General features: G+C 34.7%; 1 protein-coding gene across 1 annotated transcript; it reads right to left on the bottom strand.

Moving 5' to 3' along the window:
- Nucleotides 1–30161: 30161 nt before the first annotated feature.
- Nucleotides 30162–123128, bottom strand: LOC111055888. Its single transcript, XM_022343199.2, has 3 exons — nt 122902–123128; nt 35993–36103; nt 30162–33780 (listed from the first exon to the last, which is right to left on the bottom strand). The coding sequence occupies exons 2-3, from the start codon at nt 36048–36050 to the stop codon at nt 33632–33634; spliced, it is 207 nt and encodes a 68-aa protein (XP_022198891.1). The 5' UTR covers nt 36051–36103; nt 122902–123128; the 3' UTR covers nt 30162–33631.
- Between the last annotated feature and the right edge of the window lie 21051 nt (nt 123129–144179).

Below are 144179 nucleotides of genomic sequence, written 5' to 3'. Positions count from 1 at the left end.
ATAAAATTTACTTTATTGTTTGATACCTCGAAATTGCTATTGTATTATAATTAAGTTGACTCAACTAGAGAGCGAGACATCCCTCAACACAGGTTTAGCCTAAAGAGGGATGCACTGTGGTTTTTTCTGTTACATGCTTTTTTCAACCCAACATTTTTCAATTCAAATAATTAGTAGAATTCATTGCTTGTTGGAGTATGGTAAATCTCATTTCCACTTCAATAAAATAGAGTTACTATGAACGAAATGAGAACTGTAATACCTAATCTAATAACCCTTCAACATAAAGAAAGTCATAAAGTTCAAGAGTTAGTGTCTCAACTCGGTTTCCTCACGTGTAAGTTTTATTAAAGTTGTGACCCCGTATATTTGTTATAAAGCCCTTTAGTCATGATATAACACAAAGCCATAATACTATAATGCATAAGGATGGATGATATTGTACTGTACTACAAAAGAACCGAGAATACATTCCATGATTAATGATGTACTATACGGGATATAAAGCGGGTGATATAGATATAAGAGAAACGAATTTCTATTCAGAGTTTGGATCTCCGCTTCCTTTGTTAAGCTTTTCTTGGAGCTTGGAGAAAAATGAAAAAATAAGTCATTATAATTGGGACAAACGACTGTGAGCCTTGTAAATGTGAACGGTTTCCTCTTGGAAGAATATTTCTTACGCATGAAGAAGGAAATATCATCCCTAATTAATTATTAGCAAATATGAAAAAACCTTGAGTGGGTGGATAAAGAGAGGTAGTGGGTCAGTGAGTGTAGGAGAGATAAGGAGAGAAATATAAGGTTCAGAAAGAGAGAGATTGAATATGAGAAGATATAGTCTTTGGACAGAAAATAATAATGTTAAATTGAGAGTAAAAGGGAAAAGAAAGATGATTGAGAGAAAAAAGAGAAAGAAAAAGAGTTTAGTCGGAAGGAACGTAATGGTAGAAGGAAGAGTGAAGGAAAAAATAGGAAAAAAGATTGAATATAGTATGAGAAGAGAGTTTTGATGGGAAGGAAAGAAATTTGAAAGGAATAGACAAGAGAAAGATTTGGATAAAAGAGAGAGAGAGTGTCGTTGAGAGAAAGTCTGTTGAAGAGGAGAGATATTATTATTTGTCGGAAGGAGAATAATGATATGATCTAGATGATAAGGATCATTGGATAAGATGAGGAAAAGAGTGTTTGGCAAGAGCAGAAATAGAGGGAAAGGTGAGAGAAGTTGATGGTCTGGGGAAGAAAGGGGAATTATTATTATTCTACAAAAAAACATGAACGAGGAGGTATAGATTATGATGAAAAGATTGGTGAGAACGGAAATACTAATTAGAGGAAACGAGAAGAAATTATGAGTTCGTTTGAAAAATAATTGTTTACTGTATTGGAAAGATGAAAAGAAGGGAGATGTATTAATATAGAAGCGAATATGGAGCAAGCATTTTCAAAGATAGGGAGTAACTGTAGGATAAATTTGAGCAAGCATTTTCAAAGAGAGGAAAAAACCGGAAGAAAATGAACAAAATATGAAGGGGATACAGACAATTAATGGTGTAATAGGATAGCGAGAAGAATTTCTTTGAGCTCAAAAAAGTTCATTCTCAGCATAATAGAAGTACTATAAATTTCCAGGAAAGCTGTGGTCATGCATAGTATGAATTTCCGAAAAATATCCACATTAATTAATTAGGAGTCTCTTGTCATTGAAGCTTAAATAAAGGTAACCATGGTTACTGTTCTAGTTCCATGAATCGAGGTGATGGAATCTTCATTGAACTTCAATAATTGGGTCTGGTCAGGACCTCCTAGATACTATTTAGGAGATCCTGGTCTGGTTCATAAACAAGTATATTATGAAGGAAGAATGAGTCAATACTAATTTAATTGAAAAATCGGTAAGAGAATAAAAAAAACGGTGAGTTGAGAAAAACTCGTTTACCTTTTCCCAATGTGTTTTCAATATCAGAACACTGAATTATTTTTATTAGAATCCCATCTCAAGTCAACTGAAAAATAGAATCATTCCAAGTTATATGAGAAATTAAGCTAATATTGATTATATCATGTGAATATCGGGGATGAAAGTGATTGATTGCAATCTATTCAACGTTTCTTCAAACAGGGTATCAACGCCTGTTATGGCTTGGGAAATGAAATTTAGAAAAAATTTGTTTTCGATTATAATTTTATTGCCATCCTCTCCAACCCAGAGGTTGGTAATTTTATTGCCATCCAACTTGACTCCAGAGGGTACTAAGAAAATCATTATCTCTATTCTTACTAATAATTACATCTCTTACCAAAAGTATTTCCATAATTAATAATTATTTTCGAAATGCTAAATTACAAATAAAATGGATGATTAACATACGTTATAGATATAGATGTAATCTATAGGTATAGATAGTAATCTCTTCTATATTAGGTATACATAATGATATCTTCTACTATTGCCACAGCTCGAACAATAAAAGCTAATGTGTGGAGAGTTATTGATGGAGCAGAGAGGTGGGTAGTCTGTTCATATGCTTATAAAGGGGCTGTGTTTCATTTAACGTTATCTTAGACATTCATCACTAAAATATTACAGTACTCAATTTACTACTTTTATCGTTATTGAAACTCCCAATTAATAGTTAATTAATAGTTAATTATACTTCTAATACTATATAATATTTTTTAAACTTCACCGTTCAATCCTATTTAAAACTTATCTAAAATAATCTAGCTCTTTCTCAAGCGTCTCCTCTACTTCTTATTTTTCTTTCTCATTACTTGATTTTTGCAATGATGATTATTATTCTTTTCTATTCTTCTTCGTCTTCTTCTTCTCCTTCTCTTTCTTTTTCTTTTCTTCTTCTTCTTTCCTTGATCAATTCAAGATCACAATACGATATTCTATTTCTTATTCTATAGTTCAGTTTCATAATTTCTTCTCAATTGTGCACATTCCTTCTTTCTCTTCTCTTCTTCCCCATTATTATCATTATTTTCCGTGTGATTTTTTCACTAGCTATCCAGCATGTTCAAATGTTTATTTCTCTTTCTATCTCTATTATTTCTCTTTCTATCCGATTACTTTCCACTAATATCCATATTTGATATTCGGTTCTTTCTCACTTTAAATCATACTATTCCTTTTCCCATTTATTCAAATATTATTCATTATCAGTTGTATTATGTATCTTTTCTCAATTGATAACTTTCTTCAAAGATCTTTCGTTTTTCTGCTGGCTTTTTCTTCTCTTTTGCAGTTTTTAATGGACCCCTTTTCGCTCTATTTCCACCTTGAACACGATCTTCCACTACTGGATTCCATCTCTCTCTATCTAAAATTGGACTCGATTTTCCACCACTGGATTTCATCTCTCTCTGTCACCACTTGGACTCGATCTTCCCACTACTGGATTCCTACTCGCACAATCTTCACTTCGACTCGATCTTCCACTACTGGATACCTTCTCGCTCTACCTCCACACGGACTCGATTCTTCCACTACTGGATACCTACTCGCTCTATCTCAACTTGGACTAGATCTCCCACTACCAGCTCTTCCTCAATTTTCATCGTATTCACCATTAGGTGAATTATTCATCACCGTAACTCCACAGATCACAACATCTACATCTTATTGATGTGTTTAGTGAATTTTTTGAACTAGTGTTTTTAAATAGTGAAGGGAGCCGAACTGTCAAGGCATACAGGATGCACTCGAATCAAGAGAATTTAATTATTATTCACATTAATAAACATAGAGAACTTTTCAACCTCCGTATATCGCCTTACAATCTCCGTCCCTCAACAGAACCACACAATGCGGTTCTATCCATTTGTAGAAGACAGTTTGATTATATTGTTCATAAGCTTATAAATGTGATACCTGCTCTTTTTATAACAGATAATTTGAATGGAAGACTTCTGAGAGAGATAGATTTATGGATTGCTTCTCCACATCCTAGGATAAGTGATTTCTTGTAGTATTGTAACTTGGATAAGTTACATTCAAGAATTTCTGCTTTTTATTTTATGTTATTATCTCATATTTTCTTACTTTTTTCTACTTTCCTTCTTTGTATTTTTTCAAATTTAGATGTTAATAGGAACCCACCAATTTTATTTATCTTAGAAATAATTTTATTTTAGTAACACTCGGCTCCTGCGCTCAGGTTTTTAACCTTTTCAGGGACTTTCCGTATTTAATAATAAATACTATTCTACTTTTAACTTATTTTGTTAATTGTCAATTGTATTTATGTAACTATAGACATTCATGTATGCATTGTATGAAGGAAAATGAACTATTGATTGATTTTCAAGGGTAACGTTATTAGGAATAGTTGATACTTGAGAGATCTACTGCACCTTATCCCTCAATATTCACTCAAGAAAATATTCTAGATGGCAGTCTCGATTCGCTCGCCTTGTAATCTATGGACACCGTGCAAAATCAGCTGCGAATGAGACTATAGGTAGCTTGCTATGAGACTAGCAAGGTAGCTTCTTTGCTGCTATACTCGTCAATGAGGACTTTATGCTCGATGCAATCATCTGGTTATTGAAATTTTAAACTTTGTTTCCTCCTAAAACTGTTAATATATTAAAATTGAATCAAAGGAATTCTGAACGAGTGTAGTAAGTTCTTACTGATGACTAGAGCCTCAAGTCGTCCGTTTGTGAGTTTCTTCCAAGTCAGCAATCTCTGCATATGCTGTATGATAATCAGATAGTAATCACTTATCGAATTAGGTTCTTTTACGACTAGATCAACAGAAACTTTGACTTGGAATTTATTCAAATTCGTCCGCAATGGTAATATTACAGCAATAGTGGTTATGATTCTCATGCTGATGACAATAAAGCTCTCTCGAATACAAAAATAAACGTCATTATTCGGAAATAAAATGGAATTCATAGCTATCGTTTTTAGATTTCTAAATAATCGGTTGGCTCGAAGAACAATGTATGGTAATTAGTGTCCTGCAATTGGGAAAACAAAATAATATACTTCAATAAGCCTTTAAGAGAAGATTCAATTGAAAATTTGATAGGGATTGAGATATCCAAAATATTTTACGATAATTATTGGTAGCTGATTAGTTTTATGGAGGGAAGTAGCTAAATAGAGCTTATTATATTAATTCATATCTTGAAACAATAGATATATCAGAGACCGCTTGCTTGGGGGAAGCTTATTGTTGGAGCATAAACTATAATTATACTGTATAGTGGATATATAATGTTACAGTATGTAGGTATACTGTATTTCTAGGAGCAGTGTATACTTTAATAATATAGTATGGTAAGTCTAACTTCGAGCGATTCTAACTCCTGGAACTCTCAAGATAATGAATTTTGAATTGTTTCTGATGCGATTCACATTTGGAAGCTAATAGTGTAGCTTCAAGATAATCCCGTTGTTGGCTCTGATGCTCTGTGGTCATAAACTTTGCTGCATTATTGCCGATAGAGGTCTTGAGAGCTGGAAACTGTTTTCAGTAGAATCAATATTGAACTAACACAAAGACCAAGACGGAACATAGGGAAACCTATGTATTAAACCTTTGTATTAGTCTAGGGTAACCTTTGTATTAACCTAGGGAATCCTTTGTATTAGTCTCAGAGGATATCTCTTGATACCGTATAAATAATAAAAAGTTCTGTCTTGTCTTGAGTCACCATCTTTGTTGGTGCAATTGGCCGCAACATAAATTCTGAGAAATGTGGATATTTTACGAGTATTCGATAAATTCGGTTGAATTGAGTGATAACAGTGGTATTATGATAATTATGTTGAATACCGTAGGTAATTGTATTGTAGAGAGTAAATATTTTTGGATATGTAATATGATAAAAAATGGGAATTTCTATCTTCATTACAAACTACGATGGTAATAGCGTGTTTTTTCAAGATGAGAGGCATACACTGCATTTAGTGTACCAAGTGGAATGAATAGTTTGTACTTTTATTCAAGCAAGGTGGGACCTTCCCGCGAGGGACTCCCCACCAACAAAAGCCATACGAATTTATAGGTCCAACTGAGAATCCCAAGAATGTAATATAGCATCAACTATGGTCAATCGTGAATTTGATCGATAAATTGAATTTTAGTGAATATTATGGTCAATTATTTTAAATTGTCAATTTGAGCTCTTTATTAATAAATAGAATTTTTTGACACAATTATTTGATTTTCTAGGAAAGCAGATAACAAACCCTCATTTTTTGTCTTAATGCAACTGAAGTTGAACAATATTTTGATGATATTCAACTACTTATACTACTTTACTATTTTTCCATACACTCCAGATTCAATAGAATTCCTCTCATACAGATTTTTCGGGAAGTACTTTCATTTACCGATAAAATCAAGCCAACCTTACAATATCCTCCACAGAAACTCTTGGATCGATGAAACTTCAATCAAAACATTAATCACAGAAACGACATGAGCTGCTTGCTTTCTGATAGGTCCACCTACACATCCCCTCCTGGAACCGGCATTTTGTTTACTGAAACGTGTTTTGATAGCGGTGGCACGAGTTTGATGAGTTGGAAACTAACTAACAAACTAACTCCCAATTTCCCAATCTCTAACTGCAACTGCTCAATAAAGCAACTCACCTATGAACGGCTCGAACAAGTTTCCAGTCTAGACTTCGAGTTAGTCTTAGTCTAGACTCTAGTCTTGAAACAACTCTAGACCGGAGTGACCTGCTCTCAACAATCAGTAAATTGATGCTATTTCCCAATTCCAATCGCCTCTACTTGACAGATTTGTTTGTTTCAAGAGCAGATTTTCGATTAATTGTTCAAGGAGAGTTGAAAGTTGAAGGAATTGGTGATAGGGTCATTTCGAAAGCTTTTTGAAGTTTTCTACAACTGTAATCTCTATGAGTTTGAATATAATCAAAGACAAGGACATTATCACATCATATCATATTATTGTATTTCTCATCTATTATCATATATAACTATTGTCTTTGATCAAATATTCGTTATTGAACTCCTCTGAGGAATTTGTATTATTTTACTTTCACTCTCTTATTATTGGACAGAAATTTATCACCTTCATTGATGAACTCATCATTTGAATAAAACATTTGATCATTCCAATGTATTATTGATTATTCATGTATTACAGGGATCCGAGCTGCCAAATGAAGATTTGCAGATCACCTTTCGAGGAGATGAGCTGAACTGGAAAATAATTCCTCAGAACTGTTACATCTTCCTGTAGGGTCTTTTCAAGTGGTTGGTCTTCAATATATTATTCCCCAAGACCCTCAATGAGTTAAATTTGCAACACACTGTTGCTAAAATATCCATCAATGGATAAATAAGAAAAATCAGAATGTTTCAAATAGCAGAGAATTCAAAATTAATTGTAAAATCGACTGAAAAAGTGAATTGAGAATAATGAACGCTATTTGCATGATACACTTGAAATCTGTGTAAAAAGAAATGAACATTGTATTATTGATGTTGTAACAAGAATATTGAGTAACAACTTATTGAATAACAAAGTGTAATGCCACTCTGCGTGTAGAAAGGACTAGGTTATTTCCTATAACCTTGTCCATGCACTGATGAGTGTTGGATGTGAATGTTGTTTGCACTTGGGAACATGAGAATCGATAGCATTGCCGTATATGTGTGAAGTTGAGAGTGGCACTGCTGAAATCAGTTCGGTGATGCATTTGTTCGCAATACGGGCGAAGCACCCTGATACAAAAGCTGATTAATGACAACCTCTACACACTCAATGGATCGGTCTCAAAGGAGCTGAGAGAGATGGATTGATTGAGATACAGTGAATAGTGTGAAAGTGAGAGAGAGAAAGAGAGTGATAGAGTGTGTTTGTGAGAGAGATGTTATGGGTGTCAGAGAGTATGTTACATTCATTCTGTGCCGTGCTATGGACTCTTAAGGGCTCTAATTTCAGAAAGAAGAATTGAACGTTATCATAGATATTGCTCAGAAGTTAATCACAAATAACAATAGATATTTTAAGAAAAGATCCACATAAAATTCAGAAAATCCTTAGCACATTTTCGAACACACTTGGAAACTTTTAAAACACTATCAAAATACTATCAAATGTTAATAATATCCATTCTGTATATTTATGATTATTATTAAAGCAACAAAGACAAAATATTCCTAAAAAAATCATATCACGGAATTCTACCTATGAAGCTTAAAGGACTCTAATTTCAGAAAGAAGAATTGAACGTTATCATAGATATTGCTCAGAAGTTAATCACAAAAATAACAATAGATATTTTAAGAAAAGATCCACATAAAATTCAGAAAACCCTTAGCACATTTTCGAACACACTTGGAAACTTTTAAAACACTATCAAAACACTATCACATGTTAATAATATCCATTCTGTATCTTTATGATTATTATTAAAGCAACAAAGACAAAATATTCCTAAAAAAATCACATCACGGAATTCTACCTTGGAAAACTATTCGAAAAATGTGTGATTTCAAAACAAATTGAGAAAAGGTTAAGGGTCCTTGAAACTTCATTTGATCCTTTACAACTTTAAGATGAAAATTATTCTAAAACATTAATTTATCAATCCCCAATAATATCTCAAAGTTACGATTTTAACAAAAAGTCTAATTCCGCACGTTTTAATTGATGGTTAGCATATTTTACACCACTCCCTTTTTGAAAGTCTATAGTTACTAAAACCCATTCTGTCACATCCGGAGTTCCTGGGACGTTCGTTTAATTTTGGAAAAAAGTTGTTACCTCAAAGCTGTTTCTTCAATTTGAGTCTAGGCTCGGTGATCGAGCTCTACACGTCCAGATGGACAGGAGACAGCATACCCCAAGCTTCTAGGACTGCCATCTATTCAGAGACGTCTCAGCGGCTTAGAGACACACGTTCATGAACCCGTAAATTGATGGACTCGTACATTGTTGGACCCATATTTTGATGGACCCGTACTTTGACCGCTTTAGTAGCGGTTATAGGAGGAAAATCTCCATTGTGAGGTGACAATTTTTGATATTCTCTCTCTTCTTTACTTTGAAAAAAAAACTTCTAAAACGCAAGCAAACTAAACATGCTACTACAACAGAAGGTTGCAGAGCCAATAAAAGGAAAGACTAAAGCCGGCCGAAAGCCATAATAAATAAATCACTACATAAGTTCAAGCATAGTCTATTGAAAGACTACATCTTCAGTTCTGTTAGCAGCAATGGACAGATGCTGAATGAATGCACTACGCTTCTGTCGTCTTGCCGTGGACAGCTGTAAACAGCCTCACTAGATGGGAACCTAACCAACGTTAACTGTGATTGGCAGTAACTATTTTCTAGAAAAATTTCCGCCAATAGAAATGAACGATACAACAATAACTTAAGATACATTCTCCCACCAAGTGACAGCTATTTTCCAAATTCCTAACCAAATAAGGCATGATTGATAATCAATCAGACACAAATTCCTTACCTTATAAGGTCATGAACCAGCACTGATGCTCCAAGAAAATCGTTGATTTTCTTAGTACTATAACTTCTACGCACACACTAACAAAGTCGACACAACACAACGCAGAAAAGCAAGGCAGCGAAATGAAATGTTATACAGGACTGAATTCTCATGATAATTCGCATAGTCCTCATCATTCACAATTGGAACAATGAACATTGTTACAATTCATTCATAAGGATTACAATATATGATGGCTAGAGAATTTATGTAATATACCGTACCGTGGCTCATATGTACCGTACAGTAGCTTACCATGCAACAAATTTCTCAATGAATTTGTGAAGTATGAACCGAAGAACTATATTTTATTGAATGCATGAATGCAATTTCAAATCACTACAACCTTCTTGTATCGACATTTCAGCACATAACTCCATACTAAGTGGAAACTTAACAGGAGAGGGAAGAATGGTAGAAAAAAGGGAGATTATATTAGATACACCATGTGAATTAAAATCTTAGTTATTGATTATTTTTAAAGATTAGCCAGCTATTCAACAATATGGAGATAATATGTAATCAGGCGCAATTAATTTTTGTATCTTCTTCTCTAAGTACTGTCTCCATTGGGAATCGATCCATTGCAATCATCAAGGAAAATTCTTACCTTTTTGTATAATTTTTATCATAGTAATTTTTGTGTAATTTGTGTGCAATTAGGATAGAAATATAGGAGAAAAGAAAGAGTACATGGAGTATGAGAAGATGCAGGGAATGAGCAATAGTTGAAGAATATTTATTTATTCGTGGATACAGTCACAAATCATATGAATATGATTGATAAGGAAAAACAGGCTTGGCCCAAAACGATTCCATTCCCAAATTTTGATAAAGATTATCATGTCCAAAAATATGAGAGGGTGTGAGGAGAATAGATAAGAGCTGAGCAAGATAGATGAATCGGGGATGAGAGAGTGTTCGTGTGAGAGAAAGATTATGTGGATAATTGAGAGGGGAAATGACATGGGAGAAGGATTGAGTAAAAGAGAGATGTCAGAAGGTGAGAACAGAGAGGGTGGGAAGAGAGAGAGAGTGTATGCAGAGGAGTGAGTGAGAAGACGGTAAGAAGTGTATAGTGAGAACAGAGAGAATCAGTTAACAGTTGGCCAAATCAAATCAAGAGAATGGATACTCAGTTGACAGCTCAAATAGACTCCAAGTCATTATCAGAAACAGTAGTTGGCTCCGTCTGCATTGAATTGTGTGAGAGCTGAATTTGAATCACTGAAATGCGCCTGCAAATATACTATTGATGAATCAATTATTTGAACTTGATTCTTGATTGAACCAGAATAACTACTTTCCGTGTTTGTGGTAGATTGAATCAATTATTTGAACTTGATTCTTGATTGAACGAGAATAACTACTTTCCGTGTTTGTGGTAGATTAAATGCAAATGATTGATATATTCAGTATCAATATAATATAAATTTAACACTTTTTCAAAAGTGAAGGAGTGACTTCAATTGAACGAGTAAAAACGACCAGGCTATTTGCTAACAATTGGTTTGATCGATTCATGTTTATCATTAAGTTATAATAGTAATCAGGGATAATATGTACTTGCGTCTATAAATTGACGTAGTTTGAAGTTGTGTTCTTATGTCTAAGACTCTTTGTTTGTTTATTTATTCGCTGTTCTATTCGAGATTAACTCATTTTTGATAATTTGCATTGTTCCAGTGGTTTAGTTGCTGTTAGTGCTGGTTAAGTTTTCTGTTTGTAATCTTTTGTTACGACATTGAAGCGTTTGTGTGCTCTTTCAGGTCAGAGGTGTACTTGAAGACTGTCTGACCGTTGTTGTGTAGTAAATGTGTTGTAAAAAGCTACCTTAGTGACCAGTCAAAGATAGTGACAAATAAAAGAGAGAGAGAGTGTGTGAGAGAGATATTTGATATTTATTTAATACAATTTACATTGCTAGGTCTGACAAAACCTATGGCAAACACTGGTAATAATAAACAAAATAATAACACTTCAATATAGAAGGTTGTAATGTCAGGTTAGGTAGCTCAGATCTATCAGATCATAACTATCAAATTTTAGATGTTAAGTTGCAGGGCCAGAATCCAAGCAGAAAAAAAACTTTTGTGAAAGAAATTCAGCAATATGAGCTAGGAAATATAAATTGTTTGAAGCAGAAACTGCTTCAAGAAAATTGGAGTAGTGTTTATAACAGTTGTAACCTAAATTACAAATATAAGCAATTCATTGATACTCTAAGATTTCACATTAGTGTATGCTGTCCGATAAAAAAAGTCAAAGTAAAAAGTAAATTAAACAAAGTAGATGAATGGATAACTGAAGATATCCTTACTCAAAGAAATATTGTTAGGGAAGCTTATGAGGAATTTAAATTAGTGAGGGATGTTCCGAGTGAGGTCAAATACAAATGTCTAAAGAAAAACTATGCAAAAGAAGTGAGGAAAGCTAAGTGTAAGAAAACAGCTGAAATATTAACAACTAGTACCAATTTTAACTCTGCTGTTTGGGAGGTAATTAATAGAAATAGGAGAGCAGCTCAAAAGGATACAGTTACTAATGTCCCTAGGATAATCGATGAACATGGAAATTATATGGATGATAGTATAGACATTTGTAACTTTTTCAATAAATATTATCAACAGGTTGCATATAATCTCCAAAAGTCACTGAACACTAATACTTATAATACAACTACATTAAATGCTGAGCCAATTGAAAAGGTATTTCAATTTCATCCATTATCAAGAGATGAGTTGTCAAGAATAATAAAAAATTTGAATAACAGTAGGTTTGGATGGGGTCTCAAGCAAAATTTTAAAAGAATGTGAAAATGAATTACTGGACCCTTTATTGCATCTCCTTAATACTTCACTAGAGCAGGGTATTTTCCCTGATGATCTGAAACAAGGAAAAATTTTGCCAATTTTCAAGAGCGGTGATTCTGAAAGAGTTGAAAATTATAGACCCATTAGTATTCTAAATGTAATAAGTAAAATTTTTGAAAGAGTAGTTTTAAATAGGTTATTGATGCACCTGGAAGAAATTAATTTCATATGTGATGAACAGCATGGGTTCCAGAAAGGGAAATCTACTAAGACTGCAATAGTATCCCTTGTTGAAAGACTAATAGATATAATAGATTCAGGTGAGAAGGCAGCCGCAATATTCCTTGATTTATCCAAAGCTTTTGATTGTGTGAACCATAGAATATTATTGGAAATACTAAAAACTGTAGGTGTGAATGGTATAGAACTAAAATGGTTTGAATCATATCTCATAGGTAGAAACCAGTGTGTTGAGCTTACCAAGGTGGATGGGAATGAAATAGTAAAAATTAAATCTCAAAAACTGGAGGTCCAGGCTGGAGTACCTCAAGGCTCAATTCTGGGTCCCTTACTGTTTCTGTTGTATGTGAACCAATTACCAAAAGAGTTAAAAGATCACAGAGCTCTGTTGTTTGCTGATGACACATCGCTTATCTTTAACAATTATTTATTAGATAGTCTAGAAATAAATGCTTTTACTGGAGTACAGTCAATTGTCCAATTCTTAAAGCAAAGGCAATAAACAATAAATAGTAAGAAATGTCAATTCCTACAATTCAAAAGTAAATATAATTCAGTAGAGGATAGAGAAATAAATGTGTTTGTAGATGAAAATGAATTGGACCAAGAAGAGAAAGTAGCATTCTTGGGAATTTTATTGGACAGGAAATTAACATGGCATCCTTACATTGAGAGGATATGTAATAAGATATCATCTGGGGTATTTGTCCTGCGGCAGCTTGCTAGGCTGAATGATAAAAAACTACTGTTAACTGCTTACCATGGACTTATACTATCTCATATTAGGTATGCTATTTTAGTATGTGGTAATTCATCTCAACAAAATATGGACAGAGTGTTTAAGATTCAAAAGAAGGCACTCAGATGTATAGAGAAAGTGAATAGGCTAGACTCTTGTAGGCCTTTATTTAAAAAGCTTGGTCTATTAACTGTGCCATCTTTGTATGTATATGAAGTTGTAATGCATGTGAAAAAGAGTGGTGTGATCCAGAATTCAGATGTTCATGAGTATAATACGCGAAACAGAGCAGATTATCATATAATGGGTCACAATAGTAGGTTATTTGAACAAAAACCAGATTATATTGGTAGGAAATTTTATAACAAGCTACCTCATATCTTGAAAAGTAATGATGATTTGAAGATTTTCAAAAAACAAATGAAAAAATATTTAGTTGATAAAGCTTTTTATAGTGTACAAGAATTCCTTTCAAACCTAAACTAGGTTGAACTACTTAGTGTTAGAATTATTATGTAATAACATGACTTGTCTTATACTCCATGACTGGAGTCTTTAGGACGTAATCTTAAAAAAAAAAAAAAAAAAAAAAAATAGTACATAATAACATATTTGTGAAAATGCTTGCTGAAGATGAAAATGATGGGTGATATGAATGAATTTAATCTGCAGAATCTACAGGAAAATATGAAAGGTACAAGTGGGAGGATATTAAGGCTAGATGAGGGGTAAGGATGTAGAATATAGAAGATTATGGATATAAAGGAACCCGGATTTTCGGTGGGGTTCTACCACTCTAGCACCTTGGGTTGTTGGGGCCCAAGAGAGAGAGAGAGAGAGAGAGAGAGAGAGAGAGTGAGAGAGAGAGAGAGAGATAGAGAGAGAGAGAGAGAGAGAGAGAGAGAGAGAGAGAGTGAGAGGGTGAAAGAGAGAGAGAGAGAGAAAGAGCACGATAGAGTGATAGAGCGAACGGCAAAATAAATCGATAAAGAATGTAATTAAGTTGCACCCTCTCACTCCCTCCTTTCCAACTCTGGTACCAATATAATCATGAATAACTTCATCGCTTACAGACCGAACAGAAAGCTGGCAACATCAATACAATAGAGGTAATATTTTGCTAATCTGATAATAAAGAAAATAACATTTTCTAGTGATCAAAATCAAGAGTGGATTTGATGATATTGCATTGATTGGATAATTCCAGCATTCCAATGAGCGTAGGTGATCAGCATCAATTGCTAATTTGCAATTTCATGTGAACATAATTGCTATTAATGAGGAATTGAAGTGAATTCTGTGATGAATAATTATTGGATATTGCACTCTTGCACGTATCATCAGCTAATCTGATAGCTGATTTTCGTTCAAAATCTATATAAATAAAAATCGAGCCTCAAATTTTGACGTTCAATAACTTTTTTATAATATGTGCACCGAATTCGATGATTTTTTTCTAGTTGTGTTCGTTATGTTCAGGACCAGGTTTATGGCCTATCAAATTTTTAATCCGACTTCAGGACTCTTTCCTACGGTCCTTTTAAGTTTACATGTAATCCTTATGGGAGAAGATTTGTGAGCTGGCCACAAACAGAAATAAAAATCAGCTGTTATAATCATTGCGTCATCCAACAGCCGTCGATAGATAGTAGACAATACAGTAATAACTATATCACCCACAGCCACGCATTTGATTTGCTAGCTCGATCACGTGGTACAAATCCGCCTTAAGATTCCAAACAAACTTTATAGTCCTATCGTATTGCATTGGAAATTTGGAACTTATCACATCTTTTACCTATTGGAAACATATCTTGAACTTCCGATGAGTTTGGTATAACATATTCAAAGAGAAATTGATTTTACTCCAATATAGACCAATAAAGTTCATTCAAATAACATTAATAACTCTCAAAACATAAATTTTTCTTCACTCGGGCTCCTCGCTGATCACTTCCAGAGCTTTCGCGGACCACTTTTTGGGAACCACTGATCTAGATAAATATGCAGAAAGATAGATTTCATTTTTATTGTATTCCATCGTCCAATTTATTGGTTTGACCTTCTAATAATATAATTTTAAAATATGTTTGGCTCAATTGGATATAACATTTTATGAAATTAATATATGAATCACAGTTAAATATTTTTTTAGTTTTTTTCCCGCTGCCGCCATGAAGATTCCAAATATTTGTATTTTATAATGCAGCTTATAGTGGAATATAAGTGAAATCGTTCGCCTTTACTTATCAAAGAATATTTCCGTGATTACTCCGATATAATCTCTTTCAAGTTTTTTAAAATATATATTCGCAATATAGTTTTAGAACTTGAATTGGAAATGGTAGATAATAGGGAGTGAAAATGAAAGGTACCTAGGTATCGTAGGTAACCTGAAAGCTGAATCTCCCCGAAAAAATCTAATAAACTTTTGAAATATGTCGTGATATTGTAATAAATCGAAACTCATAATCAACAGCTATTGAAGATTGAACATGTTATGGGTAGGCTTCTCATGACTGAAGAGAATCAATAATGGAAGTAGAGACGTCTTTAATCAGCACTTAATCACGGTTGAATATTTCATAAAATTTTTATCCAATCGACCCCCAAAAATATTTTTAAATTGTATTATTGGAAGGTCAAACCAATAAATTGGATAAGGACATACAAGAAAATTGAAATCAATCTTTCTGCATACTTATCTAGATCAGTGGTTTCCAAAAAGTGGTCCGCGAGGAGTCCGAGGGAAGAAAGATAGATGTTTTAAGAGTTATTAGTGTTATTTGAATAATCTATATTGGTGTATATTGGAGTATAATCAATTTACCTTCGAAAATGTTATACCAAACTCATCGGAAGTTTAAAATATGTTTCCAATCGGTAAATGGAATGATAGGACTGAAAGTTTGTTTGGAATCTTAATAGCGGATTTGTACCACATGACAGTAAATGGCCATACTGTTGGTAATGTTAGTTACTGTAGTAGACAAGAGCGTGTGCTGCTCCAGAACCACCCATGTATTTTATTCTATAAGCCCCGACTAAAAACAAAATGAAGTGTTGATCTTATGGAGATTGCCTCATCACATCGTTCCACGCCATGCCCGATTCAGTGAGTGTGAGTGCTTCCATTCAAACCAGTAAGCAAGAAGCACCTGCCGCATCGCGCCTCCTCAGGTGAAGTTGCATCCAGTTGAAGTTTGTCTTGAGATGCATTAACTATTTGACGGTACGAAGTTCGCCGGGCCAGCTAGTGATAATTATAATTTACATCTATATGATTTCGATTCAGTTTGAAGTGACTGTGATAACTGATTTTAAAAGATGGTTTGAAAATTCTCCCTCTTTTCAATATGGTGAATCTGTGATTCATGTTTAACTGTATAAAAAAAGAGAATAGTACTGATATTCTCTCCAATGTAATATTGAATAAAAACTATTTCTATTATACCTGTAATATCATTACATACTGAAACGATATCATGTATGATATAATGCAGGAAATTAACAAAGTATATAATTTATTATACTAACACTAGCCGTCAGGCTCGCTTCGCTCGCCATATCCGTCTAGCCAGGGAGCTCCGCCCCCTGGACTCCCGACTTGATGGTCCAAGTTGAGATTAGCAGGCTCACTTCGCTCGCCTGCATTTTTCATTTGAGCATTTTTATCATATGTTAGGACGATCCAGTCGAACGTCTGGCTAAATGGATATGGCGAGCGATGCGATCCTGACGGCTAGTAATTTAATATTCCCAGGAATAGCTCTGATTAAAGTAGCAGTGCCCAATCAATTTGTCCGCGATAAATGCATTTCAATCTTCAACTTGGTGCCAACCTAACAAAGTTAACTCAACTTAATGCCAGCCTGACAAAATTATTAATTTAGTTTGCTGACGACACTGTTGCTATTTTCTGTGCATCAAAATGGGAAGATGTTTTTTGTAGAGATAATGAGGGTTTGAAAGTTATAAAAAACTTTTTAGACTTCAACTTAGTTTAAATATAGCAAAAACTACTGCAGTGTCATTTTCTTTGACCTCAGCAGGTCAGCCAGATAACCAGGGGAGTTTGGCTTTTCATGAAACTGGATGCGATGATAATAGTTGTCTATGTCCTATAATAATATTTAAGAACAGCACCAAATACTTGGGAATAATCATTGATAAGCATTTGAAATGGAGAGACCATATTTCATATTTATGTTCTAGGTTGAGGAAGACGCTGTATAAGTTTGTTCAACTGAGAAATATTTTTACAGTTGAGCAAATTAAAATGGTTTTCTTTGCGCTTGTGCAGTCAGTTGTGCGATATGGTATAATTGGCTGGGGTGGTTGTGGTGTTACCGTTCTTAAGCCTCTTATAGTATTGTATAAGAAAATTATTAAAATATGCTTGAAAAAACCGGTTAGATATCCAACAAATTGCTCTATAAAGAATTTAATGTTCTCAGTATTGAGAACTTGTATGATCTTGACCTAGCTAGTTTTGTCTATTCGTGGCCCAATAGATTCCCTATAGCCCCTCATGGCGGCTATGTTACTCGTAGACAATCTGAGAGATTTTTGCTAGAACCACCTTGTAGAACAGCGGCTGCCAGTGCTCATGCAGCGTATTATGGTCCTAGACTTTTAAACCGTCTGTTGCTTGAAGTTTCTGGAGCATCCCAATGTATACCAATTTGTTATTATTCTTTCACTTTCAAAACTTTTAGACAGTATCTTCGACACTACTTATTAGGGAGACAAAATGAAGACTAATTTTGATTTATTTATCAAATCTGTTTGTAAATCTCAATTCTATTCTTGAAATACATATCTTACTTAGTATAACAGAGTATAAGAGAATTTGTTGTTTTATTTTTAAATATTGGTGGTCTTTATCTTTGATGTAGAACATATAGTTGAATCTCAATTAGGCCTATACTGAATACAAGAGCAACATTTGTATGAAAATAGCATAGGAGAATGGAATTTTCTTTTTTTCTTTTTTTTCTTGATATTGTAATGTAAAATTATAAAATCTAATTATGTAATTAATATTACGATGTATATTAGTATCTTATGCTATCCAACATTCTAGAGATACACCATCCCTCATCACAAGCTTTGCTTAAAGAGGGATGCAACAATATTATTTAGAATATGATATTTTATGTAAATATTCATTATTTTATAAAGAATTTGTATTTTATGTTTGTAAGTATGAATTGTATATTAATTTTTTGTTGACATTAATAAATTGAATTGAAATTGAATTGAATTGAGTTACCAGTCAACAACTGTTTCGAAGAGGTACTCTCTCTAGATTATAGTTCTATATTAGCATATGGTATGGCCTTTTTTCAATTATAATTAAGAGAATAAGAAGAATATACATGCTGAAAGACGAACTTTAAACCCTTGAAAACCACCCTTAGAGTTTAAATATTGCCAAAAGATTTCTTAGTGCGCCTCTAAAGGGCCAACTGAACATACCTATAAAATTTGAACGTTTTTGGTCCGGTAGATTTTTAGTTCTGCGAGTGAGTGATCAGTCAGTCAGTCAGTGAGTGAGTGCCATTTTGCTTTTATATATATATAGAAGATAATATATTTCACTATGTATTCCATATTATAATGTTGTATATATTTACTCTGATTTCAATGGCCAGCCAACTTTGATGGTTAGGAGACTTGTGGGATACTGATGAAGATTATAACATGAGCATGGGCTGGAATTATGGGTATGAGCATGAGTTTATTATCATAATGATAATAAAGGATGAATATACCCATAGTTTATGGGGGATCCAAGCCTCGAAAAAGTTGTTTGGGAGCCTATAATAGTTCATTAGTTGATGGAGCTAGTACTTGTTGGTATTAATCTACACCTATTACGTATTACGTATATCTACGAGGGTCCGTATCATGAGAACTGCGTGAACTACAATAATTCATTAATTAACAATAATTCAACAATTAATTGAACAATAATTCATTTTCTTGAACATTTTCTTCATTTCCATTAATTGAACAATAATTCATTTTTTTGTTATTCACACATTATTCACACAGCTTCTTCATCATTACGTTTAAAAACTCACTTGCAATAATTACTCTGATTAGTTCACTTTTGAATATGTAGTTTGTATAACACAAATACAATACTTTTAAACATTGATAAGTCGAAAGAGTTATGCGTATTCTTGCCATCAGTTATTAACTATTTACTATTTAACAAAAAAGAAAACTTATGAATCATGATATAATGAGAAATAAAATACGTAGATTGTTGATCATCATGGTATCAACAACTGTATATTCATTGACAATGGATGATTTGATTATTCTGAAGGTTTCATCTTATCTTGTGAGTCGCTAATATCTGACTTTCGATGGGGTATTCACATGTAAGTTCTCTACATTCTAGAAACTTGAATTGAATTCTCATTAGAACGATAGATGAGTATAATCCTACTCAGTTTAAAATTATTATTCAAAATAAATCTTTCTGGCAAGTGTGAATACCTAAAATATTATTTAAATATTTCTAATATGGGGTTCAGAGTTCAGTTACTGAGATCTTGCAGTATGCTCATAACTAATTGAATCTTTCTCCATGCCTCGAACTCGTGATCAATCAACCAACATACATTGAACTAGTTGACTGCGGCAATATTTACAAAACAGTACTGAAGTGGAAAAAGTGAGAGGAAGAGAGAGCACATTATAATTGGAAGGAAGAGTGATTCATCAAAGTTAAAACTTTGCAATTTGCATGATCGTAATTGGGCCCTAATTACTTTCAACCTACGCTCGATTAGAGCTCTCTCCAAAAACATGTAATTCGATAAAGTTGCGACTCGTTACTGATGTTTGAAAAGCGATACACGATCGTCGAGCTCTATCAGTTTCAAAGCCACTTTCCAAATTGATTGCAAATTGCTTTTTTAACTGCATGAAGGTAAACTTCATGGGAAACTTTTGAGTTTCTCGTTTACGATCACTTTTTCCCTAAAATACGGTATCCTGTTGCTCGTTCATGATTGATTTTCCCCAAGTACGGTATCATATGTCATGTCAATATTAGTAGATTTAGAGAAAAATGAATTTTATTTTCTATACATTGTTTTTGCTGGAATTTGTTGGCAGCTTTGAAAAACTCTCACTGGCTCGTCAATAATTCCAATCATTCATCATTCTGCCCTGTTAGGCTATCATTCCACACCATTTTACTAAACGACAAGTTAATAATATAAAATTTGTGAATATTTTAGAGAATAATACACAAAAACTAGCTCAAAACTGTAATACAGTACGGGTACCTAAGTGTTAATAGATCATGTTATTCAAGATTATTGAAAATATTCTCTGTTATCAATTACACAATCAGATCATTATCAATTCTAGTAGTTATACAGGTTGTCAATCACACATTATTCAAATTGTCAGTTATAGATTGTGACTTACTTAATTTATCAATATCATGAACAATATTCTAGTGGTCATTCAAGTTTGTCCAAGCACCAAACATAGATGTAATCTATCACTAGAACTAATTTGAAAATTGAAGAAGTAGGTTAAAATCACGGATGGTTGCATGATTTCAACCAAACAAGTACTTACAGTCAGATTCCCTTTACACAGCTGCGATTCAAGTTATCCTGTTTTTTATAATCTAATGGTAATATTGGTTATTCTTGTTAATAATGATGAATTATTCTATTCCAAATATATTTCACTCATCGATAAAGGTGATCTCTTAATTATTTTTCAATAAAATTGAGATCAACTGTTTTGCTGGTTCATTACATAGAGTCTGTATATCATAATACATGCGTACAAACGATTTGGCAATTGTGGGAGCTAAAAGAGGATGAAGCACTATGCTTTGTCTAATGACAGAGAGGGATAGAAAACCAATGTTAAGAATGTGCTTACATTATAACATGATTCTCACTTTAGCTAAGGGTGATGCTCAAAGTTCAAGCTTAATTTTTTTCATAGTTGAGAATGATATTGTATTTAATAATAATAATAATAATAAATCATTTTATTTGTACACGGTATAACCATACAAATGAGTTGAGTATAACAAATTCTATAAATAAATAAATTCAATAACAAATTCTAGCAATGACTAAATTAAACCACATGAACAAAATGTTTGGCAATAGATCAAACTAATAACAAGATCCAATTATAAATTTGCATTCAACCGCGAACAATGAAAGTACACACGTTACAATCAATAAACATTATTACTATGAATCTCTAACATTCAACAAGCTCACATTAGAAGGTACAAGGTAATTCCCAATCAATAAATCAAATAGATTCCACACATTCAAATAACTGAGTAACTTAAATACATTCAACAAGTTCAGCAAATCCAATAAGTTTTATACATTCAACAAATCCACTAAACTCAAAAAGCTTAACAATTTCAGTTAACTTAACTAATTCAATTAGTTTAAACTGTAAAAACATACGATAACATAATGACAAGAAGCAATAAATTTACATAAAAAAGGTAAGAAGTTCAAATCTATATAAGCAAGTTATCAAGCACCATTGAAAGCTCGTTTGTTCCAGAAACAGTGAATATTGACTAGAAAACTTAAACCTATCATTTACACACAATGATAATATATTTTGTAACTTTATTAATTCGACGGATTAAATTATATTAGTACAATAATAATTCGGCTATCAATGACTATCACTTCCCAAAAACAGCTCAAGCAACATAACTTAAAACAATGATATATACTTTGTCAAAAGTAATTTGATATAGGTGAACGCGGCCAGCAACCCCGGTCCGGAAACACCGAAGCATCCCTATCATACTATATATATATATATATATATATACATATATATATATATATATATATATATATATATATATATATATATATATATATATATACAGGGTGTTTCAGAAGTAGTGTCGAGAATTTTAGGGTATTGTACCTGGATACTAGGAGACTACAAATGTCATATTTGAAGTGTCCAAAACTCAGCGGTTATCCTTATAGCTGCCATTTTGTTTTTTTCACTTAAAAATTTTTATCTCAAGAACGAAATGTTGTATTGATCTGAAATTTGGCATGAATATTTATGCTATAAAGACTCAACTATAAAAAATAAAAAAAAAATTTTCAAAATGGCGGCCATTTTAAATTTTTGATGGCGAATATCTCGAAAACCGTCCATTTTACAGAAAATTTACAAGAGACAAAAAAGTTAGCAAATTTTTTCACGATTCCAATGATATCTTAATTTATTAAGATTGGTCGAAGAATAACAGAGAAATTAATTTTTTTCGTACTGCATGCATGACCACTTTTCACCATTTAAAGATCAATATTAATTTTTTAATTCCAGATGTATTTAAGATGAAGCTTTGAAACTCGGTATGGCTCCATATGGGCAAACAGATGATTTTACAATGGTTTTCAGATGATAATGTTTGTCTTGTAAAAGTATTGTTATTTCATTAAAAGTAAAGAACCAGATGTAGTGCTTCCTATTTCTTAGTCTCACGTTTCCTAGGTCTTATTTCTATCTTAAATTTCCAGTTTCAATATTTTCTTACGTTGCTTCTACACAAATATTTAATTATTGTAATGGAATTTAGTTCGCTGGAGTACACCGATAATCACTTCATGTATGGAGCAGCTCTTGGCAATGCGACCGAAGCAAGAAGAATGTATGCAGCTGCATTTCCAAACCGCCGTCTCCCTTCCGACAAGGTGTTCACAAGAACTCACAATCGGCTGAGAGAAGTTGGTTCATTTGAACGGAACAGGGTAATTGCTGGTAGGCCTCGAGCAGTTCGAAATGTTGCTTTTGAAGAGGAAGTATTGCAGAAATTCGATTTCAATCCTAGAACGAGTACGAGAGCAGTTGCAAAGCAAATCAATTCAAGTGCTTCTTCTGTGTGGCGTGTACTAAACAAGGAAAGACTTCACCCCTTCTGCTTTCAAAAAGTTCACTCATTGGTTGAACGCGACTATGAGCCAAGAGTAAACTGTGCCCGTTGGTTTCTTCAGCAAGACATTATCCAACCAAATTTTCTAGAAAATGTGTTATTTACCGATGAGTCCAGCTTTACAAGAGAAGGAATCTTCAACTCTCGCAACAGTCACGTCTGGGCCTTAGACAATCCTCATGAGGTCAAAGTGCGTGGTTATCAGCATAGATTTTCGCTGAATGTTTGGACGGGTATCTTAGGTAATCGCGTGATTGGACCATACATTCTTCCTAATCGTCTGAATTCTCCCACGTACATTACTTTTTTAAGAGACATACTACCAGAACTTTTGGAAGATGTGCCTCTTGCAAACAGATATAATATTTGGTTTCAACATGATGGTGCCCCTGCTCATTTCGGAAATGTTGTTACGGACTTTCTGAACATGACCTATCGTCAGCGGTGGATTGGGCGGGGTGGACCAGTACCGTGGCCCGCACGTTCACCTGACCTCAACCCTTTAGATTTTTTTTTCTGGGGCCATATGAAAGACCTTGTTTACAGCACGCCAGTAGAAAACGAAGAAGACCTTGTGGCAAGAGTGGTTGCTGCAGCAGGTGCCATTCAAGATGATGAAAATGCTTTTATAGCAGTTCGACGGTCCATGATTGAAAGGTGCAGACTGTGTAATCAAGTTGAAGGACGGCATTTTGAGCAATTGCTGCATTAGTATCAGTGAACCGATTTGAGTGAAATTAATATTTTTCAATGTAAAATAAAATTTGGAGGAAAGTTATTCTTGTATATTTCTGTAATAAGAACGGTTTTCATGAAATTATAAAAAAAATTAATATTGATCTTTAAATGGTGAAAAGTGGTCATGCATGCAGTACGAAAAAAAATAATTTCTCTGTTATTCTTCAACCAATCTCAATAAATTAGGTATCATTGGAATCGTGAAAAAATTTTCTAACTTTTTTGTCTCTTGTAAATTTTCTGTAAAATGGACGGTTTTCGAGATATTCGCCATCAAAAATTTAAAATGGCCGCCATTTTCGAAAAGTTTCAACGAAAAAATTTTTTTTTATTTTTTATAGTTGAGTCTTTATAGCATAAATATTCATGCCAAATTTCAGATCAATACAACATTTCGTTCTTGAGATAAAAATTTTTAAGTGAAAAAAACAAAATGGCAGCTATAAGGATAACCGCTGAGTTTTGGACACTTCAAATATGACATTTGTAGTCTCCTAGCATCCAGGTACAATACCCTAAAATTCTCGACACTACTTCTGAAACACCCTGTATATTCAAGCAGATGATAAATTACTATCTATAGCCTTATATCTTTCTTCGATAGCCTCAATACAGAACATGTAGACGTTTTTTATTTTTTCGCTATTTAGGTTTGATAATAAAACTAACACTTGATCTGAAGGACTAACAATATTTTTTATGTGTTTCATCAGATACTTGATTCTCAAATTATGATATCTTCCACAATTAATGAAAAAATGCTCCAATGTCTCCAAGCCGGAGCCACACGCCAAGTACCCATTCTCCGGATTGAGATTAGTCTTTCTACAATTATTAAAGAACAAATGCACACCGGTTATCGTTGGTATGCGCAACTGCGTAACACATCTCACTCTATTTATTGGCATTGGGACAGTCAATTGCTCTGCTATTATGAAATTTGGATTCAGTTTTGAATATCGTTGACAAGTAAGAGAACCCAGTGCGTTCTGCCTATCCACCTCTCTCAACAGCCATGAGTATTTATTCAATATAGCAGCATAAGAGTTGCTTAAATCCACCTCATCAAACCCATCGAACTCATCTGAAAACCCTGGTCTTTCCACTCCAATATCCCTCAGCTGTCTCCTAATACAGTGCACCCAATTATCCCTCCTGTCATATTTAGATTGGCAAAGAACCCTGTAACATACATAAGGTATTCTTGATTCACTCATATTTAGAATTTTCAACAGCCAGTTCAACTGCCTCTCAAAAAGATACAGTTTCAAACTGGAGCGGTTTGTCTCTATCCTGACTGCCCACCCGGGAGCGGCGCGATTTAATAAAAGTGTACGCTTGAGAAAAAATAATTGAACACGCTCGACAGCCTCCTCTCTACCTAGGGACCAGACTTCAGCTCCATACAATGCAGATGGTAGAATTACCGAATCGAATAGTTTAATTTTTCCTAACCAATCATCCGATTTCACCTTTGCTAGAACCGCCATCATTGCACCTGTCTCAGTTTTAGCCTGATGACTGGAAAGTGACTCCTAAATAATTATATTCTTTACATATCTCTATACAATATCCATTGACAAAAAAGGGCCTAAGTGCTCTCAATCTGCCCCTGTGAAATGGTAATACTTTGGTCTTTTCCGAATTCACCCTCAAACCCAATTCCTCACTGTACTCGACTAGACATTTTAATTTATTCCGTATATCCGGTACACTATCCGCCAGGATCACCACATCATCAGCGTACTGAAGCATAATGATATCGTTATCACTGCCAATTCTAAGTCCAGAGAGCCCCTTCTTTCTGAAATAATCCTCCATGTCAGCTATGTACAGGGAAAAAAGAAGCGGACTCGCCGGGTCCCCCTGCAATACGCCCCTTGAGACCCTAACTGGCTCTGAACGGGCACCGGAACGACCTATGTCAACTGCCACCGTAGCTTTGGAATAAATGTCTTTAAGGACACAAAGAAATTTACCGCTCACCCCAAAATTACTTAATCTGGGCCACAGCTTACAATGAGGAATGGAGTCAAACGCGGCTTCATAATCTACGAAAATTCCATACATGGGTTGATGCTTCAATTCGAGATAGTAATAAATAATAGAATAAAGTGAAAAGATATTATCCATGCAACCACGACCTCTACGAAAGCCAGATTGACTCTCGCCAAGTACATGGAAATACTCTGCCCAGGTTGATAAACGCACAGTTAACAAATTTGTAAAAATTTTAAACAGACAGTTTGAAATAGCTATTGCCCTGTAATTCTTTGGGTTCAGTTTATCGCCTTTTTTAAACAATAGGAACAAAATCATCTCCGCCCAGCTTGTTGGAATTCTACCCTTATCCAGTATGCAATTAAATAATTCTACCATGTAATTTTTCCAGGAAAATGGAAGAGACTTATAGAATTCGTAAGAAAAGCCATCGATGCCAGGAGTTTTTTTGTTTTTAGTTTTTTTTAGTATGGCTTCTAATTCCTGAAAATCAACTTTCCTATCCAGAAGGGGATGACTCATGGCTGCCAGAGCTACTTCATTTCTATTTTCCATCAAATTTGATGTGAATTTATTCTTCAGAAACACTACCCAATCCTCCAAACCTATCATATTCAATTGTGTATTTTTCTTTCTAAAATAACGAACTGCACTCCAAAATTCATTACCATTTTTAATATTCCTGAATCTGATATTGTATTTATCAATGTATAAATGAATAAATAAGCTGGAATGAAAGTAAGCACAGATTTACCTCGCAGCTTCTTGTACTGGGGTTGCCTACCGATAACTCAGCAGGGACTTTGTTGATTTATGTGCGCTGTTTCATTTTTACTAATGCTTTTCTCCATAGTTGCTCCTACATTCTCTTTTTCAATGAGAAATCTTCAATTTTTTCTGAGGATGATGCCAACTACTAGATTTGTGAATAGTGACATAATTTGAAAGATTGAAGTTCATAAAACTTGATTTCATCTGAAGATTACATTCATAAGCTAATTTGCTTTCAACCGTGGTTGATATTAAGGTAGTGAATCATACTATCTATTAAACCAAACGGTGAGAATTGACCCAACTCGGTGCAATTTATAAAACGGGATTTGACTTGGTGAACTAAAGTGAAAAGTTTGTTGAAAAGTGAGTTCATTTCCAATTGATTGATTTGAAATCTGACATATAGTAATTTATTTAGACTCTTCTATTTTATCTGATGATTGATATTGAACGGATTCTTTATTAAAATCAGAAGGATATAATATTAAAGAATATTCGATAGAGTATATTATAGACAGTATTCATCTTCCCTGTATAACCAAACAAATGAGTTTAGGTACATTATCACAATCAACCTATCAAGTATATCAACTTGGTATTAAAGAGATTATGTGAATGGCACGATATATATTGGAGAATCAGGTAATTTGGATTCTCCAAGTCGAAAACAAGCTCATTCGAATCAAGTAGTTAAATATATTGAGGTAAAGTATTGAGATTCTCCAGTTTATTCAATTATTATAACTATCCATCAATGCAGCAATCGAGCTACTACAGTGAGATTCAACATTTCTACTGTGAGCACTTCAAAAGTAGATGTGAATTCTCAAGACTTGAGAATATCATTCGCCTTTCCTCTAAAATATTATTATTTGCATTATAAATGGACGAAGGAATTGTAGGAAGGTTTGCATTTCTGAAAAAGAATCCGTCTCAGTTGGTTCACATTATTCTATTTTTTAGAGCCTCTCTCGATGTATTTTGCCTCCAGCATTTTCAAGGAAGAAGCTACTCGAAAAGCAAATAAATTGCGAGTTGGATGATTTTCGTTTGAAAAAAATCCAAATTCATTCCTCCTCTCGATCAGATATTACAGAAATATCGATGGAGCTCCTGTTTACTCTTCACTCGGAATGTTCCGCGAATAATTTGAGCAATGTGAAGTGCTCTTGAAAGAAAATTGGGACTGAAATCTTTTTCACGAACTTCTTTCCAACAATTTGTATGGAGATAGCATAAGAGTTGCCATGGAGCTCAATTTGGCAAAAACGACTTCCAAAAGTAATAATTGTTAAGGTGCATACAGACTTATGCGCCACGAACACGCGTTTTTCGCTTTTCATCAGCTGATTATATTATTATCTGTATTTGTACAGAAACGGTGAGATACAGATGAAATAATCTTAGCATCAGCTGATAAAAAGTGAATTGCTTGTGTTCGTGACACTCAAGTCTGTACGCACCTTTAGATAGCAAGTTCAATTCAATTATTATATTAATTTGTTGCAGATTGATCAATCATCAACTATTTTGTATTATGGGTCTATAAATTGTATCTATTCTGTGAATATGTTATTTTGGTTGGAGATGAGATAATACCAATTACGTAAGAAGTGGTTGACCCATATTTTTGGGTAATAATAATTTTGATGGGTTATCTATTGATTGTATATTCTCAGATTTGGTGAATGAATAAGCTAGCATGATGAAATCAAAGTGAATACATGACATGGTATTCATCGATGAATGATGAATTATTCATACGAATGGTAGCTGAAATGGACCAGTCCTGTGTCATTATAATGGAGACAAATGACGGCCAACGTAATGAATCATCAACAACTGTCATCACCGATTCCAACACATTCACTGGCAACTGTCAGCATTCCCCATGAATAACATCATTGCCTCCCATTCAGCCAATGCTGACAGTTATATGTGAATCTCACCCATAGAGTAGCTGCCGGAAAACATCTAGCATTTGATATTAATGGAGCATGGACCAGTACTAATAAGCGCCATGATACAGAATGATACACTGTTCTGTATTTTGTGCAACAACAGGAAAAATAATTTTGAGAAGCGAAAACTCAAATTCAAACAACACTGGGTGAATAAGCCTGCTCTTTACAAGCATCAGCTTTATTTATCTGGATAAAATATCAGTTCTATTTATTGCGTTTTGCTGCCATAAGGTATTATGTATATATTATTATGTATTCATCTGGACTGTCTATGACATAGCTTGATGTTTTCACTGATAACATTTTTGATCCTATCATTTGGAGAGTGTAATGTCATAATAATGATTTTCTGAACTGTTTACCTGTTCCAGTGGATTTTTCGGGAAACTGCAGCACTCTTCCAAAATCACTCTACTATTACTCACTCTTATTATTATTATTATTATTATTATTATTATTATTATTATTATTATTATTATTATTATTATTATTATTATTATTATATTATTATTATTATCTTCCAGCAGTATCAATTTATTCACTCCATATCATTTGAAAATGGCATCAATGTTGAAACATGTTGTGATAAAATAATTAATAAAAAGGGTACTGAGATTTTTATTTCTATTCATATTACAAGTAGTCCTATACAGAAAAGAGATAATACTATAATAAGGTACTATATTATTATGAGTTATTCAAGAACATGAAATATGAGTTTTCCATATACGAGTAGTTTGAAGTGTTCCCGACTTGACCATGGAGAAGTCAACTCTCGTGAACAACAGTAGGTGTAGCTTTCGGTCACAGTTACTCAAAGATAGTATATATCTATATACTATTCTTGATAGTAGCTAACTAGAATTTCATCTATCATTTGACACGTATTATTTGCTAGTAAACTGCGCCAACAGTGTCAGAATTGAACCAGTTTTGGTCTGATGTGTGCAGACTGTAGACAACAGCCAACCAGCACCTGACATTGTATAAATTGAACAACTGTAACATAAAAACCAAAATTGTTAAAATTTAAGTGTACAAATTGACCAAAAAAGTCTTAACAAAATACCTAACCAATGAGATACACCATCTCTTATTCACGGGTGTTATCACTATTACTCTATGAAGGTCGTAAACTATTCAGACTGCCCTCGTATTCCTTAAAGCAAATTCAAAATAATAATTATTCGTCAGTTCTATTATCGATTGAAAAGAGAGGTAAGGGTTGTGGGATTCCTTGTGTCTGACTACAGAGGTTGTTTGAAGCTCAGTCATCCTATATAACGAAATTTTATTGAAGAGAAGTGATATCCTATAGATTTATAAATTATAGTATTATCTATATAGAAACACACTTCATGAACGACCTCTGTGTTCAGAATCCATCGAATAATACGAACACTTTGCAAACATTTATTGAAAATCACAGTCTTTCACAATCTACCTGTACAAGAAGTTGTAGAATATAATACAGAATCACAATTTTCCCTATCGGAAAAAATCAACAATATCAATAACTCATAATATTTGGCACATCAAACAAGTGCTATGTAATATGAACCACTGTAGTCTCTCAACAGATTACGAATAATTATCACAAAAATCTAATAGTAGAGTATGATAGAGGATCACAATTTTTCCTCTGTTAAAGGAAATCACACAATAAATTTAAAAGCACATGAATAAAACTGGGACAAACTACATGGACTTTGTATCAGGATTATTCAATCTTCACCAAATGGGCAAACAGTAATAGAATTTTCAATCTAAACCACTCTTATTTCAATTTTATTGGTCAGATACCTCCTTATTATAATAATTTATCAATCATTTTTCACAGTATACGATGAAGTCAGAATAGACAACGTCTACTATCCTGCTCAGGGTTATTCATAAATATATATATATAATATTTGCAGTCTCATTAGAAACTAAGCTACTGTTCTGAAATACTATTTTAGTACTAAAAGTAAATTCGTATGGCTTTTGTTAATACTGTAATGAGTGTTTTGGTGTTACAACATGAATATGACTACTGTATACATTGTTGCTAATTTCCATTAGGAGATCTAGATTTCTCAAAACATTAAGATTAGAAGAAATTTATTTACATGGAAAATATAGGAATACTGATAGATTACACTTTCACATCCTGCAACATTTTACTATCAAAAACCTATGAAAATCAACATTTGATATTTGCTGATTAGATTATTATTATCAAGAATAGAATCTATGAAATCGTTTTCACAGAATAAGAAATTCAATACAAGAAGAACTTTCTCGATAGTCGTCACTATGAGAGGATGAATTGGAGCTTGTATTCTATATTATGAGATTACGATCCTAAGTTGATCTTAATTTCTCCCAATTTAGAAGAGAGTGTACGGTATCATGTGCTCCAACACTGATAGTTCAAATGCTTTACCCATAAATGCATTGTGGTTTTCATCTATATAGCTGAAAGCACTATAAATTAAAAAAAAGTATTCCAAAACTTTACCCTATAAATTATTTCCAGCTCAATCTTCCTGCAGTGACTCATATATATTTTTCCAGCATCACTTATTCAGTTTTGAAATATGTTAGATTGTAGACAGCGATCTAGGATATATTCCATATATTCTAGATTCCTTTCTTCATATAGTTTCAGTAGTGATACATACTGTAGAGCAACAACATAAATTTTGAACATGTAGAACACTCTTAATTTGGGTTATAACTGTTATTATTGAACTATGACCTGGTATGTGCCTGTAGGCCTACATAATTGTGCTATTGTATACAATCTTACATGGAGGCCTTTTATTCACTTCATATCACTTCATCCAATATAAAATAATTCGTTCAATCATATCTTTTTGATCGAAAAACATACTGATTTATCATACTAAACTATTTCCAGCCAAGTAACCCCAATTCAATAGAAATTATCATCTCATGTCCTGGATCACCATACGAGCACTTAAAGAAAATAAATTGTCCAGTATAGTCGATTTTAATATACAGAACAGTCTATTTTCCATGAAATGAAGACATCTCTCTATTCCAAATTCCTCTCAGGAATTTCATTTTGATATTCAGTCACTGGTGACGGTGCTGCAGAGAGGAAGCCCCGGGTATAAAAGAAAGGAAGCTCTTTATTATCAGAGAGTTTTCCATTTTTAGCTCCTCACAACAAAACGCTCATCTTTTTGTGCCTTTGTCTCTAACAAAATTAATTTTCTCACTTCATTTGGTTCCACAACTCATGTTGTATTTCCAGCACGGAAACTTCAGGAAAGGTGTCAAATATCAGGAGTGTTTTGAGAAGCTGAGTTCTCGTTATTAAAACAAGCAAGCTCATCTAATTGGAAGCAGCTCTTTTATCATTTTTGCCTGATATTCGTCCCTTTTATCATTTTTGCACAATATTCATTTCGGTCATTTTATAGAATAGGGGAATATTTGTCGAGAAATATTGCTAGTCTATGTCTAGTATTTGACGTTCTTTACAAAGGAGCTCGATTGCAGTAAAACATTATTATTGCCTGTAAATTATTTACAGCGAATCACCAGGAGCTGAAGTAGGAATTCAAGGATTTCGAATTCAGGATACTACATAGCCAGTTTTGTCACAGATAAAATTGATGAGTACATTTGAAAGCAATTACTTTTTCCTAGGAAGAGGATCATTGAATCTAGTAAGACTGAGCCATGTTTGCATAACACTCAAATTGCTTGAAATTTTTGAGTGAAATATTTGCTCCATCTCCATGCTTTTTAAAATTTGAATCTGAAATGCATATTAATTATGGATGATATTATAATTATATCTTACTCTACCGAGAATAGATCGGTTACCGGTTACCGGTTATCGCTTACCATCAGTTACCCGCAGCCCTTTTAGTGTCACCAGTAACAAAATTGATTTCATTTTAGGCCTAATAAAGATAGTTCACCATAATTTATTTCTTCATTGACTGATGAATACGAACATGAGTTAAAAGTCAGAGGCTTCACATATTGAGATAATAAATTATCATCATCAGTGCTCTGTTTTATGGCAGGTCCATACATGATTCCTCCTTCCCTATTCCTCTCTGTCATGTGCAATTCTCTTCAGAATGAAGTATTTTTTCTTCATCCCTGACATCATCTACCATCTCCACTCTCCTTCGCCCCGGAGTGAGATAATACCTGAGCATGTAATGAATACTTTTCTGATTTCTGGAAACGATACACATTTGTTTTAAATGTACACAAATTATCGTAAATATATCTCCAAGCATAAATTATCAATATTTCTGATCTCAGAAAAAAGATTGCTATCAGGAAGCATTCCAGTAATCTTAGCATGGTCATAAAAAATTATATCATCATCTATCAATCACATAATACCACACCTGTAGGTCTTATCCAATAGGTCTTATATTACATATTTCACACATAACTGAATATAGAACTATTGACAAAAGTTTTTTAGTACCGTACCGTATATTATCTATTCAATGAAATCCAATAAACTACAATATCGCACTGTCCAAAAAATATAAAGTACTTCAATCAATGCATCCACGTTATATCTCAATAAATTCCAACACCTAACACCACAACCAACTAATGTTTCTACCTAGATCAATATTCTCACCTAACTCAACCTTTCTCACCTGACCGTATTCACTCAAATATGCCTAACCTGAGACGGCGGTGACAACGCGATAGGTTTCGATGACAAATCCTGACGATGATTGGATGACGATGACGATGACGATGACGATGATGACACCGACCTAGGTGATCATACAGTAATGTAGTACTCCTTTTGGGCCCTTGGCAGTGGCAGTGGCAAGGGTGGAAGTGGGTAGGGCGAGTAGCTGGCCCTTTGTCAGGCGGGCGTATACAAGGGCGAGCGTTTGCGTTTGCACTTCTCGTAGAGCAGGTAGCAGAGTGCGATCGTGATGAGGATGGCGATTGTGATACCCATGCCGATCGAGATCCAGATTATCTCTTCGTTCAGGCCCGAGAAGTTGTGACCTGCACAGCACAAGACATGAACGTCAAGAAATTAGTGATGGGAAAAGTACAAGGGTTGTAGCAGGGGTAGCAAAGTTGACTGAGATATATTGGCCCATATGAATAAAACCAGAGCAAATGCTCATGAGCAAGAGCATGGAGCATAAGGTAGAAGCAAAAGCATTTGCTCATTTTAATATGAATAAGCTTTACCTTATACTCTTATCTTATGCTCCTGAACTTTGGAGCAAATGCTCACGTATTTTAGAGATTTTTCATCAGCTGATTCGCTTTTGTAGCCGTAGTTTGTTCTTATAGCTCACGGAAGCGCTAAATATGCAAATAGGGTGCACCGCTTATGTTTGCGTCGTCTGCTCTGTTTTCTATTTATGAATAGAGTTTTAGGTTAGTTGAGTTTAGAATTTTGAAATAATAGCGTGAAAAAATGACATCTCTATAATAATCTTCAGCATATTCTTACAATAGCCTTCTTATAATCGTCCACACTCTCATCTTCTTAAATGCCTATCTCCTATTTTGTGATGACTATCTTTTGTATTTATTCTTTTGTAGGGATAATGGTGATATATATATATATATATATATATATATATATATATTGGTTGAATCCAATAAGAGTTTCATAGTTCTCAACTATTGGTTGTGATCGTATCTGGTATAGTATTCTCTTCCTCATACGGGGATTAGTTGAGCCGTTTTACTATGAGCAAAAGGTGATAAGCTGCTCTAGACTAGACTCACCTTTTTTGAAGCATTTGCTTCAAAAGTTGAGCAAATGCTCTATTTTATTCATACAATTTTAAGCAAAAGCGTTTACTTTTGAGCAAATGCTCAAAACTATTTTTCTGATGAGCATGAGCAAAAGGTTTTGCTCACGTTTATTCATAGAAAATGAAGCAAATGCTCCATATTTTAGAAGTATAAGCAAATGCTCAACTTTATTCATATGGCCCATTATGTTTGGCAAGATTGGATATGACTTCTGAGCTGACAAAATTATTGCTGATCAAGGTTCGAATTAACTGCTCATTCAGACAAGAGAAGTTGTGATCTAGACAGGACAAGACACATACGTCAACAAATTAGTGATGGAAAAGTACAATAGTTGTAGCAGTATTTGCAAAGTTGACTGAGATCTATTATGTTTGACAAGATATGACTATAGAGAAAAGATAACATAAGAGGATATCTCATGGTTTAGAGCGTTTATGTTGAAAATTCCACTATTTTCAAACCGATAGTCACAGAACTTCCTTTTCCTGAAGCTATGTGACGTTTGTAGTCTCTCATACTGTGCCGTTCTTACACTCTCACCCGGCCAACACAGTAATAATGAGTTGACAAAAAATCGGAACAAAAATGCTATCTTTTTTCTATGATATGACTAAGATTTTTGAGCTGACAAAACTATTGCTGATCAAGGTTTAAATGAACTCCTCATTCGGGCATGAGATGTTGAGATCTGGACAGGAGTAGAGAGAGAATAGATTAGAGAGTCATAATGGGAAAAATGTGTCAAATTTTAATAGTGTTTGGAAAAATTGAGTTGAATTTTTGATATTTGTTCAAAGTTTCTAATATTTATTCAGATTATCTCTTCGTTCAGGAATGAGAGTTTGAGACAAGCAGAGGATGACATTGCCGAATATTTTCACGAGAGATATTGGAAGAAGCCATCTTCTTCTTCCCAGGATTAGGCATACGCACCAGTTCCGGTTTCAAATGATATATCTACTTATCTTTCATCGTTCTTCATAATTTCTTTTTGTTTCAACTATATCCTATAAATGAAACCATTATTGGTTGAATTGAAAATAGGTCATTTAGAGCTGAAATAAATTAATGTCTGGAGTGGTAGCATGATACTGAAATCCTTTGAGATTATAACCTGTAGAGGTTAGGGAACAAAATAATATGTAATTCATTACAATTTGGGAAATTCATGAATAATTAGTAATGAGAGAATATTGTCCAAAGCTGTAACAGAGTTTGCAAAATTGATTAAAATGATAAAAAGTATTGTATCCATAAGCTAGCTCCATTCAAGTGTAACATTCTTGCTACGTGTCCTGAATTATTGATTAGGTTTCACAAAAACTGCAGTTGAACCAGCTTCAGGATCTACATCAATGTTATTCTGGAATAACTCAATATTGAACTTCATTCAAATAATAGATTATAGGATGATTATAGGTATGGATGATTTGCTTACTGTCTCTGACGTTGGAATAGATTCCAACTTTGCCTGCAACTCTTCCTCCAACAGGCATTTTGATCTACAATCTTCTACTGATGGAGTGGAAACTCTAGAGTCTGCTGGTCCCTGAAATCATACAAAAAAGAAAAGTTAGTTACAAAACACGTCAGGAGGTCACAAGGTAATAACGTGAAAGGGAAATTCCAATAGATTCATTTGAAACTTTTCCTCTAGCTTATTGTAATTGAAGTTGGAGGGTAGTGCAATGAATACATAATATATCAGTTAAGCAGTAAGTTGATTTGTTGAATGCATTTGGAATTAAAATGTTGATAATGCTTCATATTTCAAACTGTAGAGCCTACAACAACTTCACTATCAAAAACTGATGAGAACTTACTCCGAAGTGACACTTGATTACAAGCACTGTACATTGCCTAAAAGGGTACTGCCACATCGGATAACACTAAACCCATCTCAATTCTGTTGACAAACACTATTTGGGTGGAAATCCAATATAACTCAGCTTGTCACCTACTCTTAACCGCAGCCTCTAATTCCAAATCCTCCCTCATCAGATTCAGGATGCACGGCTCTCCAGCATATAACAACGGGAAAGCCTGGATTATGTACCTAAATTATCACATGTACGTAGGTAGTATTCAGTAAATACGAGTGTAACACCAGGATGAGATTGGATTTTACTTGAATGTCTACAACACATGCATAATATATATTTGTGATGATATATTGTTTCTGTGGTGTGTATAGATAGTATTATACATTACACATTGTACGTGGGAGCCTGAAATTCAGTAAGCTATTACATAATATACCTACATCCTACATCTATCCACATCTAGAATCGGGGTGATTGTGGAGGAATTTGGATCCTAAGAGGCTTTGACAGCCTCTCAACTCGAATCCTATTATCGAGATTGCATGATCCTTAATCGAATTTGTCAGTGATGGTATTGACAATGATTATCGTACGTGGAAGCACTGCTGTATTAGACACTCAGAGATTCTATTCAAGGTGAGTGGGGGATTTGAGATTTTAGGATTTCATCCAAGTTAATGATCCGGATAAAGTTCACTGTTTGGAATAGATTTTGGAAATTGTTAGCTGTAAGAAGATTTCATCTTCAACGAACGTCTCCGGATTTTTCACATCCATTTTTTCTATTAAATCAGGGTTATAAATTTTCAGGTCATGGCTGATAGGGCTCATTGTCAATACGCTCTCTTGGCTACACAGGTTGAACGTGTAGAAGGAAGGGATGAACTGCGGAATATATGTGGTCACTTTGAGAGCATGTAATCGTAAATAACGAAATATGAAAGACTAGCCGTCAGACTCGCTTCGCTCGCCATATCCGTCTAGCCAGGGGGCTCCGCCCTCTGGACCCCGTAAAAATTAAATCATCGGGCTCGCTTCGCTCGCCATATCAGGTGATATAATATTCCCAGTAATAGCTCTGATTGAAGTAGCAGTGACCAATCGATTTTTCCGCGATAAATGCATTTCAATCTTCAACTTGGTGCCAACCTAACAAAGTCAACTCAACTTAATGCCAACCTGACAAAATTATTAATTAAGTTACCAGTTAACAACTGTTTCGAAGAGGTACTCTCTCTAGATTATAGTTCTATATTAACATAATTATGGTAAGTACATTTTTCAATTATTAAGAGATTGAAATAAGAAGAATATACATGCTAAAAGACGAACTATAAACCCTTGAAAACCACCCTTAGAGTTAAAATATTGCCAAAAAATTTCTTAGTGCGCCTCTAAAGGGCCAACTGAACATACCTACCAAAATTTGAACGTATTTGGTCCGGTAGATTTTTAGTTCTGCGAGTGAGTGAGTGAGTGAGTCAGTCAGTCAGTCAGTGAGTGAGTGAGTGCCATTTCGCTTTTATATAATATAGATGGTTCAATGGATCCACCAACTACGATCAACACTTCCAATTTGAAGAACCAAATTTATATCCATCTTTTCATCTACTATTTTAGACTTAGTTGATGAAATTCTTGTAATTTCGATTTTGTTTCTATTTCATCACAACAAGGATGGATAAATTGTACATGACTATGATTTTTTTCTGAATTGATGCTAATAATTCAGTTACAGTACAAGAGAAAAGAATTCATCTTGAGTTTCTTCCCTCTGGTGATCGTTTCTATCCCAGCTCAACAAAGAATTAACGAAGCTTCTCACTGTTGAGAGAAAAAAGCTTTCTTCTCTCCCGTTTTCGTCATCCCCACCCATATCTCCAACTCCTCCTTCCTTCCCATCCCATTCCTCCATCTACTCCTCTTTTCCATCTTATCCCTTTTCATCGGAGAAGAAAATGGTGTGATTTGGGGCAAATGGACGGAAAGTTCAGAGAGGTGAGCCGCCATTAACAGGATGGCGAACTAAAAAATTCAGCAAATCCTATTTTTCTTGCGTTCTTTTATTGGAAAAAGCGAATCCCGGGAGATGAGAAACGTCTCTTCTTTATTTATCTTTGTAGTCCTTTTACGCCCTCTGCCATTTATTTTCTATTTGAACACTGCCAGCCAGTTTCTCTGCTGTGAGATGGCAAATTATGAACCAAGAAGGTAGAGAAAAGATGAGAGATAATGAGGCTAAAACGTTGGATTTTATAATATTTCTTGAAAGTTGCAGGATGAAAGTAAGCTTCGAAAATTGTAATGTTATAAATTTTCATGAGATTTTATTGACCAATTTTGAATCAACTTGCCTTGATCAAACACCGATAATGAAGAGGGTATTGTGAAGATCATCAGCATACACTATTATAACAGTAAAACAGAGTGCTTATCTGTAAGAAGTGGGAGAATAAATAATGAAGAAGAAGTAATAATGGAGACACAATACATTCAATTTACATTTTACATTATGTAAAAGTATACAAGCTGTAAGTTTGAGAAACATGTTTTGGAATCAATTCTATGACAAAAAACATCAATACTAATAGCGAGTATGAACCAATAAAGTATAGAAAAATGAATAATCTATACATTCTTTGTAAATAATTTTCTAATTCAAATTATGTTCTTAGAAGTCTTTAATTATTATTGTACTGATATCTTTATTTAAATATGGAGTTGAATGTGAAAACTTTTGAAGAGATTCCAGATTCTTGAAAATTCAAATCTAATAAATTTGTTTTGGATTGTGGGTGAATGTTGTAGTGAACTAATGAAAGTTAAAATGAAACAAGTAAAATCAAATCAGATCAGACTGAAACAGATTGTATGAAGTCTAAAGACGTGTTCTCGGTTCTATCGTTGGAATGGTGACTACTATAGAGACCAGATGCACCAACAAATAGTTATGAGCTTCAACATCACTTCCATAGATCTATTTCTTTTTAGAAAGGAGAAGTTATATGCAATCACGCTCTTGAATCACCAAATCCTATCTTCACATTGACACTTATTTTTCAACTTCAATCCGACAAAATTTCTAAATTTCCATAAGGATTCGTTCAGAAATATGGATTCAGTTCAATGTTCACACGTATGTGAAACTGTCACAATGTCCTGTTCCTGCCACATACACGGAAAAAGAGGTAGGAAAACGGCACATCCACAGAAGAGCAGATGAAATTGAATCGAGAAATTGTAACCAGGGGAGTATTCAATTTGAAACTATTGGAAAGAGGAGGTTGAGTGGAGCAGCAAAGTTCTATTCCTAACTTGAAACAGAGAATACGCTATCCACTTCAAACCGTCAGCATTCCTTATCAATATCTCCAACGCTCCCCATTCAGCTGATACTGAAAGTTTGGGGTAAATCCAACTATAACGATATTGCCAACTGGGGATGGAAGTCAATAGTCAGGCAGTCTTGATATTGGGGAATGCAACTCTTTGATTTTGTATGTTGGCTCAATATACTCAAACAACCAAGTCACAAGCAATGGTGAAGCCTATGAATAAAATATCAAATACGATTCTGCCTGGGAAATATGATCCATGAATCATATTCATGATCATATTCACATCACCCGTATATGTGACGAGTCGTTTCCATAGATAGGAAATATAAAGTGACGTTTATATAAATGGAAATAAGAATTTTTTCTTTGGGAATGAAAATGCTGCAGACAATACAGATTCAATCGTTCAGATTAGATAAGCGCCGTGCTCTCAGCTCTATCATTGAAAGAGTGACCGGAACCGACCAATAACTATTTTATTGATGAACATTACTGATATTGCAATTATTCAATACAATTATTATTACAGCATTTAATTTGGATTTTCGTTCAATAATAATAATAATTACCTATTTTATTTCTCTCATGATATTCACATACAAATTTATGAGATCAAAGAGAAATTATTGATAACACGAATATGGATTATTATAAAACTAATCAATCATTGTAATCATGGAAGAACACTTGAAAAAATTACAGGATTCTGATACTAAAAGAATCATGGTATGATGCTGTGAACGAGATGCTTCAAAGTAGACCACACCCCCTTTGGTAACACTGTGAATGAATCATTTATGAAGTAGTAGAGTAGTTTTTCTATGTATCAGTTCATGAAATTTAATTCAATAATAATAATAATTACCTATTTTATTTCTCTCATGATATTCACATACAAATTTATGAGATTAAAGAGAAATTATTGATAACACGAATATGGATTATTATAAAACTAATCAATCATTGTAATCATGGAAGAACACTTGAAAAAATTACAGGATTCTGATACTAAAAGAATCATGGTATGATGCTGTGAACGAGATGCTTCAAAGTAGACCACACCCCCTTTGGTAACACTGTGAATGAATCATTTATGAAGTAGTAGAGTAGTTTTTCTATGTATCAGTTCATGAAATTTTTTTATGATCTTGATATAGTATCTATTTATTCCATCTCACATCATACCAAGTTGTCATCCCAACAAATTGAATCAGTAAATGCATTCAGTTTCAACTAGAATGTGTATAGCAGAGCATTATATTTAAAGTATCACAAACATATTATTTACAATTTCAAATTGCTCATCAATACTTTGGACGGATGATATATCAGAAAGAGTAAAGAAGCAGGTTTTCAAAACAATTGTGATGAGCTGTGTAACTTATTGAGCGGAAGTATGGACATTAACCAAGAGACTAAAACAAAGATTATTGGCTATGGAGATGAATTACTGGAGAAGATGTTGCCAGCTGACCTTGAGAGATAGGGTGAAAAATGAGGTTATAAGGGAGAAATGAAAGTGGTGGATGAGGTGGAGGAAAAACAACTGCAGTGGTACGGACATCTCAGAAGAATGAGCCCCAGTCGCATACCAAAGATGGTATATGAGTGGATTCCGGCTGAGAGGAGAAAACGAGGACGACCGTGAACGGTTTGACAGCAAAACATAGAAGAGGCCATGAAGAGCAGGGGCATTCAACAAGTCGTATGGAGAGATAGAGGCAGATGGCGTGTTGAGTGCGGCAAACGGCCGGGAAGGCTGTAAAAACCCGCGTATAAGGTATATAAGGTAAATCCAGAAGAATCTCAATACACATCAAGAGAATCTTTAATCAACTCTGAAACAAGGATGAGTGAATAGCCTGTTTCTCTTTACTGTAGAATTATGAGGAAATATTGAACCCAACTGCCATCCACCAACAATATATTGTCTATTGTCATAGCTCTGGGCTATCTTGCCAATAATTAAGAATTCATTCATAAATGATTTTTTTTAGTACTCTCTTATGAAAATCAAATCCATTAAACTTGTATATACTCTTTGGAATTATTTTTCTTCGCTGTAATATGTTGTTGATCTACAGGTTTATTGTTGAGAATCAATCTGCATATCTGAAATAAATCTCTGAATTTTGCTAGATTTTGACGCATATTAACGTTTTCAGCACAATATGCATGTTGTTCCTTCCCTCAAGTAGAATAAAATTCTCAGTGATGAATAAATCAGTGAAATTTTAAAATTGAGTTGCAGAAAGTATTCATTATAATATATTTTGAGAATAACTCCGATGCATGAAAGTGTGTCACACATAGCAATAATATTTACTATGAGAAGAAATTATAATTATAGGACATATTAATATTATAAGACATGTCGGAACTGAATTTAACTATTGACGGTGTCAAAAATCACACAACAATTTATTGGGAAAACATCACTGACAGAAATAGAATCTTATCAATAGAAACAATTAGAAGAAGGCAACGGGTTTGTTCAGATGACTTGAGAAAAGAAAGATTTGACAGAATGTGAAGGTACTGGGAAGAAAAGAAGAGAATTGAAGCGAATAAACAAAGAAAGAGGACTAACCAGAGACTACAGTGATCCTAAGTATGTGATCATAAAATCACAAAAAAATATCAATCGTATATCATTTGGTATTTCCTTCTTCAGTGACAACGGAATATCAATACCCTTTTCAAACTAAATATACCATGAGAGTAGTGAATATAGGGAGTAATCGTTTTTTAATACCATATCCATAACTACTTTTCTATGCACACACTCACTTCACTACTTAGCAAGGCCACCCTCAAAATAATTATTAATTTTGTGATATTGGTACAATCCAAATAAGTATAATCTATCATTATGTACTCACGGAGTAATATGGATCACCAGAATACAACTTGGGCCAAAAGCTCTTAACATTTCCAACTGTGTTGTTCACACATAAGGGAATATCACATATAAGTTAGTATGTGTAGTGGCACTTCTCATATTGATCGTCCGCTAAGCCAAATTGCTTCTAGCCTTGCACATGTGCTCCAACAAATAAACATAAATTTGAACATAAACTGACGTCATTCAAACTACAAAACTTGTTCAAGTACAACGGCGTGTTAACGAATGAAATGACTAGCGCACTGGAAAAGTAATTTGGAAGCTTCTAGCAATCTACTGGAGAGTGATCATAATATACTTGAGTATACCATATACTGAACTCACATCCTATCAAACTTCAAGTCTGAAAGTTCAATATCCTATTCCGAGTTTTCCATTCCCTTCTCATGAGCGTTTGCACATGACATGAAAAATGAGAAATAAAAACTTTATCTGATCTTTATTGAGACCGTATATTATTTTGATTCACTACTACCCATCAGAAACGTAATTTAAAATCTTTTTGACCTTGAATCCATTCCTGTAAGGAATGACTTGCAGGGATAAATTCTTGATTTAATTGATAGGATTCTTCTTCAGAGTTTCTTATAAAATCAAAATCGTAATTTGAAGATCAGTTTGAAAGCAACTGCTAACTTTTCACGACCATTGAAGAATCTTCACGAAGTTCGGAAAATAATATTACACAAATACCCATTTTAAATTCTATTGGTGTATTAGAGTGAGACACAATCGGTTTATTCCTTGTTTCAAATATTTCTTCCTCCATGGTTCATGTTGAGTTCATTCATAATTCTCCCATTTCCCAATGCTGAGTACAGTTTTCTCTCCTTGAAAACTCCAAGGATATTATGAAAGAGATTATCACCAATCAAGCTCGTTTATTGTTTTCAATGTAAATTATCTCATTTTTGGTTTCAAAAAATCATTGTTGCTCTCTTCTGACCCTCAAATCCAGTAGTAAATTCCACTGGATAGTTTATCAAGAGCTGGACAGTTTAACAACTTAGAAGATTAGCCCTTAACAATTATAGCTCTTGGATTTTTGCAATCTCCCATTGAGCAATTGTTGATTAAGATAGATACGGAAAAAAGAGACAGTCCAATCCCAATCATAAGTATACTCATTGAGCTGTAAGCCTCGTTTTGAATTTGAGGTGAAATTGTATCATTCCGTGCGTTTGAATTTCTCAGGTCCTCTCCACAATAGCTTTGAAAAGTTGATATCTAGGTGAGTATGTTTTTCTTTCTCTGAGAGAATCATTTTGATTGTACGAGTACTAAACTGTTGAATGGATATTGCTTCCATTTTGCGGGTGAAGTCAGAGTGAGGAGTTAACAAGTGCAAGGTTTCATGAGTTTATGATGAAAAATGGAATTATAAATCTTCTACATGTGTGGAATTTATTCAAAAAAATTTACGTTTCTGATATTTTCACGTTTTCTGATTTTCCCTGGTCTATGTTTGGACAGATGTTTCCGTTGAACGTGAAGAGAACAGGCGGTGCCATTCGTGTCTCATATTCGGTAACTCAGAATTTTCAGTATCATACTCATTCACATTCATGTCTGAGATCAATACAACTTGTGTATTGGAGCAGATTAAGAAGGCGTTATTTCTCATGCTGGTCCAAAACACAAACTCTATTTACTCGTGTATGATAAAAATCATAATTTTAATATGAATTGAACTTGAATTACCAACTGTTTCAAATCTGTACAGAAATGGAAAGGCCTACGTAAACGTCCATCCCCCCGCAAAGAATACTGAAAAAACTTTCTACTATCTATAGGTTTTGAAAGCACACGGACACAAGAAACCTTTACATAAGAAACCTTTACCTTTTTCAGTGGGTGTGAATCTTCCCACAAGTTTTCCTACTCCCTTGATAAGGGATCATTGAATATTCAAATAGGATGATGCTCATTGAAACTTTTTTAATAATCCCTAGGAGACTTCGAAACTCATGAGCCACAATATCATGTGCATTATTCAGGAATTGCATCTCCTGTAGAAAGTACATTTTGCATTATATAACAGACAGAAGGGAAAAAGTGCATAGATGCAATCTCATCAATCTCTTCACAGAGATTTGGAGAATCTTGTTCCAAGAATATTAGGTTGACTACCACAAGTAAGCTTTTCTGTTTTCTAGAAAATTTGAAAAATAATTTAAAATACAGGGTTATTATGAATGATGGACTCATTCTCGAAACTTTGTATTTATTAAAGTAAAAATGCAAAATGGACAATCTTTGAACCAATATTGGGAGAGAAAGTTTTTTTTAATACCTTAAATGTTCAATGTGGCCAGAATGCGTATCTGGTAACTTATTATTGTGTGCACGGCAGCAGTGATACGGATCCGCAGATCGTGCAGCAGCCTTTCTTTCTTCCAGAAACTTTCTCTTTCCATTGGTATAGAGATTGTCCATTTTGCAATTTAATAAATACAGTACCAAGTTTTGGAAATGGGTCCATCATTAAAAATAACCCTTTATAATGACTTTCCTATTTTTAATGACGTGACGGAGTTCCAACAATGATTTCCACTGAATAACTAATCAACCAAGTCATCATTGACTACTTCGAGAAAATATAATGCAATTTGTTAATCAATGATTCAACCTATTTACAGCATAAAATGAGGAATACAGAATGGCTAACTTTGGCTAGTTATGGGAAACCTGAAGGAAAATCGTCATATTCTTACGAATAATTTACAAATTAATTATAAATTAAATTTTTTTAAATTATAATTTTCGAATAATTTTGTTTCAAATTGTGTTCTACGTGGTATTACAAGGTTCACTTATCTGCCTGATGCTCTCTGCGTATTAGTTTTTACTTTCTTGCCATATTACCTTGAGTACCTAAGGAAAATGTTGCTTTCCGAAAAAAAAGAAGGTACCCCAATTTCTAAATTTCTATACGTTTTAAGGTCCCCTGAGTCCAAAAAAGTGGTTTTTGGGTTTTGGTCTGTATGTATGTATGTATGTATGTGTGTGTGTGTGTGTGTTTGTGCGACTGTGTACACAATATCCCATCTCCCAATTAACGGAATGAGTTGAAATTTGGAACTTAAGGTCCTCACAATATAATGATCCGACACGAACAATTTGATGAATTGCAATTCAAGATGGCGATTAAAATGTCGAAAATGTTGACAAAAGCAGGGTATTTCGCGATTTTCTCGAAAATGGCTCCAACGATTTTGATCAAATTTATACCTAAAAAAGTCATTGATAAGCTCTATCAACTGCCACAAGTCTCATATTTGTAAAAATTCCAGGATCTCCGCTTCATCTATGCAAAGTTTGATTTCAGATTCCCAATTATTTCAGATACAATTAAAACAAAAAAAAATCGAGTGAAAAAGATTGTGCATGAAAATCTCTACAATTGATGTTCAGTAACATTTTCACCTAAAATTGAAAATATGCTCGAAATTCGAGAATATGCGATTATTCAATTGCAAACTGTTGGCAACTGTTGATTCTATTGTATCATTCACTATGAAGAGATAGCAGACCTCGTGTGTCTCCAGCGTTATTGTCCTTCACCAGCTGGCTCAGATCTTTGAATTGTAGACTTGAGATGCGCGTGACCACTAGCGTCAGGTGATCAATTTTCATAACGGCAAGGAAAGTTGTGTGAGTGTGCCACACCAGATTTTTTTTTTGAAATTGAAATTTATTCATAACCCTGACAATTTACAAACAAAAATGAATTAACTTATCAAATCAGTACAAAAATTTCGAAAAAATAACAAATATTATCTTCTTATCCTATTTATATAAATGAAAATAATTAAAAACTAACAAAAACATTATGTAACGACAGAGTTATGATTAAGATACTTCATAAGCTATTAGCTGAGTAAATTGATGTATATATTTATTATGAAATTGATTTTCGTATGTATGGATTGTGAAAATTGGTTTGTAAATTACTTTGTATTGTAGAATCGTATTGTTTCTGTGCTTTGAATTTTTTGTATAATATTATATGTATGTGTATATGTATATATGTATGTATATATCTATATAATGTATATGTGTATGTATGTATGGATATATATATATATATATTGTAAAGCATCGAATTTGGGTAGACAAAATCCCTAACCGAAATAGTAATAGGTCTGAAAATAAAGTAACTGGCTAATATCGACAAATAGATAATAACTAAGATTAGATAGCATCAGCTTGTTCTGGCTAAACGGTACAAAAAACCTAAAAAGGATTTGAAGGAATTTGTTGCTAATAAATAGATTATTATATAAAATATTTTGAAGATTGAGGTTAGGTATATGTATTCAGGGATCGGTGACCTAGAGATCGATCAAATCGAGCAACATAGAATCTGACCAAAACCCCTTGGCAGAGCTCTATTGCAATCAAACAGTATGCAATGTGAAAAAACACATGATCACGTGGCTAATTATTAGGTAGCATGAAATAAATATTAGTGTATAGAATATTAGCTAGCATGTAGAGAGAATAACCAATAAACCAAATAAAAATAATTAAGTGTATTCAGGAAATAGGAGGTACCAGGCGCATGAATACCGAATAAAATTTGCATGCACCAATAGCAAAACGGCAGTTAATAGGCGGCAACTGTAGGCCAATTCAAAAATATTTCTATATATTTATATAAATGTATTGGATTTGTGTTAACACATTGTATAGTCTATGTTATTGATATGGCTCGAAGGCAAAGAAATTATTAATCGCACAACCTAAGTAATAATTTGATATTTTTTGTACGATCTATTTGAACCTAAATGGCGGAGGACTAAGATATTCAAATTTTATGTTAATTTGAAAGTCGGAAATAAGATTTGTAAAATTGAGAAAGGAGAACCAGCACTCGCCAACCAAATGCCACCATGAGAGGACCCCAAATATTTTAGAGCGTAGTACCTTGCTAATAATTTGTAAAAGTTAAAGTTGAATCAATTATTAAATTTCTTAAAAGACTTCGTGATGCTATTGTAAAGCAGAAGTCATTTTCAATTTCAAATAAATTTATAACCCCTTGGAAGAGACGATTCCGGCTACCATATTCCAGGACCACATGGAGTTGGATCGACATCGGCGGCTTACAAGAAGATTTTCGACACGTGAGTGATAAATATTGAATTAGTGATGGGCGCCCTAGTGCTTCGAATTAATCTAATAATCAAAGCTAGCTCGTCGAAAGGGTTTTTATTATAAATTAAGAAATTAATAAGAGTAATACTTGCACAAGTAAAATTAGTATTAAAGGTATTTTATTGAAGAAAAAATATAGATCAATACATTTCAGAAAATTCCATTGGATCAAAGAAGTATAAAATCTAGGCTATTAAAATACATTAATATGCTCTTCAATTTTTGCAATATAATTTGCGATAGTTTGTCATAGCTCTAATTCACTAGATGAATGGCTCTACCTATTCCGTCAGGTGCCGAATCTTGCACCCTGAGATAAAATATATATTCGATACAAAGAAATCTACTAAGTACTAGAGATTTTAATATATATATATATATATATATATATATATATATATATATTATATATATATATATATATATATTATATATATATATATTGGATTATTAGTGGCTAATTATCAAGTTGATCTTAAAGAACATATTTTTTAATTGAATTGTCCAAGTCGACAAGTATTAGCAAGCGTATATCGCAGCTACATGCAAAAGAATGCATATGATTTTAAGATAAAGGCACATGGTAATGATTCGTGCCATAAATCTAGAATATAAAGTTTAGCCTGTGATATTTTACTGATTTCAATTATTGTTCTAGTATTATATTTTTTATCGCTCTTTATATATTTTTTGCCTCGATCTATTTTTTGCATTATTTGTTTATATATGTATGAAATGTTTATGGTGTGCAATTTATTTTTATTCCTCAACACTATAGTATAAGTATCATATTTATATATATTTATTTTTATTGAATTACAAGAGTTATAGGAGAAGCCCATACCTAGGCCTAGAAAGATTTTTATGAGACTGAATCCTATTAAAAAACCACGACCTAATTATATGATTATATCAAATATCTCATGCTTTACCGACTGATGCCAAGCAGGAGGCAAATCGTTATTTAAATATTAAGAATAACGTCACAGAAACATGGCGCCCAACGTGTGGCTGATGATGAGAGCCGAGCTCATTGAATAATTATTTGAAATTAAGTCAATAACCATATTGAAAATTATAGATAACTTATATGAGTATTGAGGAAAACTGGCGAAGTAAAATTTGTATTACTTTTTGGGGAATCAATAGCTTTAAATAAAGAGAAATTATATGTTTTAAAGAAAATTTTATATTATTAGTACTGTAAAAAATACATGTTTATAGAGAGAGATTATATTTTATAAGCCTAAACTGCTATTACTTTCTAGTCAAAAATATATTATGTGTTTAAGCCGGTTGGAAAATAAGTCACAGCCTGTAAACTAGCCAAGAAGTAAAACAAAACATTGGGGGCGCTAGAGCATTATAAAAAAAAAAAAAAACTTAAGTATAAATACCTTGTCTTTGAGTATCCAAACACTTTGCACATCACTGTTTCACTGTAAGTCCCGGTTTGTGTCTCTTTTTTAAGCATTTTCGCTTATCATTTTATCACTTTTTTAATTAGCATTTATCATATTTGACACAATGAATCACACTCCCGCAAACTCTGAAGTTTCATATATGTACGGCGGTTGCACAGATCCCACTTTGTCGACTCCAAGCACATCAAACCCCACCACGGTAGATGCCAATACGCCACGAGAAAGGGAACCAGGAAGCGTCGGGTCGATAGTCTTCGATCCACAAGGTCTGCAACCTCTATCATCCACTCGAATCGACGCCGCTGACACACCATTGAATCAACGGATAGCAGAGATCAACTTTGAAGGGGGCGAGGAGCAGCCTGCAGAACCCGCATCGCCGGAGGCCGAGTCACACCTGGGCAAACAAAGTATATTTTCAGTCACAGAGTTAGATCCGTTTCAAAAGGTAATAATGGAACAAACTAGCAGTATGTTCAATATTATGTTACAAAACACAATGGACAATATGATGCAGGAGATTAAAAAAGAGAATGCTGCAATAAAAGAGGCAATAAAGAAACAGTGGAACAGGGCATGAAAGAAACAGCAGGCGCTATAAAATCAGTAGAACGACGGTTGGATAAGATTGAGACTAAAGTAGAGAATCATAGGGAAGAACTGAAAGCAATGATAACTCTACAGAAAGAAAGTCAGGATAAAGTTACGGCAGGATTATCGGAAAGGTTGGATACGGTTACCTGTGAACTCAACGGAAGGATAGATAACCTAACCACACAAATCACTACACCCATTCAGGATATAACCAATAACATTAAGGCCGATTGCCATCAAGAAATCCACAAACAAATTACCGTTGCCAATCAAAATTTAACAACTACAGTTGACAAAAATATTAACAGTATTAAAGAAACACAAAATAAACAGATTAATATGTCCACAAAAATGAACCAACTGCAAGGTAGCATCAATCAAAATACAGAAACCTGTAAAGCTTTAAACGGAACTCTACTAATTCAAAAATCCACTCTGACTCAATTAAATCAAGAAATAAACGCTAATAAAATTACACATAATAGTCAATGGCAGATGACACAGGAAAAAATAACAGCATTAGAAAATCATATTCAACAACGACCCCAAGGGATTCAAACAGACAACCTCAACGCACATAGTATATTACAAGGACTGGGCAAATTTGATAATACTGATCGCCATTTGCAACCTCAACCATTCATTGATCAGATAAAATTAGTACAAGCTCTTGCACCTACCTCTTGGAGCATGTGGTGTCTTCGTTTGACTAGTTTATTGATTGGCGAACCCCTGATGTTCTTTCAGAGTAGAGCCCATGAATTTACATCATTGGATGAGTTTGTAGCTGTCTTCCTGGAACAGTATTGGAGCAGAAGTAAACAGTTGGACGTGCTAGCGGACATTATATCATGCGATTTCAACCCTAACTTAGACGGTGCATGTACCACTTTCGTCACTGCCCTACAGTTTAAAAATTCTCAATTGAGCGAGCCCATTAATGAATCGGCATTAGCAAGTATTATTTCAAAGAAGCTACCGTATCAAGTTAGAATGGCACTCGCCACACAACCCATTACTGATTGCAAACAGCTGATAAATCATTTATATGGCATACAGTCTGTGATGGCAATATCAAACCACCGTTCAGACCAGAGATACGCACAAAATCAACATAACTCAAAATTTAATCAGTATAACAGCCAAAATTATGAACCGGTATCATATGATCGCTACCGATCCGCCCCTCAATTTGAACGCCGCTATGAGCACAGGCAAAATGGTAACTGGAATAATGGGAAATTTCAAAATCGCACAACCAACCACTATGCCCAGCAGAGCAACCATAAGAATCACTATGATGGCCGTGATCGATTAAACTCAAATAATAATCACACTCAGAACAATTACAACAGAAATTATAAACCGCCACCTCAACAAGTAAGCACAAATTATACATTAGCACATGCAATAGGATTGAATCAACAAAAAACCCAGAACCCAGCACCCAACGACCCGCCACCAGATATACAGAAAACTACAGCTAATAAACCATGACTGTATGATACCCCCGATACAGCAAGCACAAGCTCAAATGAAACAAACCAAGAAAAGCAGGATACACGAACGCATTGACATTTTGGAACTACGAAGACCCTCCACCTACTAAAAGAAAGCTGTTATTTTAAAAGCATGCATAAAAAAGTGGCCAAAATAGTGAAAACTTGCGATATATGCCAGAAAGCCAAATACCTGCGATACCATATCAGGGGTGAAATGAATCCCATTCTCCCCAGCGCACCATGGAATTGATATCAGCGGATATATATGGTCCATTGCCCATGGCACAATACGGAAAAAATATATATTCGTGCTTACATGTGTTTTTCAAAATATACCATGCTATTTCCCATAGGTAAATTGACCGGAGAAGTTTTGGCCCGATGCATAACGGAAAGATGGACAAGTGAAGTAGGAAAGCCCAAACGAGTCCTATCCGACAACGCAACCATTTTTGTAGCAAGCAGTGGAAAGAAATACTTCACCTGGCTAATATTAAATGGTCGAGGACATCTCTTACAGCCCCAGCGCTAATCCGGTAGAGCAACGTATGGCAGAGATCTCTCGTTTTATGCGACGTACTGTAATGAAAAACACCAACAATGGGTTAGATATATACCATTTTTAGAAGAATGTTATAATAATAGCCTAAATGAAAGCACCGGTCGTACGCCTTACGAAATCATATTCGGTAAAAGGAACAATACATTTATCGAAAAATTAATTGATTTCCAAGCTCAGAAGTGAACAAATTAACAAACCCTAATATCCATCATCTAGTAAGGTTAAAGCTAGAGCAGAAGGCAAATAGCAGAAAGAGATTCCACGACCGAGCATATAAAATATTTTCATATAAAGTTGGAGATGAAGTTTTAGTAAAGAGCCACAGGTTATCAAATGCTTTGGAGAAAGTAACTCGCAAATTCTTTTTTATTTATTCAGGGCCATTCACTATAGTAGCCATATCGCAGCATAACACAGTTCAGTTACAAGAGAGTGAGAACACGCACATTGTTTGGTGGGAAAATGTAGCCAATATTAAACCATATCACAGAATTTGAAATAAATACGATAAGCAATCAAAGAAAACACCACTATCAAGCCAATTACTAACCTTTCGTAATAAATTTAATATTGGTGAGGCCACCTCGTGTCAACAAATCAGATTTTTTGTTTCCCTCCAACTATCAAAACCTGCAACAAGCAAGGGAGTAATTTTTAAATATGTAATTAAATTAGTTACATCAAATAAAAAAGGACACAAGCGGGGATAAAATATTTAAGAATTGTTAATTACCTTTAAAGAGGAAAAATGTAGAAGCTAGGTTACTTGGCAAGACTCAACAACCAGTTCTGACGTAAGCAATGTAAAACGTAGAACCAACAATCAGCTGGCCAAAGCCACCAGAATCAAATGAATGTAACGTCTGTTAAACAAATGATTATAAAAAGAAGTACTATACCCAAAAAGTTATCTATTATTGTTATTTATCATATTTATTAATGTTGGTATATTGTTTATATGTTTTATATTTATACCTTTAGTTATGCCACGTTTGTTACCTGAAAAAACCTAAAGTGAATGCAAGCTACCAAAAAACCAAGAGTCATTAGCAAAAGAAAAGTATTGTACCTGATGTATAGAAAATTATTTATATTAAGACCTAAGAAGTACTATAAGATATAAGCCCAGAAGTTTTGTAAATCGAAATTATTGTCTAAAAGGAATCAATTGTGAGAATCATGAAATGTGTGTAGTTAGGTTGGCGGCCCTGTGAGCGGCGATTTCAAAAATTACTATGTTTAAGTGTTGTCAGGAGGAGTGCGTTTAGAAGATTATATTTATGATATTTTATGTGTGTTGAGGAGGAGAATTTGTTATTGTATTTGATAGAGGTCTAAAGGAGATGCAGCAGATATGTCTGCGAACTGTGATAGAAGTCTGAGAGTATAATTTATAAATAAAGTATAGTATATATCGATGTATTGAAGGGTGGGTTTTCATTAAAAACATTGTGATTCTCAAATATTTTGAATTCAAACCCAGGGGCGCGTGTAAAGCATCGAATTTGGGTAGACAAAAATCCCTAACCGAAATAGTAATAGGTCTGAAAATAAAGTAACTGGCTAATATCGCCAAATAGATAATAACTAAGATTAGATAGCATCAGCTTGTTCTGGCTAAATGGTACAAAAACCTAAAAAGGATTTGAAGGAATTTGTTGCTAATAAATAGATTATTATATAAAATATTTTGAAGATTGAGGTTAGGTATATGTATTCAGGGATCGGTGACCTAGAGATCGATCAAATCGAGCAACATAGAATCTGACCAAAACCCCTTGGCAGAGCTCTATTGCAATCAAACAGTATGCAATGTGAAAAAACACATGATCACGTGGCTAATTATTAGGTAGCATGAAATAAATATTAGTGTATAGAATATTAGCTAGCATGTAGAGAGAATAACCAATAAACCAAATAAAAATAATTAAGTGTATTCAGGAAATAGGAGGTACCAGGCGCATGAATACCAAATAAAATTTGCATGCACCAATAGCAAAACGGCAGTTAATAGGCGGCAACTGTAGGCCAATTCAAAAATATTTCTATATATTTATATAAATGTATTGGATTTGTGTTAACACATTGTATAGTCTATGTTATCGATATGGCTCGAAGGCAAAGAAATTATTAATCGCACAACCTAAGTAATAATTTGATATTTTTTGTACGATCTATTTGAACCTAAATGGCGGAGGACTAAGATATTCAAATTTTATGTTAATTTGAAAGTCGGAAATAAGATTTGTAAAATTGAGAAAGGAGAACCAGCACTCGCCAACCAAATGCCACCATGAGAGGACCCCAAATATTTTAGAGCGTAGTACCTTGCTAATAATTTTGTAAAAGTTAAAGTTGAATCAAATTATTAAATTTCTTAAAAGACTTCGTGATGCTATTGTAAAGCAGAAGTCATTTTCAATTTCAAATAAATTTATATCCCCTTGGAAGAGACGATTCCGGCTACCATATTCCAGGACCACATGGAGTTGGATCGACATCGGCGGCTTACAAGAAGATTTTCGACACGTGAGTGATAAATATTGAATTAGTGATGGGCGCCCTAGTGCTTCGAATTAATCTAATAATCAAGCTAGCTCGTCGAAAGGGTTTTTATTATAAATTAAGAAATTAATAAGAGTAATACTTGCGCAAGTAAAATTAGTATTAAAGGTATTTTATTGAAGAAAAAATATAGATCAATACATTTCAGAAAATTCCATTGGATCAAAGAAGTATAAAATCTAGGCTATTAAAATACATTATATGCTCTTCAATTTTTGCAATATAACTTGCGATAGTTTGTCATAGCTCTAATTCACTAGATGAATGGCTCTACCTATTCCATCAGGTGCCGAATCTTGCACCCTGAGATAAAATATATATTCGATACAAAGAAATCTACTAAGTACTAGAGATTTTAATATATATATATATATTTGGATTATTAGTGGCTAATTTATCAAGTTGATCTTAAAGAACATATTTTTTAATTGAATTGTCCAAGTCGACAAGTATTAGCAAGCGTATATCGCAGCTACATGCAAAAGAATGCATATGATTTTAAGATAAAGGCACATGGTAATGATTCGTGCCATAAATCTAGAATATAAAGTTTAGCCTGTGATATTTTACTGATTTCAATTATTGTTCTAGTATTATATTTTTTATCGCTCTTTATATATTTTTTGCCTCGATCTATTTTTTGCATTATTTGTTTAATATATGTATGAAATGTTTATGGTGTGCAATTTATTTTTATTCCTCAACACTATAGTATAAGTATCATATTTATATATATTTATTTTTATTGAATTATAAGAGTTATAGGAGAAGCCCATACCTAGGCCTAGAAAGATTTTTATGAGACTGAATCCTATTAAAAAACCACGACCTAATTATATGATTATATCAAATATCTCATGCTTTACCGACTGATGCCAAGCAGGAGGCAAATCGTTATTTAAATATTAAGAATAACGTCACAATATATATATATATATATATATATATATAATATATATATATATATATATATATATATATGTGACGATTGACCATATATTTTGTTAAATGTCTTATGTCAATAAAGAAATTTCTATTTCTATTTCTATTTCTATTTCTATTTCTATTTCTATTTCTATCAATAATACAGTACGCAGAGGAAACACAACGCTATGAAGTGGGATTGACTTGCAACTGACTGACTGCTCTGGTTGAATGGGAAGCATTGATGTTATTGCTAAGGTATGCTGACAGATCAACGTGAATCTCACTCTAGGCGATTCAGCTCCAGCCGTCTGTCACAGAGTATAGACCAGAGGCGTATTTCTGATACAAGACTATCCAACAGCGAAAATGCATTAACTTGTCAACCGACTGACGTCACACAGATCCAGCGTCACAGATCCATAGTCACAGCGATGTCACCTGAACTTTGAGTTGGAGTTCCACCAAAATAGAGCTCCAACTTCATTGAAGAGACAGAATGCACCGGCCATTTGTTCAGTTAACAAGCAGTGAGACATTCTCTATATTTGCATCCCAAATTATCACACAGTTGCATATTCAGGGAATATGTCATATGGCTTATTCGGCTATACTATGACAGATTTCCTAATTGCAAATACCGTACACGTGGACTATAAATCCAGGTACCTGAATATGTGAGGTCATATGCTTGGGGAGGAAGATCCACATACTGGACTCCTTCATCGAATGCAATTCCTATATATTAATGATACTACTTGTAGATTAGCGAGTAATAAGCTGCATGATAAATGTATTATGAAGTTGGATTACATACAAGAATTCAAAAATGGATACAGAAGCCATAGGATTTTATTGTTGGTATTGTAAGTAATGGGTTTGAAGGGGGGTAGGGTATATGGTAGGAGGAGTTTTGGAGATATAAATTAGAATGATACTTTCAAGTTCGTCATTGAGTCATGATCATGACTCATTATCTCTAGATTCATGACCATATATTGTCATCACATACATGGCGATCGACTGAACGACAGGAATAATCGAATATATCAATTTCATGATCATTAATCAATTCCCAACTCTTTTCACAAATCCGTTTATACTTACTTCCATATTAATTCCATTTCATTATATAATTATGTCATGATTGAAATTTGTAATCTTTCTGTTGTTTACAGTATCTCTGAGTTTGTAAAATAATGTAACATGGCGATCAATGTATCTAGAATAGCGACTATCGGCCGCTTGCTCTATTTATTATTCCATGTGGATGTGGAATACATGCTAAGCATGAAGTTCCATGATGTGTAGATATGTATGTAGATGGCAGTGGTTATGTCACCAGCGAATACTGAATATGTCAAAGTTCAACCAAAATGGATATGCACCGGAGTTCTCATTATCCAATCAGCAATTCAATGGAATATCAGCGCAACCAACTCGAAATCACATTCGAGCAAACAGGGTGCAGAAATTACGTCATATATCATGATTGTGGTAACAATATTACTGATATAATTTGGATCTTGGTGGTCGAATTGGATGTTTGATTGACCAATCATTGCCAATTGCAAATAAGCAATCAAATGTTCAAATTCACTGTTCAACAACAATCAGGAATAATATTCCTTTGAAAATCATTATGGTAATTATGATTTCATGATGTAATTTCTCATATTATGAGATGAAATTTCACACTCTTTGACAATGGTTAATGAACAATCAATCTTTAATTCACAATTCAACAAGCAGGGAAAATTATGATTATGATCTATCCCTAATTATACTGTTGCAATTTTAACAATACATAGTCTAAATTTGTTATTGAAGTGCGAAATTCCAGTGCAAGCAAGTAAATCGCTCTCGTAACTATTTTGCCAGATAATTATCACGAACGAGCTTGGATGCATAATAATAGAGGACCGGAGATTTCGATTCACGGTCGACTAATCTCAAATTGAAAATTTAAATTATTGTGCTCTCGCATCGTTTATGGAGCGCTGTTGACTGGAATGCAAGCGATCCATATGAGCAGAATACAGCATAATACAGAATATATATGATAATACATAACAGTTTCTATGAAACGGTTAAGGGTGTAAATTTATGTGTGCTTGCGTGAATAGTATGCAATAAATGAAATGAATATTCAAGTTTCTAGAACACGTTACAAGAGAACATGCAAGTTACGTGTTTATGAGCAAAGTAGGAAAGTCGCAAATACACAGTTTAATATAGAACTCTCCTTTAGATGATGAGTCTCCATTAGAAAATCCTATTCAATTTCCAACAGAATTGAAATTTCCTTCTGAAAATTGCTCTGTTCATTCAAGCAGGTTAACGTTATTAGCATTATCATACATATTGAGAGAAGTGGATGGAATTGTACTCTGATTTTTTGAAGTTTAACAAATAATAGAAGTTCTCAACCGGATGAATGAAAGACAGGATTGAAGAGGAAAGATTCAAATAATATTCATGAGTACATTGTAATTCATGTAGCTCATGAAACTAGCAATAATATAAGAAAATCCCTCCATCATTAAAAAATTGAAGATGATTCCAATACTGAATATTCAGTTTTTAGTAGAATAGATTTTTTGTGTGATGGGACTATTGAGAGCATCTTCAATACGTTTTAAATACTCAAGTTTTCTGTTTTATTTTATTTGGATATTTTTCATGACACTTTGCAGCATATATTGTCTGGTATTTGTTCAATTTCGTCCCTATCGTATGGGAATTTGCATAGGGTTACTGAACAACAAGAGTTTTTCAGAACAATCTACAGAACTGTTTTAGCCCTTGAAGAACGAATTCAGGACGGAATCGAAAATTTGAATATTGTTTTTCGTTATTAGTTCTATACTGTTGAAAGTTGTTCAATTAAATAAATGAATAGTTCTGATTTCAATTATTGTATAAGATTCATGTCTTCCTGAAACAGAATAAGTCGTTTCAACATTCCTTTTTCAGATCCATTAATTTTGAAAGTCCAATCACTTAGTCATTATTACAGTACAATCTTCATGACCTTCAATGATACAATCTTTCTCACTGCAATATTTCAATCGGATTCAATGGCTGCGAAACTTACATAATCCACTTCCTCTTCTTCGAATTTTTCAGACAGCTTCCATGAACTTCTCTATCTCGAAGATTACTGGTGAAACAAAACGTTTGAGTGGTTTTAAATCTTCTACACCTCTCACTCTCACTCTCACTCTCACTCTCACTCCTTTAAAGCTTTTCAACGCTTCCGCACTTTCTTCTCCTGGAGATTTGTTGTCGAACAACCGGATGACTGCGTACAACCAATCAGATTACCACTAATCGCTTTCCACAGCTCAAACAATTTTCCGGCTGAATGTTTATTATTTCCACTGGATATTGCAATGCAACTCATCAAGCCGGAAAAGCTGGGAAAGCTCATCCAGATCTGCAAGAGCTAACAGCGCAAGACAGACTACAATAATGTATTCCAGTAAATTCTCGAATCGCTGACACATAGCTGAGCTGGAGAAATTCCAAAATTAATTAATGCTGAAGAGAATTATAATTGCTTGGTCAAATTGGATTGCATTGATTATTATGCAGTGAATTGCTTGAATTGTATGTGATAATTGTTTTCCAGAATAATCAAGCAGCCAAATCGGATTGTATTGACTATTATTCAGTAATCTGCTTCAATTCTACGTAATTATTGCTTCTTGACATGAAAGAGGGTTATAAAAATATTCAGTAAGCTTTGCCGTTTGTAAAAATGCCGTTTCAGATACCCCACGAGCCTCAATCTACCTGAATTGATACACTACGTAGTCTTAACCAATCAATCCATTAATTTTTATTTGAGGACCATGCTGCCCATTATTTAGAGTCTTGGAAGATTCCCTTCTTTCCGCTGCGAGAAAATAATGTACGTTTGTGCATTCTCCTTTTTTATTACAGGCAATGAATGATCAAAATAGGGTTCAATAGGAAAAGTTTGGAAGACGATATTTTCGACCTCTTAGTTCTGTTCACGGTAGTAAGGAGGTAAACATCTCAAAATTTCCCACCCCTACCACCTGTGCTAAGGTGGTGAGGGTGATTCAGAGGTACCACTTTTTGGTTTCTTGCAAAACTAGATTTCACACTGAACAATGAAGCTGTTACAACAGTCGTTGGGGAATGCGTAGAAATGTGAAATTATACATCAAATTGAAAGAGAATTCATTGCTCTATAAGCTCATAATCAGCATGATTTTTTGGAAAAGATATAAGAGCAAAAATAACAAATAATTAGAGGTAAACGTGTTTTTTTAATGTAACACCTTCGAAATTGGATATCTCGAAAACTAAAAAGGATATAGAAAATCTTGTTGAATGAATATTGTAGGATATGATAAATAAGCTTAGATTTCGTAGATTAAGCTGCCAGAAGGCGGCTTAATCCACAAAAACCCCCAAAATTTCGGACTTTTTTCAATTTTCCCATTTTATCTCGTGAACTTTGAGTTTCTCAAGAAAAATCATTCCCAAAAAATTGAAGAGAATATAATTTCCAATCAATTTAGTGGTCGCGCGGAACCTTAACATTCTCGCTTCCGGAGCTACGAGTTTTCAAAAAAGGGGTATTTTTTAAGGGGTTTTCAAAATTAGGCAAACCTCCCACTTCTACCCTATACAACTTGGATATTTTCCCAGTATAGATAAAAAACCACATATCACGTGAAAAAACAATTCATTATGAGCAGGATTCCTTAGGAATTTTCGAATTTACTAGAGGGGTGAGAGAGAATAGGCTACACCCAAAAATAGAAAATCATGTCCTACAGCCAAAATACAAATTTTTCATTATAATACCTTTTCAAGGCCTTTCTAACAAAAATAATACACATTCCAGCGCAAATAATCTCACTAGGGTTATTTTCTATGAGAATCACCCGTTAGGGTGTGTAAGGATAAGAATGACGTATAAGGATACGTCAAGAATCAAAACTTTAAACACTTATAACTTTTGACAGAGTGATCAGATCTCCTTGTACTACAGCTCATTCTTCTCAGCTCGTCAAGGCGGTTCAAATCATGTATTATAACTGAAATTTGGTGGAAAAATAGAAAATCCTCCTCTAGTGTATTTTAGCCCCTATTTAAATACACAGAAAAATGGCCAATTTCTATATTCAAAACTGTGTAGCTCGGTAACCCGGAATGATAAAAAATGGTACTTGGTCTTGATTTGAAGAACGGAATGATTTTTTACCACATTTTCTATGTGAGGTGAATGGATTTTGTGAAAATATAATCGTGAGGTAAGATACGTTTGATTCAAAAAATCAAGAAATTTGTGATATTCTCCTCATTTTTCGATAATAAACAGTTATGCAAGATGGGTTTGAGGCAACGAAGCTTATAGAGCATGTAATTCTCTTTTATTTGAGACCAATCGCAAGTTTCTATCATGTATCTTATTCGTTTTAGAGATTCATGAATAACAAAAAATCGCAGAAAAAATGAGAAAATGAAAATAATCATTTTTCAAATTGGCTGTAACTTTCGAACGGTATTGAAATCATAAAAACGATGATTTTAGCCGGAATATGTATTTTTTTGTTAGGAAGGCCCTGAAAAGGTATTATAATAAGAAATTTGTATTTTGGCTGTAGGACATGATTTTCTATTTTTGGGTGTATTCCCCCTCACCCTCTACTAAATTCGAAAATTCACAAGGAATCCTGTTCATAATGAATAATTATTGTTCTTTCACGTGATGGGTTGTTTTTCATCTATACTGGGAGAATATCCAAGTTGTATAGGGTAGAAGTGGTACGTTTGCCTAATTTTGAAAATCGCTTAAAAATACCCATTTTTTGAAAACTCGTAGCTCCGGAAGCGAGAATGTTAGAATCCTGCGCGACCACTCAATTAATCGGAGATTTTATTCTCTCTAATTTTTTTAAATGATTTTTCTTGAAAAACTCAAGGTTCACGAGATAAAATGGGAAAATTGAAAAAAGTCCGAAATCTTGGGGGTTTTTGTGGATTAAGCCGTCCTCTGGCGTGTCAGAAAATTTCAGATTCGAATTCAGCGCCCTAAAATACATATAGAACCGTCGAGTAAAATTCTTTCGGGTCTGTTTCCTGAAAGACGGCCATTTGACTGGCCTATTAGGCCTACATAGTTTTCGTGTTATATGCGAGAAACTAAAAAGTGGCACCTTTGAACCACTCCCACCCACTTAGTACAACGGATAGGGGTGAGAACTTTTGATATGTTTACCTTCTTACTACCCTGAACAGAACTGCGGGGTCAAAGATTGTCTTCCAAAATTCTCCATCTATAACTTTTCCTTGACTGGACTACGTACTATAAAATAGGAAAAAATTTGTGAGTCTCCATTTGTCGACAATTTTCAATTGAATAGTATCGATTATCCAATAATATCAAGCTTTGTTATCACAATTATTATCAACTTTTACAACTTTTATTATGACCTAGCAGGTAACCCGTGTTCCGCAAAAGTCTATTAAAAACTCAAACTGAAAACTTGAAAACTTTGAAATGGGCCGAACCATCCTTGGTAAATTGAGAATGAATATTTAAAATTGCAAGTTAATCAGTGCAGTAGTTCAGACGTTATGATAGTCTACGTCATTCCTGAATTTCCCATCCCGTACGTTTATAAGCCGATTCTTTATTTTATCATATTAATATGAGATTCGCACCAATATTTTCACACAGAAAATACAGATATGGGAACTCACACATCTGGGGATAGAAACTAGCGAGCCACTAAAAGATTAATTTTTGGAAAATTGAGATTATAATAAATTATTAGAGTTATTGCATCTCTAGCTTTTTCAGAATAAGAACATGATGACATACTGGAAATGAAAGAGAATGATTGAAGTGATCTGAACCTGATTGGAGAAGCAACCTTCCGAATAGATAGTGTACAATTAAATTGAAACTGCTATAAATCCACTACTACACACAAAGGCATTTAGTTACGAGCAGCTAATCTGTAAACGAAGAAAACAATGGAGTAGATACAGGAGATAACTGGGTAACAACAAACACGACGAAAATAGAATGGAGAAACAATTATTTGAATTGAAATTATACAAATTAATTGAAACTGTCAAGCAGCCATTATTCACATTGAAACAGTTGACGAGTTGACAAATTCTTCTCAAGTGAACAGGAAACTAGAAGAATGAGCAGACTGGAATTCAAAGAGAGAACAGAGGAAAATAGAAGAGTGAATTACAAAACAGAGAAACCTAGGCACCTAGCAAACGACAAAATTAATGAAAAGTTTGTTGAGTTAGTGAAGTTGGACTCTGAAACAATTTACTAGCGTGCTAACGATTCTCTCCGGAGCGATTTTGAATTTTAACTAATTCTTCTCGTATATTGTTATTTTGGCTAGCTTTATCATGAGCTATGCTGTAAGCTGTAAGCTGTGAACGAGACCGTTGAGACAAGTTTCAGGTCAGCTAAAGGAAGAGGAATATTGTTCTCGCATTCATTTCGATGTCATAGGAAGAAGAAGGATAAGAAGAAGTAGAGGGAAAAAGAAGATGAATAAAGAGGAGGTGGACACTTGTACTTGAAAACAGTTCCGCTGTATGTACACTAACACACACACACGCACTTACACTTATATACAAACACAGTGAGTTGGTGAAAAGCTGAAGCATTAATCAGAAGAGACATTAGTAAAGGCCCTCAACAACAAAAACTCCTGGAAAGCGACAGGGAGAGAGACGAGCGTTGAATTTGTGAGAGAGTAGGGAGGAAATCGGGAAATGAGAGGAAAGGAGAGAAATTGTACAGATAAGGAAAATTGAGAGGAAAATATAAGGATTATCAGGAGATAGATGGATAGAGAGGGATAGAAAAGAGACATGGAAGATATATATGGAGAATAAGTGAATGGAAAGATGACAAAACGAGAAATATGGAGAAGAAAGAGATGGAAAAGAGAATAAGATGAGAAAAGTTGAAAGTGATGTAATAAAGGGAGAAGAAATTGTAAGAAATAAGGAAAAACAGCCTAGGGTAGATGAGGAAAGAGACAAGAGAGAAAGTGTAAGTGAGGAATAAGATGGAACGGAGAATGGAGATGGAATGAATGAAAAATGGGGTTAAGAGAAAAATACAGAGAAATCATCGAGTTATCGAGAATAGAATAAGGAAAATTAATTATGATACAATGTGGAAAAGAGAGCAATACATTTAATGGAGAAAATAACTGAAACAGAGCGATTAGAAATTCACGAGAGAAGTAGTGGTATGAAGAGAGAGAGGAAACCCAAGAAGAAGAGTAATTTCAGGAAAGAGAGGAAATTTGAATCATTGAAGAGAGATATATGGAGGACAAATTGGGAGAGAGAATTACAATGAAGAGATGAGAGGAACATTTTCTTCAGTTAGAGAGAGATGATGATAAACAGTGAAATAGGAATAGAAGAATGAGGAAATTGATGATAATGAGAGGGAGAGACTGTTAGAAGTATGGGAATGAGTCTGAGGGAGAATGTTGAGAGGATAAATGAGAGTAGAAGAGAGATAGAAAGAGAATGTAGATGAGAGAGACTGCAAATCGTGTAAGGGATTAGTTCCACTGCGATGAACACCAATGTGAGGATGGAAATTTGTAGCGTGGCACAAAACCTACTTCTCGTTTCGCCAAATTCGGATTTTCTTTGACAAATTTCTGAGTGCTCGAAATAATTTGTGCACAAGAAGTGGGTGAAGAAAAAGTCTCACTTGAAAAGGCTGCTCTATTATGTGCCAGGGAATGTATTTCACGAGATGAATGATGACGAATAATTTTCCTTATTCTATTCTCGATAACTCGATGATTTCTCTGTATTTTTCTCTTAACCCCATTTTTCATTCATTCCATCTCCATTCTCCGTTCCATCTTATTCCTCACTTACACTTTCTCTCTTGTCTCTTTCCTCATCTACCCTAGGCTGTTTTTCCTTATTTCTTACAATTTCTTCTCCCTTTATTACATCACTTTCAACTTTTCTCATCTTATTCTCTTTTCCATCTCTTTCTTCTCCATATTTCTCGTTTTGTCATCTTTCCATTCACTTATTCTCCATATATATCTTCCATGTCTCTTTTCTATCCCTCTCTATCCATCTATCTCCTGATAATCCTTATATTTTCCTCTCAATTTTCCTTATCTGTACAATTTCTCTCCTTTCCTCTCATTTCCCGATTTCCTCCCTACTCTCTCACAAATTCAACGCTCGTCTCTCTCCCTGTCGCTTTCCAGGAGTTTTTGACGAAAAGCTCTTGAAAAGGAAATGTCTTTATTTTACGATGATACTCAAAACTCACGATATTATATTCCATATCCTTGATTGCATCATGATCATTCATCACTGTTGGTCTTGGTTAAAGTCTAGGTTAAAACTAATCCTGATTTATGGAGTTTGAATATTCAATGGCTCTGAGCTGGTTACTATTATGTCTGAGTAATCTAACTAGAAGATGATGAAATTCATTGAAAACAAGTAGAAAAGTTGAGAGAAATTATATGAAAAAGGAGATGAACAAGAAATATTGGGGAGGTTGACTTGAGATATGGTTGACAGATATTCTAACTTGTGATCATCAAAATTTTATGTGAAAACTTTTTTCCATTGAATAAACGATCAAATCATATTAGTAATTGGTTCAGAACATGGGCATCATTATCCCAAATGCGTTCGCTACTAAATCTATAAAAGCTCTTTATTTTTTCTTGTATAAATTATCACTGCAGAAGACTCAATACGATTTTACCACTGCACTAAAATTGATATTCATAATGTTCTGAATATGATTATTTCTAGTTAATTATTTAAATGCATTATCATCGTGAAAACCATGAACTACAATGTCTCAACATTGTTTTTGAGTCTCATTCAAGGGATTTAGAACTTTCTATGTAGAACTCGAACACAACAAATTTCCCGATGTAGCATTCTTAATAATTGATGTCGAGCAAATTGGACGGATAATATTAGCACAAGTTTGGCTGGTTTCAATCCCTACTGACAAGAAAATGATGCTATCACGATAGAGGAAACAAGATCTTTCATTTCCTAAGGGATGAGCGAAACTTTCAGCTCCCTTCATCTTCCTATCAATTAGCGCACGCTGATAACTTTCTAGTCAAAACTTTCGTATTCATAAGAAAATTTCAAACTTACTCCATTTCCTTATTTCAACAGGCTCTCTGTCGAGATTTTCTCTCAATGTCTTGTTCTAACTTGTAAACTTTTAAGCCGTGCGCCATCATTCAAGTTGAATAAATTGGACAGTTAATACAAAAGAGAAATCACTCACTGAGATTTATTATTCAGTGACTTTAAAAACTTCATCCACAAGAATAATCATGTATAGCTAATGCATAATTTTTACAAGTGTAATATCTGGTATTTATCTTTATACATACAATAATTTATTATGCTGATTTGTTAATGTTTTATTGATACATATCGTATTACATAGTATATTGTCATTCACAAATTTAATAATCAAATCAGACATTCACAAATACGATACCTCATTGAAAATCAAATCTAGAAGTGATTTTTCTCTGAAATTGAAAATTTGTAACTGTCAGTTGTATTGAGAATTACTCTTCACCTGTTAGGAATCTAGTAGGTCGAGTGCCTACAAATTAAATTGATAGGTTCAAATTTAAATTGATTCTTGAGATATATCGGGCATGTTCCATAGATAGAATATAATCATTCTTTCTTATACTCAATATTGTCGTATATTATCAACAATACCTTCATGGGCTAATTTTTTTTCATAAATCTCTTTGGAAACTTCACACAAACTTCGAACCTTGAAGGGGTCAACTTACTCTCCTCAGAGTACATTTTTGAAGCTAAATCAAGGATAATAATGATTGAAAGTCTGATACTTTCAGAAACAGCCTTCAAACTCTTGAATAGCTCGGACTGTAAAGGGAGGAGGTATCTATAACACTTACACTAAACCTGACATGATGGTAACGGGTGGAGGAATTAATAACACTACCCAACACCTGACACCATTGTAATAGTTTGAAGTTACCTATAACATTACCCCAAACCTGAAACCATTGTAACGCAGGTAAAGAGGGACTTTGTTAGCCCCACATTTTGTAACAAAGAAATATTATAATAATTGTTCTTAAAATCTCTACTCAACTATTAACCTGTTTAAACTATTTGAATCCACGGTTGGGAGCTTTGGATGGATTCGTTCATGCAAATGCCAAGATCTTCACTATTAACAACACCTTTTTTAGCAACTTATCACGAGCCAGGAACGTAAAAGAAAAGATTTTGTAGAAATGCTACTGACATTGATTTATTAGTTGTATTCAAACATAAAATAATCGGTCATCTTTGAAATATTCTGTTACATTCAATCATAATCTTCACTGTAACCAATCCGGTTGTTTATTCAATTACTTGATTCAATATTACAGCATTAAAAAAAATTAATTTCAAATAATATTTCTCAAACTACTACTTTATCGCAATTATTCATAATTGATATTTAGTCAAGAATTTGCTAACTCACTCTACAATAAATTTAGGGCCTCGGTCAATTTATGTGGTCAATCTATTCGAGCTTAATAAAATAATGTTGGCACTCACCATGCAATCGAAAATTTAACGAATAAATCGGCACTCACAATCACTCACGTTTACATTTTAACTACCGTACTATTCTTTAAACTACATGCTTCTAATTTATGCAAAATAAAAATAATAATATTTTCCTTCTAAATAGGCCGAAGCCTAGTTTAGAGGCCGAGACAAGTTCTATGACTACATCTTCTCGCGGTGACGACTCGATTAGAACTGCCGCTCTTCCACTCAAATTCTCCAATTTTCAAGAAAACACGTGGAGCGCCCGGCAATCGGATCTAAACTTTTAAATGGAGGATCAGGCGAGCAAACTCATCAGGCTTAGTAGCAAAAGTCGTGACACGTTTTACAAGGAAGTGGCAATCGATGGAGATTCCGGAATCATCCACCGGTCACAGGAAGTGAAGGGTGTTTGAAATTCTGTTGGGCGGGCGAAGAAAATTGCATTTATTGGAAGAGCATCTCTGGAGGAAAGAGAGAAAGGCCATTTCGTGATACCTGATAACTAGATAGGTTTAGTTGTAGTGAAAAGTATTTCGAATCCGCAATTATTCACAAGTCTTGCTGCACATGGTACTTAGTCTGTGGAATTCAATAAGTGAGATTCAACCCGTGATAATTATTTGAGAGAAATATATTCAACTCATTTTTCAATTAAAAATTTGTTTCCGATGTACTATTCGATTAGCGAAGATGCAGGGACGAGGCAAAGTTAGTAGACAAACTGTCTACTAACGTTTTGGATGAGGTGTTTAGGAAAAAATGAGTTAATACTTCTTTTTCTCCAATAGTTAATGGAGGTAAACTAAGATAGTAGATAGAGGTGGGTCTGTGACTATTATAGGAGTATATTGATTATGTTGAGAATATAGGATAAATAGAGGAAACAATGCCTTTGAAAATTTGTGATTGGGTTTTTAAAACTTCAGCTATAGACTAACTAGCGAATCTTTGTTTTAGCTGATTGGGACTTTGTCTAATAATGATTTCCATTCATTTTTCTACTCTATAACTATTGAGCAACTGTTTCAGTTTAGAATTATTGAGATTATATGATTATATCTTACAGTATATAAAATAATTTCAAGAGTTAAAACGGAATTTTATAATGAGCCAGGATTTTGCTGTCAACAAGAGTGATTATCAGATTAAATCAAAGTATTTTGTTGTTGATACACTATTCAAGATCAACCTTATATTATGACATTATATTCCGGTCATTCCAATGAAACGTGAGAAAAACATAAAAACATCTGTACAAGACTCCCTCATGGACGTTATTTTTATTCGTCTATAAGCTATTCTGAATGATGGAACTGCAAATGAGAAACTTCTCTTGAGAAAAATAAATGTTTAATGATGAGTGAAGGAATTAACATTCAAAAAACACTTAGTAAATTTCCACTCAACAATATGAGCTAACAAGACATGCTTCAGGAACATGCCATTTTCAAATTAAATCTAGATTCGGTGTGCAGATAGCAAGTTGGAAATTCACTCAGGAAGTGTAATTAATTAATTTACTTGGAGCTCAGTCAACACTCCATTTTCAACTTTCAAGTGATATTACGAAGTACGGCTTGGTTGGGAAATTTTAATCACGATGACAACTGCTTTCACACTGCATGGCGATAAAATTAGGAATGACAAATTATAAGCGTTGTATTGAGACTTTAATTTAGTAATTATATTAATTTAAGAGGTCCCACGAATGAAACAGTTTAACAGTTTGAAGTAAGCCTCTATTGCCTGATTATATATAAGGAATTACAATTTATGGAAGTTGAATTCTGTAGTATGCTTAGCCTCTAATTTAATGCTTAAGATAATCTATACTCATAACTTATGAGGGCCCATAAATTAAACAGTATTCCAGTCATAGAATTATAAAATGTGATCATAATTGTATTCATCTAATACAGCTCAGGAGACTGGTCTAAAAAGTGATTATTGTATTATAATAATTGATATAAGAAAATCCCTCCTTAAATTTAGATTACCCCTATTACATTACTCACATTACATATATCGACCTATTTACAATATTTAAATTTCCGAGTGACTGTACAGTAAGTCAGTCATTCTATCAGGGCTCGAATAATTTTGAAATTTTGATTAAATAAAAATGGAAGAATATAATTTCTTTATGTAAATAACAACTCCTTCATACAAAGACATATTAACTGCATGCGTTTTCATATTGCCGATACAGCATTGATGAAACTGTAGACGTTTATTTACCACTTAGTCTCAAAAATTGTTGAATCTAGCTGAAAAATTAATAATCCATGCCATGTGTAGGCCTAAACATTGCAAGTTTCAAAACTATGTTTTTCAGGTAGAAAGCAATATTATAGAAACAGATGTTCCTTTTCTAATTTCGACCATATGATTTGGTGATTTTTTAATGAAATCGAATGTACCATTAATGAAATTTAATCATCAATTCTGAAAAATCTAAAAGGAAAATTAAAATTTGGGCTTCCAGGTGCACGAGATTGATATTTTTAGAATCTATGTGTGAAATTTGGAGTTCTAAATCATTGCCGTTTTTCCGAAATATGCAATTCACAAGTTGACATGTTGTATGCGAACAAACGAACAAACACAACCCTACTCTCTCTTATATAGATACATTTACATTTACAACAAGTTTTAGACATTCCCCCCAAATGCATTGTTGTAACTGAACATCAATCAAATAAGTCTAAAAACAATTATTGAGATGATTTTTATATAGCCTAATATGCATTCTGAATATTCGAATTCCGAAATAAATCCACTAAGTACGAATAAATCGTTCAAATTAACAGTTCCAATTCAATAAAACACTTTAATTGCTGTCCCATGTAACAGCTATTCTGCGTATATTCCAGCTCCAAACGAGAGTATAATAAAAAGGCTTTGATAGCTTTCTATCGATTTCCGTCTCTTTTCATCCTCATTCTACCTCGTTTCATCTCACTCAGTTGAAGGTATTCAACGCAAATTCTATCTCTCTTCTTCTCATTCTACAGATAGAAACGTCACAGCCAATAAAGCCAGGCTTTAATGCTATTGCCTCAGGGGGTGAAATGAGAACTTTCTGTTCCACTCTATATCACGCTTGGGGACACATTCTATGATTATTAACTTTGCAATAATTATTACCAAACTGTATTGGAACGGTGACTAGTCAACTTGGGATCATTCCCTGTGTTCCCAACAACGCCTGATTGTAGTTCCAAAGGGATTCAGTACAAAACCATTGAAATGTTTGTACAGTTTATTATAAAATTCGAAATATGAAACGTTCTGGTAAAATGCCTGTTCATTCTCCTGACACTTTGATCATATCAAGTTATACCATTTCAAAGTTCCTCATTTTGCAAACGGAATTTGTTTGCTGAACTGATTTTATCTCTGGTAAAATGTTCAGAAATCATTCAACTTGCAATCACACCGCTTCATTCACCTGCTCTGCTGCACAATGCTTTTCAAACCTTCATTAAACTTCCACCTGAAACACTACCATTTGCTGAGACAAGACACGCCTGCAGTTTGTATGAATATTTATGAATAATTGTGTTGCAGCTTCAAGAGATAGATATGTTGGAAAAAGGTTGATTCGCCATCATTTTTTTTTTGTTCGGGCTACTCTTAATCATCAAGAGATGAAAAAAATCATCTAATTTTTTAAAATGTTCTACTCTCAACATGTTTCAACAGTAATGTCATTATCAAGTGAGTGCATTTACTTGATAATGACATTACTGTTGAAACATGTGAGTGAAAATTAAAAAAAAGGTACTCATATATTTTTGTTTTATTTCTTGATAATTGAAGAAGGGATATTTCAATCAGTTCCTATAAACATACCACATGAAATAGCTACTATAGTAAGGTCCACGTTATAATGGCAGTGGATGAAGATGGGAGAATAGCGATGCCAATTCTCTGCATTAATTAATTATATTTTGTACACTGTCAAAAACATAATTGGCATCGTTGTGGACCTAGAAAAGGATAGTACCACCGGCTTTGTCGAATGATAGAAGAGGAAAGCAAAACCAAAGTTGATCAAGTACTGTCATTATAACGATTTAGTATTGACGATAGAGAGTTGTACATTCGCAAAGTTGTGTTCAATTCAATTCAATTCAAAAAGTTATTTATTTCACAAGTCTTACAAGCAATCACAGTGGTAGCCTACATCATAAAATAATAATACACTTTACAATAAAAATAAGACAATGTTAGCACCACAGAAATGACAGCGATATACAAATATATATTAAGAAATATTTACTCTCGCAGAGGCATTACTGCCTGTGTGCGAGAATGAGTCTAAGGTAGGAATAGGCATATATAAATATTTCGCAGTACTTGCACAGATCGGTTATGCTTGTTGACATTTCAATAATAGTGACACTAAACCCCCCCCCCCTGAGAATGAAACTAAATTTCTCCCCCCTATCCCTATGCCACCCCCTAGAAACCCAGGAAACCCCTTCCCGCCCCCCATAAGTGACGTTCCCCCCCACCAAACCCAACAAACAGACGAAGAAACAGATCACCCACAAAGGCGTGAAAACGCCAACACACACACACACACACACACACACACACACACACACACACACACACACACCTCAAAAAGAGAGAATCAGTAATCAATAATGATTAAAATTTGTAATAGTGACCGGTGATAGAATGTGTAAAGACTTATGATTTTATTAGTTTTTTAGCTCATTTGAATCCAGTCCTAGAATCTAAACTCTGAAGTAATCAATCTTTCACAACTCTCGCCTCTACCGATACCCCGAATCCACCTTTTAATTGCTATTTTGAATGCAGATATTTTATAGTTAATGAAGTCTGTTACAGCTATAGGTAAGTTTTTTAACAGAACATGGGCTATGTAGTATGAATTAGTAGTGAAGATGGTTTTATTAACCCTTGGCATTTGGATATTGTTATGAATTACTCTCCTTGTTGTATAATTATGGGTGATGGTATTAAATATGTCAGAATAGTTTTTGAATATGTATGTTGCCAAAGTTCTAATGTATAATTGCCTGACTTCAAGCACCTTCATCTCCGCGAAAACCGCCTCAGTCGAGTAGTCCCAACGCCTCCCAAGTGCAGCCTTTAGAATCAGTTCTTGTGTAATGAATAGAGGATTCAAAATAGATCTGAATCCTCCTCCATAAGCTAGGAACCCTCCTTCAATAATTGATTGAACAAATGCGTAATAAATTGTTAGGATTTCGTTCTTGTTCAAATATTCTCTAAGTTTCCTAAAAACATAAATCATTTTTCTTAGTCTGCTGTTCTGATAAGCAACATGTGCAGACCAGTTGAATCTATTATCAATAATCACACCTAGATATTTATAAGAGTCTACCCTTGCAATTGACTTACAGTTACAAGAGGTATTGTTAATGTTACCACATGTATGCAGTTTGACCCCTTCAACTGAGGTGTCGCTAGCATCTCTCAGGGAGACCGGCATGAACTTTGTCTTATTGACATTGAGTGTCAATAAATTATGGTCAAACCATGTTTTTAATAACACCAAGTCTCTCTTTGCCCTATTCAGTACGGATTCCCAGTCAGGCCCCCTAATCAGAACAGCAGCGTCATCTGCAAAGAGATAGATCCTGCTATTTAAGTTCAATCTTGCAAGGTTATTTACGTAAATCAAGAATAATAATGGACCTAGGGTGCTTCCTTGAATTACCCCATATTCTACTTGTTTCAGCTGGCTATTTCCTCCATTTATAACAGTAAACTGTTTACGGTTACTGAAATATGATTTAAACCAATTAAATGAGTCTCCCTCTATCCCAATCAGTTCCATTTTCTTGAGCAACTTTTCCCTATCCACAGAATCGAATGCCTTGGCCAGATCCAAGAATATCAATGCACATTTTTCATTACTTCCCAAGGCAAAATTCACATCTCTGGTTATAGCAAAGAGGGCATCTGAAATATTTTTTGATTTTCTAAAACCATATTGAGAATTAGTTAGTAATCTATTACTTTCAAGGTATGTTGTTAATTGGTCTTTTATTACTTTTTCAAGAATTTTGGAAAATACGCTAAGTAGGCTGATTGGACGAAAGTTTGAACTCTCAGTTATGTCTCCTGATTTGAACAATGGAATCACCTTTGCAATTTTGAGGGCGTCAGGAAACTCGCCCGAAGCGATGCTCAAGTTGATGATATGCAGAAGTGGATCAGATAGGCTTTGAAAGTGGGATTTCAGGATATCAGCAGAAATACAATCATACCCAGGAGCCGAACCGCCGCGCAGGGAATTCACATAACTAAGCAACTCAGCCTTGTCGATAGTGTGGAGGATCAATCTAGAGTCTACTGCGTAATCTGAGTCATTTACTACCGGTGGGCCTATAGTGTTTATTTTATCAGCTAAGTTACTTCCCACATTGGAAAAATATTCATTGAATTCTTCAGCTACATGCATTCTTTTATCCCCCGGATATGTATTTCCTGCCGCGTACTGGTCCAGTGGAAAGGGGTCTTTGTTTTTTTCTTTTACCAGACAATTCATTCACAGTCTGCCAGAATAGTTTTGGATTATTTTTAGAATTGAAAATTTTTGTTTTGTAGTAGTGGGTCTTGGTTCTCCGTATCAATGAATTCAGTTTATTTCTGTAATTTATATAATAGTTTTTAAGTTGTTGATATAATAGTATTGCAGCGGATATCCATCATGGAGAGGTGAGATGGCCTAATGCCTAATCAAATCTATGATGAATAATACACTTTAGACAACGGAAAGAACGAACACCGACTGGAATACTTCGTTTATTTTTGTTTGCAATCTTATACAGATCTTGATCAAACTTACAATACATTTAAAAAATGAGAAAAAAATTCAACTTGATTTGTATGCAGCTAACGAATTACTATTATAACTTGCTTTCTGCTTTTTCTGTCTATTTTTAAACTATGTATGCAGCGCAGATGTCAACTTATTGAATAAAAATTAGATGTTGGCTTGATATAAGAACTGATAAATTCAAAATTAGATTTATTGATAAATTGTAGTGGGTGGAATCCCGTCAAGCTTATTATATGATTATTAGCATAGAATCATCTCTTCCAATTCCATGAGAATAAGTGAATAGTTGACAACAGCTTGCAAAAGTTGCAAAGAAAAGAGTTCATACTTGATAAGCAACAAAAGGCAAGCAGATCAAATGTGAAAGTTGCTTGAAAATGAAAACTTTGCAAGAGCTTGCTTATCTCGAAACTTGTAACAATGATTCCTCGAAGCAGACCTTATTCGTACAGGATAAAATTAACACCATAGCAATCTAGATGTGTAATTGGGGTGGCTGGCATAATAGGGCTTGGATAAGGTCCAGGCTTAGCCTACTGATGCAATTATTCTGAATCAGGAGCGAAGCTCGACATTAGCTCAAATAAAAACCTTGGCAGATACCATCGCCAAGTCAAAGCTGGAAAAGTTCCTAGTCTTCTCACGCGCTTTTTCTTCCTCTTCTTCTTTTTCTTTTTCTTCTTCTTCTCTTCTTCTTCTTCTTTTTCTTCTTCTTCTTCTTCTTCTTCTTCTTCTTCTTCTTCTTCTTCTTCTTCTTCTTCTTTTTCTTCTTCTTCTTCTTCTTCTTCTTCTTCTTCTTCTTCTTCTTCTTCTTCTTCTTCTACTACTTCTTCTCCATCTTCCTCTTCTTTTCCCCCAGCTTCTTTCACTTCTCTCTATGCTATCAAACCTCCTCTACCTTTGCATTCCATTATTTTGAATTCAATTCTACCTCTTTTTCCTTTTCTGTATCAATTTTTATTCCTGGTTCGCTTGCTGTAACGGTTCTTCTCCTATTTCTCTCCATCTTTTTCTTCATCTTCTTCTTCTTCCTTGAGATATTCTGCTCGATTTATCACTATTCCTCACTTTCCTCTTCCTTCTACTAAAGTTCTACTCTTTCATATCTAGAAAATCTTCCTCCTGATAATCTCAATTCTATTATTCTTCCTCTTGCACGTCTATCCCCTCATTTATCAGTCCTCTACCAACTCCTCTCACCACCCACCCAGTTCTTATCTTCCGTCATCTCCTTCTACCTTCTTCTACCTTTTCCGAGTTCCCACCTACTAATCACTTTATCTTATTCACCCTTCGTTATACCTTCTTCTTTCCTTAACTTACCCTACACGCCAGCATTGTGTCTCTTCCTTTGTCCCATCTTCATGCTCCATTCATACTTCTGATCCGTTTTCTACTTCTTCCTGTCACCTACTGATCCCTCTATCCTATAAATGCGTTACCATCTCTTCCTCCAACATCCTCCCAAGCTCCCAACACAACAGCAGCGTCATCTGCAAAGAGATAGATCCTGCTATTTAAGTTCAATCTTGCAAGGTTATTTACGTAAATCAAGAATAATAATGGACCTAGGGTGCTTCCTTGAATTACCCCATATTCTACTTGTTTCAGCTGGCTATTTCCTCCATTTATAACAGTAAACTGTTTACGGTTACTGAAATATGATTTAAACCAATTAAATGAGTCTCCCTCTATCCCAATCAGTTCCATTTTCTTGAGCAACTTTTCCCTATCCACAGAATCGAATGCCTTGGCCAGATCCAAGAATATTAATGCACATTTTTCATTACTTCCCAAGGCAAAATTCACATCTCTGGTTATAGCAAAGAGGGCATCTGAAATATTTTTTGATTTTCTAAAACCATATTGAGAATTAGTTAGTAATCTATTACTTTCAAGGTATGTTGTTAATTGGTCTTTTATTACTTTTTCAAGAATTTTGGAAAATACGCTAAGTAGGCTGATTGGACGAAAGTTTGAACTCTCAGTTATGTCTCCTGATTTGAACAATGGAATCACCTTTGCAATTTTGAGGGCGTCAGGAAACTCGCCCGAAGCGATGCTCAAGTTGATGATATGCAGAAGTGGATCAGATAGGCTTTGAAAGTGGGATTTCAGGATATCAGCAGAAATACAATCATACCCAGGAGCCGAACCGCCGCGCAGGGAATTCACATAACTAAGCAACTCAGCCTTGTCGATAGTGTGGAGGATCAATCTAGAGTCTACTGCGTAATCTGAGTCATTTACTACCGGTGGGCCTATAGTGTTTATTTTATCAGCTAAGTTACTTCCCACATTGGAAAAATATTCATTGAATTCTTCAGCTACATGCATTCTTTTATCCCCCGGATATGTATTTCCTGCCGCGTACTGGTCCAGTGGAAAGGGGTCTTTGTTTTTTTCTTTTACCAGACAATTCATTCACAGTCTGCCAGAATAGTTTTGGATTATTTTTAGAATTGAAAATTTTTGTTTTGTAGTAGTGGGTCTTGGTTCTCCGTATCAATGAATTCAGTTTATTTCTGTAATTTATATAATAGTTTTTAAGTTGTTGATATAATAGTATTGCAGCGGATATCCATCATGGAGAGGTGAGATGGCCTAATGCCTAATCAAATCTATGATGAATAATACACTTTAGACAACGGAAAGAACGAACACCGACTGGAATACTTCGTTTATTTTTGTTTGCAATCTTATACAGATCTTGATCAAACTTACAATACATTTCAAAAATGAGAAAAAAATTCAACTTGATTTGTATGCAGCTAACGAATTACTATTATAACTTGCTTTCAGCTTTTTCTGTCTATTTTTAAACTATGTATGCAGCGCAGATGTCAACTTATTGAATAAAAATTAGATGTTGGCTTGATATAAGAACTGATAAATTCAAAATTAGATTTATTGATAAATTGTAGTGGGTGGAATCCCGTCAAGCTTATTATATGATTATTAGCATAGAATCATCTCTTCCAATTCCATGAGAATAAGTGAATAGTTGACAACAGCTTGCAAAAGTTGCAAAGAAAAGAGTTCATACTTGATAAGCAACAAAAGGCAAGCAGATCAAATGTGAAAGTTGCTTGAAAATGAAAACTTTGCAAGAGCTTGCTTATCTCGAAACTTGTAACAATGATTCCTCGAAGCAGACCTTATTCGTACAGGATAAAATTAACACCATAGCAATCTAGATGTGTAATTGGGGTGGCTGGCATAATAGGGCTTGGATAAGGTCCAGGCTTAGCCTACTGATGCAATTATTCTGAATCAGGAGCGAAGCTCGACATTAGCTCAAATAAAAACCTTGGCAGATACCATCGCCAAGTCAAAGCTGGAAAAGTTCCTAGTCTTCTCACGCGCTTTTTCTTCCTCTTCTTCTTTTTCTTTTTCTTCTTCTTCTTCTCCTTCTTCTTCTTCTTCTTCTTCTTCTTCTTCTTCTCTTCTTCTTCTTCTTCTTCTTCTTCTTCTTTTCTTCTTCTCTTCTTCTTCTTCTTCTTCTTCTTCTTCTTCTTCTTCTCTTCTTCTTCTTCTTCTTCTTCTTCTTCTTCTACTTCTTCTCCATCTTCCTCTTCTTTTCCCCCAGCTTCTTTCACTTCTCTCTATGCTATCAAACCTCCTCTACCTTTGCATTCCATTATTTTGAATCCAATTCTACCTCTTTTTCCTTTTCTGTATCAATTTTTATTCCTGGTTCGCTTGCTGTAACGGTTCTTCTCCTATTTCTCTCCATCTTCTTTTTCTTCCTTGAGATATTCTGCTCGATTTATCACTATTCCTCACTTTCCTCTTCCTTCTACTAAAGGTTCTACTCTTTCATATCTAGAAAATCTTCCTCCTGATAATCTCAATTCTATTATTCTTCCTCTTGCACGTCTATCCCCTCATTTATCAGTCCTCTACCAACTCCTCTCACCACCCACCCAGTTCTTATCTTCCGTCATCTCCTTCTACCTTCTTCTACCTTTTCCGAGTTCCCACCTGCTAATCACTTTATCTTATTCACCCTTCGTTATACCTTCTTCTTTCCTTAACTTACCCTACGCCAGCATTGTGCCTCTTCCTTTGTCCCATCTTCATGCTCCATTCATACTTCTGATCCGTTTTCTACTTCTTCCTGTCACCTACTGATCCCTCTATCCTATAAATGCATCACCATCTCTTCCTCCAACATCCTCCCAAGCTCCCAACACAACAGACTTGATTCCCGTCCTCCAATTGCGACACCTGGTCGAAGTCTTCTTTCGCTTCCATTCCAGCTTTGCTCTTTCTTATCAGGCCGCTTCAACCTTGTTAGGTGTAATAATGGTCTTGTTAGGTTGAAAGGAAAAGCTGCGCTGACGTTTGCAACAAAAATAGAGACAAGCAGCCCGAGGAGAACATTTCAGGCAAGTTTTCTCTCCTACACAACTTCCTACCAATTGTGTAATCGTGTTAAGATTTTGTGATGAACTTTGTCGGAATTTTTTTTTCATAGAGGAAGGCGGATATTAATTGAATGATGCGATTTGTAAGATTAGATGATTACCGTACCCTGGGTTATTAACTGCTAGTGGAACTGCAGCTTGTTTCTTTTTTCATTTATCCTTTGTCTTCTTTTTCCTCTTTATCTTCACGTTCTCGATTTATATTCACTTTTACCCTGAAAGTATCAATCTACTCACCTCATAGCTTTTATATTATAGTGAACTTATTGATGAGTTGGAAAGTGTGAGAGTGGAAGATTACTTACTTCTGAGAATATTGAAAACGAACTGGATTGAATAATTACCTGGAACAGAATACAGAAAGAGATACTTTAATCATAATTTATAGGAGAACAGCATATACCGTACACACTATTGATCTATTTTATTTTTTCTCTATTGAAGACTGTCCATATCATTTTAGGACACTCAAAGAATGGAAAGGTACATGAGTATATAAAATCTACATTTCTCTTGAAATTCGAAAAATGTAGATTTCATTTCCATTTCTACATTTCAGACTACATTTTTCTCGAAATTTAGATTTCATTTACATTTCTACATTTCAGACTACATTTCTTAGCCCTCCAATTCCACTAGTTTGCCTAATTTGCAACACTAAAAAACGGTAGCCACGTGATATTTTGTTTAGATCAAGAACTCTCAGGTGCCGAGGACAAGATAGCATCAAAGTCTTAAGGAGTGGAGAAAGTAGGTATCTACTATAACTAGTTTATAAAAAGACATGGTACCAAACTTCCGTCGTAAAAGAAACTTTCTGAGAAGTGACAGCGACTCCTCCTAGTTCTGTTATGGGTAGTTCCCAAAAGAAGTTTAGCACCCCATGGCCAAAACTCTAGTACACTCTCTCCAACAATAGTGTAAAAATTTCTCTTGTGCCGGGCACTCTCTTTAATTCAGGCCTTTTCCCAAGTTATAATAGTAAATTTAATACGCAATAGACTAGAGCCATTATTGTAAGTGAGTTAGCGAAATAAATTATTTTCTCTCTCTATTATGAACGGCCATGACTTCGAGTTTCCCATGATAGATATTTAAAAATTGTGGCTCCGAGTCGTCGAGGAATGTAGATTATGGAATTATCTCTAAAACTTAGCCTTCTTGGCGCGACATAAAATGCGATAAGTTGGAAAACAGCAAGCATTGAAATTATAACAAACTACCGATTTTGCAGTTACTATTTGGTCCAAAGGCTGTAGAAGCCACGCGACGATTGGTCAAATTCATTCTCTTCGCCCAATAGGAGACCTGTTTCTAAATAGTAGTGGGGCGATTCCCCAGCCGACAGACCAGATTACGTTTCGGAGGACACTTTGCTAGGAGCACTACGAGAGTAAAGATGTAGTCATTATGTTTCGCCCTTTTTGGGCAAGTTTACAAGTTTATATCATTAGTTAGTTTTATTTTTATTAAAGTTTAAATTTCCTAGTAGTGCCATGTCCTGAAAGGTTTAATTGTGTTTCTTCTTCATGTACGAATAATTGTTTCTTCAAATAACCGCTAAGGTACGTAAACTAAGGTTAAAATATAATTTAGGGAAATTAATTAATTGAAACTTCAATCAAAAGATTTTATCAACAAAGCCTGTTATTTTTCAAGTTAATAATATTGATTGAGAATAATCCTTTTGATTTTATTAGTGATGGAAGATAATTATAAATTTTTTTTCTACAGAAGTATAGAAAGTTTTCAGTTACGTTACATTTGAGTTATTGTTTCTGGAGATATATTATCGTAGAGTATTGCTGAAAGTCAGGAAGATAGCATTTAAATTGGAATGAAACTTTTAAGAATTGTTCATATTGAGTTTATGACATTTTTTAATTTATATTTTTCAGACTGTTTTCTTATGTCATTAAGGCTTTTGAATGATTTAGTAAATTTTTTATGATAGAAATCTTAATAGATGAAGAAGAAAGTTTTTCTTCTCCAGGAAATTAATATTAATGAATGTTCAAATTTTAATATTTTTTTTCTTTTATTGTGTTATAAAGTGTCTTGTTTTATTAGGTGATAAATTCATAATTTCAGTTGATACTAGTTTTTGGACTTGTATTTGTAGGTAAATCAAATCATAAACTCTGGAATGTTCATTTTTAATTAAGGTTCTGAGCAGTTTTGGGCAAATGCCCGTTATTTACACTTGGATTGCGTCCTAAAGTTCATAAATAATAAATAAAATAAATGTTGGCTAGCACACAAGTTTCCAACAATACTAGCCGAGCTACTATATGAAAAATTGTATTTGATTTCGCAATCCAAACGAAAAATATCATATAAGTTAACATCATAATTAATGAAGTATTCATTTTCTAAACGCATTATATTAATTTATTACGGATGTTTTCATAAAGGTTACATTGTATTTCAATGACACTCTGGCAAGTAAATTTGTTTTAAATCTGTTAAATTTTGAGAATGAAATCAGAACGTCAAGATAAAATCTAAATTAAATAACAGAATAAACTCCTGTTTTAGCTTTTGATGAATTGTAGGAAGAGTTAGAAATTAATGCTGTAATACATTTATTTACAGCGGTTCATGTGTGTCCCCAAACCAACTTCTTGTACTACCACCCCTTTGGTTCCGCAACTTTATGTAAAACCGCTTCAAGACACCCGTTCAGACGACAGGTCTAGGGACGTAAGAGGACGTCGCCGTCAAGCCAAATTCAACCGGTAAAAGCTCACCGCCAAAAACAAGGTACTGTAACCCCGACGATAAAGCAACGTACAAACCAACGAAAGTGCAGTGTAGTGAAACAAAGGTTCATTCGAGAATGTCAATCAAAGTGGGGATTCAAAATTATTATGAAATGGGTTATATGGGTTACTATCGACGAAACTTGGGTTCAACGGGCTTTTCTTTCTGGAGTAATTTTATGTTGAAGTTAATTATTTGTTATTTGATGACTGATATTGTTTGGTTTTGTGACGTATTGCTATCTAAACGGGGATAGTAATGCGCCCCCGAATCAGATGAAGAATGTCAACAAAGTAACATGAAATTGTTGTTTCTGTTGTTCGATTTTAGTTGCCAATGTTTATTGGAACTGTTTGTATTTTTTGTTTAATTATTTCAAAGTGTAGTGTTATTCTATAGTATAAACCTATTAAATCAGGCATGGCAAGATTAATTGAAGTTTTCTTGACTCTAGCCCGTTCACCTGCATGAATTAGGTATAGACTCAGGTATTTTCTAGATGTGCCGGCCTATTTCTAAATTCTAAATTTTATTCAAAATTATCCTTTTTATCTTCTTAGGCAACACAACTGCGCCACTCTGCTGTCTAGAGATATTTAAATCTCTGGAATTCAAATTTTCTAAAAAATTAAATTTTTCATAACTTACTCTAATAATACTAGATCAAATTTCCTGAGTCTATACTTAATAATTCATTCTGTGAACGTGTTAACTGTCAATATTTTGGGTTTGGAGTTGAATGAATAATTTATTGTTGCTACTCCAATTTTTCTGAAGTTTAAATAATTGTAGATGAAACAGGAAAGTTATTCAGTTATGTTAAACCATTAAAATGATAATCTTTTGAAGTGCTTAAAGATAAAGTCAAGTATCATTGATGCTTAAGTTGAAAGTATTCTGAAACTTCATATTGAAATTGATCATTGATATTGAAAGGTTTAACGTTAGAATAAAAATGAGTAGAAGAAACTAGGACATGTGAGAAAAAACTGATTCTAAGTGCTGAATAAATTTTTTGTATTCTGTAATTCCGTGAATGATGATAGAAATTATTGTAATGTCAACGTACGTATTCTGGTCTCACGTCTGGTAGTTGAATATCATTATAGTAGTAGTGAAAGGGAATATTGAGATTTTAAAGGTCAACCCAAGTAAATTAGGAAAATTCGGAAATTATTATGGGAGAATGTTTGAGGAAAATAGGAAATTTTTTTTTGATAAGTTTAGGTAGATCGAAGGTAATCAGAGAATAAATAGGAAACTGTTTTATTAGTTATTGTTGATATGTAGTTTTGAAAAGTTGATGAGTAGTTTTGGCCTTGAGATGTTTAAACTAAATAATAAGATATTGTAGATTAAAGTTGAAACGATGATCAAATCCTTGGGAATTTGTATAAAAATAAGTTGATTGAGATGAGGTTGTTAAGTCTCTTTATCAGTAATGTTTATTCTCGAAAAAGTGAATCAGTTTTATTATTGGAAATATATTTTTTTTTGGTGTGATTTTTGCGGTAGGCATGCATAGTGATAGGGTAAAGATCTGTTGTGTTGGTGACGTTTCCTGTAGACTGAGGGGAATTTTTTTGTTTGTTTAGTTGAGACTCAAGATTTAGAGGAGGACAAGGGGATGTCCTGCCTGTGTGTGTTGTTGTTGAATTTAGGTAATCGGCGCGAGTGTAGGTCCGTGTCCAGAGAGAACGGAGCACTGCCCGAAAGTTGTCCATGTAACAAATCAAGGAATCTAGCTGTGACTAACCTTGCAAATTTGTACGGTGGAATTGTATAATTTTAGCGAAAGGCACCGAAGATGGTGTGAGCTGAGATTTTTTTTGTATCTAGTAAACGGTCTGGTTCATTCGAGAGTTATGGGGCTCGTCAGTAGAATAACGTAAACCGAAATCTAGAATATTTAGTGAGTCTTCGTAGTGATTGTAAGGAAAACAATCAGCGTAATGCAGTTTAGGGAAGCCCAGTCAAAAGGTTCGTTAATGTTTGGTAGGAAAGTCAGCCGCAAAAACACAAGTAATAATTAGTAAAAAAAAGAAGGTATTATTGAGTTTAAAGTTGCTTAGAAATTTGGTATGGTAACGAAAATTGAAGGTTTTAAACAATGAATATTTAAAGTGATTAGTTAAGGTATACAAATAAAATAACAGAAAAACTTTTCGAGTACCTAGGTAATGTTAAAATGGTTATCAGTGAAAGTAGAAATAAATATTGGAACAGTACTGAACGGGTTAAATCAAAATAAAATTAACAGTGAAATTCTTCTAGTTGAATTTGAAATGAAAAGGGAAAATCTCTTGAGTTAAGCATGAGTTTAAATTATTCTGTAGTTGAGAGTTGGAAGGTTGATTAAAAATGTAATTGGGGATATGAAAGTGGAAATATGTAGGAAAATTCGTGTCAAAAAGGAAATACAATTTTTGTTGGGAAAATTAAATTGAGGTAATTAACAGTAGTAGGACCCTTTAGAGATAAGTAGTCAAAAAGAATTAATAAATAAAAAAAAATAGGAACATCTTTAATGAAATGATCAATTTTTTTTAATGATGAATAGTAAAATTGCAATCAAGTTCTCCAAGTTGGGATGTTTTGAGATCTAGTAGAGTAATTGAAACTAGTTGGATATAAAGTTTATTGTTGAGAAATAATTATGTGAGGCTCCAGTAAGGTTAGAAATGTCAGTGAACTTGGGAATCAGTAATAGTGTAATAGTAGTCTATTAATGTGTTAATGTATTGGTAAATTCAATAATGTTGATAATCAGAAGTCAAGCAGTAGCAGTCCAATGCTAAGATAGTTGTTCCAGCTGAATTTTCATATTAATAAATCATGCCTTGAGAATTATTCTCCCAGTGTTTAGAGAAAATGTCACGTACTTTGAGTTTGAGAGAAATAATAACCATGATCGCTGTCGAGTCAATTTATCTAGTTGAAGTTGTAGGCAGTGAGAAAATGACAATACTCTAGTGAGAAGCGAAATACAGAATTATTATTGTAGAATAATAGCCTGGCACTCGATCATAGTTTTGTTTTGACTAGCATTCTGTCGTAAAGGTTTCCTACTGGAATATTATAATGCAAAATCACGCTTGAGTCATGTTGAAGAATATCCGAAACAGATCAGAAAAAAAAATAGGAAACAGATCAGTCTATTGAAGACAAGATTTTTTGTCGTGAGTTATAATTGGATAAGTTTTTGTGAGTATGGCGCCACTCTGTAGCCTTGTCCCTATACACTCAACGAGATGATTCCTAATGAATGAGAAGGAGAAAGGAGAAAAAGAGTTATGATAAAGATATTTACCGTATTTGTTATAAGGATTCATTACGGGTTCATGAAGGGTTTATTAGTCAAAGATTTTGTTACGTGACAATATAATGTATATAGAAGAAATTCCGGAATGTAAATAACTTGCGCAACTAGATTAGTCATTAAATTATGTTATTAACTTCGTAATATTAAATACATTTAGGTAGGTGAATTAGGTTTAATTTTATTTCATGCACGGCTGCATACTCGCGGTAAATGAAATGATTGTACAGTTTTCCCACGGTAGTAGATAATTGATTGTTTGGTAAATCGGGTGATGATCTATTTTTGAAGTCATCAACAGTCATAATACTATGTATGTAAATGATGTCTCTAATAATAATAATAATAATAAGTTATTTAGCATAAGACGATTTATCATAATATTCTATACTATACCCATTTTCAATAGCTTAATACTCATCCATTCATAGTTAAGAATTATACATTCACATAGTTAGGAGTTAGTACATATAGATAAAATATATTCCCATTCATAAAATAATAAGAATAATGTCTAAGGCCTCATATTTTATATTCTATTCGCTTTATATTTTAGTTCACTTTAATACAATTCAGTGATAGAGATTTCCTGTTGGAATACAATAATGGATAGAAATTTTCATAGCTACGGAATGTACATCAAGCGTGTGTCATTGCTCTCCGATGGCTCGCAAGCGTTGCAGTTTCAACCATTATTATCTTTGAATCGTAGTCGATGTAGAATAGTATTGCCTACTGAATTGCTTTATATTGTTAAAAATATATTGCACTCTCAACTCTATAGTAATGATAGTTAGATTTCAATACATTCAGCTGAGTGAAAAAGTTTCATCCTTTACTACTGTATTATGATCAAACGTACTTCATATTTTACAACAGCAGAGTAACATAGAACCAATTAAAACTATGATGTCTTTTAAACATTTTCCCTTGTTAGAGTTTGCCAAGAAAATAACCAGGGACTCAATAAAGTGATTGAAGTATTCAAGATTATTATACTCGGTCCGTCTTTAGTGCCTACTTAAAAGGTGGACACGCCCATATTGTTTTGTCCTGACTCTTGCCACTGTTTTAAAGACTCTTGCCCAAATCTCTATTAGTTATACATTTTGCTGAATTTCGGAATGATTAAAGAGATTTCTTTTGAAGAGGGCCCGCTTCAAATTGGATCCTACTATCAATCCAGAAATTCGACTCTCCAAATCATACAGAATGCCTCTATGGTAACATATCCTGATTAGATTTCCTTTTGCGTGTTTCACACCGGAAGGAAGGGGAGTGTGCCGGGCACTCTCTTTAATTCAGGCCTTTTCCCAAGTTATAATAGTAAATTTAATACGCAATAGACTAGAGCCATTATTGTAAGTGAGTTAGCGAAATAAATTATTTTCTCTCTCTATTATGAACGGCCATGACTTCGAGTTTCCCATGATAGATATTTAAAAATTGTGGCTCCGAGTCGTCGAGGAATGTAGATTATGGAATTATCTCTAAAACTTAGCCTTCTTGGCGCGACATAAAATGCGATAAGTTGGAAAACAGCAAGCATTGAAATTATAACAAACTACCGATTTTGCAGTTACTATTTGGTCCAAAGGCTGTAGAAGCCACGCGACGATTGGTCAAATTCATTCTCTTCGCCCAATAGGAGACCTGTTTCTAAATAGTAGTGGGGCGATTCCCCAGCCGACAGACCAGATTACGTTTTGGAGGACACTTTGCTAGGAGCACTACGAGAGTAAAGATGTAGTCATTATGTTTCGCCCTTTTTGGGCAAGTTTACAAGTTTATATCATTAGTTAGTTTTATTTTTATTAAAGTTTAAATTTCCTAGTAGTGCCATGTCCTGAAAGGTTTAATTGTGTTTCTTCTTCATGTACGAATAATTGTTTCTTCAAATAACCGCTAAGGTACGTAAACTAAGGTTAAAATATAATTTAGGGAAATTAATTAATTGAAACTTCAATCAAAAGATTTTATCAACAAAGCCTGTTATTTTTCAAGTTAATAATATTGATTGAGAATAATCCTTTTGATTTTATTAGTGATGGAAGATAATTATAAATTTTTTTTCTACAGAAGTATAGAAAGTTTTCAGTTACGTTACATTTGAGTTATTGTTTCTGGAGATATATTATCGTAGAGTATTGCTGAAAGTCAGGAAGATAGCATTTAAATTGGAATGAAACTTTTAAGAATTGTTCATATTGAGTTTATGACATTTTTTAATTTATATTTTTCAGACTGTTTTCTTATGTCATTAAGGCTTTTGAATGATTTAGTAAATTTTTTATGATAGAAATCTTAATAGATGAAGAAGAAAGTTTTTCTTCTCCAGGAAATTAATATTAATGAATGTTCAAATTTTAATATTTTTTTTCTTTTATTGTGTTATAAAGTGTCTTGTTTTATTAGGTGATAAATTCATAATTTCAGTTGATACTAGTTTTTGGACTTGTATTTGTAGGTAAATCAAATCATAAACTCTGGAATGTTCATTTTTAATTAAGGTTCTGAGCAGTTTTGGGCAAATGCCCGTTATTTACACTTGGATTGCGTCCTAAAGTTCATAAATAATAAATAAAATAAATGTTGGCTAGCGCACAAGTTTCCAACAATACTAGCCGAGCTACTATATGAAAAATTGTATTTGATTTCGCAATCCAAACGAAAAATATCATATAAGTTAACATCATAATTAATGAAGTATTCATTTTCTAAACGCATTATATTAATTTATTACGGATGTTTTCATAAAGGTTACATTGTATTTCAATGACACTCTGGCAAGTAAATTTGTTTTAAATCTGTTAAATTTTGAGAATGAAATCAGAACGTCAAGATAAAATCTAAATTAAATAACAGAATAAACTCCTGTTTTAGCTTTTGATGAATTGTAGGAAGAGTTAGAAATTAATGCTGTAATACATTTATTTACAGCGGTTCATGTGTGTCCCCAAACCAACTTCTTGTACTACCACCCCTTTGGTTCCGCAACTTTATGTAAAACCGCTTCAAGACACCCGTTCAGACGACAGGTCTAGGGACGTAAGAGGACGTCGCCGTCAAGCCAAATTCAACCGGTAAAAGCTCACCGCCAAAAACAAGGTACTGTAACCCCGACGATAAAGCAACGTACAACCAACGAAAGTGCAGTGTAGTGAAACAAAGGTTCATTCGAGAATGTCAATCAAAGTGGGGATTCAAAATTATTATGAAATGGGTTATATGGGTTACTATCGACGAAACTTGGGTTCAACGGGCTTTTCTTTCTGGAGTAATTTTATGTTGAAGTTAATTATTTGTTATTTGATGACTGATATTGTTTGGTTTTGTGACGTATTGCTATCTAAACGGGGATAGTAATGCGCCCCCGAATCAGATGAAGAATGTCAACAAAGTAACATGAAATTGTTGTTTCTGTTGTTCGATTTTAGTTGCCAATGTTTATTGAAACTGTTTGTATTTTTTGTTTAATTATTTCAAAGTGTAGTGTTATTCTATAGTATAAACCTATTAAATCAGGCATGGCAAGATTAATTGAAGTTTTCTTGACTCTAGCCCGTTCACCTGCATGAATTAGGTATAGACTCAGGTATTTTCTAGATGTGCCGGCCTATTTCTAAATTCTAAATTTTATTCAAAATTATCCTTTTTATCTTCTTAGGCAACACTCTCATAAAATGTTTATCAAATTGTCAGCGTAAAATGAAAAAAATCTGCAGTCGTGTAAGGTTTACTGAGTTCTTTTGTAAATTTCGCAGTCCAGTATTTCTTCCATGTTCACCCAACTTCGATTATTTCTAAGCCATTTACTGGAGCTTGCAAGGTTTATTCTTGCCTTGGTCCACTGCGTTGGCTTACATCCAGAACATGATATAAAATCGAGTGTCTCTTTTCTGCAACCGAGTTTGGAAAATGGAAAAATCCATTCGAAACCTTATTGATTTGAGAGTTCATTTCAGTTTGGATTCATATTCATGTTTATGTGAGTGTTATGAGATATTCTAGGAGTGTTGAAGTGATAAAAACTATCATTCTTGTTTGAAATGCATGTTGTAAACAGAAATGAGAACTTCGTTGTGAAAATATGTTTCTATTGCACACAACATAATGATGATTAAATCTCGATCTCAGGGTTGAAATTTTGCAATGGAACACCATCAAATCAGAACTTCATCCAAAATTTACTGAGATAGGGATGAATACATTGAGAGGTTGATTATAACGTATGTACAAATCAAATTCATTGAAATTTTCCCAATGCTGGAATCGATGCCGATGGGAAATTCTGGAAATTCGTGATACGGAATACGACTTCTCATAAATTCAACATCGGATTCATTCTTTTTTTCTTCTTTATAACCTGTATATGCAGTAGAAGTATTATTAATCTATATGTATTTGCTCTGTATATGTAGTAGAAGTACGTATATCTGAGTATAAGTTCTAGAAGTAGTACATCATTATACGAGTCATCATAGAGTAGAATATAAATTATGCTTGTCTTATCTATCCTCCTCAAATTCTATCTCCGTTATTCTGCAACGTTTCTCACTTCTAAATCATCAATTCATATAGAAGAATATCCCTTTATAAACTTTAAGAAGAGTTCACACATTATCATATTTTTATTGAGAGACAATCATTCTTTGTTCAAATAAGTCAGATATTATCGGTCGTATATTTTTGTTGGTCTATGAAATCGCTTTCACTCATTCATAATGATTTTCTGTTGAATTTTGACAATGAATTCAATTATTTAGAATTTCTCATCTGTCCACTGATATTTTCCTCTTGTCTGATATAAGATAATATGTATTGAATACAATCAACATCTCATTTTGTTTGAATATTTATTACATATTACTGTTCATATAGTATGATGCTATAACATAAATAGTATTGTTTGAATATTATACTATTGTATTATATAACATTTCCATTTTATCATTCACTTTACTACTGAATGGTTGAACTCTTCATCACAAGGCCTGTTCAATAAAGAGACCACACACAATATTGGACTTCCACGTCCGCTTTATTTTCCCCCACAATTTCCAGTTTCTGAGAAGAAAAATATTGTTCATGTCACCAACTGTCGGTGAAAAGTCAATAAACATACTGCATTGAGAGAATATCACGAACCAAGAGGAAATATGTGACATCTGAAGTGAGTCGCTTTTCACGCAGATACGAGCTTCGTCCCTTTCAAACTGTCTAGTGTGGCATCCTCATGTCGATATTTAAGTATCGACATGTGTTTGTATATCGATACCGCCAGAAATCGAGTATCAATCTGACATTGCTGCTCATTTATAGAAGGCTCACACACAAACTTATTGAATCAACGGGAATTGAGTCGCAACTTTCTGCCAATTTCGAGCTCAAATCACTCCGACTACAACCTCATTCCGATTCCGACCTCACTCCAATTTCAAACTCACTCCAATTCCGGCTCAGACCTCACCCGCCCCAGGCCTCCATAGCAAACTTTTGCCATCACACTCGATGCCTGATTTGGTTGATTGAGAAACGCTCCCTCTAATGGAGAAAATCAAATAATGCCATTCCATTGGAAGCTATCAATCAAACGCGATAAGATGATTGGAATGGTGTTGGTGGGTTGGATGGCATTTGATGGGATTTGCGTAATTCAGCCAGATGGAAGTCAAGAGCGCTAACAATGATTGAGTCACAGTCTTCAGCTACAGTTACTAAAACTGTAGAGTATGTACTGGTTCATCGAGATGAGCACTCTTATATAAATTCAAGATCTACAACGTGTCTACTATACATAAAGCCAGTGTCACCACATGAAACACATGAAAGGTTTTTCCATTGTAATCATCAACTATTAGCTAGAAGTTTGTTAGGTTCTTCACCTAAGACAAGCGCATCAATTTCAACTTGAATTCAAGGTAAGACATTTTAAAACTCAAACTAATTGATGAAAAAATCATACTGTCTTATTCATTCATCATAATTGTTATTGTGAAGTAGACAATAACAATATAAAGTAGTAGTATAATAACTACTTTACTTTAGTCAAGTAGTAGTAGTATAATAACTACTTCACTTTAGTCAAGTAGTAGTAGTATAATAACTACTTTACTTTAGTCAAGTAGTTATTGACCATCACTACTGTCCGCGAAAAATGAGATGATACAGCTCAATAGATCTTACAATATGGTAGTAGATCGTAGGGTGGAAGATATACTACTGCCTTGTGGCATGAATAAATAGAGGAATTGTATAGATTCTTGCATTAAAAATCTTGAAGATTGCGATGAGAGAGCTTATGAACCAGTCTTTAATCTGTCATTGTCATGAACTTATGTTATAAATAGATATGAATGAGTGAATGAGATTTCCAAAGAGAACTATCATTGTAAGATGAAAACTAAGTTAGTTGAGTTATGAGTACGGGAGAATGACATCTGTGGGGAAATTATTTTCACAATAATTATGGTAGGACAATATAATAGTTGGTCAATATTATGTTAGAAACAGTCCTGCTGCAAGTACAGTTTAACGAGTCTCATAAATTCCTAACGGAAGCTTCTTGCGTTCAATACAGAATGAGGGAATTCACGTAAGCGAGGTATTTGACCATTAACGGAGGTTTCGGATTCTGTTATCGGAATTTCCATGCATCGAGTTTGAATTGGAAGCGGAATTCTCCGGTATTCAAAATCCTTTCATTCAACACACATCATGGCCATACCTTATTCATTCAAAATTGAATGGTACATTCCAATCTCTATATATGACAAAAAAAGATTTACAAGTAGTGAAAAATTTTTTTTTTCAAACTAATCATCAATATTGTTCAGTTTCATGTCAAATGGTGTGAATTTAAGATGATCGTTTATCATTGCCGTTCTCGTATATGTACCACATATTGATGGGTGATTGCATTCAATAGTATTTCAATCAAGCTTTCCCAAGCTTCTTCATTTTCTCAATATGTACTTTTCCTTATAGGGCTCCTACAATTGCTAGAATAGAATAAAAATTCTCAAGTACCCTTTCGAAATATTTTTCACTCCCACAACATGTTCAAGGACATTTCCAAGTGGCAATGGAATAACAGATTCCAAGGATTTCATGGAACAATGAGAATAAAACATTTCAAGAAGGTACTTGACAATTTCTATTCCATTCTATTTATTTTTTCAACTATGTGAGATGAAAAAGGTTTCAAAATATGACAGAGACGATATTATTGCTTGAAAGTCGAAAGTAGAATATTTGAAGGAATAGTACAAGTCTCTACAAGAGCCTCTTGTGCAAAAGCAAATAGCAAAGTCCAGTGGAAAATGAATTTCAATGTATGATACTTCATTTCAACGCATCGTACATCAGACATCACATTCGAAACAGGTCATACTGGAAGCAATATTCAAAAAACTTGCTCAAAACACCGTTCTGCATGATTCATCTCCCACACTTCAATGATATTGAAAAACGTGAATTCCAACTCTTGATTTGAAAAAATGACAAATGATGATCGACTACGTCCCTCTTCGATGGAAACCAAGAATAAATGAACACTATCAGAGAGAAGAGCAGATAAAGTGAATCCACTTCAAGTTGTCAGCATTTTCAGACCGGGTAACATTCATGTTGATAATGGGGAATACTGACAGAGTAGAGTGAATCGCATTGTTCCACATCTCTTTTGTCAGTTGGTACTAGACGCGCTCATATTTCATACAATGAGATTGAGTGTCAGCATTGGTTGAATAGGAAGAAGCATTCATGTTATCTGTAAGGAATCCTGACAGTATAGAGTGAATCTATAGATATCCTTTGACGAGAAACAAATGGTTGATGTTAGTTTGAAATATGAGACACTCTTGTCTATAATATTGATTCGCCATTTCTGAAGAATACAAATTGGTACTGCGTCACAGGAGCCCACACTGTTCAAATATGATGACTATAGCAAATAATGCAGGAGCCCTTCGGGAGTTCAATCAAAGAGCTGATTATTTGAACAAGAAGTGAATGGCTTCGACGAGTGTTTTGGCGAATATTGGAAATTTGATGTGTTGACTGTATTCTCTGGAGGAGATGATGTTTTGATGGATGCAGAGAGAAAGGAGCTGTGGGAGTTGGGTCACAATTGATCAGGGGATGAGAAACATTCAGTTGATTGCAGAGAACTCTGGTTCATTATCGAAAATTATGAGAAAAATGTGGAAAGACAAGCATGAGGCTCACAATGAATTCAATACGCAAGAGTGCACCCCAAGCTCATGGACACACCACTTTCCCTGGAAATTGAGAACAATTGCCAAAAAATAGTCTTTCTAAACACTCTGACCTTTTTCTGGGACCCCCCCAATATTTAATTTTGGGCCACTAACCTCCCCACCCGCACCTCAAAAATTTCATGGACGCAGCGTGCGTCCAATCCAACCCCCCCTCTTGTGGGCACCAGTGTAATACGACGACACAGAATAAATGAAATTTGTTTCTCCAATACGATTAAGGATCGTTGATGATTGAAGATTTAATGATTTTTGTAATTGATTCGGGAAATAAAATAAATATATAACAAGGTATTCACAAAAAATTGAATTCAGTATCTCAATACTTCCACATTATAAAATGAATGAGTATTTATACATCAGAAGCAGATTCGAAATTCAAATTTACGAACTACGAGAATAATAAATGAGATATTAAATGAATAAGAATTGGAAATTAGAAAACCAGTACGACCAATTATTCGTCTATATTACTTGATTTAACACAGAACTCATTAAGCTAACCATATGCAGGCATCAATTTCAATATTATTGTAACTACATTATAAACAAAATTCCAAATGACTTTGTAGATGAAAAATCACACGCGATTCAATTAAAAGTATAGAATATTGGATTGACCAAAAAGTATTCTTTAAACTAGTGGTATAAAGTATAATGTTGTATACAAATAATTGTTACTAAAAACAGTGAGCGACGGGCATGTATACTCTTGAATCAGGCTTGTAATTGTCCCAAGTCACATTACAGCAACTTCTTTTTATTGTATCAGTTCATTTGTTTTTCTTTGAGAAAGTTTCACTGTCATGATGGCCTCAAGATGTCACAGTGATTAATTAGATTAAATTTTCATCATAGTATAGTATGTATAGTATTCTCAAGTTTTTTTTTTTGCTGTGAGCCAGTGCGTTTTTTTTGTATGATAGGTATTGCTTTATTAGCATTATTAAATTTCCAGAATTGTAATTTCTTCGTTAGCATTATCAATTGTATATTAATTCATATACTGACCTGAATTGATACAGAATAAATAAACTGCAACTCCCTGCCAACACACAAGGAATCTTATGTTGGCAGTGCCAAGTATTACAGTCATGTTATTGATGCACTCAAGTTACAATCAGTGTTATTTATATTGTATTGTAAAAATATGTATTTGTAATTTTTGGCAATAAATTCAATTCAATTCAATTCAATTTAGTCTCATCATTCCACGAATATTGACAAATAGCTTGACGGAAGTGTCAAGAATGGAAGAAATTTGACTGTAATTAGGCGTGACAATCGCATTGTAACTGGCCAATCACAGTCCACTGATAACCAGCCAACCACAACACATCACCTTTCAGCCATTTTGTTCTGCTGACATCCATTTTTTCAAATCGATCACGGCCAGAGATTTACTTTCATAGAATGTGAATAACCGAATACATTCTATACGCTCTGATCACAGCAGTTGGAATAGGAATGCAGCTTTGTAAAATTATATTCCTATATCTTATTAATTTATCACTTAATTATTACAAGGAATTCATTCTCATTTCCCGTATCAAATCAGTATCTTGAAGCTGAGAGTGAGATATACAATGTCATTCTCTAAGAAAAGAACCCAATTTCGAAAGAAACTACCTTGAAACTCCAAAGTGAGTATCGAGTGAATGTACTTCCAATAGCAATTTCTCCGGTCTCAGTAGATAACCGATAGTTTCTGATTATCCAGTTCGGAGTTTCCAATTACCAGCAAAAACGGTACAGGTGTGGGAGTAAGAGGCGATGACGTAGAGGAAGAAGACAAGAAAAAGAGGGAGAAAGAGATGGATGGATGTATTAACGGTGTTCCATTACTATAGGAAGAGGCAGACATCAGTTCATGAGAATTGATATGCTACCACACAGAGTCGGTGCAAGGTATTCCAGTGCCCTAGGCGGAGCTTCCAGAAACACTCTTTCCCTTTATTTATTTTGATTTATTTGGAATAGATTTGTTGATAAACCTATAAAAACCAAATCAGTGGATATATTCCAATAAGATTTTCAAATTTATATACTGTAATTATAAAAAAAGCGAAATGACACTGATTCATTCATTCACTCACTGACTCTTTCATGATCTACGAAACTAAAAATATATTGGACCAAATAAATTTGGCATAATGATCAGTTGGCTTTCTCTATGCACACTAAGAACGGATTTGAAAAACGTTATGAAGTTACGCCCAAAATCTGCGTATTTCCACCATTTTTCTACGTTTTCACAGCTTTTCAAGAATTAATCGGCAAAAAATGCTAAGATTCGGTGCACAGGCCCGGTTGAGGTATAAAAATGTTGTATTTGGAGTGTTTTGAAATAATGCCCAAGTTTCGCCCATAATCGGCGGCTTTGAGCGTTTTTCTTGCGTTCTATAGGCCTTCTCAAGAACTAACTGACAGATCATATTCAAATTTGATACAGAAGTTTAGCAAGGGTCAGGAAATTTTGTTTTAAGAGGAATTCAAAACTACGCCAAAGAAACGCCTTATATATAGGCTCTTTTACAGTGTTTTACAAGTTTACCCCAGCGTTTTTTCTGTGTTATCTAAGATTTTTCAGTAACTTATTGAGTGAAAATTTAGTACATAGGTTCAGCTAAAGTGTACGATGTGGTATAAATTGTTGTTGTTGAGGGACTTTACGCCTACAGTCTCCTTGAAAAGTCTTTTTTGACTTTATGACAGAAGGAAGCAAGCTCAAATGAAGAAGTGCAGACGAGCGAAGCTATCCTGCTGATTCTATTCATGGATGATCCAACTGAGGGTCCAGGGAGAGGACCACCCTGGCTAGACGGATAAGGCGAATGAAGCGAGCCAGCTGGCTAGCGCGTATTTACATTATGTGAAATAAATATTATTAAAGAACACAATTTCCATGGGTCCCCCAACTATTCTATTCTTATACTTCCCTGACCTGACCTGAAATACTCGTAGCTCTTCATTTTTCTAACTCCTCATTTTTCTCATATTTCGTATTTTTCATCTAATCACCTAATACCTCACCTTATTGTAATCGTTACACGAGAAAATCATTACACGAGCCACAAGTAATCTATCAATATTTTAAATTCAATTTTATTCTATAGACTCTCATCAAATGCTATTTGATATCCTGTAAGCCACAATCCAGTCCTAGAATCGTCAAATTTCCATTTTAGTGTGGTTTTCCTTATCTTTCTCTTCCTACTAAACGCCGCACCTCTTGATACCCTAGGTATAAAACCGGACAAGCGTGGACGTAAAGGTGTGCAAGTAATAGAAGTAATTACTCACTGGAATCACGACTTGTCGAGAGGAGACTGCTTCTAACAGGCAACCATTATTTATCAAGCGGTAGCACTATCTGTCCCAGGCTGGCTGCTGGCTACCAGGGATCAGGTCTATCTTTTTCACGTGTTGGAATCTCACACAGCAGACAATCTTTCGTTTCCAGCCTCACATTGTACTCGGAAATGTTATAGAGGTTGAGTATAATATTGGGAAAACTACTCTATCCTAAAATCTAAGAAATAATATAGTGGAAAGCTTCTTATTATTTTTCAAAAACACTTTCAATTCACTAGAATGTAGAAGAATGATAGAGACAGATTTCATTCCATGTACGATATGAATGTGCACGTATATGAATAAATTGATCCATGTTTATAGGAGTACGGTAAGTTTGAAATTGAAATTGAAATTGACATTTCTACAAACACAAAATAGTAACATTAATAAAGTGAAAAAAAGTACAACATTTTAGAAGTATACAGTACAATATAATTAACAAGATCATGTGATGATATTAATAGTCCAGGCAATGAATGCTCAAAAAAGGGTATAGAGAGAAAAGTTTGGAAGACAATTTTTGACCCCGCAGTTCTGTTCAGGGTAGTGAGGAGGTAAACATATCAAAAGTCCCCACCCCTACCCCCTGTGCTAAGGGGGTGTGGGTGGTTCAAAGGTACCATTTTTTGGTTTCTCGCATATAAATCGAAAACTATGCATTTTACAAACATGATAAATTCCATAAGAAATCAAAGCTTACATAATTTTCTACAATATTCATCTTACAACTTTTTCTATATCTCTTTCAATTCTCGAGATATACGCTTTCAAAGATGTGAAATTTTTGAAAAAAAACACATTTTTCCTCATTTTTTTGCTATTTTGCTCTTATAACTTTTTGAACATCAATGGGAAAAATCCATGCTGATCATGAGCTTATAGAGCATCAAATTCTCTTCAATTTTATGTATAATTTCACAAGTTTACGCACATCCCCACGACTGTTGCAGCCAGGGTTGCCCATCCCCCAATGGTCCATGTCGCAAAATTCCCCCCCCCCCCAAATTCTTTAAATTTTGTATCCATTTAGGTACTTGAAAACTCTATATTGGAAAATCCACCCCATTTTCCTTAGTTTTTTCCAAAAATCCCACCCATTTTCCTTAGTTTTTTCCAAAAATCCCCCCCAAAATTCAGCCTCATGTCGCAACTTGCGACATCAGAACATGCTGTGGGCACCCCAGGTTGCAGCAGCTTTGGTGTTGAGTGTGAGATCTTCAGCTATGCAAAAATAGACCAATTGACAACGGAATTTGGAGAGAATGTTTTGAACACAATTTTTGACTTTGCAGCTTTGTTGGGACCATTAGGGGGTGAGCATATCAAAAGTCCCCATCACTATCCCTTGGGCTAAAGGGATAAGGGTGGTTAAAAATTGCATACTTCAATGTTTTGCTTACACGCTCATATATTGAGAAAAATGCGTTCAACCGACATGACTAACTATTCATAAATGAAGCTTGTTAAATTCTCTACAATATTTGTTCTGTGGTGATTTGTGATATCTCCAACAGTTTTCGAGATATACATTCTTAAAAGTGTAAAATTGTTAAAATAACAGCTTTTAAACCTATTTTTTGAAGTTTCAGGACCTACAACTCTCCAACAATGCATCATAAAAATTAATGCTCACCGTAGATTTGTAGAGTTTTGTTTTCTCTTGAATATGATGTATTATTCCACTACTTAATGTTTTCCTTCCATTGTTATAGCAGATTCAATGTGGGGTGTGAAATTTTTATTTTGTAACAATTGATCACTTGACAATGAAATTTGAGTCTGGAACATCTGGTACACAATTTTTGACTTCGTAGCTAAATGAAGACTAGTTGGGAGGTAAACATAGCCAAAATACACATCTCTAGCTCGTCTATTGAAGGTGTGGAACTGCTAAGTTGACACTTGTTGCAGAGTTGAAAATTCCACCCCCCACATTGAATCCGCTATAACAATAGAAGGAAAATATTGAGTAGTGAAATAATACATCATATTGAAGAGAAAACAAAACTCTACAAATCTACGGTGAGTATTAATTTTTATGATGCATTTTTGGAGAATTGTAGGTCCTGAATAGGTTTAAAAGCTGTTATTTTAACAATCTTACACTTTTAAGAGTGTATATCTCGAAAACTGTTGGAGATATCACAAATCACCACAGAACAAAAATATTATAGAGAATTTAACAAGCTTCATTTATTAATAGTTAGTCATGTCGGTTGAACGCATTTTTCTTTAAAAGCGGATATCTCGAGAATTGAAAGAGATATAGAAAACGTTGTAAGATAAATATTTTAGGAAATTATGTAAGCTTTAATTTCTTATAGAATTTATCATGTCTGTAAAATGCATAGTTTTCGAGTTATATGCGAGAAACCAAAAAATGGTACCTTTGAACCACCCCCACACCCTTAGCACAGGGGGTAGGGGTGGGGAATTTTGATATGTTTACCTCCTCACTACCCTGAACACAACTGCGGGGTCAAAAATTGTCTTCCAAACTTTTCCCTCCGTAACACTTCGTTGACTGGGCTATAAGCAAAGTAACAATAAAATTTTGTCTCTACTGGCACTTGAGCGCCAGTCGTGAGTTCAATTAAAAAGTAATTATATAATATTATGTACATGTACAAGAACAAAAAGTACATTTTGGAAAAGTGGAATTGCTATTAAACAAAATTAACAGAAATAGAATAAAAATAATGTAAGAATGGAAAGAACACTGACAAAAAACAAAGTAATCAAGTAATATTGAAATAGATGTTTGCTGTCACCCATTTATCAATTTCATTTTCCAGTTTTTTTTAGAATGGACTGGTAATAAAATGAATTGGGATTTCATTTGCAAAAAATCCCATGAAATACTGAAGCTGATGTTTATTGACTGTCAATCTTAAAAATAATAATGACCTAAAGAATAATCCAGGCTATTTTCCATTTTCGTAGCTTATTATAAGTTTTCGATTGAATCGAAAATAGTAAATTCTTGTGAAATTCTTAATATTCTTGAGTTTTCAAATTGAATTGAATAGAAAATAGTACAACTGTAATCAAGTTGAAAATCCAACTAGTTGAAAGGAACACAGACAGAAAATTATTTCATTTACTCATACGACTGTTAAATATTAGCAAGTAGTGTTATAAGCAGTCCGAGGAGACAAATTGAAGCTTCAGATTGGAATTAATGTCCAATCGGATTACAGCTCAAGTACTAATTTGCAAGATATAATTTCGTACAATTTATAATTGTTTAACTGATTCATAAATAAGTACATCTTCAAAATGATAAGCTAACGCTTCATTTATACATAGTTCACTCTGTCAGATTAAATTTACTCGTGGACTATTTGTGAGCCACTTAATAAACTCTCAAAATTCAAAGTTGATAAAAGAGTTGTAAACAAACTCATGAACCTGTGCAAAAATGAAGTATGATCTGAAAAAAATAAGCCAGGTCTCTAGTGACGGCCTTTCAACTTAACCTTAACTTAAGGCCACTAGCAAAAAATCTCATCAAAGTTCGTTTCTCCTGAGAATATTTTTGAAGCAGCTGTGATGAGTAGGGTGGAGGGTAGAGGCTTCCAAACATGAGCCTTGGAAAAGCCGCTTTCAAAGTGAAAGTGAATGCAGATTGGGACCTTTGCAACTATGTAGCCGAGGTTGTGCTTTGTCAGGTGAGAGGCCACTTCTCCTTCTCTTTCATCTTCTTTTTCTCCTTCCTCTCCTTTCTCTCCTTCTTCTCCTTCTCCTTCTTCTCCATCTTCTCATTCTTCCTTTTCTTCTCTTTCTTCTCATTCTTCTCCTTCTTCTCCTTCCCTTCTTCTCCATCTTCCCCTTCTCCTTCTTCTCTTTCTTCTCATTCTTCTCCTTCTTCTCCTTCCCTTCTTCTTCTAGATTGTTCTAGTTGTTTCTCTTTCTTTCTCCACATCTCGTCTCATTCAACATTTCCTTTTCTCGCATTCATTACTCGCTTATGTATTTTACGATCCCTCTTATTATTGTTTTCTCTTATTGTCTTTCTCCTGAACATTGTCCAGATCTACATTCTATATTCTTTACTCTTTTCTACTCTCTCCTCCAATCTAATCCAATCGGTATCCTCATCCCTTTTCTAATTCTTCCTCTTTCTATTTTTCAATTAATTTATAGAATTTTTTCTCTTTTACATATTTCTACTTCTTCATCATCCTTTTCATACCTCTTTATTTCAAACTTCATGTTCTTAATCTAGTTTTTGCTCCATCTTCTTCCCTCTTTCCCCAGCCTTTTCCTCCCCTTCTGCCTACACACCTCTCTCTTCTCCAGTTGATCTTCTCCTCTATCTCTCTACTCCCACTACGCCATTGAACGATTTTTTCTTTCTTCTCTCTTCTAGATTTTCTCCAGCTTCCACGTTCTCTTTACCTCTCGTCTTCTGACTACACTTCCTCTGTATTTTCTTCATCCCTTCTTTTTGTCATTCACATCTTCCTATTATCTAATTACTGATTACTCTCCACTTTCCTTCCCTCATTTTTACACCTCTCAATCGTTGTCAAAGTGTGGTAAGAGTGTAAAATCATCTCTCTATATTCCTTTCTCTTCCTTTTCTCACTATCTTCCTTACTTTACTATTGAAGTCATTCTCTCACCACTACAACACAACATCAACTGTTTCTCAATACCTTTCTTCTCCTTTATTTCCTTTCAATCTTCTTCTCCTTTTCCAGCCTTTGCCTTCTCTCTCCAATCTCTCCGTCGAACGATACAATCTTTCCCTCTTCCCATTATCACTCTTTCTCACTCGTCTTCCTCTCCCACAACTCCTCTTCTTCTCTATCCTCCTCACTCACCCTTAACTAACCTTTTCTTTCTTCTCTCTCTCACTTCACTTTCTCTTCTCCAATTCCCATTCTCCCTCCCATTCGTACACACTTCCGTTTATTCCTGTTCTCGTCAAAGTATAAGTGGGGGAATGAAGGTTAAACTGAGTGATTGTGTGATGCATCCTTTTCCTTCCTTCCCAAACTCTCTCTTCCCTTTTTTCTCTTCCCCTTTACCTTTTCCTTCTACATCCTTCATTTCCTCCCCATCTTCCACTCACCTTCCTTGTACACCTCCTCTTTCACCTGATGGAACCGAGCGACCCCTCTTTCCAAACTCTCTTTTTCTTTTCTTCTCTTCCTCTTCCTCTTCGCCTTTTTCTTCTTCATCCCTTATTCCCTCCCCATCTTCCATTGCCCTTCCTTGTTCACCTCGTCTTTTACCTAATGAAACCGAGCGAGTGAGTGAGTGAGAGAGGCCGTCGTCAAAGAGACGAGGCCTCCCCGTCAGTGAATTCCGAACAGTGTGTTCACTCTTCGCTCGCCCCGAGTGAGTGAAGTGTTTGCATGCCGAGAATTTATGCAAACACAGCATGTTTGCTTCTTGTTGCCTCATTTCTTTGCACAAACCCCGCCTGGTCCGAGCCGTGTGATTCTTATGCAAACCTAATAAATTGTGTTGTTGATCTAAATAACGTGTACAACAATGCAATATGTTGGTTGTTGCTCGGAAAAATTTATTTATAGCACTAAGGAAAAGTGAATTTCTACTCACACATTATTCTTGTTGATCACATTTCAAGTGATATACTTTTTTTATTCACGTATCACACAATTTTTAAAACACAATCACAATTATAAAATGAATATTGGAACCCTTATAGACTATTACGTCCTTGTAATAGATACATATAGATATAGTACTGCGGAAAAAGCCAGTTTTAGAAAAAATTCGAAGTTATGTCGTGGATCTGTAGTATTTTATTAGAAGATCACCAAAGCACAAATAATTACATGACTACATTTTTATAATGCTAATATTCAACAAAATTACTACACCGATGTGACATTTCACATTATATTCCTGAATTAATTTTCTTCGTGGTAGATATCATTGTAGAGTCTTGTCGAATTTTATTAGTATCAATATAATTATAGTGGTTGAAGGACTAAGCGACAAACGACAAGCGACAAACAACAAGTGACAAACAACAAGTGACAAACGACAAGTGACAAGCCACAAATAATAAGCGACAAGTGACAAACGACAAGCGACAATAGTTTTCACAACTATCAATTCCAACAGCTATCATCATCAGACCAAACATCCTGCGAAATAGTTTAACCGACATTACGAAGATTACCAGTTACTCGTGATCCCTCCCCTACGAAAACAAAGAACACGTTTAATGTTCCAAGTGCCAAATCGTGGAAGCTTTCCACATCCTGAAAACACAGGGCACTTCCATTGTACAGCGAGACTCATTATGACCTGACAGCATTGGTTGGATGGGAAGCATTGGTGGTATTTATGAGGGATGCTGACAGATGAAAGTGAATCTCACTATAGAAACAATCATTGTGATCCCGAAAACAAAGAGCAAAACATTCGATAATTGTTACAACCCGAGTCAATGTCCTGTGAAGCGACTCAAACAAGATAAAACCAAACATTCGCACAAGTAATGGCTAGGTCTGACATTATCTACCCAACAAAAGTTGTTCTCCAAGGAGCATTGAGTCGTTACGGCCAGATATTCACAGCCAGGCAACTTTTCTTCCCAAAAAGTCACAGTTGCAAACAATTTATCCGGACGGGGCTCTTTTCTTTTGTTATGTGTGGCCTTCTGCATTAAATCACTCTCCCACTCCGCTTTTTCCAGCCTTGTCAGCAAATTTCTTTACACTCGCTCTTCGGCTGCATGCAAATTTCGATTCCACTCACGAAGTCCCGTAATAAATTTCCGGTGAGCCGGCGGGTCGGTCATCTCAATGAGAAGTCTTAAATTTGCCAGGCCGGATAATCTGGTTTACGGAATTTGCAGAATAAAATTTCAAGTGTTATTGTTCTGAAATGTTGGAGAGCTTCTCTATTTCTTGATGGTGGATAGTGGATATATCCACCATCATATATGTTATTTTCTGTGAAGATTAATAACAGCTTGATGATTATTCGAGAGCAATATTGAGAGAACGATAAAACCTATATGAATTGGAGATGAAAATTCTTAATTGGCTGATTATGTGTAACTCCATGTTATTTTATATAAATTTCATTCAAAAATCAATGATTGTATCGATGTATTAGTATGATAATTGTTATAACTGACGTTTCGAATGACGTTTGAAAGCATTCAAACACATTGAAACATTCTTATTCTTATTCCTCTCACTAAAAAAACTAATAATTATCTCAGTATAATCATTTAAAAAGTTTATACACAATCAAAACATCCATTGAAACGCAGTCTATATACATTCTGGAAATTCGTGTATAGACTAGGAAAAATTGGATTCTGGATATTATTAATTCAAAAACAATCTCATAAAGTATTATTGGAAACAGAAACAAAGCTTTGACTATTGATAATGTTAGTGATTACACAAACTACAATATGAACAATTACAATACTTCACTTAGCAGGTAGGCTACTGTTCTAATGTTATAGAGTTTCCATTAATACAATATAAATAATTCTTATCTTTTCAGACCTCAACGTACTCAGAATACAACGACTATCGAACGACAAATTGAATTTCATACTGATATCTCGCTTATCCCACAAACCTTATTCAAAGCTCATCCCTTATTTATTCAACGTTTACCGACAGCTCTTTCTTATACATGGGACGTATTGAGATCACCCCTCATTTTTCAATTCACGAGTAAGCTGGCCCATTACTATACATGCAATATGCGCGGGTTTGTCTTGATGCATCCCCACGGTATTTGAGTTGAAAGATTTTATCCCGGGTGAGTAGAAGAACCACGAGCGTATGACGGTATAAATAATCTTGGTTGATTGTATAATATAGCTGTAACATAAGCTGTTATGTTTGTGTATGAACGCGAGGTTGAAATCACCTCACATACAAACCATTACTCAAACAAAGCATGTCTTTGTCAAGCTTTCTTTCACGGTTTTCCTTTCAAGAAGAAAATTGTTTTTCTCGAACGAATCGCTTCTAAGGAGAAAGAAGCACTGAAAATGGAATAGCTAAGGCTTTGTTGCCCTTTGTTGGTTGTTTCTTCAGACTTCAGGCAGGGCTATTGTTTCAATTTTCATTCTTGGTGAAAAGATCAGGGAATGTCTATAGTCAAGATAATGGTTGTTACACTGAGTTTTCAAAAACTGAAAGTGATGAATATCATTTTTGAAAACTGAAATCACGGAAAAGTGTGATAAGAATCATACAAAGAGTACATTAGTGGTAATTTTAAACAAAAATCCAAAATTAATTGCTATCACACCCGAGGTTTTTTGTTTTTAATCATTTCCGTTGGTGTTTCTTATCATATTCATCACTATTTGAATGAATGCTGAGTAATAGCTCATTTTTTAACATGTGAACATTAGTAGCAATGAAAATTAGAAAGGAACAACAGGCTTAAAGCACGAAACTGTTCCTTTCCTAAATTTCCATTTAGTAGTTACGGAATATGTGTTATCTGAATTTGGGAGAGGAATAGCACAAGGCTACTTTATATTTCCTCTTCCTACCATTTCGCTAATGTATTTATTGTATAAATAAAGTATAAATGAATAAGTTGATTTGTTCTTCAATATCAGAGATATGAAATGAAATACTGTAAATTATTGTATGTGAAGAATGGAATTATGAGGCAATATTGTACATGAAAAATACTTTCGAATTCAATCAAAATGGATACAGTTATCTAGCGGTGGAAAAATACTTTACCTCCATACATTTCATTGAATAAGTTCAAATTCATATTCTCTGCTAAGAAAATGTGATATTGCGGAGATGATTCAGTTTTCAAGATCATAAGTCTATTCAGTCTATTATTCAAGAAGCATCAAACTGAATATGATAGTGTGCAATGTCTATTGAGTCTATCATCTAAACGTGTGAGACATCACCATAGCACCATAATCCAACTTCTACCAATTTCATCCAGCAGAAACATTATCAGATCAGGACTATAGCTGAGCAGTGTTCATGCATACAGAGTCACACATTTGCATAAATTGACATATCCACCCTGCAAACGCCAATTAGATTATCTTGTAACCCAGTTTTGTACCGAATAAGTATGGATGTCATGCAGAAGATAGGCCTATACTAGCAGACAATGAGGGCTGACTAACTTGTATTTCCCGAATATCAAGCAAGCGAAAACCGAGAAGTACGATTATGAAGGAAGAATACTCTTGAAAGTGAAAGTTTCCATGATATATTATAGCAATTCCAAAATACGAGAGAATATCTATAGAATGCAAAAGAAATATTTTTTTAGCAATATCCTATACAATATAAACTATATCTACATCAACGAAATTACATTCCTCTTTTTCTTTGATGTCAATATTGAAAATGTGAAGCAATCAATTTTCAACTTTGATTGTATTTTAATTAACTTGCTACTGGAGAAATTAAACATTTGATTGCACTCATTCAATTGCTGTTGCATATAAAATAATTGATAGTGATAAATGTCAATTATTGATGTTCTATTAAGTAGTCTGGAGACTTACTGTAACTGAAAATATCAAAAACAGGACGAATGTGTAGGAGTAGAAACGATGAACACTTACATTTTATTTCTCATTTTGAAATGAGAATCTAATTCGGAAGGACAAAACAAATATTTTATAATGTCAATAGCATAAATATAAAATTCCAATTCATGCATATTTCATCAAATTTTATTGATTCCATGTAGTGGTCATCGATTTTACTTCCAGCTATTTTGACATATTTCCAGTTCTACAAATCTTATACTTTCAATATTTTCAATACTAGGGTATACTTCCAATACTAGAGTATACTTTCAATACTTCATCATTTAAAATGTACGTTGATCAATTCACTTGCTTATGTACCGTATCTGTTACGGTATATTGTTATATGCAATGTAAATACAGCATTTATTTCACTGACCTATGATGAGGGGACGCTATTGTATAAGTTTCAGTACTTAGGAAGTTGGTCTTCATCAGTGGCTTTGAGATATTAAGTGGCTTACGGACTTTGAACAACCTAAACTGACTCAGCAGAGCGGAACAAGGATCGTTGACTGGTCTGTTCCAGTGCTCCTTAGGGATCAGAATACCAGTGGTTACTGGGAAGAAACCCAAATTGATCAGATCAATTTCGTATGGAACAGTATGTTCTAATGTAGTTACTGGAAAGAAACCTAAATTGATCAGTTTCGTATGGAACAGGATGTTCTAATGCTGTTACTGGAAAGAAACCTAAATTGATCAGTTTCGTATGAAACAGGATGTTCTAATTCTGTTAAAGTTTTCAGGATAAAAACCCAACCAACAAAAGGTGACAAATTCAAGCTACTACAATACTGAGAACTACTAATTTTATATCAAGAACTTTACATTCCAAATGAGGAATGAATTGAGAAAGTAATCATTCTCTCATCAAAAAGAGCCCCTAACAGAGTTACAACAGCCTTGTTGAATTAAGCTGACGACTTGATTACATTCTCTCACAGTTCAAATTGTTGAATCGGTCGGGAAGAGCGAGAGCGAGAACGTAGTATTTAATTATTCTCTCTGCTCTGTAACATCATTCGTGTTGGCTAGGTTCGCACTGTAGTAAGACAAGGCTTCCCTGGAGTTACTTAGTAACCCTATGTTTGAGTAGTGTAGTATTTGGTTGAATAGAATAGGAGCTATACGGTAAGGTACGTATTTATTACAACGATAGTATATTTGCTTCCATTTAACCTTCACTCGAGATCCTAGGTGAACGGTGAAGTTATCGACCAGCTCTTTGTGTAATTGCAAATTGTACGCTGTACGGTTATCATACATGTAAAACCACTAGTTTCAAGCCACTTCGTTCCAAAAGAATATTACACTCATAGAACTAAAACCTTCAAATTCAAAGGTTATGATATTTGAGAACAGAATTTTTTTCATAAGTGATTTCTAAAAATCAATTCTGCTCGTATTCTATATTTTCCTTATTCAATTCATCTATATTAAGATTTTGAAGATTCGAAAAAGTGATATTTTCGAGACAATTAAAAAGAATCCTTTAACACAGACTGATATAACAAAGTAATAGCCCTGTTGACAGTCATGGCAAAAGAGTAAATAATGCTCTACTCCTTAAAAATCACTCCCATCACACAGTAGCATCCACCAATATCCTCTCATCTTCCTTACTCACATCTCCCTTACTCTCATCTCTCTCACTCTCATCTCCCTTACTCACATCTCTCTTACTCTCATCTCTCTTACTCTCATCTCCCTTACTCTCATCTCACATCTCTCTCATAATCAGACCTAGCAATGTATCAATAAGATGTACCAGAATAATATTGAATATCACTCATTCTTGAATACTGCACAACTGCACCATAATTTCTGGAGGGAAGAAATAATATCCTTCAACTCTATATTGGAAGTATTTTTCCGAACATTATAGTAAAACTAATACAAATACCTGTACCATCAATATCTATCTTCTCAAATGTAATTGCGAATCTAGCTTAGGTTCACCACCGATTGCTATAATCCCAGCTAATCAGGAAGGCCACAAAACGGCCCCCTGAGCCCTTCGAGCCCCCTGTGTGGTGCACTACAGTACAATATGCAAATTGAGGGCTCACTCCACCATGCGCGATCGTTAATCCCTTCTCTCAGATTGCTGCAACAATCGAGCAACAGATGTACGGCCAAAACATGAATACGACTTCCCTGAACATAGGTCTAGCTTGAAACCTATTGAACAACACATTCCTACTAATTAGGTTCAGTTTTTTTATAGAGAAAAGATGGAGATTTTTCACTAGTCTTATTATTTCGTTACGTTCAGTTTTTTGATAGAAAAAGGATGAGGATTTTTTACTAGTCCTATTATTTTTTCTCTCTTCCTATCATTTTGATAATGTACTTATTGTATGAATCAATAAAGAATTGAAATTGAAGCATTTTTCTTGGTCACTATGTTAGTCACTTGAACCATTAAAGATACCGTTAATGCAATGGGTAATTGAATACTGCTTGTATTATTCGTTTCCCTTTATTCAGAATAAATAACTATTATTTATCAATATTATTCATTTATTTATTAATTTATTCAATCATTTAGAATTATACAACTTACAGAAAAGTATCACAGACTAACTTACGCCCAAAACGGTTCCAATTCTAATTTTTACAACAGTCCAAATGTAGCTAGAGGTTATGTGTCACTTCAAAAATTCTTCAATTACACACTCAATCTACAATCCAAAAACCTTTTTATGTAACCTTCCTAATATTATGATACATCAATCATGATATATGATATAAAGATATTCATTGAAAACGTTTGGATGAAAGAGGCTCATGAGTAGTTGTTGTCTGCCTGTTGCTGTTGTCTGTATTGTTTGATTCTGTGTTGTCTGTTCCTTCTGTTTACAGGTGGAAGCAAGAAGAGTGACGTGTCGACTCGGGACAGCGCATACCATTGGATTGGCTGAAGCAATGCCAATGAGGCACAGTTGCCTGTGAGGCGTTCCAGTCAGTCTCTTTGGGTAACACTTGATAGTTTAGCGGGTAGTGTCCTATCCTCATAGGCAGAAGGAGAAGGTTTGCACACAGTCGTGACAACACAACTGTGTAAATGAATTGGAGGAAATAGTCCCACACACCAGTCTGGTATATGCCGCGAAGACCGGTGTGTGCAGGGAGTTTGGAATTAAATGGTACACTCTATGCTCTCCGGGTTTGTGATACGCTGAATCCAGCGCAGCAAGAGAAGGCATGCTAGCTGCTTTCACGACATTGCTAGGTTTCCACCTTCCAATTTATTGGGAAAAAGGCTCACGAGTAGTAACGAACAAGATTATAGTGGACGTAGGCTATTTCCGCAATGGAGACTATTAGAGGAGTCTGCGTTCATGAACACAAATATACGAAACTGCTTACTTCAGATTCTTTCTCTCTCCAACTTTTTCGTCATTTACCCCTCATTTTTCCCCATCGCTTCCTCCTCATCTTCCTCCCACACATCCTCTTTCTTCTGTCCCTACTATCATAAACGAGTGGTGATTGTTTTCCGATCCTTTCTCGTTCAATATTTTCTGACTGAATAAAATAACAGAGAATGTATCCAATTTCGAAAAAATCCCATGGAGATGTAGATAGTCATTCAACATACAGGTTGAGCTTCACTATAAACACCAAAATAAGCAAATTTCCTTTAACAAACAGTAGTTATTTATCGTTATTTGTGCTGAAAACTGTATGGGCATAGGGAAATCTTCTTATATATTCTAATAGACAATAGAAATCCAAAAATTTCTAAAGAAATTCTATGGAAAATGAGATAAGAACAAGTTGAGCTTTGCTATAAACACAAAATAAGCAGACTTCCGATTACGAGCAGTAGTTATTTATGTGCTGAAAACCTTTATATCATTCTAGGCATACAAAAAATCGTTTTATGTATTGTAATAGACAACAACGATCCCACCGCACTCTGAAACTTATGAATATTTATGAACTCATGAATATTCATAACATTCACAATGGTTTGATTGGAAATGCAGAGATTCACTGGGGATACGTAGAACAAATATTTAGATTCAATCGAGAGTTTGATGGGCTTGTTGATGGAGTGGATTGGAAATGAAGAGAATAATACGAGAGTTCATTCTCATTTCAATATCATAGATGAAAAAGCACTGCCAAAAACTCTTAATGATAATCACATTATTGGTGTTTCATAATGAATAGCGAATGAGTTGAATTATTCTAGAATGGAAGAAATTAATTTTGTATCTGTTATATCATTTTAGTTTACAGCCCCAAGAATCTCTCATATTCCTCACACAAAAATGCAATGAATCATTAGCGAATTCGTTTCGTTTTTGTTTGTATTTTTTGTTTCCTATTGTGGATGAGGGTATGAAGAATGGCTCCACACAGGATTACCTGAAGGGTTTAATTGAGACTTCGATATACAACATAATAACGATATAAAATTATTAATAATATTCTGACAAAATCAGAAATAAGTTATCGTTTTCATTATACTGTGAAGGATATTATATCGCAGATCGATACATAGCATAACTTTTTAGAAGACCAAAAATAGATAGATCTTAATTCTTGAATAAATTATACTTAATTCATCAATATAATTATCAGTGACGGAATGAGGAAAATTACTGATTCTTGTTCATGATTTTTCTTGAACAGACACATCGTTTTTTGTATTCTCCAACATAAAATCTTAGATTTCCCAGATTCTATGGGTGTGCACTCTTTCAAAAAGTCTATCAATTCACTCTGGAAGTTACTGCATGAGTTACGACTTTTTTGAGAGGGTAGGTTGGAGAGATGCAGTGATTTGCCAAGGGTCTACACACTTGGGGTTTGTGGGACGATGGCTGTAAAAAGAACGGACCATAAAGTAGATGGAGCAGCAAGAAGCATAAATTTCCCTTCTTCACCAAAATCTTTTGCTCCACCAAAACAGATGTTCGTTAGTGGAGTTCGCCTCAAGAGGGAAATCAATTTCAAGCCTATTGAAAATGATAATGATAATGATGATGACTTGAATTATGAGATACAATATAGGGAAGATGAGAGGAATAAGGATAGTGGAGTTGTAGTGAAGTAGAGTAGTGGTAATTATGATGATACTGATCCAACAAGGTAGTGTTTTCAAGGAGTATTTGCTATTCAGCTGATGTAGCTGATGTAATTTTCGTTAGCGCTAAGAAGTAAACCATATTATGGAATAAACTTCTTTGTCCACATTGCCATTTTTAATCGTTCTCAATGCTGTTCTCATCTTCTATTGATAATATTTTTAAAAAATAGAATAAGCAACCATTGTTAATTGACATGATGTATTCGAGATTTTCTATTGATAAGAGAGCACTGCAGCCTCCTTTCTACTTGGAAAAGCCAAGAATGGTTGAAACCATAATATATCTTGTATTCTAGGTTCATTGGTTGAAACATGTTATGGTTAATGGATGAAATATGACAAAAGCTTACTAATTTTTATTCCATTCTATCAATATTGTAGTAACCCTATTAAGGAAAGTGCTTCTATTCAAGATGTTTTCAAATAATGTTCGCAAACTGTTTGTCATCAATATGTTCAATCTACAGGCAATACATTGATTGGTTTAAGAGTATTTTTATTAGTTATTCAAGAGAGTAGTAGGCTACTTTTTTGCTGGATGATGTCCATATTTACTTGTAAGTTTGTGATAACATTCACTGATATGCGCATGGCAGTATTCGAACCCACAACTGTTCCAGCAACGGTTTATCGAAGTTTGACAAGTCGATCGAGCATTTGAAAGTTGAAACTTTCTCGAGCAGAAAACAATGATCGAATTGGTCGAATGAACAGATCCATTTCACCAAGTGGAATAAGAAGAACTGTAATAGTATCTTACGTCACAAGGATGGGAAGGGGTAATTTGCAGGCGAGAATGATGTTTCTAGTCGAGGCGTTAGCCGAGACCAGAATTTCATTCGAGCACTGCAAAAGACATTCACGTCCAAGTAGCGTACACTCCTTTGTCTAAAGAAGAATGATTGAGAAATAGAAAACATTACCTGCTTGTGCTGAAGTTACTACATGCATTCTATAAACATAACCTAGTTTACAAATTCCGAATCAGGAATTTTGTGGAAGTTGACAGAACTTCAACCTGGAGCGCTGAAGGTGTTTTTTTTTTTGTAGCAGTTTTGCTGTCCCTATTTCGGAACTAGGAAACATTCTCGACTGTTAAGAAACCATAAGTTTTCATTACAGTACAGTATGCTGTAATGAGAATCATATTTTTATTCTGCAAACATTTGTTTACCGGCTTGATTTCATGCATGGTAAACAGCTGAGATTGAATGACTATGACATGAATATTATTATCAAACGGGAATTAGTTCATTTATCTATGAGTATAGTATAATCCATACATTAAATCAAGTGAATCTTGATTCTATAAAAACATAATCAATATCAAGTATTAGAAAAGAGTATTGAGTTCGAAGTATCGGAATTGCATTCAGGCGAGAGCGATATCACTAAGAAAAAATATTAGAAGGTGGAAGCTCGCAAACTCCACAAGTTTTCAGAATTGATAAAATTTTAATGACGTTGAACACATAAAATTGAAACAACTGCAAGAGAAGCTACCAAATTCATTCATTGATGTATCAAAGGTAAAATATGCAAGTTCTATTATGCTGTAATTCTATTATGATCACCGTTTTTCAGCACTTGAAAAAATTCTCTAGGCTAGAATTGCGAAAAAATAAAGTTTGTATCAAGATCAAACTTCTGTTTTCGAAAGTTCTTGATTGAATTACGGAATGAACAGCAGGAACAACTAACAAAGTTTACACCAACTTTGATAAATTTCCAATTTGCAGACTGTTTCATTATTGACTCACGTGCCATTTGCAGAATCGTTTTCCATTTATTGAAGTCGAAGCCTTCCAAGGAGCTCAGAATCAACATCAATCTCAAGGGAGCTAATTATCACGGCTTGAAATTCAAATATTCGTCATTTCAAAGGAAAACTTAGTTATTGCAGAGAAGACTTACATCAAGTTATCAAGGGCCTTCAGCTTTGGTTGGGAGCTCAATTGATATTCAACTACCCCTCTGTCAAAGGACAACTTCAAAATTACATAAGTGACAATTTCCAAGAATTATCGATTGATTGGAACATTCCTTGTTATTTTTATTATTAGTTTTATTCCAGCCATTTTTATACATAGAACGGTAACTTTTTGAGATCATCAAGCTACATGATGATTGTTACAACATCCTGCTTTCGAATGAATGAATATTCTTTACAGAATATGCAGATTGAGTTTGTTATACAATAAGATTGGCCAACTCCTCTATCGTTTATAAGGCGAAAAAGGATACCTGCTCAAAAGAACTCTGTATTATGAATGGTATAGACAGAATAAATAATTACAATATAATTAATAGAACATCTATTGGAATATCAGCGAAATTTGAGCAATTTTCCAGCCCGAGGCTCTTCAGTATACCTAGACATTCTTTCCATTGAAGACTCCTGTAGGCCCGTGATACATACTGAAGAATATAATACCGTACCTTTAACAAATTATAGTTAGAATAGCAATACTCTCTTCCAAAAGATTTGAAACTTCAACAAAATATGTCCTGAATATAATGATCGATGTAAGGTAGAAAAGAGAGTTTTACAATGCTTTCAACAAATTCAAATTTCTTTATTGACCGAAAATAGTGAGGTCTATGTTTTAACTCTGATTTTCTTTCGTCTGTTTGTATGTAACGCGATTACGGCCAAACGCGTTGATAGAATTCGATGAGATTTGGCAGAAATATTCCTTTTTCAACTGCGCGTCGATGTATACACAAGGTTTTTTGGAATTTAGCATTTTAAGGATAATATGAAAAGAAAAGGAATTCCTCCATACTCTGATATCACTATATCATCTACTCTGAAGATAGAATTAATCAGACTATTAATAATAATTATTCATAATCAATCAGTCAAGTGGATTACACAGATTTTCTAGAGAAGCCGTATCTATTTCTGTGAGGTCTATAGTTTCAATCAAAGACCTTAAAGAGTTATGCATCTTTAAGGTCTTTGGTTTCAATATTTTGTTTTGCAGCCATGGTATTATTATGTGTGCTTATCTGTATCAATATTTTCACATTTGAAAAAAACTAATTTGATAGGTGATTTAAAATAATCAAATTAACTAAATAATGCTAAAGAAAATATAATATAAGTTGATTGTGAAAAAAATAATTTTCATCAAATGGAAAGATTATCACGGAACTGGATGAATTATAACATATGGAATACAAATTCAAACATTAACTGAGTTTGTTAACATTTCAAACAGGTGACATCAGATACTTGTGGATAAGAAAACTGTGTGAGGTCTACTGTTCACAGAACTACTAGTAGATAGATATGTAACTTTACAACAATCTATGAAACTTATACCCTGAATCGACAACGATTTCTTCGATTAAAATAAGATATCATTGATCACAAAAATCCAATCCCCATTGTACTTTCAGTTCAGAAATAGAAAAGCTTCAGCACAAAAGACTCTTTGTATCTCAACTATCCTATCTTCCAATCGTATGATAGATAAAAGTTCAATCAAACGAGAGCAAGTTCGGAAATCAATTTGAAAAAGGTTTGGTGTCCGTTGCCGAACATAACCGAAATGGAATTGCGTATTCTGTGCACGCTGCAGCTATTCAGAGAGTTTGGGTCCTAGTTGGGTCGTGACGTAGTTGGACGTAATAGCTTTACTAATGATCTCATTCAAGTATTTGCCGAATTCTATGGTATGAGGAACTCGAGATGGCCTGCAAGCCTATGAAGTGGGGACCCTGAAGAATTATGATGTTGAGATCGAATTGAGAAATTGAAGAGATCCCTAGGGTTTGAGGGGATTGCTTGGTGAACGGTCGTTCAGGATCATGTCCGTGAATAAGCAAGCATCAATATTCAAACTTGAAATAGAATTTTTAGATTTCCAATTGAACGTTCTATACTTCTGACAATTTGAAATTATCATTATGCTTATGATTACGAATAAAATAAATCACGATGTAGAATATAATACAACAGGATTATGAAGACCCTGAAGTTCTCTTCATAGTAGTGACCACACCACAACACGTACAGATAGGAATATAATATCTTCGAATATTTCTCTGAAGATCCATAAACCATACACATCGTCTATTTCGATAGCTGATAGAAATGGCCCAAGAACACTAAGTAGAAGGGGGTGAAGAACACTGTCCTGGAAATACTACGCAGATTGTAATCTGCATAAATTCAGCAATCCATCAATCAAATGATCAATCAAATGTAACAAAGTATCAAAGGATAATATATACTATTCAATACTGAACAAGAAAACGTTTCACCAAAAATAAACACGTCTACAAACGGATAAAATTTGTCAATAAACCTTTGATACATCATTTGCTAGTTGCTAGAAACCTATTCCCACTCAAAGGAGCTCACACCGTTCTCACAAGGAAAAATAAATTGTGAAAAGCTAGAATACAGTCGTTTGAAAGGAATAAAAGACGAGCGGAATAGTTTTCCTTCTCGAAAACAGGTTTCCTTTTCCTTTTCTTGTAGGATGAAAATGTCTCGGGGGTGCTGGAGCGTGGAAAGAATGCGGTTTCGCACTTTCTGATGTTGACGATTCAATACAAAGCCAGCCACTGCTATGCGAGGTAACCTCTCACATTTGAAGTATTGTCGAGAAGAATGTGACTGTTACAGCCAAGGGCGTTACGATATCCACACTACATAGTGCCAGAACGTTCTCAATTATTCTTTACTTTCTTGTAGAGTAAAAGCTAGAATCCAGTTGCACTCGAATTTAATGAAATTCAATTCATCAGATTTACATTCCAGTGATTATGAACCATCTAAGAATCATGATAGCTACAGTTTAAGCTATTTACAATATTCTCATTCCTCACACGCAGCACATAGCTCATGTTTCTCAACGGAGATGACGCTCTATAGACTATAGTGCTGCTCTCTCATTGGTTAGAAATTGTTCCCGCCTTCGAAATGGTGTTGAATTACGACCACATCTCAGCCAATGACAGCACTCTTGTTTGCTATTGGTTGGAAATCATCTCTCTTAGTAGACCAATACAAAGACAGTACAAGAATAAATTATATGGTTCATGGTTTATAAGTTCATCCTTTCAATTTATAACTGTTTTGATCAAATAGACTTCGATACGATACATACATTGATTGAATTGCGTTAAAGAGTACAGATAAGAAAGAAAGTACAGGTAGAATGATAATTTTTTATGTAGAAGAAAATTATTTTCATACAAATGACATTTCTAACTTTTCCCCCCTTGTAAAATTTTTTATATCAGATATCTTCAGATTTAAGTGTATAATATTATTCTCTCCCAATTGTAATATTATTTGATTTTTTTTATATCTTTGTTATTTGAGTTGAAGCTTTCAACGTCTATTATTCAGACCTATACTATAAAACTCAAAAGTTCAAAATTCAGTTTATATTATTGTTCGGGCTTCTGGGGTCAAAATTATCTGAAAATATGGTTATAAATCCTACATAACCTCTACTGTTTATTTTTGATCAAGGATTGAAAAAGTTTTCAGCGGATGCCCACTGATTCATTCCAAATTTTGTACTTACCGTCAATAGATGAATGAATCAGTAAATATTAAAGTACCCACGTTGTTTTCCAAGTTCACATTAAAACATTCAACTAATAATTATAAGATTGATAAGCTACAATTAGCTCAGCCTATATAGACTCTACGAGAAATCTCCTTCATCAGCTCATTCAGCTCTCCAATATTTTCCCTCCATTGCACCCACTATTAACCTACACATAAATCAACTAAGATAGACTCACTAGCTGCTAACGAAGCGTGAGATCTCCTCAGTGAAGAAGATCTGCCTCTCACGGCAACCTATATTATTTAGGTGAATCTCGTGCCTCGTGTCGTACTTTATCTCATCCGAAGTACGCGGCTCAATCGATCAAATGGGACGTAAGACTCTCTTAGAGGAATGAGCCCGCTCCAGTGAGTTTCACTTCACCATTCCTTATAGATAGCACTCACGCTCCCCATTGAAGCAATGCTGACAGAATGGGGTGAATCGCGCTATAACAAGATATATTGTAGGTTTCCAGGCTTGGGAAGAAACCGCGAGCAAGCCCTCTTCTGCTTCATCAATCAAAAACAGTTCGCGATAAGAGTGAATGAACGCACTTGATGAAAATGGAAATAGGGGAAATGTGTGCGCGTGAGGTAGGTTATCGATAATCGCAAATTAGTCACGTTATGAAGCTTGATAGTCGGAAGCTACCAGCTGGAGATGTGATGAGGACAACATATAAGAGGTTATATGGATGACCTGTTGAGATTAGTGATTTAATGATGATAACGATGAGCGATTATGAATTAAACCACAGTTCAATATTGTGGCTTATGTGAATTAGATTAAATTGAATTGAATAGCTGCCTTTATTTGAGTCATATGTGTCAGCAGCTATGATTGAACACAGTAGAGAGAGCTTAGTGAAAAAAATCAACTTCAATAAATAAAATTAATAAACTATCTATCCCCAATAATATCTCAAATTATGATTTAACAAAAGTCTAATTCCGCACGTTTTACATGATTGAAAGTCTGTCGTCACTAAAACCCATTTTGTCACATCCGGAGTTCCTGGGACGTTCGTTTAATTTGGAAAAGTTGTTACCTCATAGCTGTTTCTTCAAATTGAATCTAGGCTCGGTGATCGAGCTCTACACGTCCAGATGGACAGGAGACAGCATACCCCAAGCTAGGACGGCCATCGATTCAGAGGCGTCTCAGCGGCTTAAAGACACACGTTCATGAACCCATGAAATGATGGATTCGTACGTTGATCCCCGTACTTACACCGCTGTTAGAATAAAAAATTAACTAGGATAATACAAATTAACTTAACTCCAGTTATATAATAAAATCAACCTACACAATAAACACTTTAAAACACAAATAGACATTACCTACTTCAATATCTTGATTTAATAGAATAGAATTTATTAGTACAGGGTTATGCCCTATACACAAAGCGATGAGTACATAGTATTCCATAATAGGCCTACATAATTCACAAGTTGATTGAACAACTTTCCATATCAACTTCGAGTATAGTTGTTTAATATCAAAAAGATTCTCTTGAAAAATTATATGATATTTAGGTGATTTCTCCCTAATCAAAATCATTGAAATGATTTCAAATATGACAAATAAAGATGATAAAATACTAATAGAATTAATCATAAAATACAGTCTCTGAAAATCTCACAAATTGACAGATCTATTTTTATAAATAATAATAGCTTTCTCTTCAGAAATAATACAAGCCAAAAATATCTTAATTCCTTCTAATAGGCACTCTATATTTCTACAAAACATATACCGTTCATTTTCTTACAACATTTTTCAGTTTGAATTACCATTTCCATCTTCCATTCAAATCAAAAGGACTATTCTCAATTTTTACACTTTAATTACGGTACATTACAATAAATACTTTGATGGAAGCTTTCATTGAAGATAATTTCCTTAATTATATTACAAATCTATGACGTACCTTTAGTAGCGGTTATAGGAGAAAAATCTCCATTGTGAGGTTACAATTTGATACTCTCTCTCTCTCTTCTTAATTAAAGCGACTACAGAGGCGGAAAACTAAAGATGCTGCTGGAACAAAAGGTTCCAGAGCCAAACACTAAAAATCCTAAAGCTGGCATGGATGCCATGATTAATACAAATTTCTGAACAGATTACATTATTTAGTACTGCTTATGTCGGAGGACAGACGCTGAGTGAAGCCACTTCGCTTTTCTCGTCTTGAGGTGGACAGCTGTGAGATCGTCCATACTAAATAGACCTAACCAACACCAACTGTGATTGGCAGTTACTATACTCTAGAAAAATTTCCACCAATAGAAAGGGACCTTACAACTACAACTCAAGATACATTCTCCCACCAAGTGACAGCTATTTTTCCTAGGCAGCTATAAATTCCTTGCCTTATAAGGTTGTGAACCAGACTTATATTCTAGGAAAATCGTTGATCTTCCCACAACTTCTACACACACACCTATAGAGTCGACACTACACAACGCAAAAGCAAGGTTCATGAACTAGACTGTTGCTCCAGGAAAATTGATGTTATTCCTAGGATCCTAGCTTCTACGCACACACTTACAGAGTACAGATAAGAAAGAAAGTACAGGTAGAATGATAATTTTTTATGTAGAAAAAAATTATTTTCATACAAATGACATTTCTAACTTTTCCCCCCTTGTAAAATTTTTTATATCAGATATCTTCAGATTTAAGTGTATAATATTATTCTCTCCCAATTGTAATATTATTTGATTTTTTTATATCTTTGTTATTTGAGTTAAAGCTTTTAACGTCTATTATTCTGACCTATACTATAAAACTCAAAAGTTCGAAATTCAGTTTATAATTATTGTTCTGGCTTCTGGGCTCAAAATTATCAGAAAATACGGTTATAAATCCTACATAACCTCTACTGTTTATTTTTAATCAAGGATTGAAACAGTTTTCAGCGGATGCCTACTGATTCATTCCAAATTTTGTACTTATCGTCAATAGATGAATGAATCAGTAAATATTAATATTGTTCTAGTGACTAAAGTACCCACGTTGTTTTCCAAGTTCACTTTAAAACATTCAACTAATAATTATTGGATTGATAAGCTACAATAAGCTCAGCCTATATAGACTCTACGAGACATCTCCTTCATCAGCTCATTCAGCTCTTCAATATTTTCCCTCCATTGCACCCACTATTAACCTACACATAAATCAACTAAGATAGACTCACTAGCTGCTAACGAAGCGTGAGGTGAACGATCTATCTCCTCAATGAAGAAGATCTGCCTCTCACGGCAACCTATATTATTTAGGTGAATCTCGTGCCTCGTGTCGTACTTTATCTCATCCGAAGTACGCGGCTCAATCGATCAAATGGGACGTAAGACTCTCTTAGAGGAATGAGCCCGCTCCAGTGAGTTTTACTTCACCATTCCTTATAGATAGCACTCACGCTCCCCATTGAAGCAATGCTGACAGAATGGGGTGAATCGCGCTATAACAAGATATATTGTAGGTTTCCAGGCTTGGGAAGAAACCGCGAGAAAGCCCTCTTCTGCTTCATCAATCAAAAACAGTTCGCGATAAGAGTGAATGAACGCACTTGATGAAAATGGAAATAGGGGAAATGTGTGCGCGTGAGGTAGGTTATCGATAATCGCAAATTAGTCACGTTATGAAGCTTGATAGTCGGAAGCTACCAGCTGGAGATGTGATGAGGACAAAATATAAGAGGTTATATGGATGACCTGTTGAGATTAGTGATTTAATGATGATAACGATGAGCGATTATGAATTAAACCACAGTTCAATATTGTGGCTTATGTGAATTAGATTAAATTGAATTGAATAGCTGCCTTTATTTGAGTCATATGTGTCAGCAGCTATGATTGAACACAGTAGAGAGAGCTTAGTGAAAAAAAATCAACTTCAATAAATAAAACTTATATGGATATTTATATTGAAACAGCAGAAGAAGATGAATGATTTTTTAGCTGTTCTCTTCAATAAAAATAGTAATACACAATAATTGTTATCGATTTGGGTATGAAACTAGTGAACAGTAGACCTCGCGCAGTTAAAAACCACAGCCTCCTCTAATACTGTCCATCAGAGTGAATTATGTCATGTCCTGACGTGTCGGTGTCGGTGTAAAGTTGGTTATTGACCGAGCGAGGTGAGGTCCAAGATTCAAGTCGACGGTTTTGCATTTCTCTTGTTTATATGTTTATGTTTATATTTATGTTATGCATTTACAGCGAAACGCAGCAATAGATTTTCATGAAATTTTACAGGTATGCTCCTTTTTGAATTTCGCGTCGACGTATACATTATGGTTTTTTGAAATTTTGCACTTTAAGGATAATACAAAAGGAAAGGAGTCTTCTTTGAACGCCAATATAACCGTAAAGATCAGACTTTGAAATATTATTCATCATAAATCAGCTGTCTAGTGGACTACCGGTTCAAAAACATCGAACATCTTGAAAATTTATCTTTCCATCAACGTTAGTAGACAGTTGTCTACTAACTTTGTCTTTCCATAAGCTGAGGCCATGATTCTAGTTTGGAGTTTGGAGTTTTTTGATAGAAAACATCTTTTTTTACATTTTTCTTTTTTAATCTGATGATTAAAATTGTAACAAATATTATTGAAAAGAAATTGATTTCTAAAATCATGAAAAGTAAGAAATGAAGTTTGTAGGAAATCAGCATTCTAGAAGTTTATTTTTTTAATTTCAACACACCAATTTTTCGCCAACGACAACACAGAATGTTCTCTGATGGGTTGATTGGATTGGCGTATCGACGGCAGCCAGACCTGATAACAGCGTTCACACTCACATTCCGGGGACGTCACGGTACGATAGGACAGAAAGCTCTATGTTTATTTAGGATTTTGTCTAGACATTTTAAATTGATAAATTATTTATTTATTTTTGAGAAAACATAAAAACAGGTCAATGTAACTTACTGAGGGTGAGGTCTACTGTTCACAGAACTACCAGTATATAAATTTACAATTAAAAAGGAAAACAAAAGAAAATAATATCGCACTTCATTGAATATTCACAACGATTCAGTAAAACTAATAAGATTAGAAGAAAACGATATTTGCTACTATGCTACTATCATCAAAAGCTTACCGAGTTGAAAGCAGAGAAAAGTCGGGAGAAAATAATATTTGCTACTTCCAGTTATCAATTGCATGCTTCATCGGTTGCAATTAATAGTCCACGAGACAACTGATTTTTTACCAAGTTACATTGAGATATACATTGCATGCGTCATTGCATGCAATTTATAATCCACTCGACAGCTAATAATTACTCGATAGCTATAATATTCTAAAGTCTGATTTTTACGGTAATATTGGCGTTGAAAGGAGACTCCTTTTCCTTTTGTATTATCCTTAACATGCAAAATTAAAAAAAACCGTATGTATACGTCGACGCGAAATTCAAAAAGGAACATACCTGTGAAATTTCATGAAATTTATTGCTTCGTTTCGCTGTAAATGCGCATCATAAATATGAACAAAAATATAAACATTATTAACATAAGAGAAATGCAAAACCGTCGACTTGAATCTTAGACCTCACTTCGCTCGGTCAGCTATGATTTGCTCGACGTACGTCTCCTTTTGCTTTTGATGTAAGATATCCTGTTCGAATGTTCTTATTCCAATTTGTATCTAGGTTTACATTTTGAGAAATTGAAGGAAATCAAGCTTCAACAATACGATGTCCTCAAGTTCCAAAACTGAACTTTATAAAAGGCCGAGAAAACGCGACTCACGCGACTCACTTCCATAACAATGGTGTAATATGGGAAATCTCAAATATCAGTAATAATCGAAGGAATATGATTCGATTCATATTTACTCATTTTTGGGGGTTTATTATTATTTGGTTGACAATAATTCCCATTTATTTTTGAGTATTTGAAAACCAAATCTGTTTAATGATCATAAAACAAAGCATTTCTCAGAGATGAGGACGAGGAATGTTCACTGTTCTGTAGAATTCTAGCCTACATATCAGAAGTTATATTTGCTGGTGATATGGAATACAATATTATGAAGCATTAGCTCCCAATTAGTTTATAGAGATTTGTTGATATTCACTTTTTTCAGCCCTTGTTATAGTTACTCCACATGATTACTCCTATTTCCTGAATAAGCTCAAAACTGATTAATCCAAATCGTTCGAGAGCCAATACCGGTGAAAAGCTTTTTTTCTCAAAGCATTAATATTTACCACAAAAAATGGAACTTAGCTGTTTTCCAATTGATTTTGATCATTGCACTATCATAAATATTATCAATTTCACATCCATGGAGTGGAGCCTATTACTGAAAAATAATGTGTGAGGAGAAAACTAAGCTCTGGAAATGTAGCATAGAGCAGGTGTCATTATTGATATAAGACCATAAAATAACACTCCAAAAGAAATGGTCACATGTTTGGAATACATTGACAAACACAAATTCATACTAAATACAAAGAATAAGCACTCTGTAGGCTCAGCCTAACTATGAATGTACATTTTCCTGTAAATTGTACATATTTGGTGTTTATCTGTGCAAATTAAATTTAAAATTGATTCCTTCAATTAACACAGAGCACACTCAATTTTCCTTGAATTATAAAGGATCCAGATCATGTTACCTTTACACTATACATTTGAGTGGATAAACTAAAAAACTCACCTTATTTTTTCAAACTCGTCAACTATCTGAATTCCACGTTACAAACACATTTCACATCTGAATGAGCCTCCAAAAACTAATAACCAATCTCAATCCTCTCCCTGGCCTCCTAACAGATTTTGAACTTTGCTGGTTTGAAATTCCCCAAAAACGTGAGCGATACTGTCTTCTATATACGTGAAGTTATACTGAGTTCAGCGTGAGACGCCTCAACTATCTCAGCCGAAGGCTATGGGGTAACTAGCGGTAGTATTTCGAGCCGAACACCCGTTTTACTACCACCAACTAACTGCGCTTGTGCAAGAAGTGTTGTGGGGGTTTGAGGGGGCTCTAAACCCCCCAGGAGGGGTCGAATTTCACCCGGCCAAGCCACAGGTAGGCAGAGCGTGAGGGTTAACCCTTGCAAAAGAGAAGTTGAGTGGTTCTCTGTTTAAGAGCGGTCGTTAACCAGCGACTTGAAAGCTTTTTTTCGGCGTGGCGAATATTTTTTTCTTCTCCACAGCACCGCGAGTACAGAAGCAACGTTTTACAAGCTTGAAAATATAACTCAACTGAGCCAACAGCTTGTTTTGTACTATATCACTTGCGAAAGTAATGTTTCCGCTTTCGGGTTGGTTTTAAATTTCGTGAATCGGAAAGTTTATGTGAAATACGGACTAAAATACATAGTTTTTGTTAGTTTGATTATGCTTATCATGCTTCCTCACTATCAAAACTTGGATAATGATTATTAATTATGGACAGATACTCAATTAAATAAGTTTTTCTGGTGGCCGAAATGAATTACTCAAAAATTAAACAAAATTGATTTATTTATAAAATGGAATTATAGTACCCTTTGAAATTAATAAAATAATGGATTGAGAATACAAATTATAACACCTACTTTCAGTGTTCACACCATCGTCAGGTTTTCAAAATTAAATAATTAAAATTGATTCTATTTACTTGTGGTTGCATTTATTCTCTCAGCTTATTTCACTAGTTCAACACATTTTTCTTGATTGTATGATTTCGAATGTATCTTTTCATTTTTTTTCTCTTGATAACATTGAAATTTTTCTATTGAAAAAATATTGATTGAATGAATACCACTTTTTTGGGATAGATCAGAGATTGCGTTATCATGATTACTGCCAATGAGAGATTAAAGAAGGGTAGGTGATGAATAGGGAAGAATCCAACCAAATAACCAATAAGAGAGTCACAATTTGTCAAGATGGCAACGCCAATTAGTCGTTGAGTCTGAAGCAAGTTAATTAATTACAAGATAACTGATTGGAGAGTAGAAACGTCCTTTTCAAGGTGGCAGCCGATAGGTGTTGATTAGGAGACTATGAATTTAACCAATCTCAACCTAACCAATAGAACAGAATTAATTTTGTTGTTATAGCATGAGCCAATAATAATTTAGAGAGAATACAACCAATCACACGCGAACCAATGAGAGAACAGTGATTTCTTTTACTAGATGTTCTAGATAGCATACATCAATTTATTTGATTCCATCAATCAGAGTCAATCGTAGTTGTTCGAGAGGGCATTCACCAAACTGCAAATTAATCAATGAGAGACTAGTAATTTTGTCATAACGATACCAAGGAGTGCCCGCAGGGAGAGACGAAGAAGCAGACTGCGTCATTGTGATTCTTTATTCTCGAGGGGGGCTCAAATACATTTCTTGGGATGCGGGTCCCTGAAAAAAGGTCAGAAGTGTTTGGAATAGCGACTGACATTTTTTTGCAAGGTCCTTTACTATTGGGGGCTGGTAGTAATGAGGGATTTTTAGGGAAAGGGGTGCACCATTGCACAGCTTTTCACCCATGTGGTATCTACTCCAAATCGGTAATTGTGGTATATTTTAGATACCAAGATCATTTCAAAGCCTATTTAAATTATTTCGCTTGAACAATGTCTCAACAATATCTAGACATTATTTTGATAAGAGAGTATCCATAGCTAAAGTAATGACAGTCGAAAAACTCTCCAAGAAATGAAATTTAGTAGGTCTACAGTAGAATACGATTTTATGTCCATCGGAATGACCTTTCAAAGAGCTGAGAAAAATTGATCAACAATATCTACATGACTTTAATAAGAGAGTATTCAAAAATTGAATGATGGCAGTCTAAAATACTCTCCAAGAAATAAAATTTAGTACAGTAAAATACAATCTTATGTCCATCAGAATGGCCTTTCAAAGAGCTGAGAAAATTCCGAAGTAGGGGAAAGATACGTAGGACGTATCCCGCCGGGACTTCTCAAGCTGCCCGGGAAAACTTCAGTGTAATTGAATTGGTATTTCATCTATTTCAAGGTTCAGTAATTATTATTCCATACTGACTGTTCCATAGTGGGAAATGAATTCCTTATACCATAGTACTCTTGGAATATACTGCAATATTGAAAAATGATAGTGGTAATGATAGGAAAGGATTGAGTACTAGAGAATGAAAATTTGTTGATACATGCATCTCTATAGTAGAATATCGATTTGAGATAATGAAAATCGTTTGCCATACATCAATTTTTGGACTTCGTATTCCCTTTTCATCTTTATATAGAGTTTCTCATTCATGGTCATAATTATTACATCATGATTATAGTGTTTTTACGATAAATGAATGAATAAAAATCTTCAGTTGGTTTATCAATATCAAAACCATTTGATGAATTTCATTCAATACTGAATAACTTCAATAGCTTCTTCCCTCTTTAGCTTCTTCTATACCATCTATTTCGATGACCTGGATGAATTACTATTTCATTATATAATATTTCCAACAATATGAAGTCATCCAATTGGCTAAGCATCGAAGGAGTGATGTGATAAGCTCTCTACTATGACCACTCCTTTATTACGACGATGACACCTACTTGTGAAACCCATCACATCAAATTGAATATATTAGATCATTAGATATCAAGATAATTATAGAAACTACCTATGAAAATATTGGTCGTTCCTTTGCTTAGAACTGTCATTGTATTACTGAATTTTGTTGAACCATATTAAAGTTTTGGGGCAAATAGGGTTAATATACTTGGCCTTATCGTAAATTAAAAAAATCCGATTATGAAAGATCATATTATTATAATAACTAATCCCACGATTATATTGAAAACACAATCTACTTAACCATATATTTAAGTTGAACTGTGAAGCTATAATCGTATAATATAGTTTTATTCAACCACCTATCATAGCTTAGTAATAGACTAGTAAAATAATAGACCAATAAATTTTCCATGTGAAGTGAACCATCAAAAGAGAATTACGGTTCTGCTAAGGTTCTCACAGGTCTATTGTATTATAGCCTCACATATCAGTATCAATAATGAAGAAGTATAAATAGATGGTACACTAAAAGCTGAACGAGAAAGTTATAGGTTTATTCTATTGGAAATGATATTGGGTCACCCGTAAATTCAATTCAAAAGATGGATCCATCAGCCATAAACTTTATTGATTGTCATAAATTAAGTCTCTGGCCGTCCACATTTATGAGCTTTATGTATTACGCACAGACATAAAACGTAGGTGAGGAAGTCAACATATACATTCACTATTATATATTCACTGTATATTACACAATAATGTCTAAAGTGAATGTATGAGCAGATATAAGCGAGAGGGAATTTCAGAGATCGTCCTGTAATAATCGAGGGTTTTAACTAATTAAGAAGCCATAGTTTGAAATTGCTCTTATAGGCTCATAAATTATTGCCCTCCGCCTTCATTTAATAATACCAAGGCACGGTTGCACAAAGGCCTGTTAAAATTTAATTATGATTAAATGCCAAAGGAACCAGTCAAAGAAAGCTTCTCTGATGGCTTCAAAAGGCTTCTCTGATGGCTTCAAAAGGCTTTTGTGCAACTGGGACTAACTATGTTATGAGTTTGGTGCTGAAAGAGGTGATATATAGCAGAATAATTTCAATAAACCCAATCATTGGAACAGAGTCTCATTTGTGAATTTAGATATACGAATAATAATATTTCATGGTTAATGTTATTTTGGATGAATTTTGATGGAGATTTAATAGAGTAAACCATCTTATTACTCATATACTCTATTCTAAAGTAGAAGCTATCAATATTTTCAAATTATCAACCCTTCCAAATAACAGCATGGAATAGATCAGTCCTCGTACACTGATAGCATTCATATTGTTGTAAGTGTATTTTGAATGGAATGAATCAACAAAATCCAAACCAAAAATATTTTTCTACGATTTTTCTCGAGAGCAAGCCTCCCATTGTGTGAGACACCAGAAATAGGCGGCAGAAAAAATAAATGGATATCGTCTCCCAGTGACAGCTTCTTCTAGACAACAAGAGATGGGAATTGGTAGCCCGGAAGAGAAAGTTCAGCTCCCAATCATTTATCACACACATTCCCAGTGAGGAGAGAACAAATTCACCCACTTCTGTGGATTTTGAAGATGAGAAATTCTCAGTGTTGAAACTATTTTTTATCGAGTAGTAGCGAACCATATAATATACTATAGAAACATATTTTTCTGTGCATTGATGAAAGGTTTTTGCGAATGTAGAGTATATCTCTATTAAAGCCATTCAGCAGCTTCAGCAACAGCCTTAATGAACAAGATGGTCATTGCTATAAATGGATCTTCAACCCCAAATAAAAATCGCGATTAAAAATTGGTTGTGCCAGAAATAATATGTGAATGGCTTGAGTTTGAATTGCAATACCTTGAGTTGGAAGATGATCAGAGAAATAAATAAAAAGTTTTGCATAAACAGTCTGTTTACTCGGATAAGATGAGTGACGTCCTTTCGATACTCCCGTTGGAAGGGTGGCTGCATAGGGTCAGCTCAGCTGACAGTGTTTTTACCGACAAAGTATCGACTCATTGGCTCGAAAACCACCTGAAAATTTAGGTCAATTCGTCCTCCTTCATGATCTCTCCCATTCCCATGCACAAATCCAAATCCATGTGAGCACCATCATCAGAAAAAAAGAAAGATTTGGCTCGTTCAGGAACGGTAAATGGAAATTCCGTGTAGTCGGACCCTGAAATTCAGTTTTTCCAGGCTGAAGTTAAGAGGCTATCCCAACTTGGGTTCAACCGGATTTTGCTACAGTTAGATCACCTCAAATTTTCAGAAGCCCTTATAAATAGCATCAATGTTCCCTATTTAACCAACGCTGACATTTAAAAATGAATCTCCCCATATTGAAATCACTTCATACTGTCAGCATTCATCATGAGTTACATCAACGCTTCCCCTTGAACCAATACTGCAGATCCAAATATATTTCACTATAGTAAAGTCTCCGGACTCGGATCAATATATATATAGAGATTACTGCTCCGAGGTAATATATGAAACCCGTATATGTACCATCATACTCATATAATATATACTACACGGCTGATATATGGTGTATATACATTTCTTTATAAATATGTCACCATCCAAGTTCTTACTATCTGACCATGTATACTGTATAGAATATATACTTTTGGCGAGAGTATTCTATACATGGACTTACGGCAACCTATAAGTGACCATATATTTTTCTATATGCGTCTTCAGTCAAGAAACTCTACTGGATTCATATATAGATAGTTCTATAGATATATATTGTCTGTTTTATACATATTGCTATATTATATGTTACCATGAAGGTTATGGCCATATACTCCTTTAACTAGTACATAGGATACGAGTACCATATAATAGACGAGTGTTACAGGGCACTATATAATATATATATAACTGAGCAGTTCAGTTTAGTCCACCACGAAATGACCATCGGGAGAGGAGCTGATACTTGGAAGGGAGAAGGGAGTACTTTGGCAAAAACTGCGATGAAGGGTTCATGTGTTGAAGGAGGAGCAAATGTGAATGAGATACGGGGTGTATATTAGAGGAATGGAATGGCTGAGAGTAAAGGAGAAAGAATGGAAAGTGGGGAAAAATTATAGAAATAAAGCTTGGGGAGGTGAGAAAATAGAAGATAGATGTACGATAAAATAGTTGGAGAGTGAATAATAATGGTTGTAGAAGGAGAACACTGAGGTATCCTAGAGTATTTGCACTAGATCTCGTATGGGGAGCATCTATCCTCCTACCATAATAAACAAATTTAAAATCATTTTCGAATTATTTAGGATTGCCATACTTTAAAGTATCTCTGACAAGTTAGATTATTCTAAAACGTCTCTGATCGGGAAGCTTTAAAGTAGAGCTAGCAATATTTGCTGGGGTGATATGTTCATGGCGTTGAAGAGAGTGAACAAAACGTAGACAATAATTATGGCAGCGCTGCATTCTATTATTTAGTGTAGCTTGCATGTCATTGGAGACAAAGTTGAAGAACTCTCTGGATGAAGTTGTAAACGGGATAAGGATGTAGAAAAGAGGTATTAGATTCGATGTTTTTTAAAATGATAATAATAATAATATAATAATATCGAGTGACCTGGCTGGCTCAGGTCTGGTGTCAGAGTTTTCAGGTCGCAACTGATCAATTTCAGGGCCTCTGACATGACCTAACGACTGCTTTTTAGGCAGCCGGGATCGACGGCTTAACGTGTCCATCCGAAACACGGGAGTGGACCGAGATAAATATCTTGCCCGGGCCGGGATTTGAACCCGGGCCTCTGAATCATGAAGCCAGCATCTGATCCACTCGACTACGGCCACTCCATTTTTTAAGATTGAAGAGTAACATAATGCTGGCGTATACACTAATTCACGTTAACTTACAATTGATATAGCCTAGGAAAAGATGAAACGATACAGGGAGAAAGCTGTAGAATAGAATAGAATAGAATAGAATAGAATAGAATAGATAGAATAGAATGACTGCCTTTATTTTATACCTGGGAGGGCGAAGTTAGGGCGCAGTCGGCCCTCTCTTACACTTAACCCTCAAAGAGAGAGATGAAAGAGAGAAAGATACGATATGAGAAGCCAGTATTTGGAAAGTTTTGAAAGGTGCAAGGGAGAATAAGATAGAATAAATACGCGACGGAAAGAGGATGGGTTATGAATGAGATAAGAAGAATATAAGTGAATAACGAGAGGTAGGATTGGAGAAAAATGAATTAAATAAAATAGATAGAGAGTGAGGAAAAATTTAAAGAGATAGATCATTGCAAGTGAGAGAAAGAGAATAACTGATGCAAAGAGTAAGTTATAGTTTGATGAAAAGCCAGTGGCATGGTAAAAACTCTGGAAACAAAGGACCCTGGTCTGCCCCCTGCCTTTGACAGCCAGCTCTATAACAGCTCTGTTTCTTGCTGAAGTATGGCTTTGACTGTGTCCACTCCATAGTGGATTTTACCACAGCCCTTCATACAATTTATCGGCTTTAGTGCGCTTGAACTTGTGAACGGCGCAATATCTTTCACTCCACCACACTAACACTAGTTTGCAAATCACTACTCTATGCCAAAAATTGAATTCAAATACAGTCTCGCAGTAACACTCAAAATGACCTTGGACTCGACCTTGAACTGACCTTGAACTCTATCTCAATCTGGCCCGTGAATTGAAAACCCTTGACCTGACAATGAAAATGTTAAACATGAAATATCAAGATTAATCATCAATAGAAGATTCGTTTGTGATTGTGAATAGTGGATTTCAATAGAAAGGATAAAACCATCAATGATACAATCGTAATCATTTATCACTGTTCTATCTAGCTTATGATGAACCTCCCAATCATATTCACGAATTTATTCAAGATCTATTCTAATTGTCCTGTCTCATGGAATTTGATAAATTTTGTAACTCTCCAAATGATAGTATTTGTAACTTTCGAACTCTTGTGATGTGAAATTCGTTGTATGATTTATTTCTGTCTTAATAATGTTATATAATATTTAATTATAATAATTGACTCTATAATATTGAATTTTGAAAAACTTTTGAAGTGAAATTCAAGTTTAATTTTAACAGTGAAAAAGTATGGATATACAACAGAGTAATCTATAATATTGATAATTTGGTTGTATTAGAGGAGATTCTATTGTATTACTCCATAATTGGAAGAATAAGACGTTGATGTTATCAATACCACTATATTTTACAACACCATATTGACAACATCAACGTCTTATTATTTCAAAGTTATAATAATTGTCTCAACGCTAGGATATGTGGGCGTTTCTTTATTACTTATTCACTATCATAATAATTGGGAGTGGAAGATTTTTACAATCAAAGATAGAGGAAAGGACTAGAAAAAGGAAACAATGATGAGACAATCATGATGGCAAGAATTCACGTAACAAGATTATTTCAGTGGTGAGGACAATATTACAAGTGAAATAAAGAAATTGGAGGAGTTATAATTGTATTGGAAATATGAATAGGTACTTCTTCTTCCTCAGACTATATTATTTGATTACATAAAGCAAACACAACAAAATTGACTAATGAAATTCTCTTGGAATTCAGATCATATCACGCATGCGTCCTTCATCACAAATCAAGAACCGAAATCCGATATCAGCTACCTACGTTACTCAGAACCAATTCTCCCCCAGGTGCTATTTTCAACAAAGCTGTATATAGCTGATAATAAAGCTATGTCACATCTAACAAAGCTGCGCTTGAATAAACAGTAGCTACAGGCTTCCATTATAAACAAAGTGCAGCTATTACTGGAAGTGCGCAGGTTGAATGCTAGATTTTCACCCTTAGCCCTGGAATTCAGGGGGCCCATCACTAAAATGCAGGGTCCCATGTCACAGCCAGTTTGTAAACAGCAGCTATCATTAATTTTGCAAAGTACTTGCCCTCGCTGAGGTGCCCTAGCTGTTCTGTTGGCTGTCATCAAATTTCATTGGCTGTATCGCAGGCTGCTGTCACAATGTTTGACACTCCAGAGACCTTTACTTGTTCAAATTGCGGCAACAAAGGTCGCTTCATAACCATTGGCGATGAGTGAATTATTTAAAAAGTGTTGACTGGTTGAAAGGTGATATTAAAAAAAATTTAGATGGTTTAGAGTTTAAAATATTTAGGAGATTGTTCACTTCATATCAAGGTCACTAGAGTTCATTATTTCTCTATTTCGAATAAAGTAAAGTTCAAGAATTCGTTGAAGTGTTACAAATTCATCACTAAAATGCTTGCTTTCTAGGACTCTTGGTTTTCAGGAATCAATTTGACCTAACATCAACTTATTGAATCTAGGGATGCCCATAGAAGGGGGGCTTTGGCGCAGACTGCGTCCTTGAAATTATTAGGGGGTGAGAGGACTCGGAATTGATTCTTGTGGGGGGACATTCCCAAAAATGTCTGCAATGTTTAATGAACTACTAACAACTTTTCCTTTGATGGATGGAGGGTAGAAGCTAAATTTTTGAGGGGGTGCAGGGGTGCGTCCTGCGTCGATGGGCTTCCATCCCTGTCAAATATATCTCAAATCTATAGATTTGATGGTCCATTACATTTAATAAGTTGTCTAAAAACTAGACATAATGTAAGAGAGAACATTCTAATATACAAATTCACTTATCTATCCAATCATAAACCATAAGTTGGAAATGAGTTAATATCCATGACCATGAATAATGAGTTAATGTGATGTTATTACAGCAGAGATGGAAATTTAATCACGATTGATTTATTACTGGAATTTCCTAAATAGACAAATCAAATCATATTCATAATATTGCTTATGTTATCAAGTTGAAAACTAATATCGATAAGTTCCAGGAATGAATTATTCACGTCTCAATTTTCCTCCATCAAACACAAATCTCCATATAGAGAAAAATGTTCCTTTTTAGCGATGAAATATCTGTTTCCTCATCCTGTCAACTATTCAATTCCTGTTAACAGGAAATACTTGAAGTGTGCGTCACTGCTTCGTTGTCATGACAACAGTAGTCCTCTCAGTGGAGCTGGAGAAGCATCATCCCATCAGAGAAACTAGCATGAATACAGATTCAGTTTTTTATAGTTCCATTCAAGGACTTTTCTATTTTAAGATGATTTGAAAGAATAGTGACTGCTTTGTAACTTCATCACTAACTGAATATTGATTCATTATTTATGGATCGAGAGTTTTTTATCAAAGTTCTTTTCAATTAGGAGTCGTCAAGAGCGAAAGGAAGGAAAAAAAAGAACCGAATGAAAGGTTTCTTGGGAGAAATAATGATTGAGAGGAAGAAACTTAGATAATTTAATCTCTTATTCTTATACTCAATTGTATTCTATAGAAATATTTCTCCTGAATAGGTTATTTTGAAGATGTATAAAATGGTTAAAAAGAAAGAAATATTAATAATTTATTCATGTTAATATTAAAATAATCGATTTTATATTACGAATACAAAGAAAAACGTATCTATGTATATCAGAAAAATACTTATTCTATTAATTGATTGGTAAGGTCATTATTATATCAAGCTATTATCACTCCATCGATCGACGATTCATATTTTTCGTATTACTTTACAAATCGTTACTTCAGCTCTTTGTTTCTCAGATTATCTTACTCTAATTACATTAGTCCAGGCTCAAATATAATAGCCTACATCATTATTGAACCGGACTCTTGACCAGGCCCCCTAGAAGCACAGGTTACGGGGTCAGCTGGGGTGTAAGTTACGCCACTGTATGTATCATGCATGGTCTTTAACGTGGACTTCGACATAATAAATATCTCAAATTTCCGAAAGTACGAAGAAGACGCGCATCCTACCTGGCTGAAGGTTGGTCATAAATCATTTTCTTGAGAGTACGAAGAGAGCGCGTGTTATTTCAGTGCGCGCTCTCTTCGTACCTCACTGATTCACCCTTCCGACAGCTTGACAAAACTTTTGCATGCGCGCCGTCTTCGTTCTCCATGATAATATATATAAATATACATGCTACTACTAATTTTCTAGTTTTCTTCAATAAACCCCTTCAACAAAAATCGACGAGTTGAGGACCGAATGGTGAATATTGAAAAATATTAATATTGTAGATTTCTGTTAGTGTTCTCCAGTTGTGTTGAAGTGATTTGATTTAAGCCGAGTTTATTGATATGAATTCCAGTGAACTTCGATTTAAGTTAACTGTTAATTATATTTTTGTGTTTAATTTTAAGTGTTAATTTTATTTTTTGACTGGAGTACGATTCTGCTAGATTAATTTCAAGCTGCTTGAAAGCTGCAATAATTTCAACAACATAGAAGTAATATTAAACTTCTATGTTGTTGAAATTATTGCAATTTTCAAGCATTTCCACATTATTGTTTTCAAGTTATTGGTGTGCAATACTGCAATGCACAGTGTGCTTGTGCATTCGAAAAAACTGAATGGAATTTGACCACTATGATTTTTGTACTAGTATAGTTTATTAGGAACTAACCGGCAGGCTCGCTACGCTCGTCTTAACAATAGTAAATTTGTTTCTATATCCTGAAGGAGTGAGTCAATTTTGTTGTCCAACGAATTTGACCTGTAAAAAGGTTTTAAGAATTCGTGTTCAAAATTTGAAACTGATTGATCAATTCTCTCCAAAGTTCTTTTCGAACATAAAAACAGGCAGAAAACGTCTTCAGGAAGTCAAAAGTGAGAACTTCGCTAACGCTCGTTCTAATGTGGAGACTTACGTTTTAAGCTACATACTCAGCCTGAATTTTGTATCCTTGTCAAACTCAAATCGTAGAGTTACGAAGAGAACGCGCGTCATTTCAGTGCGCGCTCTCTTCGTACCTCACTGATTTACCCTTCTGACAGCTTGACAGAACTTTTGCATGCGCGCCGTCATCGTTCTCCCCAAATTTCCAGGGTTAGTGTTTCACATCAAGACATTGTAAACTACCATTGTTCTCTCCTCTATCATTACACTATCCTATTGCTCCATCCTGTTATTATTCCTGAATCTATTAGACTACTTGGAACCCGTAATCAGTTATTGGATACATGGTAGGATCTGTCTTTGATAGGTAATACAACCACAAACTGCAGCAGGGTTTGAAGCTCTCAACGATGATTAGTGGAGCTGACCTCAAACAGCCACCCTGGTAGGATTGGTTAGTTGATTTTGATATGGTTGACCTCAAAGTACTGGTAGAAGCAGCCCACAACTATGGGCGAACCGAATCATCATCATAGACCATCTTGACGAGGTTTCTAGGAAATCGATGTAGTTTCTCACATCGGAGGTTTCTCACATCTAGGAAATCGATTGTAGTTTGTAGTGAAATTCACGTTCGAATTTTTGAACTTGTATTTCATATTTGAATCGTTCTGAAGTCAATGGAAATCATAGGACCACAGTGTCGTGGATGCTTTTTTCCCAACGTCTTATATTCAAGGTAACTGTGATTCAAGTTATAACAGTAGATATAATATCGGAATATTAATGATTGATTTTCCGTCAAGAAAATATATTTTCTCATGATTTTATAATACATTTTCATGATTTATATGAACATTTTGGTATTTCGTTTTATTTTTCCTAGCAAAAAACAATCTGGCAACATTGCGGAGCTAGAAAGGGCTATGTGCTTTGTCTAATGACAATATGAGGGAGGAAGAGGACATAATCCTCTTCAGATGCCAGATGCCCGGTTCTTGCAGAAATCAGAAGACAATACTTCAAGAAGACCCTGCTCTCCGTCGCTCAGCTGAAGGAACATCTGAATGGAGGGAGACAACTGGAAGCTAGTGGGACAATACTGCGGAGATGCGTTGAAGTATAGATATTTCATGATCCAGGAATTCAATTTTTAATTACACCCCATTAGGTAATATTGCTCTGATTTTTCTCTTTCATTCTATAAACCTTCTTTCCCTTTTTCTCATCTATTCTTTTTTAATTTCAACATTTCGATATTTCATTATATTTTTCCTAGCAAAAAAAAAAAATACCTGGCAACATTGCGGAGCTTGGAAGGGATAGAGCTATGTGCTTTGTCTAATAACAGACAAACCAATGTTAATCAGGTGCTAACTCTGTGACGTGCATCTCACCACAGTCGAAGCACTGAGATAGTATGCTAATAATGTTTGCTAATCGATGTTCGTGCAAAATGTTGGCTGTTCGTGCAGCGCGCACTCTTGAGCGATCGGCCTAAACAAGAGGAGCTCTCTCAACTCTCACCGCGTGTCTCCACTATTGGTACATGTTCTCCCTATTGCATCTTTACATTTTATGCCTGATGCATCTGCAATTACACCTCTATAATTCATTTGAAATTTGTTGTCTTGAGTGCAAAGAAAAAATATTCAAAAAGCTCCCCGGGCTCAAGTAGTCCAGGTTATGAATACTCAAAAAAATATATAGAGGGAAAAGTTTGGAACACAATTTTTGACCTCGCAGATCTTTCAAGAATAATAAGGGGGTGAACATATCAAAATTCCTCACTCCTACCCCCTGTGCTAAGGGGGTGGGGTGGTTTAAAAGTACCATATTTTTGCTTTTTGCATATATCTCGAACATTATGCGTCTTTCGAAACTTTTATAGAAATACAAACTTGAAGCTTATAAATTAATCTACAAGTTTCATCTATAACATCTTTCCATATCTCTCATAGTTTTCTAGATATGAGCTCTCGAAGGTGTGACATTTTTAAGAAAACCCTCCCGGCTCCGATTTCTTCATCTTTTTGGCCTTATAACTTTTTAACGATTGATTGAAAAATGTGTGCTAATCATGAGCTCATAGAGCACCGTATTTCCTCCAATTTTATGTATTATTACATTATTCTACGCATCTCCCTACGATTGTTGCAGCTAGTCATGTCGCTGAAATGCATTGTTTTCAAGATACATGCGTGTAAGCCAGGAATGAAAAAATGCAACTTTCACACCACCCTCTTCCCTTAAGCACAAGTGGTAGGGATGAGGACTTTTGCTTAGGATGAGGACTTTAGTTTACCTTCTAAGTAGTTCAAACAAAGCTGCGAAGTCAAAAATTTTGTCCCAAACACTCCCTCCAAATTTCTCTGTCAATTAATGTATTGTTTTTAAACTGAAGATTTTACACTCAACACTATAACTGCTGCAACAATCGTAGGGAGATTCGTACAATAATGAAATAATACATGAAATTGAAGAGAATATTCTCTTTGAGCTCATGATTAGCACGGATTTTTTCAAACAATCGTTAAAAAGTTGAAAGGCCAAGAATATGAAAAAATCGGAGCCGGAAGGGTTTTCTTGAAAATGACACCTTCGAGAGCTCATATCTAGAAAACTATGAGAGATATGGAAAATTGTTAAGAATGAAACTTGTAGGTTAATTGATAAGCTTAAATTTTGTATCCCGATAAAATTTCGAAAGATGCATATTGTTCGAGATATGTGGAAAAACCCTAAATATGGTACTTTCAAACCACCCCCAGCCTCTTAGCACAAAGGGTAGGAGTGAGGACTTCTTATATGTTTACCCACTAACTATCCTTAAAAGAGCTGCGGGGTCAAAAATTGTGTTCCAAACTTTTCCTCCTATAACTTTTCCTTCGTTGACTGGACTTAAGATTCAATGACAGAATATTGGAGAGCTAATTCAATCCTCATCAATAATTATTATTACATTCTAATTGAACTGTTAGACTGTATTCCAAATTCTATATGTGATATTCGGGCAAGTGTTGAATGTCGTTAGTGCTTTCAAAATTCGCATAAATAGATAGCTTAGAAGCATGAAAAAAGCTTTGAGCTTGTAAACTGACTTAATATTGTCATTGAGCCAGAGGGTGTTTGACAAAATTGTGATAAGTGCTGTGTTGTTACATTCACACATACGCTATGAGTATTTCCATCCTTTGTTTTAAATTACTGATAATTAGGTCAACTCTATACAAACACTGTGCCCAGTAATATCATTGATCGATCAATGATGCAGTGCATACTGCCTATCGAATATAATTGCCTGTCAGCAAGATCAATGTCACAGGCTCTTTTGTGCTGTCATCTCATTGCACTGACCCGACTAAATTATCAACACAAAGGGCTCGGGATTTAGTTCAAGACTTTAAACTGCTGGAGTCAGAAAATTGGCTTTTCAATTAACAGGGCGTAGTAGTAGTAGTCCACGTTTAAATTAAATTTAGAAAAACTATGAAATTGAACACATAATAAGATAAAGAGAAAATAGTGTAAAGTTTCAGCTATTTTGAATTATTTAGGAATGTTTCATTTCATCAAGGAAAAACGTTTCCAATAGGAATAAGAAAATAAAGATTATCATAAGAACTACGACTACGCCTCGTTTCAGAAAGCCAATTTTCTGACTCCAGCTGTTAAAGTCTAAATTTTAGCTAAACCCGAGCTCGGAAACCGGCCCTAAATTGGGTAATACCCATAAAACTGATACACTGATAACACTGGGGTGTGGTACTCCCTAGTCCCTACCTCATTTCCTATCATAATTCCTATAAATTTCGACAGTTTTCGAGGATTCCAGTTAGTGTCGGATTTGGGAAAACTCAAATGTGATCCCTAGTAGGCTACTATCAATAAAGCATGGCATATTATATACTCATGCACAAGCCTACGGTTTATGTGAGCACATCACATTCAGCAGCAAAACTCTGCATTCAAAATATGTGCAATTGAAATAAAATCAATGAAAACAATCCTCTCAACAATCTTCAACTTCATTACTGCATAACTGATATCTAAGTTTGTAAAGTTATGGAGATTAAGAGGAATTACAGAGTAAAATTGGAAAAGTTTTCCATTTAGAAACCGCCACTTCTAACAAGAATCATAACAAACTTCAGACGAAGAAATATCTTAGGAGCTCACAGAAAGCTTGTCTATGGTACAAGAAGCGGCTGATCTTCTTTCTCCTCATCACTATCTCTTTCTTATTTGTCTTTTTCTTCCATCACTATCTCTTTCTCAGCAGACTTTTGGCCTAGGTCTGGTGCCATTTGAAGAAAGAATATTTCTCACAAACTTGGGATAAGTCCAAACAAGGAACGTGTTTTGGCCGGATATAACTCAGTAATATTTCTCTGGTTGGATTTATTGCAGGAAATTTATTTTCTCTGTAAACAGAATGTAACTTACAGATTTTATTTTTCTAAAAAATCTATTCGATAATAATCATACTATAAATGTACAAATTATATTATTGATTCATTCTGATTCTATCATTGATTTTTGAACATTATAATATACTTATGATATACCATAAATATATTATGATTATGAAAATTTCGTCAATAAACTGACAATAACAAACTTCAATATCAACAGCTTCTTAGAAAATTCTGAAATTTACTCATGCAATAAAGAATAGCATGTTCAAGAATCAATTTTATGAATATTTGGTAATCAAATCTGATTTTTCTGAGCTCTTCTAAATGAAATAGTCGGTAATTCTCTACTATTTATGATTTTATTTTACCGGCAGTAAATTTTTCTCATGCTCAGTCCATACTTATTATGATTTTGTGATTGAGATTATCATTTGGGGCTACTGATAGTGCGAAAGTTGAAAAATGAGTTCCGTCGTCAACAGAGTGATTTTCATAGCACACATAGAATTGACTGGATATTAGAGAAATTCTGAGTAACACACTGATCACATTTCATGAGTAATAGGTCAACCTCTCAACCCACTTCAAAATATACTGTAAAATTCACAGTCATATTTCTCAGTTTTCCCTATTCATAACATCATCATATTCGAAATTATAATGGAAATTTCAGAGATAAATATCTCAGAATTAGGCAATTCAACTAGATTTCTCTATCTAGACACCTAACTTATTCAAAATAATGCATGAAATCGAAGAAAACATTTCCACTGGGAACCTTGTCATCGATAATAAATTTTCTAACAGCATGTCTCTCAATGAGCTGACTTTTCCACTCATAATTCTGAAATTAGATTCGTTTATTCCCTTCCGAAAACAACTGGCAGAAAGTCGAACGTTGAAACCTTGGGCGTTGACTTTCAAACTGAAATGCAAATTCTTTTTGTCGGGATAAAGAACTGAGAGGATGAAGGTTGGAAAAAGGAGGGATGTGGAGTTGGGGAGGAAAAAGAGAACGTAAGAGAGAAAAGGAGAGGAAGAGGATGAAGTGATAGAAGAAGAAAAAAGTGATTGGGTGAGTTGATTGAGGCAGAATCCAATTAAGCAGAACGAGAGAAAGAAAGAAACAGCTGGTAGTTGAAATCAACGGAACAGCTTTTCACCTCAGGAAAATTATTCTTTCAATTCCCATGTTCAGTTGAAATTTGAATAATTTTTCATCAGGCATTTCCATTGTTCAAGAGTATTGTTAGAATACATACTATATTTTTGTTCTGTGTAGGCCTACCTTTTATCGGGGGTAAACTTATAGAGCAATAATAGATAAACAACTTATAGAGCAATCCAATTCTATAGTCCGTACAAAATCACTTCTGACTTGGAGGAACATGCGGCACAGAGAAATGGAGGGAGATCAGCCAATTACAATGATTAATAGAGTCATATTTATGTTTATGTTTATGTTTTTGAAGGGACGGATTCAAAGATCCAAAGGTTCAGAGAGAGAACCTCACACATCAACCGAAGCTTATTGTGTGTCCAAAAACATGCAAACCAACTCCCGTGTCCTTTACGAGATCCAGGAGTTTCTTGCCTACACCAACATCCCATTCCTCACCTGGCTGCTTGCAGCCAAACAGAGTTCTTCTTCTAGCTCCAAGACTTTCGCAATCCAGTATGATATGCTTAGCAGTCTCTTCAGACTGATTACAAAGCCTACACATCTGGCTTTCATTTCTGAGTCCAATTGTGTTGAGATGTTTCCTGAAGTGAACATGTCCAGGAATCAGGGCAATCCCCTGCTTGACCTGACCTCTACCCAGACTCACCAGCCAGCTGGTGAAGCGAGGGCTTGCATTTGCCAGCAGCCTTTTGCCAAGTGCTTGACCAGGGTTACCCTGGCATTGCTGGTGGTGTAGGTCCCTGGACCATTTACTTATTGTGTGGGAGGCAGTTGCTTTACTTATGCCACAGCCTGGCTCTGGGCCAAAGAATGGCATACTAGAACCCCGCTTAGCAAGCTCATCTGCACGCTCTTTACCTCCTATGCCTACATGGCCAGGTACTCAACCAAGATGCACAGAGTTGCGTGTTGCAAGCCCGCTTAGTGTTTTGTGGCACTCCCACACCAATTTGGACTTGATTTCATTGGAGTCAAGAGCCTTGAGGGCTGCCTGACAATCTGACAGGATAACTATATGCTTATTGCAATAGCGCCTGGCAATGCCTATGTTGGCAAAAGTCATGATGCCTCAAATCTCTGCCAGAAAAGTGGTACAGTGTTGTCCCAGACTTACATAAACTTGTGTTATAGGTGAATTACTGTACACCCTATAGCCAGATTTCCCTTCAATGAGAGAAGGCTGCCTTTTTTGGGATAGGGCCCTTTCTCAGACTTCCATCCCTCTCTAGAGCAGAATTTAACAGAGAAAGGTTCAGTAGAAACCAACTCCGTGCTCATGACATCTGACATTATTTTAAGCACAGGGCTGTGAGCAACATCTTTGGTGATTGTGCAGTGGCCTGTTCCAGACAGGCCTTCTCTCCATTGGCCTGCAACTCAGTCGATAGGCTGATTTCTGTGCTTCTGCCATAATAAAAAATGTTCAATGGTAGTAAGCCAAGAGCAACTTCAAGAGTTGCTGATGGGCTGCTCCTGAAAGCTGCAGTGACTAGAAGTGTTTGCATCCTTTGTAGACCTGTGAGTTTGGCTGTGGCTGTAAATGTCCACCAGACTAGTGATCCATAAGTTACCTGAGGCCTTATTACTGCCTTGTACAGTCACAGAGCTATGTGAGGCTTTATCCCCCACATGGAGCCTGCAAATCTCCTGGATGTCATAAGCGCCCATTTCGCATTGTGCAGTGTATTGTTTAAATGATTGTTCAAAGTCAGCTTTGAGTCGATGATCAGCCCTAAATATTTGACTGTACTTGATACTTCAAGCCGTGTAAATCCAAGTTTCAACCTGGAGAGAGACTTCAGGTTCTTTTCCCTTGTAAATGAAATGACTGCAGTCTTTGAGAGATTCATGCTTAGTCCCTCTCCAAGACACCAGTCATTAACAATTTTGAGGTTGACATTCATGACATCAGCAACAATGTTGGTGAACTTTCTCTGTACCATGAGAACTATGTCGTCAGCATAGCCCTGTACAAAGACACCTTCACTGGTAAGTTCATTAAGTGAACCATCGACCACAAGGTTCCACAGAAAAGGTGAGAGCACACCTCTCTGCAGACAACCCTTTGCAGGCGCAATCACCATCGACTCACCTTGAAGATCAGTCATGATCTGCCTGGAGCAAAGCATGGCTTCAACCCACCCACATGGCTCAAGACCATGCCCTCGCACCGCCCAGACCATGGCCTTGTAAGTGACATTGTCAGATGCGCATTATTCAATGTCCATGAAGGCACATAGGACAATCTCCTTGGCAGCAAGGCTGTCCTCCACCCTGCTCACAAGCTGATGCAGGGCTGTTTCACAGGAATTTCCAGGCTGATAAGCATGCTGATTCCTGTAGAGGGGAGTATCTGGAAGCACTCCCTCTCTTAGATGTCCTTCCACCAGTCTTTCCAGCGTCTTTAAGAGAAACGATGTGAGATTGATGGGACAAAATGATTTTGCAGTTGAGTAGTATGCTCTTCCTCTCTTTGAAATGGAGACCACTCTACTGAGGCACCAGGCTTGAGGGAGATTTGAAGGGGCCAAACTTGGATATTCCACAATCAGCTCTTGGCCATGAGCTCATTCTGCTGTTGTCAGACATACCTGAGTAATCACTCTCAAAGGTACAATCTGAAAAGTGAGTCTCAAGAAGAAGTTTGAGAATTCCATCAATTCCAGTGAGATATTGTCCCCCTGGTGACCTAGGAGTTCCCAAGAGGCCAATTGAAATTGAGCTAAAACACGCTGCAGTCTTGCTGCTGCACTGAGACTGTTTACCTCCTGTGTAAATTGTCTCCAAGAGTTTTCTTCAGCTTTCTTGATTGCAAGGCTATATTCTGTGAGTGCCCTGTGGTATGGCTCCCAAATACAGCTCTGTTTGCAATGGTTATGAAGCTTCCTTATATCCGACCTTTTGCGGTCAAGGTCAGCGGTCAAGGTCAGCAGTCCACCACTTAGTATTGGTATGACTCTTTCCCCACCGCAATGGGCAACTGTCCTGAAAGCAGCTCATGATTGCATTCTGAAGGTCAGAAGCAGTCTGATCAATGTCTGCAAAGCAGGCAACCCTCCTGCCCAATGACCCAAGTTGAGACAGAAGGTTAGACTTATAGAGTGATCAATCAGTTTTCCTCGGATTCTGATAGCAGGAAGAGCCGCCCTTGCTTTGCATGTTGAAACAGACATACCTGTGATCAGACAGAGAGTCCTCATGCCTTACATGTCAATTGTCGATGACCCTTAGGAGTCCTTCTGAGCAGAATGTAATGTCAATAACCTCACTCCGGTTTCATGTAACAAACGTCGGACGGTTTCCAACATTAGACATAAAGATCCTTGGATATGAGAAACTGAAGAAGAGCCTCACCTCATCGGTTCATGTCCAAGCTTCCCATCCAGTTGTGGTGAGCATTGGCATCACAACCTACAAGGGGTTGTTGACCGCCAGCACAAGATGACTCCACCAGGAGTTCAAGTTCTCTTGATGGAGGAAATTCCCCAGAGTCATAGGGCAAGTAGGTTGAACATGCAGTTGTGCTCCATATCCTGCCCTCATAGCTCCAGGTTAATGAGACCACAGTAAGATCTCTGGAACAGAATTCATTAAGAGTTAGGCAGTACATATCCTTTCTCACAAGTATGCAGGTTCTGACATTCTTGAGAGAGGTACAGTACATCAATCCACCCCTGGTATCGCCCAGGCCTGCAACACTTCCTCGATGAAGCCATGGTTCTTGGATCAGTGCCAGGTCAAATCCCTCTCTGAGGAAGAACTGACAAATAACAGCAGATGCCACTTTACTGTGGTGGAGATTGTTTTGAAAGACCTTGGGCATTATCCTTATCTGGTGTTGAGATAATTGAAACCTGCCAGAGTCCTAGTAGTCCAGACACTATATACATTGGTCCATGCAATTTATATTGTAGTTCTGATTTTTTAATATATTACTGGAATAGATGAGATTTAAGATTTAAGACACACTTTTTTGCTCGAAATCCCCTCCCCCCTCTCAACCCTCGTCCATCCCTCCTCCCCTTCCCCACGCCTGTAGGGTGGGGGGTATTCTAAAAATAGATTTCCCCTTCCCCCTGTCCAATGGAGGTGAGGGGGATGAAAAGAGAG

Source organism: Nilaparvata lugens, chromosome 8 (genome assembly GCF_014356525.2).
Source record: "Nilaparvata lugens isolate BPH chromosome 8, ASM1435652v1, whole genome shotgun sequence".
NCBI classification, from domain to species: domain Eukaryota; kingdom Metazoa; phylum Arthropoda; class Insecta; order Hemiptera; family Delphacidae; genus Nilaparvata; species Nilaparvata lugens.
The sequence above is the reverse complement of the archived record's forward strand: the minus strand, read 5'-3'. Positions and strand labels throughout refer to the sequence as shown.

Excerpts from the sequence above, each read along its gene's own strand:
- LOC111055888 (XM_022343199.2), bottom strand. The coding sequence starts at position 36,050 with ATGCCTGTTGGAGGAAGAGTTGCAGGCAAAGTTGGAATCTATTCCAAC. Across the intron at positions 33,781-35,992 it reads CTATTCCAACGTCAGAGACA|GTCACAACTTCTCGGGCCTG; the intron begins GTAAGCAAATCA and ends TGTGCTGTGCAG.